General features: G+C 40.9%; 3 protein-coding genes across 5 annotated transcripts; all 3 read right to left on the minus strand.

The window, feature by feature from the left end:
• Positions 1-9060: 9060 nt before the first annotated feature.
• Positions 9061-13369, minus strand: LOC108948819 (uncharacterized). Of its 2 annotated transcripts, XM_033661728.2 has the most exons (3): positions 11106-13369; positions 10128-10976; positions 9061-10045 (listed from the first exon to the last, which is right to left on the minus strand). In XM_033661728.2, exons 2-3 carry the CDS (start codon positions 10675-10677, stop codon positions 9657-9659), a joined length of 939 nt encoding a protein of 312 aa, XP_033517619.1. In that variant the 5' UTR covers positions 10678-10976; positions 11106-13369; the 3' UTR covers positions 9061-9656. The 2 variants fall into 2 exon arrangements, with proteins under 2 accessions (XP_033517619.1, XP_070034154.1); XM_070178053.1 differs by having other exon boundaries at positions 10128-13369.
• Positions 13370-17744: 4375 nt separating this feature from the next.
• LOC104117946 (uncharacterized) lies at positions 17745-18473 on the minus strand. Its single transcript, XM_018778191.1, has one exon. The coding sequence runs from the start codon at positions 18471-18473 to the stop codon at positions 17745-17747; it is 729 nt and encodes a 242-aa protein (XP_018633707.1).
• A 3242-nt stretch (positions 18474-21715) lies between these two features.
• Positions 21716-60806, minus strand: LOC104117945 (uncharacterized). Of its 2 annotated transcripts, XR_011408998.1 has the most exons (4): positions 60550-60806; positions 22535-22609; positions 21977-22348; positions 21716-21774 (listed from the first exon to the last, which is right to left on the minus strand). XR_011408998.1 is itself a non-coding variant. In XM_070178054.1 (3 exons), the coding sequence occupies exons 1-3, from the start codon at positions 60691-60693 to the stop codon at positions 22178-22180; spliced, it is 390 nt and encodes a 129-aa protein (XP_070034155.1). In that variant the 5' UTR covers positions 60694-60806; the 3' UTR covers positions 22026-22177. The 2 variants fall into 2 exon arrangements, 1 of the variants encoding a protein (XP_070034155.1); XM_070178054.1 differs by lacking the exon at positions 21716-21774 and having other exon boundaries at positions 22026-22348.
• Positions 60807-144179: the final 83373 nt, after the last annotated feature.

Genomic DNA, 144179 nt, shown 5'->3' on the forward strand with positions numbered 1-144179 from the left:
GTGTGAGAAACAGAATGCTTTCTGTTTTCTTGAAGGCATTAAGCCTTTTCTTTTCCCTAGTCACGTGACTCCCTTTTATTGCTTTATTGCTTCTTTTTTTTTTTTGTGTTTTGACTTAAGTAGTATTTAATTATACCCATTGTTAAAAATTAATAATATTTAAATTATTAATATTCTCCTAATTGTATATCCAATTATTTATAAATAGAGAAGTGACTCAAAATTCAATCACAAGGGTTTAAATTCGTAATAGAATTATAATTTAAGTGGAAAAAATAAATTCTATATTTAGCGTGTCTTGAAACTTTTATAGATTTGAGGAGTGTTACACTTCGTGCGCAGGGCCCTCGACTCTTTTGGATCTGAGAGAAGCATTCCGGTCTTCAAATACTCTATGTATTTATTTCTCCAATCCCAGGTCAACCTTGTGGAGTTTATCTCGGCGTGGCCTTCTTCGACTACTGACCTCATGAGTTGCACGATGCCCCTGAGTTGAGCTCGTTGTCCTCGACCGATGACTCTAAGTTTGCGAGGGCATCATCCTCACTATTTTGATCTCGAGGCACATGTTGCAAAGTCCACTCCTTAAATCGATGCAAAGTTACTTGTAACTTATCTATGTATCTTTGCATTCGCTCTCCTCTAACTTTGAAGGTTCCGTTAACCTGATTCACCACGAGGAGGAAGTCGCATTTTTCTTCAATCACCTCCGCTCCCAAGCCTTTGGCAAGTTCGAGACCTGCAATCATGGTCTCATATTCGGCCTCGTTGTTAGTCAATTTTATAGTTCTAATAGATTGCCTAACCACGTTGCTTGTGGGTGGTTTTAGTACGATGCCGAGTCCGGACCCTTTTGCGTTCGAAGCACCATCCGTAAAGAGGGTCCAGATTCCTGAGGACGTACTCGAGTTTAGCAACAGCTCGCTTTCGACCTCGGCTACTAAGGCCGGCATGAAGTTAACCACGAAGTCTGCCAAAATTTGAGACTTAATGGCTATTCGGGGTCGATATTCAATATCATACCCGCTGATTTCTACGGCCCATTTGGCCAACCGTCCCAAAAGTTTGGGTTTATGCAAAATAATTCGAAGTGGATAAGTTGTTACAACACGTGTGGGGTGACATTTAAAGTATGGTTTTAGTTTCCTAGAGGCACTTATCAAAGCGAGCGCTAACTTTTCTAGCTGGGGATACCTAGTTTTGGCCTCACTTAAGGTCTGGCTAACATAATAAATAGGAAATTGCATACCTTGTTCTTCCCGGACTAGGACTCCACTTATCGCTATCTTCGATACTGCCAGATATAAGTGTAGTTGTTCGTCTGCCCTTGGCGTATGAAGCAGCGGCGGGCTCGATAAGTATTGTTTAAGCTCTTCCAAGGCCTACTGGCATTCCGGAGTCCATGTGAATTTATTTTTCTTCTTCAGCAAGGAGAAGAATTGATGGCTCTTATTGGAGGACCTCGAGATGAATCGCCCTAGGGCCGCTATGCACCCGGTTAACCTCTGCACGGCCTTTACGTTGTCTACTACCGTGATATCCTCGATAGCTTTGATCTTGTCGGGGTTGATCTCGATTCCTCGGTTGGACACCATGAATCCGAGGAATTTATCCGATCTGACTCTGAACGCGCACTTCTCTGGGTTCAGCTTCATGTTGTACTACTTTAATATGCTGAAGGTTTCCTGCAAATGCTTCAAATGGTCATTTGCTCGCAGGGACTTAACTAACATATCATCAATGTAAACTTCCATTGATTTCTCTATTTGTTCTTCGAACATCCGGTTTACCGGGCGTTGGTAAGTGGCACCAGCATTTTTTAATCCAAATGGCATTACGCTATAGCAGTAGGTACCATATTTAGTGATGAACGAGGTCTTTTCCTGATCATTCGGGTTCATTTGTATTTGGTTGTACCCGGAATAGGCATCAAGAAAACTGGGGGTTTCCTGGCCGGTCGTGGCATCGATTATAAGATCAATATTAGGCAAAGGAAAAGAATCCTTGGGGAATGCTTTATTTAAATCTTTGTAATCTATACACATTCTAATTTTGTTCCTTTTTTTAGGGACTACTACTATATTCGCTAACCATTCAGGGTATTTTACTTACCGGATGGACCCTATTTTAAGAAGCTTGGTGTCACGACCCAAAAATCTCACCCATCGTGATGGCGCCTATATCGATACTAGGCAAGCCGACAACATCAATAATCCACAATTTCTTTTAAATACGGAAAACATCATAATTGAGTTTAAGAGAAAATCCCACAAATACTGGATATAAATAAACTCTCAAAACCTGGCGTCACTGAGTACATGAGCATCTATACATTACAAGTATAGGAAACCCGGTCTATAATAATCCGAGACCAAATACAATAAACCAAAGGATAGGGAAGGAGAGATAAGGTATGCGAAACATAACATCTACCTCTGAATCTCCGGAAAATCAACTGTGTAAAAGAATCAACACCCACTGTGTCCGGGATCACCTGGATCTACACACGAAGTACAGGGCGTAGTATGAGTACAACCAACTCAGTAAGTAACAATAATAAATAAGGAACTGAAAGTAGTGACGAGCTTCTCAGCTAAGTCCAAATACAGTACTTTCCAACATAAAAGGGTAGGCATGCTCTCAAGTTCAATATTTAAAATTTCACAGAAATTTCATAACAAATTTGACTGAAACATAAAATAACGTTTTTCCAAAATTTCCAAAATAGTGATATATGACAGCTGAAATGCAACAAATAATGAAATCAATGCATCCTCTCAGAGTAACAGTCACTCAGTCCTCTCATTCACTTCTACCTCACAGTCACTCTTTCCTCACAGTCACCCATTCCTCACAGTAACTCATCACTCGGCACTCGGCACTCGCACTCGGCACTCGACACTCACACTCGCACTCGTACTCAGTATGTACTTGCACTCACTGGGGGTGTGTACAGACTCCGGAGGGGCTCCTTCAGCCCAAGCACTATAACAAGCCAATCATAGCATAAATCAATGAAACATGTTGCGGCGTGCAGCCCGATCCCATAAATATCCTCACAATTAGGCCCTCGGCCTCACTCAGTCATGTTGAATCCATTTAGCACTCGGGCCGCGGGCACAACTTGGTCCTGCAGGTCGAGTTGCTCTACGACCCTCGATCGAATGATGTTGGCTGAACTACCTGGATCAATTAACACACGTTTAACTTGAGTTTTATTCATGAGTACATATATTACCTGTGCGTCGTTATGGGGATGCATGATCCCTTCTGCGTCTTCATCGTTAAAGGACAAGGTTCCTTCTGGTACTTAATCTCGAGTTCATTTCTTCCTTATGATCGACACCTTGGTGCGTTTTAACACTGGTCCCCGAGGAACATCTACCCCTCCGATAATTATGTGAATGATGTGTTGTAGTTCTTCTTGCTTGTTTTGCATGTTGGAATCTCTGTTTCTAAAATGATTCTTGGCTCGATCACTTAGAAACTCCCGCAGGTGCCCGTCGTTGAATAATCGGGGTACCTCTTCTCTCAACTGTATGCAATCTTCCATTCTGTAGCCATGGGTGCCATTATACTTGCACATTTGGTTAGGATTTCTCTGGGCTGGATCGGTTTGTAGAGGTCGAGGACATTTAGTGTCTTTGATGCATCCGATAGTCGATACGATGGCGGATGCATCACTACTGAATTTATATTATGACAATCGTGGTGCTTCTTTAGGTCCGGTATGCCTGTCGAAAACATTCTTACTCATGAGCCCTCGAGAGTTTTGACATCGATCATTTCTCCTTTCACCTTGTACAGGGTTGTGCCCAGGTTTGTTGCTCCTACGATCTCCATTATACGGCTGGTATCAATCGTTGTTCAACCTTGGTTCTCGATCAATATCCCTCTTGATTCTGTCAATGGGGCCTGGTAGGATAAACTAACGAGCCCCCAGCTGGTCATATTTGACTCTAATCTTCGATTGATACCGATTATGTACATCGGCCTAGGTAACAGCCGGGTATTAAATCAAGTTCTACTTTAACTGTTGTGAAGCCACTGAGCTTCGTACATTTAGTCCTTGAGTAAAAGCTTGAACAGCCCAATCATCGGCGACCGGTGGTAGATCCATTCGTTACATTTGGAACCGAGACACAAACTCTCTGAGCATCTCGTTATCTTTCTACTTTACCTTGAAAAGGTCCGACTTCCTAGTCTCGACCTTTATGGCTCTGACGTGTGCTTTTACAAAACAATCTGCAAGTATGGCAAAAGAATCAATAGAGTTAGGTGGCAAATTATGGTACCATATCATCGCTCCCTTTGACAGGGTCTCCTCGAATTTCTTTAGTAACATGGACTTGATCTCGTCGTCCTCTAGATCATTCCCTTTAATCGCACATGTGTAAGAGATGACATGCTCATTGGGGTCAGTCCTTCCATTATACTTAAGAATCTCGGGCATGCGGAACTTCTTGGGGATCGGTTTGGGAGCCGCGCTCGGGGGGGAGGGCTTTTGTACAAACCTTTTAGAATCCAAACCTTTCAATATTAGTGGTGCCCCCGAGATTTGATCAACCTTGGAATTATAGGTTTCCACCTTCTTTTCGTTTGATTCGATCTTCTTTTCCCTCGATTCAACTCGCTTCGTTAGTTCCTCGAGCATCTTCATGATTGCAGGATCGGTCCCCGATTCATTTCCGTTTAATTTCCTTGACACCGATTCGACCCTGTGAACAACTTCCTGGGACGACTCGGGCTCGATCTTGCTTGGTGTATGGTTCTGGTTTTGGAGATGTGCTATCGTGACCTGTTTAGCCTGCAATATCTCGAAGATCACCTGAAGGCTGATTCCGCCTTCTTCGCTGCCATGTGTGATCTGAGCGGATGATCGAACATCCCTGCGGACTCTACCCTTGTGATCGACGGCCAAGTTTGCATTAATGGCTATATGCGAGCTGTATCAATTGGATCTACTGCCGAAACTCCATCAAGGCCAACTGGAGATACGTCGTTCCCTGACTCTACGTTTTCATTTTCATCATGGTGACCGAAGTCATTGTCCACGTGTACGGGTGCTGCCTGTGAGTTCGACCTGTTGATCCTGGAATCAAAGATACTCACAAGAACAAGTGTAAAATAGTGTGTGTTACGAAGGTCAGTACCAGGCAATCACTATTATCCTTAGCCCCACGGTGGGCGCCAAACTGTTTACCCTAAAAATAGATAACAATTGAATTTATATGTGGTCTTAAAGATACGTGATATAACTTGGCACAAATTGAGAAAATATACATTAATATTGAAATTTACTGCAAAAGAAATAAATGCAAACCGAATAAATCGTATAGCCTTGGCCCTCGAGTTCGATCACCTTTGAACCAAGTAAAGTTTCAACTGATATAAGAACAGAGTAACAAGATAATGAAAACTAGAAAAATGCAGTGTATTGCTTTGTATTTCGTCAATGTGATGTGTCTTACAAATGATCAGACCCCCTTCATATAGTAGGGGAGTCCTAATCTTGATACAATTCTAAATACAGTAAAAAATCTCATGATTGGCTAATTAATCGGCCTCATCTTGATACATGTCAGGATTTCCGCCGTGACCTTCGCTCGATTGCGGATATTTCGGCTTTTCATTATTTGGCTCGATAAGCTTCCTTCAATCTCGCTCGATCTCTATCTTGCTCAGTCTCGATTTTGGACGATCTCGATCTTGGTCGGTCTCTGGGTCACGAGCTCGGCGATGTAACTTTTCACCATGGTTCGATATAACACGAGGATGAACCTTGACCTATCATGTTCTAGTCTCGATTAATCATACGAAGGGCAAGCCCGATTTTGACCGTATACAGTATTATTTGCTCCTTCTCTGAAAATTATGTTGTCAATAGTTAGGTAAAGGATACGTGGTATCTCCATATGCTAATCACTGTAATTAGAAGCTAATCAGAAGAAATTAATTCTCTGTCTTTTAAAAAAAATATATATATTCCAACTAAGCCTCTAGTGATCACTGATGTGCAAAAAATTACAATTTGAGTTTGGCATCCCAAAATTAATGTACAAGATCATTGAGTTGAGACTAGTGATAGTTGTCCTATCCAAAATTAATGCTCCCAGTTTGGACAGAAAATAATTAAAGTTAGATCATTTCACATAATGATTGTAGGAATTTTTTCCCATAAATACAAAAATAAGACAATATTTATCCACTTTAGCTTGACTTTTGGATTTTTAAAAAGTAGCTAGAGTTTTTTTGCAAAATATATACATATTCGGTCAAAATATACAACTTACATACAACTTGCATACTATTTTTTATTTTTTTTCTTGTATATAAATCCAATCAAAACATACAATTAATATGTAATTTGTATACAACTTGCATACAACTTATTTCTATCTTCCTCTTTAAGTTTTGATTTGAAATTTCAACCAAAACCAACTCTAATCTTCACAATCCCCCTTAAAATTGAGATATTATCTCAAAAAGATATTTTTGATAGTCAACACTCAATCCAAACAAATAATAATTTTACAAAATTCATTTTCTCGAAGCTTTTTATGGCTGTCAATGGAGCTTCTAATAGAGTTTAATTAGGTTTATTATTTTATATATATAGGTTAAATTTCGAAAAAGAAATCATTGATGTAGTTTTACAAGACATATTGTGCCCGCGACCCGAGTGCCCACGCATATTTGGGAGTTTCTGCCTTGTGTGCATGGCCAGATACGCGGCCACTTACCCAAGTGCGTGGCCGAGCACATAGGAGCCAAATAAATACCCCCAAAGCCGGGTAGGGAGAGTGTCTAAGTCATTTCTTTTAGCTAGGGCTTGCTTTATCAAGGGAAATCCGTCCTACACTTCCCTCACATGAACTAAGGTAATGTTTTTGAAGTATTTGAGTTGATTACTACTCCTAAACACTTATATTAACAAGGATTAATCTTGAAGATCCATAGATTTAAATTTAAATCCCCAAATTGGTCAAGAACACTACGAGTTCGGATTCTCAAGAGTTTCACTATAAGAGGTATGTCTACCATCTCTAACTAATCTATGGTGATCAATTATGTATGAAATATGTGTTATGACTTATGGGATGTGATTGTAAGTCATAAGTGCCTAACCTAGGTTGTGTTGGTATTGTAGAGATTGTAAAATGAATTAATTGATAATATTTATGTGTTGGGAGTGAAGTGTTGGGTATGCATGTGCTAACGGAAGTTGTGAGGTGAATCATTAGTGTGGAAGGTAGTTGTAAGGTGAAGAAATTCCAGTGAAGGAGGTTGTAGGAAGATATGCACACTAGATGTTTGTTAAAAAGTCTAAATGACTTAAAGTATAGAAATCTTACTAATATAGGCGCAAATGTGTTGCATTGTTGTAGATTGAGGTTGTTTAGTGTGGTGGACCATCGTAGTATTGTTAAGGGGCGAGTTTTAGATATGTTGGCTAAACTTTTCTTTAAGAATTGAATCCCACGCGGCCCTTGTAAGCTCCAAGATGCTTATTATAAATCGAGTATTCCGAATAAGTTTTGTGACAAAGATATATGTTCAATTCATGTTTCAAATGCTCTTATCATGTTGTACTATTAATTGAGGATGTGTTCCAAACTATGGGTTGGGTATCTATATGTTATAACTCCAAGTCGTGATTCATGTGAAAATTATTATGCCAAATTGTGTAGAGATTGTGATTGGGATTACATCTCCACCCGCACGTATTGGGGTGAGGCGGCAGGGCCGCTTTGTGTAGGATTTTGGTATTGTTGTTGCACCACCACCCGCATATATACTGGGGTGAGGCGGCATGGCCTCTTTGCATAGATATTGGTATATTGTTACACCCCTACCCGCATACATTGGGGTGAGGCGGCAGGGCCGCTTGAGTAGGGTTGTGTATCTTTTGTTTCGTATGTATTATAATGTTTTTAGGTATAGTCGGAGCCTTGTTGCCGGCACTATCATTGTACTCTTTGGTATCTTTAGAGGCTCCGTAGACATAGTGTTGGTCGTGTATTGGTATTGGAAAAGTTGAACTAAAAATGTCCTAATTGTATCACATGCTCCTGTTTGTAAACTATGGTTGTGAAACATACTACTTTGGAAACTTAGTAAATGAAGTAAGTAATGGATATGTAATTGATATTGTCTACATGATCTCCTTGTTGGTCAACTTTCAAGTTATGCATTCTCTTTAAATCATGGGTGAGTTGGGTAGAAAATATTCAACAGGCTTGCTTGACCGGGTTCACTCTGTTGAGCGCCGGTCACGCTCCCCGAGTTTGGGGGGTGATATATATGGGGCCTAATGCGAAAATAAAAAGTGAGGTCTTAAATTTTTTAATTTTTTTTAACTCTTCAACTTTTCTTTTCTTTTGGATTTTTGAATAACCGGATGCATATTTTCTTGTTGACATATTTATATTCTAAAAAATATTAAACAATATGTATGGAGTAAAATTAATAAAATAATAAATAAAAAATAAAAATAATACTAGAAAGTTAGAATGATATTACCCAATGACTGACTGATTCAAGAAGTTTGAAGACTTTGATTCCAAAATATCTAGTTGTTGGCTTGTTGGAGTCTTGGAGAAAGAAAGAAATCTAGTAGAAAAAAGATGAGCATAAATAAAGAGGAAGGAAGAAGGGTATGTCTCATACCTGGAATATGAAGAGTGAAATAAAATTGAAACGTTGGGATTACTTGGGAAGAAGAGTAAAAAGTAGAATTGTCAAATCAAATCAAATTGACAACTAATTTTCTACTATTTTAAGCTTTACTTTATTAATATATCTAAAAGTTTTTCTTTCTTTTTATATGAAAAGTACAAAAGTACTATATATATATATATATATAAATTATTATTATTTTAAAACCTATAAACCTATAAAATATATATTATTCCTAAAAAATGGACCCCCCAAAATTGGGGGCATAAGGCACTTGCCTTACCCCATACATTGTTAGGATAGTGCAACAGAAAACTAAGAAAAAAGGTGATGAGAAATAGGCTGACTCAGATTTGAGGATGAGAAGTATAGAAGAACAGAGATGAGAAAATAGAGCTAACACTTAACAACTTTAGCATGAAATGTACTATGCTTTCTACTGTATTTATAACTAATTCTCTCACGTTGCACTTCATGAAGTGAACACCTGGCTACGCTTAAAACGGGTCCCACACATAATTTTCCAAATCTCCAAATATGTCCTTCACCGAATCACTTATTGAGTTCACAACAATACCTCCCACCTCAAAAAGAACCTTGTCCGCAAGGTTCGAGTAAAGCAGACATTACAGCAATATGCGCTTGACACTGTCAACAGCAAACAAACAATTCACAACAACATATTCGCATCTGGTACGAGGCGTAATAATATAGTGATGGAAATCAACATCTGCCATCAATGAAAGCAATCTTATGTCACACCTTGAGGTACCCAAAAAAGCATCAGCCACAAACTTAACGTAGTGGCTTATTACTCTTGCATCAATGCAAAGAAATGCGAAGGAAAGGGCAACACAAAGTAGTCTAATCTCAATGGGAATAACTCCTTTTTCCATCCCTAGTGTTAACATTGGGTATGGCATTTCACAGAATTTCAGCTTCCTCACTGCGGTTATAGCCATGAAAAATAGATCTCGCTATCTAACACTAGGGATAAAATGATTGAAGGAATGTTGCACCCTTTTGTTTATGTAACGATGGTCTGATGTCATCCAACCTGCATCTTCAAGGGCCTCAACAATATTTGCAGCAGCTGCACTTAGTTCTTTGGGTCGAGGTAGAAACTTAACAGAATAATATGTACAAACACCACCAAGCAGAACATTGGCAATAACCTCCTTCCTACACACAGTACTGTAGGTGTTAGGTAGCAGAACCTGGATTCCTAGATCATAGGAGTAAAGGTCGAAGCATTGGCTCGCAACAACCTGCCCAACTAGTCCTGCGTCCTTACACATTGCAACAGTAAAAACAACACATAATGCTGACTTTCCCTCACTATAAACCCATTCAGCCCATAGTGTAGCTATTGGATCATAAGTAGAAAATATTACTATTTGTAAACATATTTAGGTTAATAGCATAGGTTATAGCGATATCATGTATACCGGGATCAAAGGGAAGACTAGCAAACTTGAGATAAATAACCAAATCTGATGTGGAAGATGAATAATGTTGCAAAAAATGTATGACAGTTTGGAACCCCACCTTGGCAAGCCCTCTAAATGGTTTCATGTTAACCCCAACAACCAGTAAGTCCATATCCATGAATTCTGCAATTTCATATATATAGTTTCCAGCATGAACTAATTGACTTGATCGACCAAGCATATATACAACGAGGACATAACGTGCATTGTCATGTTCGAGCTTAGACTCTTCCATTAAGTTGAGATAATGCAGTCCTTTGTCAAGCTTTAATAAATGTGTTGGCGCTTTGCTCTTCCATCCTTTTTTATCAGCAAACAAAGCCAAGATCTTACTAGGTTGATGCAATTTTAGAACTTTAGAATTAGGAACTTCGACCCAGCAGGAAAGCATTATTAAAATTTTGTATACAGGGTTGTAGTGAGTGATGTCCTCTTCATAGTGAATGAGCTCCATTAGTAGCCAATGCATCACAACAATTAGATAAACAATCTTACAGTGACACCACATTATTCCACTCCTAAAATACCTCAACTGAGTAATTATGGACTGCTCCTCAAGGTGAGTAGGATCACCATTAAAGGAATACAGAAAGGAATGTGCTATAGACCCACCCAGTAGCTTGTATGATGTACAAGAATTTCAAAAATTACAATTGCATTCAACACCCGTTTCGACTCCATCCACAGGCACCCAATCATACAACTTAGCAAATAAGCAGCTCCTTTTGTTTCTAATTTCTTCAAACAATGTATGTACCTCCCCCTTCTCTGCACAACCTGTTAGATCCATGAACTCGGAACCAAGTTCTGGATCCCATACACAAAGATTTGCTATAGTTAACGTTATGGTGACACATAAGAAATTAGCACCAGGATCAAATGGAAATCGATTCAAAATATGGGGATCATTGAATCCCCCATTAGATTCACACATACCCATAATCAGATAGCATTTCATCCGAAAGCATGTAACTTGCTGGAATGCCGTCCTCATTCTCCTTAAAAGATTTATCAAGATGGAGGTCCTCAATAGTCTCAGGCTCCAAGACAAATCCAGCAATATATATATCTTCAAAAGTCTCAAATTCAATTCACCGTTTACTAGGGTCGTGATCAAAAGAAGGTGCAGTAACGTACCTTACCTCACTAACATATCTCTTTGGTGACTTTCAGCAAACAGTTAGACTTTGTTGTTTTCAGTACATGTAGCATCTCCATCGATCATTTTAACTGGGGCATCTGATTGCGCCTTCGCAAATGCTAGTGGGTAGCAACTTTTTAACATTTCATCGAACACCTCTTCAGATTTTCTATCTTCTAAATCAAGTTGCATCTCAGATGGAAGGACTGGTGCAGCCAAAAGCTTGTTATATTCAACACATAAATTCTTAGTAAAATGAAATTGAGCAATCTCACAGGGCACAAGGTGATCTCGTCCAACAAGAGGAACGAAGAGTGGTTCATCACATGTAAAATGGCAGGGCAGAGCAGGTTCGTCACGCTGGGAAATTTCTCAAACACCTTGTCTCCATCTGGTGTGCACTTCTCTCCATCAGTTAAACTAGAGATGGGATTACGTATATCAAGTACTTAAAGGTTTGTGAATGAACTGAAGGAAGAAGAAGGATCAATTTTGGAGTGCGTTGCTATAACCGAAGGCCTATCAGCCCTTGCATTAGGTAAAACTCCAGTAGACATTGCAGCAAATGCTTGTTTCGTCTTGTTGTCTGGTCTGGAAGCACATTCAAGCTAATAGAAAGTTGAACTACGTTGTAAATCAACAAAGGTTTGTTTTGGAAAATGCAGAAGAAATTTCTCCTTGAAATGGTTCCAATCATAGAATTGATTGTTGCGAAACAACCAATTGAACCATGCCAGGGCATCACCTTCCGGGTAGAAGGAAGCAAGAGGCAGCCAGTCCTTCTTGGAGAAGCCAAGGTATGTGAAGTACATCTCTGCCCAAAAAATCCAGTTCTTCGAGTTGCCGTCGCCATTAAATTTAGGTAAAAACATTGTCGTCGATGGAGTTTGATGGATGAAAGCACCAATGTAACAAACCAAAATATTTCACCCAAACCAACTGATTGTATTAACTCAACATTAATTGGAGTTACAATGCAAATGCTACTATGCTAGTGATAGTAAGGATCGTGCAACAGAAAACTAAGAAGAAAGGTAATAAGAAATAGACTGACTCAGATTTGGGGATGAGAAGTATAGAAGAACAAAGATGAGAAAATAAAGCTAACACTTGACAACTTCAGCATGAAATGTACTACGCTTTCTACTGTATTTATAACTAATTCTCTCACGTTGCACTTCACGCAGTGAACACCTGGCTACGCTCAAAATGGGTCCCACATATAATTTTTAAAATCTCCAAATATGTCTTTCACCGAGTCATTTATTGAGTTCACAACAGCCGGTTAAATGGGACCTCCCTAATAGTGATAATTAGGCTTATAATTATGTAAAAATAGGTAAACTTTTCCATAATTGTAGATCCAACAATGTTGTATGTGAGTGAAAGCTGAGCTCTATAATCCAACATATTCATCTTTAAGTGTTGCAAATATGTCAATATTAAGATGGATGTGCACTCGTACAAAATTGATAAGATAAGAAATAATTGAATTCGAAATGTGCAAGTAGCGCACACAAAAGACTATAACACTTACTAGAAGACTCTTTTATGATAAATAATCCATGTATTACCTTATACACCAATTCAACCCTTTTATTTATCTGCCGATTAAGAAGCACCCTTTTATCTCTCTGGTGATGGCGCTGACGTAATTGCAAGCATCTTCCCAAGCATATATCATCCTCAACTTTCTGATTTCTCCACAAGGTTAGAACTTTTATCGAACCCTACTTATTCAAGCTAATTATATTGCAACTATTAAAATACTTTTGTCAGTTATTTCTAGTTCAATCTTCAACTCGTTAGGTGTGGTAGAGTTATAGGTGAAGAATTGGTGTAGAAAACTAAAAATTGGATCCTTAAAGAGCACACCAAGTATGATATTTATGATAAACCAAGAAAAAATAGTCATTCAAAAAAAACATATGACTAAATGTTTCCATTCAATTCGCGATCTCTATTTCTTTTTCCAAAAAAAAAAATTAAACAAACTATCCTTGAGAACTAGGCATATTAGCTTTGGCATCAAAATCTTAGAGTCAGGAATGGCAAAAAAACTTGGGTTACACTGTTATATAGTAAGTTCTTAATGGAGTTTGTGACGCTGTGTTGAGAAAGAAAATTTAAATAAAATACTGTTAAACCAAATGATGGAAGTAAGGTAGTTTTTTTAAAAAAAAAACAAAATCCACTAGGCATTGTGCCTAGGGCTGATTTTCATATATATATATATATATATATATATATATATATATATATATATATATATATATAAAAAACTAAAGTTCAACAAGGAGAGGACATAAACCTTACCTCTGAATAAGTGGTTGGTATCAGATGACTACTAAATCTATAGTCATTTGATACCTTACAAGTATGTGTAGTCAGACCTAAATGAGTGTACCATTTTGCTAACAAAAAATGGTAGCCTAATGATTTACAAAACTGGGTAAATTTAGGTCAACTATAAGACTAGAATCGGAGGACTCCTCTAATATACATTTGCTCATATAATACAACAGAAGACATGTTCTCCCTATATGAGGTGACAAAAGCATAATACAACAACATAAGGTAGGTAGTAAAGGATACATCAAAGTTATCTTCATGTTGGCTTGAGCAATGAAAGAAGCCATTGTGAAGGTAGCCCAAGTAGATGCCAAAAATGTGCAGAAAACTGTCCAAAACCTGTGTTGCATATTGTTGATTGCTCAATTGTAATTAAATCCAAAAATCAGAATAATTGATGCTTCTTGGTTGTTTTCTTGTATCATCTGTGACACTGCCGAGTGGTGGATAATGCAGTGACCAAAAAAAACTTGTTGACAGAAGAGAGGAGGCAACCGTTATCCTGGTGATTCCAGGTAATTGGAATTTCCCCACCACATTGGTATGCATTCGATAGAATGATCACACACAGTGCTGATACCACACCTTGAATGTATACCAATGTTGTGAGTTTACTTCGGGTTTTTGCAAAAAAGAAAATCAAAGTCAGGTAGAAAACTGTCTGGTTTCCATTTCTGGTTGGAGTGGAGAAAAGGTTGTTGTTGTTATTGTTGCTGCTGCTGGACATGTTGCTTTGGACAGATAGGTTAGCTCCCATTGTTTCAACAATATCAACCATATCCATGAGAGGAATTAGAGGTGGAGGCAAGCTGTGATGGGCAGATGATCCTACTAGTTTTTTTGTGCCTGAAGGCAGGGGTACCTAGAAGGTCCTGCTGAATCTGACCTCTAATGTGGTTGGGGAGAGATTGAATGGAGTAATAATGGTTTATGGTTGATAGGTTGTGGCTGAGTTTTGAGAGGGAATCTGCTGGGAATTGGCTTCCCTGTACACATGTGAGAATTTGATTTGTTCACATTGGTCATATAGTTATCTCAGATTCATTAATTGCATCTTTAAACTCCATGGTGGATCAGTGTCAATGGTAAGCCAATGAATGAGAAGTGCTGAGTCTGCTTCTAAGTGTACATTGTTATGGCCATTGTCAATGCACCACTTAACTCTTAAGGCTGCTACTTCAACTTCAGCTTGATTATTGGTACCTTCTCCTAATGGAGCAGCTAAGGAATGAATGAATGTATCGCTGCAGTTCCTTATTATTGCCCCTTCCCCTGTACTTCCTGGATTGTTCAGTGCACTCCCATCACTGTTGACTTTTACAAATCCTTGTTCATGTCTGCTCCAAACAACCTGCCTGACATTGATATAGTGTTTGATGCTCTCAGCAATGGGGTATAAATCCTCCCATTTTAGTGGCCAGCAGATTGAGGGGTAGGTTGTTTGCATGAGCATGTGAATATCTGAGTTGATGGAGTAGATGACTCTAGTGAGGGAGGAAGTTTTGGTGCCATATTTTGCATTGCACTTGTTCTTCCAAATGTTCCAGCAGATGATGGTTGGTACAGTGTCAAGTAAAAGCTTTTGCATTTCATTCTTTCTTTTGTGAAGCCACAATTTCAACAGCAAAAGTCTTAGAGGCATTTCGGTAGTGTGGATACCAGTTGGTCCTACAAACTTTTTCCATACTGTCAATGCAAAGTGCCCCCTACTGAAAATATGATCCACAGACTCCGCCCCAGGTGTTTAACAACATACACATATGGATACAGTAAGGCTGCTAAATAAGAGCACCCTATCATCTGTAGGCAATTTATTTCTGAGAGCTCTCCACATACAGAAGGACCATTTGAAATGGATCCTATTATGCCATATCATTTTATTGGAGAAACATATCTGCCTCTTCTTTCTGATCAAGTCCCATGCAGAGGAGCATGTAAAGTTTCCTTTCACATTTGGGATCCATATAGGTTGGTCTTAGAGTTGAGGGTTGTGATAAATTTTGATTTGAAGGATGGCAGGTATTAAAGGTGCTCGGACTGCTTCATTCAACTTCTGCAAATTCCACTGGCCTTGGTCCCAAAAATTAGCCACAGTTACATTGCCTGGCCTTCCTCCTCCACTTCTGTGTTGAGTAAGTGCACCATCTCCCAACCAGTTATCCCACCAAAAACTGCAGTTTCCAGAATGTAGTCTCCAAATAATGTATTTTTCAGCTTCTTTCTTGTTAGTCATCATTTTCTTCCATGTATGTGATTGCCCAGAATTCCAGTTTTTGGAAATAGGATTTGATCTCTGGCAGTATTTAGCTCTGAGAAACTTGCTCCATAGTGACTCTTTAGTTCTGAAAAGCCACCATTTTTTGTATTCCATGGTTTGGCAGATATCCTCCATTGATCTGAAGCCAACACCTCCTTCTTCAGTTGAAAATGCTAGTTTTTTCCAAGAGGTCCAGTTGTATTTGTTTTATCTTTCTCTATTCCCCAAAAGAAGTTAGCTGCTAACTTCTCAACCTGCCTCGGTATAGTTTTGGGGGGGTTAAGGCTGACAACAAGTGTGTAGGTATAGATTGGAGCACATACTTAATAAAGGTGGCTTTTCCTCCATAAAAGAGGATTTTGCTTTGCCACCCTTTAATTCTGCTTACCACCTTGGCTACCAGGGAGTTGAAATATACTATTCTCATTCTTCCTGTGTATAATGGACACCCCAGGTAGGTAATGGGAGATTCTTTCTTGGTGAAACCTATGACCTGTTGAACTCTTCTGATGGTAGCTGGAATGCAGAAGGAGAAACCATGAAGTGGCTTTTGTGCCTGTTGATTTGCTGCCCAAATATGTGTTCATAATTGCTGAGAACCTCCATAATCTTCTGCAGTGATGCTCTAACTCCTGATGTGAAAATTATGATGTCATCTGCAAAGCTTAGGTGGTTGACCTGTTGACCCCTCCTCTCCATGTAGAAGCAATGAAAGAATTGATCATGGGTGAGGTTGTTGAGCATCCTGGAAAGTAGTTCAGCTCCTATGATGAACAAAGATGGGGCAAGTGGATCTCCGTGTTTCAAGCCTCTGGTAGAGTGGAAAAAACCACATCTAGTGCCATTGATGATCACTAAGTACCAGTTGTTTGACATATTTCTCCATATCATGTCAATTATTCTTTCATTAAATCTCATTCCTCTAACCATAATACATGTAAAGCTCCAGGATACCTATCATAAGCTTTTGCCATGTCCAGCTTGATAATAATATTTGACCCTTTGTTTGTCTTTTTGATGCCTTGCACAATTTCCTGTGCAAGCATTATGTTTTCAGAAATACTCCTGCCCTTAACAAAACCAGACTGGTTGGGTGAGATGATTCTGGGAAGGATAGGGCCAAGTCTGGAGCAGATAACCTTTGAGATGATTTTGTTGACAAAATTGCTGAGGCTGATAGGTCTGTATTCAGTGAAGGAGTTGGGAAATTCAACCTTTGGTAGCAAGACTAGGTAGGCACTAATCATGTACTTGGGCATTTCTGAACCACCAAAGAAGGCTAGAACAACCTGTAACAGATCAACCTTGATGATGTCCCAGCAAGATTGAAGAAACTTTTCATTCATGCCATTAGGACCTGCTGCACTTGTAGGATTCATTGAGAAACCCACTTTCTTGAGTTCTTCAATAGTTGGATCTCTGGTGAGGAGGTCATTTTCCTCATCTGTATAAATGATGGAATACAGGATAGCAAGTCTTCTCTAATGGTGCCACCAGTTTCTGTAAATAGATCCTGATAGTAATCACAAGCAGCTTCTCCTATAGCTCCATCACCTTGTACCCATTCACCTTCAATGTCTTTGATTTTATGGATAAACAGCTTACTTCTTCTTCCTCTCATTAAACTGTGGAAGTATCTTGATTTTGCATCACCATCTTTGAACCACTGAAGCAGTGTTTTTTGCTTCAGAATAGACTCTTCCAACTTCATGTACTTTCTGTATTGAGTTGTTACCTCTTGAAAATTCATTCTGTCATTTGCATCATTTGTTTGAGCCCAAATCATTTCTGCCTGCTTCACTTTTTCTTCATATTCCTCGGTCTTCTAAAAAATATCCACATATTCCTGCCTCGACCATTTACTTAAAGCATTAGAGACTGCTTTAAGCTTTTGATGGACGATCCACATAGCATTGCCTCTGACTTCCTGATTCCAGACTTCATGAACCAGGGGTATGAAACCTTCATTTTCCACCCAACAGTTGAGAAACTTGAAATATTTTTTGCTAGTATCCTGTCTGATATTCATCTCCATCAGCAGAGGATTGTGATCAAACCCAATGGATGATAGGTGTGAAATGGTGGTAGCTGGGAAGGAGATCAGCCAGTTGTCATTTACCATCTCTCTGTCCAATCTTTTCCAAATTATTGATCCTGGACCTCTGCCATTGGACCATGTATACCTAGAACCATAGAACCCCAGGACTACAAGTCCACAATCTTCTATCATACTGAGGAATTCCAAGCTCTTTCTCATTTGGTATGGTAGACCCCCTATCTTTTCTTCAATGGATGCAATAACATTGAAATCTCCAAGCACACACCATGGGATGGTACAGGTCAAAGATGTTTGCCTCAATACTTCCCACAGTGGTCTTCTGAGATTTGCTTTACACTTGGCATAAACAATAGTTAACTGGAAAACTCCAACTGCTTCTACATGCTTTAGTTCAACAGTCATTTGCTGCTCATCTTGGTCAATGATTGAGCCTGTAAAATCTTGATCCCAAAAGATCCAGATTTTGTAGTTGATATTTGATGCTGCTTGATGCATGGACAATTGGATTCTGTAGTAGTTGATATGAGTGTTGTTAAGGAAAGGTTCTAGGACTGAAATGAAGGATAATTTGTGAAGGTGTTTGAGAGTTTTGAGTCTTTCAATGGCTCCAGAGGTTCTTATACCTCTTATATTCCATGTGATTGTACTAATCATTAAAAGTGTTTGGGGAGGATGTGCTTTGGTGGAAGGGTAGTGATGGTTGCTTTGCTTCTGGTGAGGTAATGTGGTGGCTTATTTCTGGGAGAGAGTCCTTGTGCATCAATGACTGTAGCAGTATCAGAATGACCATTAAAAGCAGTAAGAAGATGACTGCAAGTGTCATCATCCTTCAAGTCTTCACTATGTTCATCATCTGCTTCATCACCAATATCAACTTCATCCTCAAACTGTATGTGCATATACTCATCTGTTGCCTCATGCAAAGGTGAGGGTGCAACTAATGCCATAGTACCTACTTCCTCTATTAGACTCTATTAGAGGTGAGGGTACTACATATGGCACAGTTCCTACTTCCTTAACAAGAGGTGATGGTGCTACATGAGACATAGTTCCTACTTCCTCTGCCTGGATTTGAGTAACAGAGTCAGCCCCAGTTCCTACTGCCTTAGACACATGTGAAAAACTAGTAGAAATCATAGTACCTGCTTCCTCCAAATAAGGTGAGGGTGCTACATATGATTATACTCATGTAGTCAAAGGTGAGGGTGCAACATAGGGTTGAACATCAGATTCCATAAAGCTGCCTGCAAAGTTGATCTTTGTTTTAACCAAAGCAGCTTCCTGTTGTCTTTTTATTTGCCTTCTTTTTTTCTGACTTGGATTATTCTTTGATTTTGTCGAGGACAATTGATTTGCCATGGGAGCTTTTCCTCTGTCAACTGTGCTTTTGTGATCATCATCAGTACCAATTACCCCACTTGAATGCGATCAATAGGAGTCTTCTGAGTAGACTGTTGGGTGGTAGCAGGGGTTAAATGGTCTATCCTAGGGTTACCTTGTGCATCAGCACACTCATGCAAAACATGAAGAACACCTACCCCCTTTGGATCCCCAACCTGATCAACTATAGGTATCTCCTGACCATTCTCTTTTCCTCTATTAGCTTCAACATCAATCACAGTAGGGTTGGGAATGGGATCTTTCATACTCTCCAGAGCAACTGGAGGATCAGCTTGTGAATTAAGAACAATACCTGAGTTCTGGTTAGGGTTAGCCTCTTGTGCATCAGCTACTTGTTCAGTAGTCTGTTTGAATTTCTGTTGCCTGCTTCTTTGGTTGACTCCCCTAAAATTCTTCTTCTTTTGAGAGTGCCATCGATCTTTGGAATGGTTATCCCTTGTAATTTGTTGAGCTACTGCTTTTTGATTTTCATTTCTTTGTTGATCTTCCCTCTAGTCTTGCATTACCATCTTTTGCTTGGAATTCTGATTCTTGTTTTGCCCCTGCACAGCTTGTTCCTGGTTATGTTGAGATCCCCATGCATGCACTTTCCTATTATTGTTCTGATTCTCATTGTTTGCAGATGTCTCAGTTGCTGCTTTCTTTTTGTCCTCCTCTTCTCTTTTCCTGATAGAACAGTGGTATTCCTCATGTCCCAAATGCCTGCAGTATAGACAGTAGGTTGGGAGGTCTTCATACATCACCTCCAACTACTGCCCATCCCCATTGACATCTTGGTCATCATCAAAACCAAGCCACACATGGTGAGGCCTATCCTTAGTTAAGTCTACATGCATCTTCACTTTTGCTACACTTCCCCTGGTTTTTTGCATTGAGGCAAGGTCCAGATGTAATATCTTACCAATGGGTGACAACAAGACTGATAAGACCTTCATATAATAAAAATGCCAAGGCACTTCAAGAATGACTACCCATACTGGGACAATTGGAATGTCCTCATTAGGCTTGAAGTTGGGAGTCCAGGATTGAAGATTCATTCTTTGACCTTGGATGTACACGAATTGTTTGGTCCAAGACAATGGTGTGGTCATACTCATTATCTAGATCAATGTACACTGTTCGAGCATTGAAATGGGCTATTTTAACTTCTTATCTGAGCTCAGTTTGAGTTGTAAAGCTTTTTCTTATCACTTCCATTCCGGGCATAGTGTTAAGAAATTTGCCCACAATAGTGTATTGGCATCTATTGGCTAGAGTGACCATATAGTCTTTCCTGGTGAAGATAACTGTTGGTTGACCCTGTTTGTTGGTTATTTTGGGGGGTGTGAATTATATTGGGGATAATTCTGCAGCCTGTTTTGCTCTTAGTTTGGTTGCTAGGGATTGTGTGATGGTAGGGGGAGGTGGGGCAGGATAGTTGGGTGGTTTTTTTGGTTGGATATTGGTTTCTTTTGGTGGAGTATCTGGTTTATTGTTGTGAAGTCAAGCATTTTAGATAGGCTCTATAGGTGACTTATTGTTCTGTGAGTGTTGAGGTTTATCAAAGTAGGTTGAGATCTTTGGGTATGTGGAAGTAGGTGGGGAAGGGGTGGTTTGGGTTTTTGTTTGAGCTGGTTGAGGAGCCTTGGCAACATGACTAGGTAGCTCATTGGGTGGTGTCTTCTCCAAGTGTCCTGGTGTATTTTGAACAGCTGCTTGAATGAGGTCGACCACCTGGTTTTCTGATGAAGGAGATAGGGGTCGTGCATCAGTTTTTTGGCTATGTGGTTGCATTTCAATTGCCTAGGGATGCTAACAATCAATAGGAGATTGGTTTTCACGGGTGTGATGCATAATTGACTGCTTGGGAATGAATGGTGCATTTGGTCGAACACTTGTAACAGTGGTAGCTGCAGAAATCAATTTTGGAGAAATTGTGACTTTTGATTTGTTGACCTGAGGTTGTGATGGATTGGGAAGATTCCCTATAGCTGCAGAAACATTTTGGCATTGACCTTGGTCGACTACAAAATATTGAATATTATGACCCCAGTGCACAAAGACGCACTCATTTGGCACAGCCTCCACTAGATTTTCCTTCTTTTTTTTCTTTGACAAGAGTGGGTTGCTCTAGTGGTGAGCACCCTCCACTTCCAACCAAGAGGTTATGAGTTCAAGTCACCCCAAGAGCAAAGTGGGAGAGTTCTTGGAGGGAGGGAGCTGAGGATCTATCGGAAACAACCTCTCTATCCCAGGGTAGGGGTAAGGTCTGGGTAAACACTACTTTCCCCAGACCCCACTAGTGGAATTATACTGGATTGTTGTTTTCTTTGATACGGAAACCAGCCACTATTTGGTTGCCATCAAAGTTTTCCCTGCCTTTGTTTTGTTATCTCCTTAATTTGCTAAATTGTCTCTACCTCGTTACCCGATAAATTTAATGCGGTGCACAAGCATGCCACATCAAAAGCATACCTTTTTCAATGGTATACATACAGTATGCAGTATTCCAAGTTTCCAACTATTCCCAGTTAACCCTGTTTTTTTAGCCAATGAATGACTAAAATTAGCTGCTCTTCAGCAATCAAAATTGCTTTTTTTTTCTCAATAACTCTAACCTACATAAACGAAGAAAGCGAAACAAAAGTAAAAGGAAAAATCGAAACATAAATAAAGCCAATTTTGAGATCATTAATCTCATTTAGTACCCCTCAACTGTTTGGATTCGCATAGTACGTTGTAGCACGCGAACACAATGGAAAACTCTGTTGAATGTAATGCAACACCAACACATCAGTCAAAAGCTGAAATGCAAGGAATTAAGCCACTGAACTGAGCATGCTGCATACAAATTTGCCATCTGAGACAACTAGCTTCTCCCCTTTAATGACTGCATCTAGTGGTAGAGGACTGAAACTCCGAGATGGGCCATAGAAATGAGGAAAGACATTTGAGTCATCGATAGCTTCGTAAACCAACCCATTCCCAAGCTGCAACAAAATAAACCCTATCATAACAAGAAAACTTCTCTCATCTGTTGATCAAACATATCATATTTAGATTAGAAAAGCCAAACAAATGTTGATTGTATTATCAAATATGATAATCCACATGCAGAAAAGAAAAGGAAAACTGGTACTCATAAATGGTGAAGTCAAGAGGGCAGTACTACTAGCCTTTTTAGCATCGATTTGCAGCAAGTACAAATCATCCTTAACATTCAGGAAAAAGTTCAGTAAAGTTGGTTGAACCTGCAAGTAAAAATATTTCAAGTTCGAGTAAGGACAAAACCGGCTCAACTAAATGCAATCTAAAGATAAAAAGTTAATCGTTCTCTAAAATATGCGAAGTTACAAGTCTAATATTAAATTAGATTATTTTTCTCTGCAACAAACTAAGCTATACAAAACCCTAATTGAACTTACTATTAATTTCTTACATGCATTAACGATCTCCAACTAGTTCTGGAAGTATTTCACTTTAAACATGTAGTATAAGTTCCTGAAGATAGGCTTCTTTTCTTCTTTTTCCTGTCAGGAGTTGTGATTTTTGGGTGATAGTTGTGACCACAAATGTTAAATCATGAATATGGTCCCTACTTCCTAACCAGCATGTCATAATTTGATTTTAAAAGTTTTACAAGAGAAAAACACTTGCAATTTTTATTAATTAGGAGTTCAAAACATAATTGCTCTATAAGAGGTGCTTTCCATAGTAAGGGATAGACAACTGAACAACTGCGGCAATAAGAACTTGAAATCTATATTATGTGTGAGGTATAGTCTCATGTTATGTGGTTATTAATCAACAAACATGTAGCTCTGACACTAATTAAAAGTTCTTTTTGCATTAACTTGGTTGAAACTAGAAATTTAGTTCATAATTAAATATGAAAAATAGGGGAATCCAACACAATTTCCCTTGATAAGATAATTCTCATTTAGAAATTTGATTTTTTTGGTAAGTAACATTTTCATTAATCACCAAGCAAACTCTAAATATTTGTAGCTCAACAAACACAGCTATCTATCTAAAAAAAAATCAACGCAGAACAAAAAATCCTACAGCACTACCAGCCAAAAGGGCAACCTGGTGCACTAAGCTCTCACTATGCGCGGGGTCCGGGGAAGGGTCGGACCACAAGGATCTATTGTACGCAACCTTACCCTGCATTTCTGCAAGAGGCTGTTTCCAGCGCTCGAACTTGTGACCTCCTGGTCACACGACAGCACTACCAGCCAGCAGACTAAAAAATAAACTTTGTATTTCTTGTAGCTCCTCTCACATTGCATACATATGCAATTTCCGTCGAAATACTGTCTTGTCCTTTGCTAATCTTCTCAAATAATATCTGATTTCTCTCAAATAATATGGCACGAACAACTTCAGTATAAACCATCTTGACTATATTTGCCTGTTTAGATTTGCCTTTAGAGTTCCTGATGATCGATCCAAGCTGTATGCTGCTCCCAGTTATCCGTTGCAACTGGTTGTCTCTTCATCCAGTTATCAGTCACTGTTTTACATAATGCTATCTGTTGTGAACTAAGTTGCTCTGACACGACAGTTTAGGTGCCGCACCCGTATCGACACGACATTAGTATGAGTGTGGGTATGGGATCCGTAGCGGATCTGGTCAAATAATTTTGGGTACTTTGACCACGACGGACGAAAAAATTCGAGACGAGATACAATTTGCTTCCCGAAATCAAAACCAAAACTAGGGTAAATTTGAATAAAATAGCATACCTTATCTACGAAATCAATCCTTTACTGATATACAACATGAGAATGAAATCCACACTTTGCAAGTTATACGTAAGTATTTCACAAATTTTCTCATAATTTAGAGATATTTTTATATTTTTGAATTATTTTTAGCAGGATCCACGCGCCGGTATCCGTACTAGGATCCATATCCCGAATCTTAGAATTTTATTCTCGAAGGATCCGACCGCTAGATCCACATCCGTATGGGACACCATCACCCGTGTCCGAGCAACTTAGGTTGTGAATGTGTAGGTATTGGCCCCTTCCTCATGGTAATCTTGTTGACAGCAGATAGAGTTTGAGTAGACCCCATTAGACTTTTATAGAATTGAATAATTTCTGCTTTGATGGCTTTAGGATCAGTATTAGTCCCAGCATCAAAAGTGATTTCCAAAATCTGTTTTCTATGATTCCTTCCCTTCGTCACAGTAAAAACTATTAACTGGTATTAGAGTCTCGCAGCTAATCCATTTAGCTCTAGATTTCTGCTTCATGATACTTTCCTCAATCATATTCCACTTCTCTAGATTCTATAAAGTGTTCCTCTCCATTACAAAAAGTGCATCAGAGAATTCAGTTGGTAGCTTTTCTTGTAATGTAGCCAAGTCCAATCTAGCCTGCTCAATCTTCTGAGAAATAGATTTAAATTCCAGTGTTAAGTCTTCTTAGCAATGGTCTTCAAGCCCTTCAGCTTCATCCATATGTTTTTCATAGGGTATGTTGTCAGTTGCTTCCCCAGACTTCCTCCACCTCAGTTAAGAATTGACTATGTTCCACCCAAACATTGAAACATTGAAATGTTCCACCCACCCAAGAATTGAAAAAAGTTACAGCTTGTTGGCCTTAGTGCCAGAAATATTGGTGAGTGATCGGAAACACTACGTAAATCATACTCAGTACATGGCCCCAACACATCATCCATTCATAATTGCCAACGGCTCTATCAGGTCTGCTACAAACTCTGCCAATAGTCCACCTTTACATCAATAAAATTTTAAATTATAAAAAGGTTCACTTTATCAACTTTTGGATTCGGTATCATTATAATAAGATAAAAAGTCAAAGTTTACCTTAGTAATCGTGATTCCTATATAGACCATATTCAGCGAAATATAGATGTTTGAGAGACCAAATAATGTGTCTCATCTTCAAGGTACAATAAATCAATGGCCCAACCTCCTTTGGGCTAAAATAAACTCCAGTTTTGCTTCACTTTTAAGTCTCTAGTCACTAACATGTCTCCTTCTATTTCTAATCTTTCACGAGTCCTTTCTGTGAAACTATGATGACATTTTAACTCACCATGTCAAGGTTGCCTTTGGCCCATATGAAACTATAGTGCTACATCACTTCATCATACGTTTTCTTGTTTTTTCAAGCAAGAAAAAGTTACAGCAGAAAAAGATAAAGAAGTCTAAGGAGAAAAAGAAACAATCATATAAGAATGAAAACCTCATGTAGCAACACCCTAGGAGGATGCCACTTATAAAAACTAATATAATACTTATAAAGTTAAGCATTCATAATATTAAAACTACTTTTGTAAAATAAACTAACCAAAAAAAAAAAAAAACTATTTTCAATACTTCCATGAGACTAGGAGAAGAGTTCAAGTGTTCTAACAAGACTTATGAAACTAGTTTAGCAAATTGTTATTATAATTTATTAGCAAAAATAGGTCCATGAACAAGGTTCAACATACGACATCTCAACATAGAAGAATGTCATAAAATCTCTTTAAAAGTGCAAGATACAACTATATAAAAAAAAGCACCTTATTAATTTATCTCAACACTTTTTGTTACCTTTTTCCAAAAAAATTATCTCAACAGTTTAGTCCTCATCAAACACTTAGTAGAGGAATTTTGTTTTTCATAACAACACCTTTCGGGACTCATACTAAGTATAAAACTCAACTTCAAATCTCAAATACAAATATTAGGTCTTCAATCATTTTCCCCAAGTTCAATTCAAATACCAAATTTAATATTGATATTACAAGACTTGGGCATAAACACCCCCAAAATAGTCAAATCATTCACCAAAATCAAGTTACCAAAATAATAGAGTATTATACAAAAATATTTATTTAAGTAAAAAGAATTTTCTTTCAAGCAAATGTCAAACTCAAATTTCAAGAAAGGTGAAAAATGTTCACAAGAAAAATAGGATCAATTATAATGCATTTAATAAATTTAGAAAACTTGGGGGGTTACAACTCTCTCCCCCTTAATAAAATTCGTCCCAAAATTTACCTGAAATTAGTATTGGAACAAACGTGGATATTGTAGTCGTTTGTCCTCCTCCTGCTCCCAAGTAGCTTCCTTGCCAGAATGATTTCTCCAAAGGACTTTTACTAAGGGAATTCTCTTGTTCCTAAGCTCTTTTACGTCATGTGCCAAGATCTGAATAGGTTCTCCTTCATAAGTTAAATCAGAATTGACTTCGATGGATTCGATAGGAAGAATATGAGATGGATCGGAGCGATATCTTCTAAGCATAGAAACATGGAACACATTGTGGATCTTATCTAACTCAGGTCCAATAAATCGAGGACTAAGTTTCCCCTTTTTGCCAAATCTTATGATCTTCTTCCATGGAGAAACCTTTAAAAATACCTTATCGCCTTCTTGATGCTCAATTTCACGCCTCTTAACATAAGCATAAGACTTCTGCCTGTCTGAAGCAATTTTCAAACGATCCTTGTGATTCTCACCTTATCTTCAGTCTGTTGAACAATTTCAGGACCAAACAACTTTCTTTCTCCCACTTCACTCCAACAAAGAGGAGTTCTAGATTTCCTTCCATATAAAGCTTCATAAGGGAGAATGCCTATACTTGTCTGGTAGCTATTATTGAAAGCAAATTCTATCAAGACCAAGTGTTTGTCCCAACTAGCTTGAAATTCAATAATACACGCTCGAAACATATATTTCAAGACTTGTATTACCCTCTTGGACTGGCCATCTGTTTGTGGATGAAAAGCGGTTCTAAATTCAACCTGGTACACAAAGCTTCTTGCAAGCTAGACCAAAATCTAGATGTAAACCTTGGGTCTCTGTCAAACACAATAGAAATAGGAATTCCATGCAGTCTCACAATCTCATTAATGTGTAACTCCGCCAAAAAGTTCAAGTGAGTAGTCTGTTAGAACTGAACACTCTTAGTTACTCTATCTACAATGACCCAAATTGTATCATGCTTCCTTAAGTCATCATCATTAGGAGCACAATCTATTTTTATAAAATAGGGTACCATCTTCTTTTTCGCAAATAAAACAGGAGCTCCCCAAGGCAAAACACTGGGACAATAAAACCTTTCTAAAGAAGTTCTTGCAATTGAGCCTTCAACTTTTTTAATTCAACTGGAGTCATTCTATAAGGAGCGATAGAAATAGTAGTTCCAGAGACAAGCTTTATAGGAAACTCAATCTCCCTTTCTGGAGGCAACCCAGGAAGATCATCACGAAAGTCGCACACGGTTGGTATATCCTTAAGACTGGGCTCTCCAATAGTGTGTTGACTATATGAGCAAGATAGGCATCGCAACCTTGGCGAATCATCTTCCTTGCCAAGACTGCAGAAATAATATTAGATGTCAATGACCTTTCGCTACATATCATATATTCTTTTCCTTCAGTTGGTAGAGTAAGTACGGGAGCTTGTGTCAACAAGGATTTGAGCTTCTCGAAGCTCTCTTGACACTTATCATCCCACACAAACTTGACGTCCTTCCTCAAAAGTTTGGTCAAAGGAGAGGCTACTTTGGTAAAATAAACTAACAAAAAAATAAAAAAATAGAACTATTTTTAATACTTCCATGAGATTAAGGAAAGAGTTCAAGTGTTCTAACAAGACTTATGAAACTAGTTTAGCAAATTGTTATTATAATTTATTAGCAAAAATAGGCCATGAACAAGGTTCAACATACGATATCTCAACATAGAAGAATCTCATAAAATCTCTTTAAAAGTGCAAGATACAACTATATAAAAAAGTAGTACCTTATTAATTTATCTCTAACACTTTAGGCCTTATCAAACACTTAGTAGAGGAATAACGTAAACATAAGTACTTACCATCCTTAGCATTTCGAAAAAGTAATCGTAGCAATAACTTAAGTCTAGAGACAAGGGCTTAATAGAAGTAATCACGTAAGACAGAGTTTCATTTTTTTCTTAACCAAACACAGATTTCGAATTGACATGAGTCTCGATGACAATGACCTAGGAACTGACAATTGGTATCATAATTAGACAAAGGAATGCATGCCTCGAGAAACAACTCGCACACTCATGTCTCCGCAAAAAAGAAAAAGTCAATACACCAGGCATCACACTTTATTGTATTTGTTGTTATATATCAATATTAAACCTGAAACTCTTGGCAAGGACATGGAATATATATATGTATGTAATTGTATGTGTGTGTGTATATATATATACACACACACACACACACACATATATATATATATATATATATATATATATATATATGTGTATATATATGATGAGTAACAGCAATGGTTAAAGAGCCTACATAGCTAAGTTACAACCAAAACAACAACATGCCCAGTATAATTTCACAAGTGGGTCTGGGGAGGGTAGTGTATACGCAGATCTTACCCCTACCTTGTGGAGGTAGAAAGGTTGTTTCCGAAGACCCTTGGCTCAAGGACAAAATGAAAAGGGGCAGTAACAACAGCGATATAGTAACAATAACGATATAGTAAAATAACTGAATCGAAAGAAATAACAGGTAGAAATATAACTCTACGAAAAAAGAATATAAGACTAATACTACTGCCACCGAGATGACAAAGGAATACATAGCTAAGTTACTTTTCCAATTTTACTAAATACAAGTATAAAAACGTAGTACGTAACTACTCAAACCAACAAAATAAAAACTAATCAAATTTTATTACTTCTTATTTCACTTTTCGCTTACGAAGCGTCTATTTCTTGCGAAGCTAATCCATGGTGATCGTATCATACTTTTACTAAAAATAACTCCATTGACATGTACCAAGCATAGCATCAGGAAATGTATTAGTGTGGTGACTTTGGTGATTTCTGTTGCTGCACAATTTAAGCACATTCTTGATGTTATTTAGTAATGAAACTATTTTTGTCAAGTATAGGTAAATGTTTCATTAGTTAGTAATGAAACATTACTCTTACCTGATAAAAAAAACCAACCTACAAACTAGAGCAACTCCATGTAGTTTTCTCTCTAGCTAGGGCGACTTGATGGAGACCTAAGCTGCCATGGCAGCAACGACCTCTCCCCAGCTTCAAGCTGTGGGAGAGACCCCAAAACCTACTAACTATGCTGCCCTAGTTACAAATAATCCAACTACAAAACCTTTAACCAAAACATTTTTGAAACCAATCCAATTTATACATGGTGAGCCGACAATTCAATTCACTTTTAAGGAACTAGATGATTTCGCCATTGAAGAGGGACTTCATCAAGCTGTTTTGATGAAGTTATCCTATGGAGAACCAGATTTTAAAGATTTGAAGACCATGCTGCCGCAACAACTTGGCGTCAAAGGGAGGTGTTTGGTAGGTTTGTGCGCACATCGTCATCTCTTATTGCGTTTTGATTTGTATGAGGATTATGTGGCTGTTTTATCAAAACCAGTAGGTTACGTTCAGTTTAATGGTGAGCAACATCAGTTTAGAACCTTCCCTTGGTCACAATGGTTCAATCCAAAAGAAGAAACTTCAAAAGCATTGGATTGGATTTCCTTCCCAGATTTGCCGACAAATTTATTTGCAAAGAGAGCGTTACTGTCAATGCTTCTGCATTGGGGAAGCCTATTGCAATTGATAAAGCGACGCAAGAAAGAACAAGGCCAAGCACAGCTAGGATACGAGTTATTCTTGATCTTCTGGACAAGCACCCAAAGCGTATCAAGTTGAATTATTTGGACGAGGCAACTGGAAAAATTATAGAGCATTATCAAGAGTGTGATTGATAATGCTCCTGCTTATTGTACTGTTTGCAAGCATCAAGGTCATGAGGAAGTAAATTGCCATTTGATCACAAGGATTTCTAACGGCAGCACTAACAAACAACAACAACAACAACGAACCCAGTGTAATCCCATAAATGGGGTATGAAGAGGGTAGTGTGTACGCAGACCTTACCCCTACCTTATAAAGATAGGGAGGCTGTTTCCGATAGACCCTCGGCTCAAGGCACAGTGGAGATAAGGCAACAAGTAGCAAACAATAGTAACAACAATATATTAAGGTAACGTGCACGAATGACACAACATGTAATAGTGAAGAATCATGAATAAGATAACACAAAAATAGTCCTAGTACTACTGGTAAGCCTAGGAGGAACACACTACTAACTGTCAACCTTCAACCCTAATCCTCGATCTCCACGTCTTTCTATCGTGGGTCATATCCTCGGTAAGCTGGAGCAATGACATGTCCTGCCTAACTACCTCTCCCCAATACTTTTTAGGCGTGCCCCTACCCTTCCTCAGACCCGCAATGGACAACCTCTCAAAGAAATAATGAAATTGCGAGTGAGGTTGAGGCAGGCTGTGAAGGTCGTTTTCAAGGTGATTTGAGGCAGCTGTTGGATGCTAAAAAATTGCAGCATGTTGCTGATGAAAAAGGCTTGGAATCAGCAGAAAATAATGGTGGAAAATCTCATGTTGATGGTCAACGATCAGCTGCTGTTAAGGCCCAACTTACAGCAGGTGTTACTGGTGTTGTTGATGTTCCAGTTGCAGCAGCTCTTGCTAGGGTTTCTCACGATCTGAAAGCTGCTAAAGATCCTATGAGTGATCGAGTTTCAACTGGGGTTACTGAAGGTCCAGGTGCTATGCAAAAATCTAAAGAAGCTGGAAACCAAACCATTAATGGACATAGGCAAATTTACGTACAGATTGTAGCAGACGAGAAGGATAAAGGAGCTGGGCAGGTGCTTGATCAGGTGGATACAAGAAACAAAACGCTGGTGGTGGCTGATTCAAATAAAAATAAGGAAGTGGATATGGATGCAACTGTTGCATTGAAGGCAACTGTTGATCGAGCTGTTGCACCTGTTGAACCAGTGGAAACATCAGCAGGTCTTAAGAAGGTGGATCAGGTTACTAAGGAAGCAGAAGCTATTGAAGCAGGTGCACTAATTAAAGCATCTGCTGCTCTTGATGCTGGTGCACGAACTGATGGTTTAGAAGCTGCTACTGTGAATGTGGTTGATAAAGGGGCAGCTGACACAGTAGCATCAATGTCCCAACCTGTGCAACAACTCAAAGGTCGAGATTGGACAGTGGTTAATCAATCTCATACATCACCTAGCACAGCAAAAACTCCAGGGAATAGAAATCAGATTGTTGCAGCAATTTCTGCAGCTGCACGATGTGATGATTCAAAGAAAATCAGGTACTCAAACACGTTTGAAACTTTGAACAATGAGCAGGAAGATGCCGTGGAGATTTTGCAACAGAAGGAGATAAGTGCAAGTTCAAAAAATAGGCAAGGCAGTGCAAAAAACCAGGCAAATCGTGAACAATTCTGGTGATCCAGTAAATGTGTCAAAAGTCAGTGTTCCAGTTGGTGATAGCAAGGCAGTGGCAGCTACTGAAGCCACACCAACACTACATATCTCCAATCAAGAATTAGCTAAAATGATAAAGGATTCCCAGGCAGCTATGTTGATGCATACCACTCCAAAGATCAAGGCTCCATTGGTTACTTTGAATACCTCTGTTCAGGAGGTTCCTTCACAATCTATGGAGTCTTTTGGAGAGCAAGGAGGTGATTCTGGGCAGCAATTGTTATCTACAGGAAATAATCAACATGTGGAGAGAAGTATGGCATCACTTTCACAATCAAATTCTAAAAATGAGATGACTAGTTCTAAGGATCAACAAGGTGCGACAACTAGTGCAATTGTTGTTAATCAAAAGACCTGGGCTGATCAAGTAGAGGAGGAGGAAGAAGATTATGCAGATAGCATCCAAGATGATAGTAACGATGACGCAGCTCAATTTTCAGTAACTCCTCCATCAAAGGACGAGGCAGCAAAGGTGCAAAGTGAGCAGGTTTCTAATTCTACGGATAGTGTGCCAAGGAGGAGAGGATTAAGCCCAAATGCAGCTGTTTTTGTACCATCCGGGCAGCAGCAAATTGCGGCAGTTGGATCAAAACATGGCAAGAGTTACTATGTCTAAGTCTATGGAATAGTGGCCAAGAGTTATGAGCCAGGAGCTTTAGTGTCCGGATTTAATCCTACTGAAGCTTGTGGTGCGGATATGGGGCAAAATTTCTATGAAGAAGGGGAAGAGGAAGAACTTCTAGATGCAAGCTTTGCCAATGTAGCTAGGGATGGAAATCTCTCACCTAGACACTTGAGAAGTGGTTCCAACAAAAACAAGAAGAAGGCACGTGAAACGCAACATAGTTGGGATGGCAAGGTCACACAAGAAGTTGTCATTAGGCAACTTCCAATGAGAGTTGCCAAGCAAAAAAGGTTGCCCCTACCACCTCCACAAGATCAAATAGACCCAGTGTTTTTGAGAGCGAGAAGCGCAAAAAAGCGACAGGGGCTCACCTCGCTTCAAAAGCGAAGCGCACGATTCATTGAAGTGAAGCGCAATTCTTAAAAAACGTAAAGTAAACCTTGCAAAGAGACAAACATAATGAAATAAACTGAAAATATAACACACATATATAAAACTGAAATCAGTAACATTTCAAATAAAAAGGAAAAAAATTAATAATTATGTTTAATATACTAAAATCAGCAAAGCAACAACATTTCAAAATATAATAATTAAGTTTATAAACTGAAATACACACAAGAATTAATAAATAAAGGCTAAATAAGAAGAATAAAAGGAAAAAAAAAAAGGACTGATGCCTGCCCTAGCACTTAGCAGCAGTCGACGGGAAGAAGAAAGAAGAGAGAAAAAAAGGAGAAGAAAAAAGGAGAAGAAGAAAAGAAGAAAGAAGAAAGAAGAAAAAACGAAGAACCCGAGTTTCGTCATATTTAATCTTATTCATTTTTTTTAAATGCTCTCAGGCACTCTTTTCGAGACTCTTTTCTCTCCTCCCCTCTAGGAGGGAGAATCTCTCCTTCTCCGGTTTTCTCCCATCGGAGATACCTCTCTCTTTCTCTTTCTTCCCCTCCCTCTGTTCTCTCTTTTCAAGGAATCACCTTCTGCGGTTGCTTTCTCCATTCTTATCCCTGTCCAAGGTTTTGGAATGGCCGAGAACAGGATTTACTTTAATGTTGGGTTCAAATCTTTTGATATTACTAGGTGGTTTGCTAGCAACTCAGAGTGGTACGAATGGGTTGAGAGAAGTCGCAAGATGATGAGGAGATCGACCATGAGCAAAAAGATCACGGAATGGATTTGCTTCACTCTTAAAGAGGCCTCAAAGGACCAGAATAGAGTGGTCAGGAGATGGAAAATTTCAGAGCAGGACTCAGAGCACTTTTGCACCAGGAAATTTAATGAGCATGGGATATACATGAGTATTCTGTCATTAAATGGTGGAGGAAGATCAGTACTTATTATTCCTGAACCAGTCTTTAATGCAGGTTGGAATGAGATAGCATTTAAGATCAACAACTTCATTAAATACTCAAAAAAAGTAGCAGTGGTTGCTCCCCCAAGATTAACTGAGGCCAACTATCCTTATTAGAAGGCTGTACAAGATAGTAAATGGCAGACTAGGAGTCTTCGTGAAGCAGAGGTGACTTGCATCAGTGGAAATATTGACATCTCTGAATCTGCTAATGCACAAGAGAATGGGCCTTTGAAGAGATGTTTAGTGGGGAGTTTCGGAGAAGAGGCGAAGGAAAAACCCACACTTGCTAACATAAGAAGGTGGTCAACTTCAACTTGGAAAAATGTTTTTGGGGTGAACATCTATGAGATGTACGGGGATTTGTTCTTATTCGAATTCCCTAATAGATACATGGCTGAGAGGACCATTCAAGGGCAATGGTTCTAAAAAAAGCTCAGGTTGCAATTAGAATGGTGGAACCCCATGGCAGGGTGTATTTCAAATGCTATTGACAACCTCTCAGGGCAACAGACACTAAACTAGTCACAACAGCTCAATCACTCGGCTCTCAGCCCTCAGTACTCACACTCAATAGGTACCTACGCTCACTGGGGGTGTGCAGATTCCGAAGGGGCTTCTTTCAGCCCAAGCGCTATATCCGCACGGACAACTCACGTGCGATAGTATCAATATGTGGAACCGCACGGACAACTCACGTGCTATAGTATCAATATGTGGAACCGTATGGACAACTCACGTGATGCACAGACAACTCACGTGCCATAGTATCAATACCTCACAGAAAGGCCCTCAGCCTCACTCAATCATCAACCTCTCTAGTCTCTCGGGCTCTCGGAAATCACAAAGATCGGCCCAAACAAAGATAACATAGTGTATCAACAAAATCATGAAAAGGCTGAGATATGATACGCAAGTAAAACCATGATTGAGTACAAGATGGCAATTAGCAAGTAATTCAACAAGTACGCGACCTCTGCGGGTCCTAACAGTACCATCACATAGCGTATGCATGATTTCTACCTTGATTTGCAGTTAAATTTCTATAACACAAGGAGAGCATATAGCTAGCAACAAGTCATTCAACTTTACAGAAGCAGTAGGAATTCCACTTCATCTCTGGTCGTAGAGAATTTTTCAAGAAATAGGCGAATTACTGAAGAAGAAACAGAGCTCAAAAATCATCTGAAGTGGGCCAAAATTTTGGTAAGGAACAATGGGAGGAATCTACCAAGAGAGGTATCCATAACTTGTAAAGGAATCACTCACCACATTCCAATCTGGCCGGAAAGCAAGACAAGATATGAAGTCTCACCGGAATTAGCAGAGGGAGGCATCGGAGAAGAAGATACAGTGCAAGAACCAGGTATTGCCTTTACCCAGAGGGCAAATAGGGTTACCAACTGTGTTGTAGTACAAAAATCCCTTTCTTACAGGGATTTCAAAGACAGAAAACATATGGGTGGTACTTCTTTGACAGCGGGAAGATATGTGAAAACAAATGCATGTGAGAAGCAGGTGGCAGGGTTTAGTGAAGTAACTAAAATGGGCCAGCAAGCTAAGCCCAATAAGGAGGCTGCTTTTAATAATTCTTTTGGGCCAGACTTTGCAGGCCAAGTCATTTTTAATGACTTAAAAGGTCCCACTTCACAAAATTTATCCAGCGATCTCTTTGTTGAAGCTCTAGAACCTTATTCCACCCAAACGTTTGTGCATGCAAAGCCTCAAAGTGCAGATTTTCAAGGAAACTGTGCAAAGATAAATGCGGCCATAACAGAGGCTGTTTTCGGGGGATCTTCTCTAGATTTAATTGGGGCAACAGAATATCTGGAGGAAAGAGAAGATGAGAGCAGGGGAATGGAAGAACAAACTTTGGAATTAGCACAACAAAATACAATCATAGCTATAGAAAATTGGGAAGTGGAAGAGATTGAACCTCTTCTCATTCAATAACAATAACCCATTCAAGTCACAGCGAGGGAGACATCACTATGGGTCCAAAAGAATTTGATCAAGCTTGGAAAATTACTTGGGGTAGATTTCCAGGAGCATGAAGAGGAGGCCTTGGAATTGTTGTTACAAGTAGATAGTTGCAAACAAGCTAGAAGGATGGAGTCTGACAGTGTGTGTAAGAAGACAAGATTCAAAGGGGAACTAGAATTAAAAGGTCTAGTAAATTTCGATGTTAAATTCAAGAGCGAGGGGGAAAGGAGTAAGGGGAGGAAGATGCTTACCTTGGATCCATGCAGTTCAAAATAGTTTCATGAAACGTAAGGGGATTGAATGACAGGGATAAAAGGAGAATTGTGCAGTTTGGTAGTTGATTGGAAGGCAGACATCATATGCTTCTGTTAGTTTATAGATATGTATAGTGTAGTCTTGTCCCACATTGGAAGAGGAGTAATATCTCCTTGTAGTGTATAGCTATAAATAGGGACCTCTGTATTGTATTTATCATCCAATATCAATAACATATTTTCTCCTGTACCTTCTCACATGGTATCAGAGCATTAGTGAGAAAAGATCGCCGTGCGTCATTCCACCGTTAACCGGGAAGAAAGAACTTAGTCATCGTGTAATTTTTCCGGTGACCTAAGGCTTGTCTAAGTGAAAGTCACTTTCTGTCGGTGTTGTGCTAAAACCAACACCACCACGAGGTAGATCACCCTCCGACTACCAACCCCTGAAATTTTATCCGGCAGAAAAGCCGCCACGCTCCTCCACGCACCGGCAACAACTTTTCCGGCGAGGGTTCCGGCCACTTTCCAGCCATTTTTTCGCGAAGCTTCTTCAGGACAGTGTGCTCTCCTCAAAATTCCGAGCCTACCCATCTAATTCAAATCAAATTCCGGCCACTTTTATATTTTTCCGACGTGAACAGTGACCTTTCTGGCCATTTTTTGAAAATATTTCTTCAGCACAGCTTGCTCGCAAAGGAATTCCGAGTCTATCCATCCTGGTTACAACAAATTCCGACAACTTTGGAATTTTCCGGCGAGCTACAGTGTTTCCAGTGTGAACAGTATTTCCGATGCAGAACAGTGTTCTGTTTTCCTGCTGTATACAGTGTTTTTCAAGCTATTTCTTCAGTTTTCTCACAGGGGTTACTTATTTCCACTATTTCAAGTTAACCCTACTACTATAAATTGTAGCGACATGGGAACCGATGCTTTGAATAGTCGGATGGTTTCTTTAGCAGATTATATTGAGTTCCTTCATTACAAAGCATGTAAGCAGACATCTTCTGAGATAGCTTCTATTGTTCAAACAGGTAATAACGTGACTTGTTTCTCCCAATCTTCATCCTCTGAGTCTTGGGTCATCGATTCAGGTGCATCAGATCATATTTCTGGTAACAAATCTCTTTTTACTACTATTTCGTATTCTCAATCTCTTCCAAAAGTCACAATGGCCAATGGGTCTCAAACCATGGCAACTGCAATAGGTCAAGCAAGCCCACTTCCTTCCTTACCTTTAGATTCAGTCCTTTATGTTCTCAATAGTCCTTTTAATCTCATAGATGTTAGTCGCTTAGCCAAATCACTTAAATGCGTTGTTTTATTTCTTGATGACCATGTTTTTATACAGGAACGCAGTACGGGGCGGATCATTGGTACCGGGCGTGAATCAAACGGACTTTATTACCTTATCCTTGCTAAATCACATGAACTCACATCTTGTCTTCCTTCTACAACTTGTCCTGTTATTGATTCACCAGATTTATTACATAAACGGTTAGGACATCCCAGTTTGTCAAAACTTCAGAAAATGATATCTGGTTTATCTCACTTGTCAGCTCTAGAGTGTGAGTCATGTCAGCTCGGTAAACATACCCGCTCTCATTTCCCTCGGCGTCTTGATAATCAAGCAGTCACCTTTTACTTTAGTCCATTCAGATGTTTGGGGTCCTAGTCGGGTCAGTTCCACCTTAGGATTCCGCTACTTTGTCAGTTTTATTGATGATTATTCCAGGTGTACTTGGATATTTTTGATAAAAAATCGATCTGAGCTGTTTTCTATTTTCCAGACCTTCCACGCTGAAATTCAAAATCAATTTGGGGTTTCTATTCGCACATTTCGTAGTGATAATGCCCGAGAGTATTTGTCTTCCCCATTTCAGCAGTTTATGAAATCTCATGGGATTATTCATCAAACATCTTGTCCGTACACATCTCAACAAAATGGGGTAGCTGAAAGAAAGAATAGACATCTTATTGAAACTGCTCATACCCTACTCATACAATCTCATGCTCCGTTGCGTTTTGGGGGGATGCCGTTCTTACATCTTGCTATCTTATTAATCGTATGCCATCTTCAGCTATCCAGAACCAAGTTCCATTCTCTGTCATGTTTCCCCATTTACCTTTGTTCTCTCTTCCACCCCGTATCTTTGGAAGCACTTGTTTTGTCCATAACCTTACTCCAGGAACAGATAAGTTAGCTCCCCGTGCTCTTAAGTGCGTATTTCTGGGTTTCTCGAGAACACAAAAAAGGTATCGATGCTACTCTCCTGACCTCCAACGTTACCTTATGTCCGCTGATGTTACCTTCTTTGAAACCCAATCATACTTTACAGGTTCGGGTCATCACATAGATATTTCTGAGGTACTACCAGTTTCATCTTTTGGAGATTCACTCACTCCAGCTCCACCACCTACAGCTCCAGTTGTAGTTCCACCACCTATAGCTCCAGTTGTAGCTCTACCACCTATAGCTCCAGTTCCACCACCTACAACTCCGGTTGTAGCTCCACCACCTATAGCTCCAGTTCCTCCACATAATCCAGTTCAATCTTCTGCAGCTCCACCATTCTTGACTTATCATCGTCGTCCACATCCAGCATCAGGCCCAGGTGATTCACACCCCGCATCAGATTCTGCACCTACTACGGACTTGTCTCCTCTTAGTCAACCAATTGCATTCCGCAAAGGTGTACGATCCACACTTAATCCTAATCCCCACTATGTCGGTTTAAGTTATCATTGCCTGTCGTCACCTCATTATTCTTTTATATCTTCTTTGTCCACTGTTTCTATCCCTAAGTCTACAGGTGAGGCACTATCTCATCCAGGATGGCGACGTGCTATGATTGACGAGATGTCTGCTTTACATGCGAGTGACACTTGGGAGCTTGTTCCTTTTCCTGCAGGTAAGTCTACTGTTGGTTGTCGTTGGGTTTATGCAGTCAAAGTCGGCCCGGATGGCCAGGTTGATCGGCTTAAGGCTCGTCTTGTTACAAAAGGATATACTAAGATTTTTGGGCTTGATTATAGTGATACTTTCTCTCCCGTGGCTAAAGTAGCATTTGTTCGTCTCTTTTTGTCCATGGCTGTTGTACGTCATTGGCCTCTTTATCAGTTAGACATTAAGAATGCTTTTCTCCACGGTGATCTTGAGGAAGAAGTTTATATGGAGCAACCACCTGGTTTTGTTGCTCAGGGGGAGTTTAATGGTTGTGTGTGCAGATTGCGCAGGTCACTATATGATTTGAAACAGTCCCTTCGAGCTTGGTTTGGTAAGTTCAGCACAATTATTCAGGAGTTCGACATGACTCGTAGTGAGGCTGATCACTCTGTGTTTTATCGGCATTCTGCTCTTAATCTGTGTATTTATCTAGTGGTTTATGTTGATGATATTGTTATTACTGGTAATGATCAGGATGGTATTACTAATATGAAGCAACATCTCTTTCAGCACTTCCAGACTAAGGATCCGGGCAGATTGAAGTATTTTCTAGGTATTGAGGTCGCTCAGTCTAGCTCAGGTATTGTTATTTCATAGCGGAAGTATGACTTACACATTCTTGAGGAGACTGGAATGATGGGTTGCAGACCTATTGATTCTTCTATGGATCTGAATGCTAAGCTTCTGCCTGGACAGGGGGAGCCTCTTAGAGACCCTACGAGATATAGGAGGTTGGTTGGCAAATTGAATTACCTCACAGTGACTAGACCTGACATTTCTTTTCCGGTGAGTGTTGTAAGTCAGTTTATGGATTTTCCCTGGGATGCAGTTGTTCGCATTCTTCGGTATATAAAGTCAGCTCCAGGCAAAAGATTACTATTCGAGGATCGAGGCCACGAGCAGATTGTTGGGTACACAGATGCTGATTGGGCAGGATCACCTTTTGATAGACGTTCTACGTCTAGATATTGTGTTCTAGTAGGAGGTAATTTGGTCTCGTGGAAGAGGAAGAAACAGAATGTAGTTGCTCGATCTAGCGCCGAAGCCGAATATCGGGTCATGGCTATGGCGACGTGTGAGTTAGTTTGGGTCAAGCAGTTGGTCAAGGAGTTAAAGTTCGGAGAAATCAGCAAGATGGAACTAGTGTGTGATAACCAAGCTGCTCTTCATATTGCGTCAAATCCGGTATTCCATGAGAGGACTAAACACATTGAGATCGACTGTCACTTTGTCAGAGAAAAAATACTTTCAGGAAATATTGTTACAAAGTTTGTAAAGTCGAATGATCAACTAGCAGATATTTTCACTAAGTCTCTTACTGGTTCTCGTATTAGTTACATGTGTAACAAGCTCGGTACATATGATGTGTATGCACCGGCTTGAGGGGGAGTGTTAGTTTATAGATATGTATAGTGTAGTCTTGTCCCACATTGGAAGAGGAGTAATATCTCCTTGTAGTGTATAGTTATAAATAGGGAGCCCTTGTATTGTATTTATCATCCAATATCAATAACATATTTTCTCCCGTGCCTTCTCACAGCTTCCAAGAGACTAAACTAGAGGGGGACATTAGAGAGATTGTCAAAGAAATGTGGGGAGGAAGATAGATCAGATTTGCTCAGTTGGAGGCTAGTGACACTAGAGGGGGTATCATGATGATGTGGGATTGTAGAAGTTGGGAGGGGAAAGTTTTGGAAACTGGTTGCTACACTTTGACTTGCAAGTTTGTGGCACATTTTCAGAATTTTTCATGTCATATAACTGGGGTATATGCTCCAAATAACTACATTGAGAGAAGGATAGTGTGGGATGAAATAAGTGCAGTAAGGGGATTGATGGAAGGGCCTTGGGCTGTGTGTGGAGACTTTAATGTCACCGGATTCATTTCAGAAAAAAGAGAATTGTAGGAGGAGAACAAGGGGTATGGTGGAATTTTCTGATTTCATTGAAGACATGAACTTAATTGATCTACGATTAGAAGATGGTAGCTTCACTTGGTTTAAAGGGGATAATCAAGACATTGCTTCCAAAATTGATAGGTTCCTGATTTCTGAGGAGTGGGATGATAGTTTTAGTAATATAAAACAGATTCCACTACAAAGACTAGCATCTGATAACATTCCAGTAGCTCTACAGGGGGGCACTTGGAACAGGAACAAAAACTATTTTAAATTTAAGAATTGGTGGCTAGGAACAGCTAGTTTCAATGACAGAGTCAAAGAATGGTGGAGTTCTTTCAATTTTTCAGGCAGGCCCAGTGTTATAAATAGCGCTCGCCTCAGCGCTAATAGCGTGAGGCGAGGCGATGCGAGCAGCTTGCGCTATTTTGGTTCTGTTGCGTTGCGATTGTAAAAGGCGAGCGCCTCTGCCTGCGTAGCGAGAGGCGCTGTGTAGCGAGAGGCGAGCTGTGGCGTTGCTTTTTGAAAATAAAGAAAGAAAAAGGCTTAGATATTTAAAAAAAAAAGACCAACGACTTAAAACATTAGGGTTGCAGCGATATCATGTTTCTTTCTTCTTCAACCTTCTAACAACAGAGCAGCCAAGACCACCCAGCCCAGGTAAGCTTCTCTTCTTCTTCGACTTCCTTTCTTCTTCTTCTTCTTCTTCTTCTTCTTCTTCTTTCTTCTTTCTTCTATCTCCTTTCTTTCTTTCTTTCTTCCTTTTCCTTCTTCTTCTCTTCTTCTTTCTATTTTTTTTGCTCTGTTTTTTGTCGAGCAACAGTGCAGAGCAGAGAGTCTGTTGCTCTGTTTTTTTTAGTTTTTCTTCTTCTTCTGACCTTCTCTTCTTCTTTCTATTTTTTTTGCTCTGTTTTTTGTCAAGCAACAGTGTAGCAAAAAACAAAACAGAGAGTATGTTTATGCTCTGTTTTATTTTTTCGTCTTTCTTCTTCTTCTGATCTTCTCTTTATTTTTTTTTTTGCTCTGTTTTTGATTGAGCAGCAGTACTGCACCCTGTTTTTGCAGAGGCAAAGGCAGAGAACTTCTAACTTCAAATCTGAAATTTCCTCCTTTTTCAGTTATAGAGTAGAATTAATTGCATATTGTGAATTGATATATTTATTAATCTATTATTGTAATTGAGTTTTTAGTTATATATATAATATTTTAGTTTTTTGTATAAATTATCGCTTCACATAAAAAAGGCGAGCGCTTCGCTGCGCGCCTCTCGCCTCAGTGAAGCGGGCCCTCGTCGCTTTTTGTCGCCACACGCTATTCAAAACACTGGGCAGGCCTGGCTTTATACTGGCCTGTAAATTAAAAGCTCTCAAATCAAAACTTAAGGAGTGGAGCAGAAGTGAGACAGGGAATCTGGGATATCAAAGGTAGAAATTGTTAAGTCAAATGGCAGAACTGGATGAGGTGTTTGGAGACAGAATTTTAACAGAGGAAGAAACTATCAAGAAGGCAGCACTATTCATGGAGTATGAAGAGTTGATCAAAAATGAGGAAATCTCATGGAGACAAAAATCTAGGGCCCTATGGTTGAAAGAAGGTGACAAGAACACTAAGTTTTTTCACAAAGTAGCAAATGCACATAAAAGATTCAACAATATTGACCAACTGATGAAACATGGAGAATTAACAGAGGAGCCATCTAGAATAGAAGATGGAATTATTGATTATCATCAGAAGTTGTACAAAGAAACTACTCAATGGAGACCTGCATGCCACTATGACAATTGCCCAGTTTTAACTGAGGAGGATAAGGAAGCTCTACAGGGTAACTTTGAAGAGAATGAAGTGCTAAGGTGCTTGAAGCTATGTGCAATAGATAAAGCTCCTGGCCCAGATGGTTTTACTCTGGGGTTCTTCATCAAATGCTGGGAGATAGTGAAGTATGACAGTATGAATGCTTTTCAAAACTTTTATGACAAAGAAGTTTTTGAAAGAAGCTTCAATGCAACATTTATTGCTCTCATTCCAAAGAAGAAAGGTGCTAAAGAACTAAGGGATTTCAGGCCTATCAGCTTGATAGGTAGCATTTACAAATTGTTTTCCAAAGTTTTGGCACAGAGACTAAAAAAGGTAATTTCACAATTGGTGGACTATCAACAAATGGCTTTCATTAAAGGTAGACAGATCATGGATGCTGTAATGGTAGCCAATGAAGCAGTTGATTCTAGGTTGAAACAAAAGTAACCTGGTATCTAGTGCAAACTTGATATTGAAAAGGCTTATGACCATGTCAATTGGAATTTCCTCCTGAGCCTGATAGAAAGAATGGGTTTTGGCCAGAAATGGATAAATTGGATTAAATTCTGCATGTCAACAGCCAGATTTTCAGTCCTTATAAATGGATCCCCAACATGTTTTTTCAAAGCAGAAAGGGGACTAAGGCAAGGTGATCCTTTATCACCTTTTTTGTTTGTGATTGCTATGGAAGATTTTAACAATATGATTAAAACAGCCAATCAGAATGGGTGGATAAAAGGTTTTGATGTAGCTAGAAGGGGCAATGATAGTTTAGAAGTGACTCATTTACAATATGCTGATGATACCCTCATATTCTGTGATGCTGAAGAAGATCAACTGAAATACCTCAAGGTGATTTTTGTTCTTTTTGAAGGAATCTCTGATTTGCATATCAACTGGAGGAAGAGTTTTCTTTACCCTATCAATGAAGTCACAAACATGAATATGTTAGCTATTGTTCTGGGTGGTGATGTAGGGGCTTTACCTGCAATATATCTTGGAATACCTTTGAGAGTTAAATCTAAGTCAATAGGGATTTGGAACAATGTTATAGAGAAGTGTGAAGAAATTGGCCAGGTGGAAAACCCAATATCTATCTCTAGGTGGCAGAGTGACTCTTATCAACTCAGTTCTTAATGCACTTCCAACATATATGATGTCCTTGTTCCCCATTCCAACAGGGGTCATCAATAGGTTGGATAGCATCAGGAGGAATTTTTTATGGAATGGGAACAAAGAAAGGAAGGGCTACCACTTGGTGAAATGGAAAGCACTCACTTTTGGCAAGAACCTTGGAGGGTTAGGGATAAAGAATTTGAAGATTCATAGTAAAGCTCTTAGAATGAAATGGTTGTGGAGGTTCAACAAGGAGAATCAACTCCTTTGGGGAAACATTATTAAAGCAAAATATGGACAGAAAGACAAATGGATGACTAAGGAGGTCACTACACCATATGGGGTTGGTTAGTCTATGGAAATCCATTAGATCACTATGGAGTGAGTTGAGGGATGATTCCAAGATCAAAGTGTATAATGGGAGTAAGACTAGCTTTTGGAAGGACAATTGGCATGAAGTTGGCAGATTGGATGTGGCTTTTCCAGAAGTCTTCAATTTAGCTCTACATCAGCAAAGGACTATAGCAGAGATGTGGACACCTCAAGGATGGAACATAATTTTTAGAAGACATATCAACGATTGGGAAGCACAAAGATTGGTTAAATTCTTGTGTTCAATAGAGCAGTTTAGTGGATTACAAACAGGTGAAGATGTACTATGGTGGCAAGGCAGCAGTAAGGGTTTATTCAAAGTTAATGCAGCTTATAAGAGGATGAATTACTCCAATCAACAGATAGCCAATTAGCCTTGGAAACACATCTGGAAAACAAAAATTCCTCACAAAGTTGCTTGTTTTGTGTGGCTACTGGCTAAGGAAGCAGTCCTTACACAAGATAATTTGATGAAAAGAGGTTTCAGTTTATGTTCTAGATGCTTTTTGTGGGGGGAAACAGCAGAGACAATTAACCATCTCTTCCTTCTTCCTTCACTGTATGATAACATCTCATCTATGGAGAATTATTCTTAACCTCAAAGGCATTTCCTGGACCATGCCTGGGAAGGTTATAGACACTCTTAAAAGTTAGGAGGAAACAGGACTACATACAAAGGACAGGACCAGATGGAGAATTATACATGTTTGCATTTGGTGGACAATTTGGAAAGAGAGAAACTCCAGATGTTTTGAGAACGTGGAGAATGGGGTGCAGAAGATCAAGTTAAACTTTATTTTGCTGTTGTGTTTTTGGTGTAATCAGATCTACACAAATGATACTGACACCATTATTGATGTTTTAGAGTCAATATAGAGAGTGGTAGTGATAGTTAGAGACTCTTGTATATATGGTTTCAGTACTATCTAAGTACTGTTTTGCTACATATGAAATATAGAAAAGTTACCAGTTTCAAAAAAAAAAAAAAAAAGAAATTACCTGAAGGGCTAGATGGACTTCTGGAACCCTAGCAGCAACAGCGATGCTCGATGGAGTAGAATAAGAGGAAATGTCTTCACTTTGGGGTCTATGTTTTGTATAATATATAAAAGACCCAATCTTTTTTTTAAAAAAAAAATTGACCCCTTTTGGCTGAAGCGATCGCTTTTTCGCTTTTCGCTTCTGCGTCGCTTCTCGCTTCAGGTGTTGAAGCGATCGCTTTTGATGGTCGAGTCGCCTCAGCTTCAAAAAAGCGATGAGTTGTCGCTTCGCTTCTCGCTTAAAGCGACGAAGCGGTCGCTTTTTTAAACACTGAATAGGCCCAAGAAGAAGCGATGATTTTTGAAGATTTACCGAAGATAGTGGATGAGGAAGACACGGAGCTACAGGTTGAAGAACACACAAATTTGGAGAAAAAGGGGCAAGACTTTAATTTCTACTTCATTTTATTTTATCATTTTGTTAGTATCATCATAGAGTGTGTTATAAACTCTGTGATGATCATAGAGTATCTAGTTCTTTCTAGTTCTTGTTTCTTATATGCTTGCTAGTAGATGAGGTTGTTCATGCCTCAACAGGAATTGTAAGGTAAGGTCTAGCTCAGTAAGTGTTGTTATATGTGCTATGCCTTTGGGAAGTATCCAAACGACTATGAGATCATTCGCCCTCGTGAGACTTTGCCGGCGGCTCATGAGGCGATGGAGGCGCACAGGGATGATTATATAGCCAAGGCAATAGAGGCAACACTACTGTAGCTTTTGGCCCCCTTACTTGTACTCTTCCTTTATGTTTTTTTTCTTTTTTTATTATTAATAAAAATAGCTACTAGACAGCTCGCCTAGTAGTATAATTTGCTAAAAAAAACTCCATGCAATATTTGCCCCAAAAAAAAAACTAAACCCAAAACCCCCTCGTGATCTCTTCTCTCTCCTCTCCTTGGGCGATTTCCATGGAGAATTAGGGCTGCCATGGCCGCGCCCATCTCTCCCCATCCTTTGGTTGTGGGAGAGCCATCTCCAACCTTTAAAGAGAGCATCCAAAACCCTAGCAATCAAATTACATATGCCACACGTTTACATCAATCCAAACCAGCCACAAATTTGAACCAAACACAACTAAAAACTATTGAACTTGTTCATGGAGTGCCAACAATTCAATTTACAATGGATGAACGGATGGATTTTGCAAAGGAGGAGGGGTTACATCAAGCTATTGTAATGAAATAGTCGTCAAACCTTTAAAATTTATCAACAATGAGAACCTTACTGCCGAAAATTTTTTGCATCAAATGACAAGTTTTGATCGGCCAACTTGCACCTAGACAGTTGCTCGTTAGAATTGATCAATATGAAGATTTTGTTAATTCAGTTGCGAGGGCAGTCCACTATTTTAATCACAATGGAAAGGAGCACCATATTAGAGTATTTCCATGGTCGATTGGTTTTAATGCAAAGGAGGAGACAACGAAAGCAGTAATTTGGATCTCTTTGAAAAGTTGCGACTGCAATTTGCTGATAAACAAACGGGCAAGATTGTTCAAGTGTTTCAAGATTTTATCTATGATAACTTACCACTGTACTGCAGCCATTGTAAGCATCAAGGGCATGATGAAAATACATGTACATTGTTAAAGAGAAAGGCAGTAGGTACCACTCATGATGAGGAAGAAACAGTCATGCAAAGCGAGGAAGATGCAGTCGCGAAAGAAGGAGTTTCGATTGAAAAGTTACAAGGAGACGCTAGGGAATTTTTGAATGCAAAGATGCAGCAAAGAATGGAGATTTCTAAGCATGTGGAGGTCCCTAATGATCGAGCTATAGAAAAAGCTAATTCTATGTTGAGCAGGAGAGGCACTGACGACTTGGATGGCAAGGACAAAATCCTAGCCATTGAGGAAAACCCTAAGGGTACTGCTGATTCTCAATCTCCTGTAGTTCGTGGGAATCAACCTACTTTACAACCTGGAGCTACTTGTGATCGTGCAAATATGGAAATGGTAGCAGCTGGACAATTGCGTAGCACAGATGATACAACTGTTAAGGGAACTGGGCAAATTTTTGAAGCAGTGGCCACTGTTGCTGCAGTTCCAATTGAACCTGGGCAAATTGTTGGGAAGAAAAAAGCTGCTGGAGATGATAGAAGATTGAAGGATATACCTGCTACTACAATTTTGACAAGGATGTACAGTTGTACACAGCATTGGGGACAAAAACACAAGTTGAGAAGGCAACTGCTGGTGCACTAGCTGGAGATGATCGTGGATCTGCTGTAGGTTCAAAGTTGGAGGCTACTGCTGCATTGAAGGCAGCTGGTGATCGAGCTATTGCTGGGGTCGCTAAACCTACTGCTGCACATGTTGATTTAGTTGAAAAATCATCAGGTCCAACAGCAGATCCTCAAGTGTTGGATCAGTCAAAAGTAAGAGACTGGACAGTGGTAAATCGTACACAATCCTCACCTAGCAAAAACAATGTTCCAGTTCACAAAAACCAGACTAGTTCCGCAAGGAATGTTACTGTTTCTAACTCGTTTGAGGCTTTGATGAATGAACAAGTTCTGGAGGATGTTGGAAAGGAAGGGCAGCAGGTTGATCGTGAGTCAAAAACAAAATCTAGGCAATCTCCAGGTAGTGGAAAACAGCAGCAGCAATCAAAAAATATAGGTGCTCCATTGAATGTCTCAAAGGACATTGTTCTTGTTGACGATCCAAAGGCTGTAGCAGCTACAGCTGCACCTACACTAACAATTCATATCTCCATTCCAGAGGTAGCTAAACTCATAAAGGAACCCCAGGCAGCCATGTTGATGGATACAAAGCCAAAGATCAAGATGTCGTTGGTTACGTTAAACACTTCAGTCCATGAGGTTCCTTCTCAATCATTGGAGTCGTTTGGTGAGCGAGATGGTGATTCTGGGCAGCACTTACTATCTACAGGTAATGATCAACAAGTAGACAAAGGCATGGCTTCAATTTCACAAGCTAATTCAACAAATGAGCAGCCTATCTCTAAGGGTGAACAAGGTGTGATAAGTGCAATTATGCTTAATCGTAAGACTTGGGCTGATCAAGTAGAAGATGTGGAAGATGATTTTGTTGATAGTTTCCAAGATGATAACAAGGAGGAGGAAGACCATGTTTCAAATAGCTACACATCAAATGACGAGGCAGTAAAGGTGCAAGATGAGCAGGTTCCCAATTCCTCTACTAGTATGTCGAGCAAGAGAGGTCTAAGCCCAAATGCTCCAGTATTTGTACCTACCGGGCAGAAGCAAAACGCAGCAGTTGTTTTGAAGGAAATGTATAATGCTATGGATCAACACAAGGCAGTAATTCCAGGTATGTCAACAAGTATAAGTGCGCCTTTTGCAAAATATAATTTGACTCCTACAAATATACTTCAAGGTCTTGTGTCTCATGACATGGAAACTTTGAAAGCTCTTGACAATCCGAGGAATAAGCAAGGAGCTCTAGTGTCCAGATACAATCCTATTGAATCGTTTGGTGTGGATATGGGTCAAGGCTTCTATGAAGAAGGGGAAGAGGAAGAACTTCTAGATGCAAGCTTTGCCAATGCAGCTAGGGAGGGAGATCTCTCACCTACACACTTGAGAAGTGGTTCCAACAAAAGCAAGAAAAAGGCACATGAGAGGCAACATAGTTGGGATGGTAAGGTGACACAAGGGGCCGTCATTAGGCAACTCCCAATGAGGGTTGCAAAGCAAAAGGGGGCTGCCCCTACCACCTCTACAAGGTCCAATAGATCCAAGAAGAAATGATGAAGTTTGAAGAATTTTTGAAGGTAGTTGAAGAAGAAGACAAGGAGTTACAAGTTGAAGAACTCACAAGGTTGAAGAAGAAGGGCAAGATTTTTATTTCTACATCATTCTGTTCTATCATCTTTTTAAGCATTATCATATGTAATATCATCACAGAGTGTGTTATAAATTTTGTGATATTCATAGAGTATCTAGTACTTTCTAGTTCTTATTTTTTACATGCTTGCTAGTAGATAAGGTTGTTCATGCCTCAATAGGAATTGTAAGGTAAGGTCTAGCTCAGTAAGTGTTTGCTATATGTCCTATGCTTTTGGGAAGTATCCAAATGGCTATGAGATCATTCGCCCTCGTGAGACTTTGCTGGCAGCCGTCATGAGGCTGCCATCATGAGGCGATAGAGGCAAACAGGGATGATTATATAGCCAAGGCAATAGAGGCAATACTACTGTAGTTATTGCCCCCTTACATTTTTTTAAGCAAATTATACTACTAGGCGGGCTGCCTAGTAGCTATTTTATTAATAATAAAAAAGCAAAAAAGACCACAAAGGAAGAGTACAAGTAAAGGGGGCAAAAGCTACAGTAGTGTTGCCTCTATTGCCTTGGCTATATAATCATCCTTGTGCGCCTCAATTGCCTTATGATGGCAGCCTCATGAAGTCTCATGATGTAGCTGCCGGCAAAGTCCGCGAGGGCGAATGATCTCATAGCCGTTTGGATTATTCCCAAAGGCATAGGACATATAGCAAACACTTACTGAGCTAGACCTTACTTTACCTTACAATTCCTATTGAGGCATGAACAACCTCATCTACCAGCAAACATGTAAAAAAACAAGAACCTGAGAGAACTAGATACTTTATGATCATCACAGAGTTTATAACACACTCTAGTGATGATATTACATATGATGATACTTAAAAAATGATAGAATAAAATAAGGTAGAAATAAGAATCTTGCCCCTTCTTCTTCAAGCTTGTGAGTTTTTCAACTTGTAGCTCCTTGTCTTCCTCTTCAACTACCTTCAAAAATTCTTCAAACTTCATCATTTCTTCTTGGATCTATTGGACCTTGTAGAGGTGGTAGGGGCAGCCCCCTTTTGCTTTGCAACCCTCATCGGGAGTTGCCTAATGGCAGCCCCTTGTATCACTTTACCATCCCAACTATGTTGCCTCTCATGTGGTTTCTTTTTGCTTTTGTTGGAACCACTTCTCAAGTGTCTAGGTGAAAGATCTTCTCTAGTTACATTGGCAAAGCTTGCATCTAGAAGTTCTTTCCTCTTCCCTTCTTCATATAAACCTTGTCCCATATCTACACCAAATGCTTCAATAGGATTGTATCCGGGCACTAGAGCTCCTTGATCATTCCTCGGATTGTCAAGAGTTTTCAAAGTCTCCATGTCATGAGACACAAGAGCTTGTAGTATATTTGTAAGAGTCAAATTGTATTTTGCAAAAGGTGCACTTACACTTGTTGACATACCTGGAATTACTGCGTTGTCTTGATCCTTAGCATTAGACATATCTTTTACCACAACTGTTGCGTTTTGCTTCTGCCCAAAAGGTACAAATATTGGAGCATTAGGACTTAAACCTCTCTTGCTCGACAAAGTAGTAGAGGAGTTGTAAATCTGCTCTTCCTGCACCTTTACTGCCTCTTCATTTGATGTATAGCTATTTGAAGCATGATCTGCCTCATCCTCGCTATCATCTTGGAAACTATCAGCATAATCTTCTTCCTCATCTTCTACTTAATCAGCCCAAGTCTTACGATTAACCATAACTGCACTTATCACACCTCTATTGTTACCTGTAGAGAGTAATTATTGTCCGGAATCATTTGCTTGCTCACCAACATACTCACTCGATTGTGAAGGAACCTCATGAACTGAGGTATTCAGAGTAACCAATGGAGCCTTAATCTTTGGAGTGGTATGCATCAACATAGCTGTGTGGGACCTTTATCATTTTAGCTAAATCCAGATCGGAGATATGTAATGTTTTTGTTGCTGAAGCTGCCACTGCTTTTTGATCATCAACAAGCACAATGTCCTTTGAGACATTTACCGGAACACATGTACGTTTGGATATTTGCTGTTGTTTTTCACTTACTGTAGAGGTGGCTTGTCCAGTTTTTGAAGTTGCATCACAAAGTACTTGCTGCACATTCTTCCCCTCCTCATTCATCACATGATCATGCTCATTGAGCAATACGTCAAACGAGTTAGAAAACTCGATATTCTTTGATGTTATGACCTGGTCTTTCACACCTGGAGATCTCCTATTGTTAGGTAATCAATGTGTCACTGCTTGCTGCTGATTAGCAGGTGATTGAGCAACAACTGTCCAGTCCTCTCCAGCTATATTCTTTACCGTTCCATCTCCCATACATACCTTCTTTGGCCCATCAACATTCCCAGCAATTTTAGGCACCATACTGGAAATTCCAAGTTTTGCACTAGATTCACTTCCATCGTTTACACCAGCAGTATGAGCCACAACTGTTTGAGTACCAGTTGCAGTCGTGACCTACTTTAGTTCATGTACCTCAGTTGCACCAGCAGTAGCATTGTAAGTTACTCGGACTCGGGTACGGGTGTCCGACACGGGTACAGATCCAAAGGTCAGATCTTTCATGATCTAAATTTTAGGATTCGAAGATATGGATCTAGGTACGTGTGCGGGTGCGGGTGCGGGAATTCTGCAAAAAATAAATTAAAATTTTAAAAATATAGCTTAAATTGGATGAAGAAAATAATCTGAATTTTCTTGGCTATGGTCACAAAAAGTCGAGATAAAGCAGAGAGAGAATGGCTACTTTGTCTATTTTCTTGGTCTTTTGGAGGGAAAGTAGGTAGAAAAAAGATAGGAAGGATGTATTTTGCGACAAGTTCACTCTGTACCCCACTTTTTTGACAAGTTCACTACCCCACTTTTTTATACCCCACTTTTTTGACAAGAAAGTTCAGTAAGCCACTTTTCATGGGATAATACAATAAAAAATATAAAGATACCACTGGCCTTTATCATTTTAATTTGAAAATAATTTTTAGTTTTAATAGTTTACAATTAAATATTTGATTAAAACTCTAATTATTTTTGGTACAATTAAAACTCTAATTTTTATAAATTTAAAACTCTTGAACATACTATATGTAATGTTTAACTTTTATCTCATAAACCAAACATGGCAGGATATGTGTAAAGATGGTCAATTCCTAATTTAGTCTCTTAAGTCTTCTTCATCATTCCTCTACAATCGCGTCTTCTTCTTTCCTTCTATGAATCTTCTTCTTCTTTCCTTCTATGAATCTTCTTCCCCAGCAAAACCTTTTCCATTTCTCTATTTTTTCCCAGTACGAGAAGATTGACCAAGACAAAAAGCTTCAAAGGAGACAAAAAGACTGGTATAAATTACTACATAGCAGCGGAATTGAAGGTATTTTGTTTCCCATCTCTTCAAATCTTTACTTAGGGAAATCAATTCTCAAAATTTTTCCCAAAATTTTGGTCAACACACCCGATCTCGTCTGACCGGATCCGACACAGATCCCACACCCTTACTTGTGTCAGTGTCGTGTCGACACGGGTACGGCGCCCAAATTGCCGAATCCGAGTAACTTAGGTAGCATTATCAACTTGTGCCCTTGTTCCCAAAGCTGTGTACATTCTTTCCAAAACAGTAGTAGCAGGTATGTCTTTCAACCTTCTATCATCACCAGCCTCTTTTTTCTTTTCCAATTGAACCAATGTACTGATCTGCTCAACACCTGAGGAACCCTTCTCCAACTTCTGCCCAGCTTCACTAGGAACCGTGGCATTAGTAGCAACAGCTCCATTAGATTGCCCATGTCCAGCAAAGGCTTGATGACCAGCTTCATGCCCATCACCTGGACCTTTAGGACCCCCAGCTGCAACTCGATCACCCACAGGAACTGGATCTGTAGCAGCCTTAGAAACTTCTGCTGCACTCTTAGAATCTGTAACTCGACCAGCCCCATAAACTTTAGCAGCCTGCTCTCCTAAAGCAAATACCAACGCTTTTCCATCTGCTCCTTGACAACTAGCAGCTGCAGCTTTACTTTGTTGCATTAAATTGCTATCATGAGCCTGAGTAGCATGAGTAGCAGTAGTGTTCTCTATTACCACTGAAGCATCATCTTTTTTTTCAGGAATGTTAGCCTGATCTCCAGCCTTATTAACACCATCATTCAAACCTCTCCTTTCGTTCAAAATCTGTCTCAAATCCCCTTTAAACTTTTCGCCAACAGTTTCTATTTCACGATCCTCCAACTGGTTATCTTGTTGAAACTTTTTTAACAGTAGATGGCATTCCTCTTCGTCATGACCTTGGTGCTTGCAAAAATTGCAATAAGCAGGAAGATTATCGTAAATAATCTCCTGAAAAACCTCCAGTATCTTTCAAGATGTGTTTTCAACATGTTGCAAACGTATTTTCTTAGGAAGGTTATCGGAGAGGTCGAGTATTACCTTGACTCTAGCAGTGCTTGGCCGTGATCGAGTTTGAGTGGCCTTATCTATTGCAATTGGAGTGCCTACTGCTGAAGCTATGGATAACAAAGCCTTCCTTGCAAACAACTCAGGAGCAACATTTGGTAGTGATATCTACACCACAGCCTTAGTCGTTTCTTCCGTTGGATTGAATCCAATAGACCATGGGAACACCCTATATTGATGTTCTTCTCCTTTGTGCGTGAAATAGTTTACTGCTCGCGATAACGACATCACGAAATCCTCAAATTGATCAAACCTGATTAACAACTGCCTTGGCGCTAAAACTCCAGTTAAACAATGTCCCTTAACTCCAAGAAGTTTGGGCAGAAGAGTTCGAAGTTCCTGCAAAGCTGGTGCACGAGCAGATAACTTTATCACAATTGCCTGATGCAATCCTTCTTCTCTTGCAAACTGTAGTTGTTCCTCCATATCAAAACTGATCTTTGGTATTCCATGAACAAACTCGATTGGTTTTAGTTGTGTTTGATTCAAAACACCTGCTGGTTTGGATTGGAATAAGCGTCCAGCATATGTAGTTGTATTTGTAGGGTTTATGTTGCTCTCTTTAGGGTTTAGGCATGGCTCTCCCACAGCCAAAGGCTGGGGAGAGATAGGCGCAGCCATGGCTGCCATAAAGTTCCATAGAAATCACCTAGAGAGAGGTGAAAGCGTTTTGACGATGGGGTTTTTTGCCCCTCTTACTTGTACTTTTCCTTTGTGGTTTTTTTTCCTTTTTATTATTAATAAAATAGCTACTAGGCAGCCTGCCTAGTAGTATAATTTGCTAAAAAAAAAAAGGGGCTCCATGTATACCACATGAACATTTTCTCAGCTTTAACACCAAACATCTGCGGTGCAAGCAAGAATCATTTGCTCCTATCAAACTCCAAAAGTATCGGACAATCCTACATGCAACATGTCCCTGTCCCATATTCATGAAAATCTCCAGTGTATATGATAAAGCTTGAGTGATCAACCATCCGACACGAATTGAGCTTTACAATTGCGAATGACATGAAAATAACAGTTACCTTCAATTTCAAAATAATGGCAAGCCACAAAATAAGGATTAGGGCGAAGCTAAACTTTCAGTCAGAGCAGCAGCCTCTGAGTTCAATTTACTAGTGTCTGTGAGAAAGCACGGGAGAAAATATGTTATTGATATTGGATGATAAATACAATACAAGAGGTCCCTATTTATAGCTATACACTACAAGGAGATATTACTCCTCTTCCAATGTGGGACAAGACTACACTATACATATCTATAAACTAGCACTCCCCCTCAAGCTGGCGCATACACATCATATGTACCGAGCTTGTTACACATGTAACTAATACGAGAACCAGTAAGAGACTTAGTGAAAATATCTGCTAGTTGATCATTCGACTTTACAAACTTTGTAACAATATCTCCTGAAAGTATTTTTTCTCTTACAAAGTGACAGTCGATCTCAATGTGTTTAGTCCTCTCATGGAACACCGGATTTGACGCAATATGAAGAGCATCTTGGTTATCACACACCAGTTCCATCTTGCTGATTTCTCCGAACTTTAACTCCTTGAACAATTGCTTGACCCAAACTAACTCACACGTTGCCATAGCCATGACCCGATATTCGGCTTCGGCGCTAGATCGAGCAACTACATTCTGTTTCTTGCTCTTCCACAAGACCAAATTACCTCCTACTAGAACACAATATCCAGACGTAGAACGTCTATCAAAAGGTGATCCTGCCCAATCAGCATCTGTGTACCCAACAATATGCTCGTGGCCTCGATCCTCGAATAGTAATCATTTGCCTGGAGCTGACTTTATATACCGAAGAATGCGAACAACTACATCCCAGTGACTATCACAGGGAGAATCCATAAATTGACTTACAACACTCACCGGAAAAGAAATGTCAGGTCTAGTCACTGTGAGGTAATTCAATTTGCCAACCAACCTCCTATATCTCGTAGGGTCTCTAAGAGGCTCCCCCTATCCAGGCAGAAGCTTAGCATTTGGATCCATAGGAGAGTCAATAGGTCTGCAACCCATCATTCCAGTCTCCTCAAGAATGTCTAAGGCATACTTTCGCTGTGAAATAACAATACCTGAGCTAGACGGAGCGACCTCAATACCTAGAAAATACTTCAATCTGCCCGGATCCTTAGTCTGGAAGTGCTGAAAGAGATGTTGCTTCAGATTAGTAATACCATCCTGATCATTGCCAGTAATAACAATATCATCAACATAAACCACTAGATAAATACACAGATTGGGAGCAGAATGCCGATAAAACACAGAGTGATCAGCCTCACTACGAGTCATGTCGAACTCCTGAATAATTGTGCTGAACTTACCAAATCAAGCTCGAAGGGACTGTTTCAAATCATATAGTGACCTGCGCAATCTGCACACACAACCATTAAACTCCCCCTGAGCAACAAAACCAGGTGGTTGCTCCATATAAACTTCTTCCTCAAGATCACCGTGGAGAAAAACATTCTTAATGTCTAACTGATAAAGAGGCCAATGACGTACAGCAGCCATAGACAAAAAGAGACGAACAGATGCTACTTTAGCCACGGGAGAGAAAGTATCACTATAATCAAGCCCAAAAATCTAAGTATATCCTTTTGCAACAAGACGAGCCTTAAGCCGATCAACCTGGCCATCCGAGCCGACTTTGACGGCATAAACCCAACGACAACCAACAGTAGACTTACCTGCAAGAAGAGGAACAAGCTCCCAAGTGCCACTCGCATGTAAAGCAGACATCTCGTCAATCATAGCATGTCGCCATCCTGGATGAGATAGTGCCTCACCTGTAGACTTAGGGATAGAAACAGTGGACAAAGAAGATATAAAAGCATAATGAGGTGACGACAGACGATGGTAACTTAAACCGACATAGTGGGAATTAAGATTAAGTGTGGATTGTACACCTTTGCGGAGTGCAATTGGTTGACTAAGATGAGACAAGTCCGCAGTAGGTGCAGAATCTGATGCGCGGCGTGAATCACCTGGGCTTGATGCTGGATGTGGACGACGATGATAAGTCAAGAGTGGTGGAGCTGCAGAAGGTTGAACTGGATTATGTGGAGGAGCTGATGCTATAGGTGGTGGAGCTACAACTGGAGCTGTAGGTGGTGGAGCTGGAGCTATAGGTGGTGGAGCTGGAGTGACTAACTCTCCAAAAGATGAAACTGGTAGTACCTCAGAAATATCTAAGTGATGACCTGAACCTGTGAAGTATGATTGGGTTTCAAAGAAGGTAGCATCAGCGGACATAAGGTACCGCTGGAGGTCAGGAGAGTAGCATCGATACCCTTTTGTGTTCTCGAGAAACCCAGAAATACGCACTTAAGAGCACGAGGAGCTAACTTATCTGTTCCCGGAGTAAGGTTATGGACAAAACAAGTGCTTCCAAAGATACGGAGTGGAAGAGAGAACAAAGATAAGTGGGGAAACATGACAGAGAATAGAACTTGGTTCTGGATAGTTGAAGATGGCATACGATTAATAAGATAGCAAGATGTAAGAACTGTATCCCCCAAAAAATGCAACGGAGCATGAGATTGTATGAGTAGGGTACGAGCAGTTTCAATAAGATGTCTATTCTTTCTTTCAGCTACCCCATTTTGTTGAGATGTGTACGGACAAGATGTTTGATGAATAATCTCATGAGATTTCATAAACTGCTGAAATGGGGAAGACAAATACTCTCGGGCATTATCACTACGAAATGTGCGAATAGAAACCCCAAATTGATTTTGAATTTTAGTGTGGAAGGTATGGAAAATAGAAAACAACTCAGATCGATATTTTTATCAAAAATATCCAAGTGCACCTGGAATAATCATCAATGAAACTGACAAAGTAGCGAAATCCCAAGGTGGAACTGACCCGACTAGGACCCCAAACATCTGAATGGACTAAAGTAAAAGGTGACTGCTCGATTATCAAGACGCCGAGGGAAATGGGAGCGAGTATGCTTACCGAGCTGACATGACTCACACTCTAGAGCTGACAAGTGAGATAAACCAGATACCATTTTCTGAAGTTTTGACAAACTGGGATGTCCCAAACCGTTTATGTAATAAATATTGTGAATCAGTAACAGGACAAGTTGTAAAAGGAAGACAAGATGTGAGTCCATGTGATTTAGCAAGGATAAGGTAATAAAGTCCGTTTGATTCACGCCCGGTACCAATGATCCGCCCCGTACTGTGTTCCTGTATAAAAACTTGGTCATCAAGAAATAAAACAGCGCATTTAAGTGATTTGGCTAAGCGACTAACAGCTATGAGATTAAAAGGACTATTGGGAACATAAAGGACTGAATCTAAACGTAAGGAAGGAAGTGAGCTTGCTTGACCTATTGCAGTTGCCATGGTTTGAGACCCATTGGCCATTATGACTTTTGGAAGAGATTGAGAATACGAAATAGTAGTGAAAAGAGATTTGTTACCAGAAATATGATCTTATGCACCTGAATCGATGACCCAAGACTCAGAGGATGAAGATTGGGAGAAACAAGTCACGTTATTACCTGTTTGAACAATAGAAGCTATCTCAGAAGATGTCTGCTTACATGCTTTGTAATGAAGGAACTCAATATAATCTGCTAAAGAAACCATCCGACTATTCAAAGCATCGGTTCCCATGTCGCTACAATTTATAGTAGTAGGGTTAACTTGAAATAGTGAAAATAAGTAACCCCTGTGAGAAAACTGAAGAAATAGCTTGAAAAACACTGTATACAGCAGGAAAACAGAACACTGTTCTGCACCGGAAACATTGTTCTGTGCCGGAAACACTGTTCACGCGGAAACAATGTAGCTCGCCGGAAAATTCCAAAGTTGTCGGAATTTGTCGTAACCAGGATGGATAGACTCGGAATTCTCTTGCGAGCAAGCTTTCCTAAAGAAATGTTTTCAAAAAATGGCCGGAAAGGTCACTGTTCATGCCGGAAAATATAAAAGTGGTCAGAATTTGATTTGAATTAGATGGGTAGGCTCGGAATTTTGAGGAGAGCAGACTGTCCTGAAGAAGTTTCGCGAAAAAATGGCCGGAAAGTGGCCAGAACCCTCGCCGGAAAAGTTGATGTTGCCGGCGCGTGGAGGAGCGTGGCGGCTTTTCTGCCGGATAAATTTTCAGGGGTTGGTCATCGGAGGGTAATCTACCTCGTGGTGGTGTTGGTTTTAGCACAACACCGACAGAAAGTGACTTTCACTTAGACAAGCCTTAGGTCACCGGAAAAAATTGCACGATGACTAAGTTCTTTCTTCCCGGTTAACGCTGGAATGGCGTACAGCGATCTTTTCTCACTAATGCTCTGATACCATGTGAGAAAGCACAGGAGAAAATATGTTATTGATATTGGATGATAAATACAATACAAGAGGTCCCTATTTATAGCTATACACTACAAGGAGATATTACTCTTATTCCAATGTGGGACAAGACTACACTATACATATCTGTAAACTAACAGTATCAATGACTACTATACTAATATATCTTTCACAATTTATCCTAGTGTAAAATTATTCTAAGGCAAAGCTCTACGTAGTCCTTGCCATCTTGCTCAGTAGTCAGAAAAAGTGGACGAATAACACTGATGCATCTACAATCCTTAAAACATTGAATCCATCTCAACATCACAAGGGTCGACAGACACAATAATTGCATGAATAACACCGATGCATCAATAATCATTAGTAAGTATAGTTATGTCACATGACCATAGTAAACGGGCACAATAATTTGTTCGAATTCTGGTTCTTTAAATTCATGTGATTTCTCTATTGCAACCAAAGCGCTTGTTGTAACACTAGGACATCCAACAGCATGATGGTCTTCTTGAGGCAACGATGGGCCAGCAGAACATGGACTTATTTGAAAACAGAGATATAGATAGCAAATTCGAAGTAGTGTACCTCTACCTCCTATATTCCTTTTAACCTGGACTAGCTCCACAAAAACCTTCTTCTTAATATCATCCTATATTTCAAATGCTGCATGTAATATATTTGCCACTGTCAGCAATCTCTAAGTTTCTACATTAAGAAATTAAGCATCACCTCTACATGGAAATCATCACAATTTCAGTCCAGGGGGTCAAATCTAGTAGCTAAATAATGAAGAAGCATACCATTGAAACTGCATTTGAACCATCTACTAATAATTAGCTGAAAAAATTGGTACGCCATCGCTTCTTCTATGGCATATCATGACCTTACTGCACTATCATTTACACGTGCTTTTGCGCTAAATCAGGAACTCCAAACCTTATTTCATTGGTCGTATCATTAATTTGTGGTCTTTTTCTATAACTCCACAGTGGAGCTTGCCGAGTAAAAGCAAAAGTATCGTGAAACGCAATTCCGCTCTTCTTCTCACAAACAGTAGAGGTATAAACAAGCTGAAGTAGAATTTTGGACGTTTGGACAGGGCTTGACTATTATTCAAGCCAAACTTGACCTCAATTCAAGTATCATACAAGCTACATGTGCAAGTTGATCTTGGCTAGCTAAGACATACTTGAACACAGTTGGCTCAACTCGAACTCGGTTGGCTGGCTAAGAGAAACAAGCCAAGGTCGAGGTCGTCTATGGATCTAACTCTATAAAAGCTAGTTCACAAGTACGTTAAAACAAATGAAAGTTTTTTTGTTTTTTCACTTCATAAGCTAGCAATGGTCGAAAACCAATTTGGTTACTGAATATCCGCTGAGTGGCATATCAGCTAATGGTCATAGGGATACAGTTTTGAATAACCAGTTCTTGACATTACAAAAGCAAAGTTACCACACGCTACACATCAATTGCATTAGCTTATGGTTTGGCGTTGTTTATTTTTATATAACTGTGGTGTCCGAGTTAGCTTACGTACACCAAAGGATTGTGTTCAGAACAGAGATACCTATCTCTCAGCAAAACAGAGGAAGTTGATATTGTAGGACGGTTCACTATGTTAAATGATTCTGTTAATCGTGGCAATGGTTTACTCGTCCTGTAAGAGATTCAGATGTCTCTACCACAAGTTCCATATCCTGTGGAATGGGGAAAATAGAGGAAATGGGTGGGCGGCTAGACCTTCCGATTTGGCATTTATCAAAGGCGGATTGAAAAATAATATCTAAACGAACGTAGAATAAGTAAAAGAATCTAAGAGGAGAGGGAAAGATAGACAAGCGTCAGGTTACCTGGTCGAGCTTACTGAGATGTATATAGCCAGTGGTTCGGTCAAGCTCCCCCCCAAAAGTGCTGCCGGTTTTCTGCAGCAATTCCCACTCCTCCAACGTACTGATGCGGTAGACGAAATCACCTGCCCCCTCTCTCCCAGTCATTTCTTGGGTGCTTGGAACTTGGAAGTGTGGAACGGTACCCCCAGATTTCACCTCCTCCTTTTAACCTAAATGGTCCCTTAATTTTGGGTTAGTATTTTTCGAGTTAATTCCCTTGTTTGGATAGGATGGTTGTTATATATCGCTTTATAATATATTGTATTATATTGTATAATATTATTTTGATGTATATAATATTTGAATATATTATATTATTTGTCGTTATTTTATGGTATTATGCACCAACAATATAAAGAATAAACTTATAATATTATAAAGAAAAAAAATATACAAGGTGAAATTATTATTTAAAAATATAGGGTAAAGGATAAAATAAGGTAATTTAATAGTAAGGAAGTGCAACATGAGAGAAAAAATAAGGTAATGACTTACCACACCAAATCGGTAATATTGGATTTAACAATACGATATAATAAAATTTAAGTAACAATCAAAACAAACATTGTATTTAAAGTACAATATGTAACCACCATCCAAACAAGTTGTGAGTGCCGATTCAAGTTATAGGAATGACGCACTAAGGGGTCGTTTGGTTTGAAGACAAGTTATTTCGGGGATTAGTTATGATGTGATTAATTATATTAGGATTATTCATCCTAGTATTATTTCTTATTGACTGATTGGTATATTGTATTATTCCTCGGGTTGTAAATTTTACTGCTTTATCTTGGTATAACTTATCTTGTAATTACTATTCCACCATCTGCATGTATAAATTATCTACTATTTTTAATCTTGCGATAACTTATCATAGGATAAGGCAATACTAAATTTTTATCCCATGATTATTTTTGTTTATCGTACCAAACAACTCCAAAAATTATTGTTTATAGCAAAAATCACCTATATGATTTTCATTATCCCACCAAATAATTTTTACATGAAAATACTAAAGAAAAACATAAATGGTTACTTAAGTTTAAAAGTAGGTCTAAAGTTATCCAATAAATAGAACATTGTATATTAATCCTTTAATTTATCATAACTAAACATTTTAAGTCTCCCGTTAATAGCACATGTAGGTTTCATGTGGCCATGCATAGTATTCTTATGATTCCAAAACGCAAATAAAATGACGCTAATCATGGTGAGTATTGCCAACAAAATAATTATCCAATAGTTCTACCAATTTTTAAGCCAATCGGAGTCGTCAACCAAATTCAGAAAAATTATCATATATATAAACACATGAAAAATAGACATAATTATTATTTATAAACCCGGAACATAAAAAAAATAATGTTAATCATGATGAGTATTGCTCACACAAACGTATCTGATGGATCCACTAAATTTTAGGTCATTAAGAGTCCGTCAACCAAATTCAAGAAAGTCATCATGTATATACACAAAAGGATAAATGGACATTATCATTCATTCCTATATATATATATATATATATATATATATATATATATATATATATATATATATATATATATATATACACGGAATGATCTTGAAACGAAAATCTGGGAGCATCCTGAATTCCTATTTTATGGCCCTAAAACGCTAAAAACAGGCAATGGTCATGGAAAAGCGATGACTACTGTTCATTAGGTTATTTTTTGTGGGTCTGCAAAATATTAAGAGATTCGGGGCAGGTCACCCAAATTCATGCAGATAACGTGGACTATATCACACGAGAATTTGGGAATGGTCATGAATTTTAATTTTATGACCCTAAAACACCCAAAAATTAAGAACGGTCGTGACGAAGCGATGACTATTGTTCATTAGATTATTTTTTATGGGCCCGTAAAATTTTAGAAGATTCGGGGTCTATCGCCCGAACTCATGCAGATGGCGTGGACTATAGTACACGAAAATCTAAGAATCGTCCTAAATTTCTGTTTTATAGCCTTAAAACACCAAAAAATGAGGAATGATCATGGCGAAACTATGACTATTCTTCATTAGGTCATTTTTATGGGCTCACTAAATTTTAGAAAATTCGGGGATGGTCGCCGGAATCCATGCAGATGGCGTGGACTATAGCACACAAAAATATAGGAATTGTCCTAAATTCATATTTTATGGCCCTAAAAGCCTAAAATTAAGGAATGGTCATGGCGAAGCGATGATTACTAGTCATTAGGTCATTTTTATGGACTCGCAAAATTTTAGAAAATTTGTGGTCGATCGCCCGTATTCATGCAGATGGCATAGACTATAGCACACAGAAATTTGGGAATCGTCCTTAATTCCTGTTTTATGACCCTAAAACGCCAAAAAATGAGGAACATTCATGCCAAGTGATGACTATTTTTTATTAGATTATTTTTTATGAGCCCGCAAAATTATAGGAGATTTGAGACCGTTCGGTCAAATTCATGCAGAAGGTATGGACATAGCACACGAAAAACTGGAAATCATCCTGAATTCCTGTTTTATAACCCTAAAATGCCAACCAAAAAAAGAACGGTCATGGCGAAGCGATGATTGTCGTTCATTAGGTCGTTTTTTATGGGCCCACAAAACATTTAGGAGATTCGGGGTCGATCGCCCCAATTCATGCAGATGGCATGGAATATAGCACACTAAAATCTGGGAATCGTCCTAAATTTCTATTTTATGGCTCTAACACCAAAAAAATAAGGAACAATCACGGAAAAGCGAAAACTATTATTCATTATGTCATTTTTTACGAGCCCAAATTTTGTTTTTTATGAGATTCAGGGTCGATCGCCTGAATTAATGCAGACGACGTGAATTATAGCACACGAAAATCTGAATCGTCCTCAATTCCTGTTATGGCCCTAAAACACAAAAAATCGAGGAACGGTCATGACGAAGCAATAAAAATTGTTCATTATATCATTTTAGATGGGCTCGAAAATTTTCAGGAGATTGGGCTTGGTTGCCCCAATGCATGCAGATGGCGTGAACTATAGCACACGAATTCCTCTTTTAAGGCCCTAAAACGTCAGAAAACGAGGAATTGCCATGGAGAAGCGATAACTATTATTCATTAGGTCATTGTTTAAGGGCTTGAAAAAGTTTAGGAGATTGGGGGTCATGTGCCTGAATTCATACGGATGACGTGGACTATATCACATGAAAATCTGGAAGTTGGGTGGAATTCCAGTTTTATGACCCTAAAATGCCAATATATGAGGAACGATCATGGAGGGGTTGGCTAATGTTCCTTAGATCATTTTTTATGGACCAAAATTTTTTTAGGCAATCCGGGTCCAGCCACCTAGACCCACGTGAAAGGCGTGGGCTATAGCACACGAAAATTTGGGAATCGGGCAAAATTTCAGTTTTATGGCCCTAAAATGCCAATAAATGAGGAACGGTCATGGTAGGGGAGGTGACTAATATTTCTTAGGTCGTTTTTGATGAGATGATAAACTTTTATATAGCCTGGGCCTGGGCGCTCGTGCCCATGCAAATGACATGAGTTATAGCACACTAAAATCTGAAAATCGGGCAAAAATCCTGTTTTATAGCCCTAAGACGCCAAAAAGGGTGGAACGGTCATGGTGGGATGGGGACTAATGTTCCTAAGGTCATTTTTTATGAGCCGGCAAAAATATAAGGCAGTCTGGGTTCAGGCGCCCGAACTTACGCGAGTAGGCTATAGCACACGAAAATCTGGGAATCGAGTAGAATTCCAGTTTTATGTCCCTAAAACGACAAAAAAAGGAACGATCATGGTAGGGCGGTGACTAATGTTCCTTAGGTCATTTTTTATGGGCCGATAAAATTTTAGGAGGTCCAGTTCCACGCGCTCGAATCCAAATGGAAGGCGTGGGCTATCGAGCACATGAAAATCTAGGAATCGCCCGGAATTCCATTTTTATGAACCTAAAATGCCAAAAAGGATGAATGGCCATAGTAGGGTGGTGACTAATGTTTCTTAGGTAATTTTGTATGTGCCGGCAAAATTTTAGGCGGTCCGAATTCGGGCGTCCGGACCCACGCGGAAGGCGTGGGCTATAGCATACGAAAATTTGGGAATCGGATAAAATTCCAGTTTTATAGCGCTAAAATGAGGAACGGTCATGGAAGGGCAGTGACTAATGTTCCTTAGGTCATTTTGGATGGTCCAGTAAGATTTTAGGAGGTCTGGGTTGGGGCGCATAGACCCAAGCAAAAGGCGTGGGCTATAGCACATGAAAATCTGAGAATCGGACGGAATTCCAGTTTTATGACACTAAAATGCCAAGCAACGAGGAATAGTCATAGAGGGGCGGTGACAAATGTTCCTTAGGTCATTTTTAATGGGCCGGTAACTTTTAGGCGGGCCAGATCCGTGTGCACGAACCCACACAATAGGCGTAGGCTATAACACACGAAAATCAAAGAATCAGGCGAAATTCTAATATTATGATCTAAAATGCCAAAAGGCGAGGAGCAGTCAAGGCGGTAACTAATGTTCCTTAGGTCGTTTTTGAAGGACAAGCAAAAGTTTAGGCAGTTCGGGCGCCCGACCCACGCAAAAGGCTCGGGCTATAGCATATAAAAATCTAGGAATCTGGTAGAATTCCAGTTTTATGGCCCTAAAACGCCAAAAAAGAGGAACGGTCATGGCGGGGACTATGGTTCCTTCGGTCATTTTTGATGGCCCAAATTATTTTTAGGCAATCTAGGTCCGGGGGCCCAGGCCCATGCAGAAGGCATAGGCTAGCACACGAAAATCTAAGAATCAGGCGGAATTCCAGTTTTATGGTCGTAAAACACCAAAAAATGAGGAAAGGTCGTGGTGGGGTGGTGACTATGGTTTCTTAGGTCATTTTTGATGGCCCGAGAATTTTTTAGGCGATCTGAGTCCGGGGGACCGGCCCATGCGGAAGAGGAGGGCTATAGACACAAAAATTTAAGAATCGGGCGAAATTTCAGTTTTATGGCCGTAAAATGCCAAAACATGAGGAACGATCATGGCGTGGCGGTGACTATGGTTCCTTAGGTCGATTTGGATGGTTCGGAAAAAATTTAGGCGATCCAAGTCTGGGGGCCGGGCCCATGTAGAAGGCATGAGCTATAGCTCACGAAAATCTGAGAATCGGGTGAAATTTCAATTTTATAGTCGTAAAATGCCAAAAAACGAGGAACAGTCAAGACAGAACAATGACTATGGTTCCTTAGGTCGTTATTGATGGCCCGAAAACTTTTTAGGCAATTCGGGCTATGGAGACCGGACCCAAGCCAAAGGACTATGATATAGCACACGAAAATTTGGGAATCAAGCGGAATCCTAGTTTTGTAGCTGTAAAATGCCAAAACCTAGGAACGGGCATGTGGCTTGGTGACTATGATTCCTTAAGGTCATTTTTATGGCCAAGAAATATTTTAGGCGATTCGGGTCCGAGGGTCCGGGCCCATGCGGAAGGTTTGAGCTATAACACACGAAAATCTAGGAATCGGGCAGAATTCCAATTTAATGGCCTTAAAATGCCAAAAAAAGGAACGGTCATGGCAAGGCATTTACTATGGTTGGTCAGGTCATTTTTGATGGCCTGAAAATTTTTAGACGATCCGGGTCTGTGGGCCCGGGCCCATACGGAAGGTGTAGGCTATAACACACGAAAATTTGGGAATCGAGCAGAATTCCTATTTTCTGGCCGTAAAATGCCAAAACATGAGGAGGGTTCATGGAGGGGTGATGGATATAGTTCCTTAGGTCATTTTTAATGGACCAAATAAAAGTTTAGGCGATCCGGGTCCGAGGACCCCGGCCCATGTGGATGGCATGGGCTATCGCACCAAAAATTTAGGAATAGGGCGGATTCCAGTTTTATGGCCGTAAAATGCCAAATAACGAGGAACGATCATGGTGGGGTAGTGACTATGGCTCCTTAGGTCATTTTCGATGGCCCAAAAAACTTTTTAGACGATCCGGGTCCGGGGGCCCGGGCCCATGCAGAAGGCGTGAGCTATGCACACGAAAATTTTATGGTCGTAAAATGCCAAAAAATGAGTAACGGTCATGGAAGGGTGGTGACTATGGTTCCTTAGGTTGTATTTGATGGCCCAAAAAAAATTATGTGATCCGGGTCCGGGGGCCCGGGCCCATGCGGAAGGTGTGGGCTATAACAAACGAAAATCTCAGAATCGGGCATGATTCTAGTTTTATGGCCGTAAAATGCCAAAAAACGAGAAACAGTCATAGAGGGGGAGGGGTGACTATGGTTCTTGATGGTAGGCTATAATCTTATGTTTTAGTCGATTATTACATTCCAATTTAGTGCACTTTAGTTGAGTTTGAGCTTTAATCGCTAGTGTTTTGCACTAATTGTGTGTTTTATGCCTTGTAGGAGTGATTTTGAGCTATGTAGATGTTATGGAATGAATTCAAGTGATTTGGAGCTTTGAAGTCTGAGTAAAAGCGCCAAGGAATTAAGCTGGGATCGTGTTCGGTGATCAACGGAAGATAGTTAAGAACGAACGAAGAATCGAGCAGTCATACTGCGCAGTGTCCAGTAAAATGCACATAACTTTTCGCTCAGAACTCTGTTTGGGCTCTAAAATATATTGTTGAAAAGCTAATTCATTTACGTGTTTTCAAATTCCTAACAGGACAGGGTGAAAAGTGTGCGGCAAATGCACAGTCACGCACTGACCGTGCATATGGGGCAGAACAGTGTGAAAAGTGCGTGTCCAAGTGCACGGGCACACTTCCAGGTGCGCAACCGCGCACGTCCTGTCTGAGAAAAGTGTCCCTTTTCGTGTAGGAGAAGGTGTATTTGTTTGGGCCCGACTCTACTTAGTATATATACATGGAAAAATAGTATTTGAGGACTTTTGATATCTTAGACCTAAGGAAGCCAAGGAGGAGGTGGAGAAGCAAGAGCACAAGGATTTCACCATTCATCCTCACTCAAGACAAGGTTTTGGATGTTTTATGTTTTCCTTTGAGTAAAATTCAAGTTAATCTGTTCTTATGAGTAAAATTCAAGTTAAACATGTTTTGATTGATCCAGGTAGCTCGGCCAACATTATTCGATCGAGAGTCGTAGAACAGCTCGGCCTGCAAGATCAAATTGTGCCCGCAGCCCGAGTACTTAACGGCTTCAACATGGCAAGTGAAACCACCAAAGGTGAAATTATTTTGCCGGTGAATATGGCCGGGACCATCCAAGAAACAAAGTTCTATGTGATCAAGGGTGACATGAGATACAACGCCCTGCTCGGAAGGCCTTGGATCCATAATATGAGGGTAGTACCCTCGACCCTTCACAAAGTTCTGAAGTTCCCGACATCGGAGGGAGTCGAAATAGTGTACGAGGAGCAACACGCCTCCAAGGAGATGTTGGCAATCGATGAAGTGATACTGGTATCAGCACTTTCATCAGCAAAGGGATCAGATTCGAAAGGAAAATATGAGGCCAAATAGCAACCACAGTCACCTGCCCCGACCCAATCGGAGAAGCAGCGGACCGACGAGGACGACGACTATTGGATCCCTCGATCCTTCATAATTCCTGATGAATCCGACGCCACCAAGTCAACGGTCGAAGAGCTGGAACAAGTCACATTGACCGAACATCAGCCTGAACGAAAGGTATACCTGGGCACGGGGCTAACCCCTGAGCTCAGGAAAAAACTTATTCATTTCCTTAAAGCTAACATGAGGTGATTTGCTTGGTCCCACCTTGATATGACATGGATCCCGCCGGAAATTACCACTCACAAACTGAGCCTGGACCCTAAATTCCGCCGGTGAAGCAAAAAAGAAAACCCCAATCCGAGATTAAACATGCCTTCATCAAGGACGAGGTAACCAAACTTCTCAAAATATGATCTATTCGGGAAGTAAAGTATCCCGAATGGTTAGCAAACGTAGTGGTAGTCCCTAAGAAGGGAAACAAACTTAGAATGTGTGTAGATTATAAAGACATAAATAAAGCATGCCCCAAGGATTCTTTTTCTTTGCCTAACATCGATCGTATGATCGATGCCACGGCCGGCCACGAGACTCTCAGTTTTCTCGATGCCTACTCCGGGTACAACCAAATACAGATGAACCCGGAGTACCAGGAAAAGACCTCGTTTATCACTAAGTATGGCACCTAATGTTATAATGTAATGCCATTCGTACTAAAAAATATTGGTGCAACCTATCAACGCCTAGTAAATCGAATGTTCGAACAATAAATAGGGAAGTTTATGGAAGTTTATATTGATGACATGCTAGTTAAGTCCCTGCGAGCAGAGGACCATTTGAAGCATTTGTAGGAGACTTTTGATAGACTGAGGAACTATAATATAAAGCTCAACCCAGAAAAGTGCGAGTTCGGGGTTGGCTCGGGCAAGTTTCTTGGCTTCATGGTGTCCAATCGGGGGATCGAGATCAACCCCGATAAAATCAAAGCTATCGAGGATATCATGATCGTAGATAATGTAAAGGTCACGCAGAGGCTAATGGGGCGCATAGCCACCCTAGGGCGATTCATTTCGAGATCCTCAGATAAGATTCACCGATTCTTCTCACTACTTAAGAAGAAGAGAAATTTTGCATGGACCTCGGAATGTGAGCAGGTCTTGGAGGAACTAAAGCGGTACTTATCGAGCATGCCGCTGCTTCATACCCCGAAAGTGAACGAACAACTTTACTTGTACTTGGTAGTCTCAAAGATAACGGTAAGTGCAGTCCTGGTCCGAGAAGAACAAGGTACACAATTCCGTGTCTATTATGTTAGTCGGACCTTAGGTGAGGCCAAAACTAGGTATCCTCATTTAGAAAAGTTAGCACTCGCTTTGATAAGCGCCTCTAGGAAATTAAAACCATATTTTTAATGTCATCCCATATGTGTTGTAACAACTTATCCCCTTCAAAATATTTTGCATAAACCCGAGCTTTCAGGGCGATTGGCGAAGCCAAATGCGACTCCCTCCTCATTATGAATCAGGTTAATAGAACCTTTGAAGTTCGGGAGAAAAGAATGCAAAGATACTCGGACAAGCTACAAGTAACTCTACACCGGTTCAAATAATGGACTTTGCAATATGTGCCTCGAGATCAAAATGGCGAAGCCGATGTCCTCGCAAACCTAGGCTCGTTAGTCGAAGACAACAAACTCAATTTGGGAGCTGTTGTACAACTCATGAGGTCAGTGGTCGAAGAAGTCCATGCCGAGATAAATTCCACAAGCTTGATTTAGGATTGGAGAAACAAGTACATAAAGTATTTGAAGAACGGAATACTTCCTTCAGATCTAAAGGAATCGAGGACCCTGCGTACGAAGGTAGCCCGATTTAGCTTGTCTGAAGATGGAACCTTACTCAGAAGGATGTTCGACGGTCCGCTAGCGATATGTCTGGGACCGGGTGATACCGAGTATGTTTTGAGAGAAGTCCACGAAGGCACATGTGGGAACCACTCAGGTGCCGAATCGCTGGTTCGAAATGTAATCCGAGCCGGTTATTACTAGATTGATATGGAAAAAGATGCGAAGGAGTTTGTGCAAAAATGTGATAAATGTCAAAGGCATGCTCCGATGATTCATCAACCCGGAGAGCTGCTGCATTTGATTTTGTCCCCATGTCCGTTCATGAAGTGGGGTATGGACATCATCGGCCCTCTTCCATCGTCACCGGGTAAGGCTCAATTTGTTTTATTTATGACTGACTATTTCTCTAAGTGGGTTGAAGCATATGCCTACCAGAAGGTTAGGGATAAAGAAGTCATCAACTTCATTTGGGACCATATCGTATGTCGATTCGGAATACCATCCGAAATTGCATGTGACAACGGAAAACAGTTTATCGGCAGTAAGGTGACCAAATTTCTCGAAGGCCTCAAGATCAAAAGTATTTTATCAATACCTTATCACCCTAGTGGAAATGGGCAAGCCAAATCGACCAATAAAACCATAATTCAAAACCTCAAGAAAAGGTTGACAGACACCAAAGGAAAATGGAGAGAAGTCCTGCCCAAAGTCCTTTGGGCATATCGCACAACTTCGAAATCCAGTACCGGGGCTACCTCGTTTTCTTTGGTTTATGGCTATGAAGCTTTAATACCGGTAGAAGTTGGGGAGCCAAGCATCAGATTCCAATATACGACGGAGGAATCAAATGATGAGGCCATGAATACGAGCCTGGAACTATTAGATGAAGGACGTGAAGCTGCCTTTGTTCGATTGGCCGCCCAGAAACAACGAATCGAGAGGTATTACAATCGAAGGGCCAAACTTCGATACTTTAACATCGGGGACTTGGTACTGAGGAAGGTAACACTAAATACCCAAAATCCAAATGAGAGGAAATTGGGTCCGAACTGGGAAGGGCCGTACCAGATTCTCGAAATCGCAGGAAAAGGATCCTATAAGCTCGGAATGATGGACGGAGCTCAACTACCGAATAATTGGAATGTAACTCATCTCAAACAATATTACTGCTGAGGTACGACCCCATTTTAATTCTTTCTATTTTTTGACTAATACTTGCAGGTTATCAACGAGGAGCGGTACATAGCCTTTAATTCTAAAAACACGCGTTGCACTGTTTTTCCCTTGAACCGTTTTTGTCCCAAATGAGTTTTTTGATAAGGTTTTTAACAAGGCAACAGTGGATCGTGCTACCTTAGAATTGAAGGCCGATCACGAATCGGTATCAAAGACTTGTGTTTACATTATCCGAGATTTCTCTACAATCAACCTCGAATACTGGGGGGGATTACCCTCGGATATTGAATTATTCTAACAAGGAAAATATTTCGAAATGAAAAGGTCTGAATAGGTAGGATTTATTGTAAGGTCCAAAAGGTCAAAACGAACCGTGCCCACATAGACTGCTCGAGCCCTAACATAAAACATGTAAGTTTTACAAGAGCCACATGGCCCGATTGAGATTTTGTTTTTACAAAGGCCGATCGGCCTCACCATAAAAGTGAGAATTACAAAGCCTAAGCAACATGATCCTTATCAGAGGAAGCTTCTTCGCCTTTGGAGTCTTCTCCACCGCCAGATGCATTCAAATTCTCGGAGTCTTCCTCGGGAAAAGCCAGCTTCAGGGCCTTTGTTTCCTCTGCCCTGGCAACCTCGATTTCAGCAGATATGTCGAAGCTTTGATCACGCGGCCTCCCTTCGAGCTTTCCACCTTGCATGGTCCACCATGCTCTTGGCATGCGCTAGGGTGGCTTTAACATCGACGTTGTATTGGGTCGCATTAGCCTGAGCCTTAATATTGGTTGCAGCCGCCTCAGATCTGGCCACCTCGAGCTCTTTGGCCAAATTGTCTAAATTGGACTCAATATCCTCGACTTTCTTCGCATGAACTGGGGCATTCTCCCTTGCATCCCAAAGCTAAGACTCGGCCGACTCCAGCTCTGCTTGGACGACCTCCTTTTGTGAAGCTAAGATGTCCATACATCCCTTGAACTTCTCAGCCTCGACTCGTACTTCATCTATTTGATTTTGAAGGCCCTTGATCTGTTCGAGCCTCTGTCGAACCTGCAAAATCGGATCGTTAATTATTATCTCCAACTCATCTTCACTATCATGAAGCACTCGGAATATCTGCTCGACCATCTCAGCATGCTCATCTCGAGCCGTCACAAATCTGTTTGAAGCTTCTCACTGAGAAGCTTGTAGGTATCACATTTCTTAATAAGGCCTTGAACCTCAGACTTTCGCTCCTCTTGGATTCGATGGACGGCCTTGTGATGCAACACCGAAGCCTACAAATAAGGAAGAAAATATTAGTACCATCTACAAGTCAAAGTTTTAAAAAAAGATAACGGAATGGTTCTCAGACTTACCCGATTCAGAGTATGTTGGGTCTCGTTGACAAACAAGCAACTTCCACTTCATCCATCTTGGCTCGGTCTTCTTCAGTGACCAAGCATCGGAGATAGCTAGCCACTCATACAGGGGCAGAAAAAACCCGAGCATCCTCCGGGACCGAGATGATAAATGACCACTTACGCCCGGTATCGACACTGGGGGCCGGGAATTGATTGGTCAGTTTAAAGCTCGAGGAAGCCTCACTCGAGCTCTACCTCGGTATATTCAAGTCACCCAGACCGGTGATATCTTCCACTTCAACAAAATAGCCACGGAAAGGGTTTTCTGCCTCATGGACCCCTTTATCGTGGCAAGTCTCCATTGCCTGAGCGTCCTTGATCGTCGAGTCAGAGAACGAAGGCAACGAGGGGGAATCTCCAATCTCTATTGCCCCAAATAAATCTTTTGAGGCTCCGCCTTCATCTCGGGAAGCCTCGAGCATGGTTTCTACACCAGCCTCGACTGCCTCCTCGGTAGCCTTCTCACCTCGAGGTGAAACGTCTTTAGCTCTTTCTGGATCGGGGACCTAGTCAAAATGAGTCAAAGCAGTTTCATCTCCCGCCAGCCAAATAGTTCTTTAAATTTCGGTGCCGGTTCGCACACAGGTAACCAGCCCGAAGTCTTCTTCTTCTTCGTCTTCTTCAGCCTCATCCCTCAGCTGTTGGACTGACTCCATAGTCAGGCGGATGACATTCCCCTTAGGTTTACGGGGCCTCCTCGCCTATTTTTTCTTTTCCGGACCCGGAGAGCTCGGAGCCCCTTTTCTCTTCTTCTCCTTTGACTGCTTCGAGATAGGTGGAGGGGGATGCGCCTCTTCTTCGGCAGAGGGAGGCCTCATTGTTACATCCTTCCTGAGGCCTACAAAGGGAAAAAGATAAGTAAGTCCAATGCAAAGCCCGAATGGAAATCGTTCTAAGAAAAGAAGATTACCATGGTTACGGGCCTCCCATTGACCCTTGGATAACTCTATCCAAGCACGCTCAGAGTAAGACTTTTGCGACACTAATCCCTTAACCTATTGTCTCAGGTCGAGGATCACTTTTGGCACGTGGGCCACAACTACAACACAAAAACTTAGATGAGGGAAGAATATGAGAAGTAAAACGGCAAAGATAGATATTCAAGGAAAAGCAATACTTACATTTCATGTTCCATTTTTCAGGAAACGGCATGTCCTCGGCATGGATCAGGTCCGAGGTCTTTATTCGTACAAATCAGCTCATCCAACCTTGGTCTCGGGTCTCATCTATGCTCGAGAACGGGGGTTTGGTAGCTCGACAATAAAGCTTGATTAAGCCTCCACGATAAAGCCGGGGGCTGTATAGACGCATAAGGTGATCGAGGGTAAAAGGATGCCCCTCAATCTTGTTTACGAAAAATCAAATGAGGATCACGATCCTCCAGAATGATGGATAGATTTGGCCAAGAGTGACATCGTACCTCTTGCAAAAGGCGACGATGATGGGATCTAAGGGACCTATCGTGAAGGGGTAAGTATAGACACTTAGATACTCCTCCACATGAGTGGTGATAGATTTCTCGGGGGGTAGGAATTACTACATCGTTGCCTACCCAGTTGCACTCCTCTTTCACCTTCTGGAGGAGACTATCGGTAATTGTACATATGTATCTCGACATCGGTTTGCATCGACCCAGTGTCGAGGGTGTATTCTCCACATTAAAATCGGCAGCAATGGGGCACTTTGTCGGAACGAAGTCCTCTAGGGGAGGTTCCGCTACAGCTACGCCGCCGGCAGGCTTTGATGAAGAGGCAGTTTCCTTGTGTGGAACGATTTTTGAGGTCTTAGCCATTTATATAAATAGAGAAGATTAAAACAAAGAAGGAACGCTTGGATATTTTGCTAAGAAACAAGTAAAGAAACTCAAGGAACTGAAAACACAAAGATCTGGGGAAAGCAAAGAACTGTGAAGATTAGAATGAAGGAGATTGAAAGTAAAGTTTGAAAGAAAAGTTTGAAAGAATGAAGAAGGTGCCTATTTATTGGTTTCACAACGAAGGTTCAATATTGATAGTGGCCGACCGTCGACTGACGCACATTAAATGCATAGGAAATTGTATCGACGGGACATTTCGGTCACCTCTGTCACTTGCATCATGATGCTTACATCATGATAAATCGAGGGGAAGTTCGAAGACTCAATTCGTTTCTTGTCATTACACTCCAAAAAACGAGAAGACTATCTGTATACGGTCAGAATCGAGCATCCCTAATTTTGTATGGCTAATCAAAATCGGGGTGACAGACCAAGGCTCGGCCTAGCATTGTATCGAACCATGGCACGAAGATGGATTGCTAAGTTCATGAATCAATAATATCAAGATCGAGACTTGCCATGATCGAGACCGAGGCTGGGTAGAGATCAAGCGAGGTCGAAGAAAGCCTGCTAAGTCGAATAGCAGCAAGCCGAGATATTCGTGACCGGGCAGGGATCGTGGCGGAAATCTCAGCACGTATCTGTCACGACCCGAAATTTCCCACCGACGGGACCGTGATGGCACCTAACATTTCACTTGATAGGAAATCCAACGATAGAAAATCGTTAAACCAATTCCTTATTTCTATTCAGTAAATAACAATAAATAACTAAGATGAATTATAATAAGTACGGAATATTATAAAACTGTATTAATTACTACCCCCGGATCTGGAGTCACAATTCACGAGCATTCTAGAATTTACTACAAGAAATAGTTTGAAAGAAATACAACTGTCTGAATGAAAGAAACAGTAGAACAGAAAAGATAGATGGGGACTTCAAGGTCTGTGAACGCCGACAGATCTACCTTGAGTCTCCGTACAGCGGACCAATAGTAAAAATCTCGATCAACCCGAGCCAGTATCAAAATCTACACAGAAAGTGCAGAGTGCAGTATCAGTACAACCGACCCCATGTACTGGTAAGTGTCGAGCCTAACCTCGACGAAGTAGTGACGAGGCTAAGGCAAGGCACCTACAAATCAACATGTACAATTTAACAATGTATATACAGATAACAGAGATGAAGAACTAAACAGGAAATGTCGGGAGGAGAACATACTGAGGGGAATACAAGATAAAGAACTACAACATAATGATCACCGGAGCAGTCAATATACCATGAATCAACAGGAATAATGAATACAGTAAGAAAAAATGCACGGCATCACCCTTCGTGCTTTTACTCTCAATCTCACCATAAAATGTATAGAAACGGCACAACATCACCCTTCGTGCATTAATCTAATATCATGGCACAACATCATCCTTCGTGCATTAACACTCACAATATGTCACGGCATCACCCTTAGTGCATTAACACTCACAATATGGCACGACATCACCCTTCGTGCATTAACACTCATATATGGCACTGCATCACCCTTCATGTATTAACACTCACAATATGGCATGGCATCACCCTGCGTGCATTAACACTCATAATATGGCACGATATCACCCTTCGTGCATTAACACTCTCCCTTACCATAATGCAATGCATAAATAACAACAGAGAGATAGATTAGCAAGTACAAACCTTACTTCAACATTTGGTTCCATAATATCAATCTCAACTTTGAAATAAAAACTCAATTATCACCAGAAAATCCGTAAACATGATAAGAATGATAAATTGAACAACACTAGTATAACACGTAGCAATTTGGCATAGGAAAGAGACAATATAAGGAAAACAGAGAAACATGGAACTAAAGGGTAACTCTTTGATCTCAACTAGCAAACTTGCTTGGCTAGAATTGCCACCGGCTCCTCCCCTTAAGTCAATTCCTTGTCCAACTGGACAGAGCTGAAATCTAACACATAGGACGGATCGCCGTGATACTTTCGAAGCATGGACACATGGAATACCGGATGGATAGTTGCTAAACTAGGTGGTAACGCAAGCCTGTGAGCTACCTCTCCCACTCTCTTTAGAATCTCAAAAGGTCCGATATACCTAGAGCTCAACTTGCCCTTCTTTCCGAACCTCATTACACCCTTTATGGGTGATACCCGAAGTAACACTCTATCTCCGACCATGAACGCAACATCATGAACTCTACGGTTGGCATAACTCTTCTGCCTGGACTGAGCTGTGCGAAGTCGATCCTGAATAATCTTGACCTTATCCAAGGCATCCTATACTAAGTCTGTGCCTAACAATCGAGCCTCTCCCGACTCGAACCACCTAACTGGCGACCGACACCGCCTACCATATAATGCTTATAGGGAGCCATCTGAATGCTCGACTGGTAGCTGTTGTTGTAGGCGAACTCTGCAAGGGGCAAGAACTGATCCCACGATCCTCCGAAGTCTATTACACAGGCGCGAAGCATATCCTCCAAGATCTGAATAGTACGCTCGGACTGCCCGTCCGTCTGAGGATGAGATGCTATGCTCAACTCAACCCGTGTACCCAACTCACGCTTAACTGCCCTCCAAAGGTGCGAGGTAAACTGCGTACCTCGATCAAAAATGATAGACACGGGCAGACCGTGAAAACGGACGATCTCACGAATGTAAATCTCTGCCACCGCTCCGAGGAATAGGTAACTATCACAAGAATGAAATGCGCTGACTTAGTTAGCCTGTCCACAATAACCCAAACTGCATCGAACTTCCTCTGAGTCTGTGGGAGTCCAACAACAAAATCCATAGTGATACGCTCCCACTTCCACTCAGGAATATCTAACCTCTGAAGTAAACCACCAGGTCTCTGATGCTCACACTTTACCTGCTGGCAATTTAGGCATCGAGCTACATAGGCAACTATGTCCATCTTCATTCGCCTCCACTAATAATGCTGCCTCAAGTCCTGATACATCTTGGCGGTGCCCGGATGAATAGAATACCGGGAACTGTGGGACTCCTTAAGGATCAACTCATGAAGTCCATCCACATTAGGCAAACAAATACGACCCTGTATCCTCAAAACTCCATCATCTCCAACAGTAACCTGCTTGGAACCACCGTGCCGCACTGTGTCTCTAAGGACAAGTAAATGAGGATCGGTCATCTTGCCGATCTCTGATGCATTCAAACAAAGAAGACCGAGCAACTGTACAAGCTAGAACACGGCTGGGCTCATAAACATCTAACCTCATGAGCTGGTTGGCCAAGGCCTGAACATCCAATGCAAGCGGTCTCTCACCAACTGGAATATGTGCAAGGCTACCCATACTGACTGACTTTCTACTCAAAGCATCGGCCACCATATTGGCCTTCCCGGGATGATATAATATGGTGATATCATAGTCTTTCAATAGCTCCAGCCACCTTATCTGCCTCAAATTTAGTTCCTTCTGCTTGAACAAATACTGCAAGCTCCGATGATCAGTGAATACCTCGCATGGCACGCCATAAAGATAGTGCCTCCAAATCTTCAGTGCGTGAACAATGGCTGCCAGCTCTAGATCATGAATAAGGTAATTCTTCTCACTCCTTCAGCTGCCGTGAAGCATATGCAATAACCTTGCCACCCTACATCAATACCGCACCCAGACCAATACGAGATGCGTCACAATATACTGTATAAGATCCTGAACTTGTAGGTAATACCAATACCGGTGCCGTGGTCAAAGCAGTCTTGAGCTTCTAAAAGCTCGCTTCACACTCGTCTGACCACCTGAACGGGGCACCTTTCTAGGTCAATCTGGTCAATGGGGCTGCTATGGATGAAAACCCCTCCACAAATTGACGGTAATAGCCCGCCAAACCCAGGAAACTACGGATCTCTGTAGCTGATATGGGTCTAGGCCAGTTCTGAACTACCTCAATCTTCTTAGGATCCACTTGAATACCCTCTACTGATACAACGTGACCCAAGAAAGCAACTGAACTCAACCAAAACTCGCATTTTGAGAACTTAGCATATAACTAGCTATCCTTCAGAGTCTGAAGAACGATCCGAAGGTGCTGCTCATGCTCCTCTCGACCATGGGAGTAGATCAAGATATCATCAATAAACACAATCATAAAGGAATCCAAGTAGGGTTTGAACACCCGGTTCATCAAATCCATGAATGATGCTGGGGCATTTGTCAGCCCAAATGTCATCATTAGAAACTCATAATGCCCATACCGAGTCCGAAAAGCTGTCTTAGGAACATCGGATGCCCTAATCCTCAACTGATGGTAGGCAGATCTCAAATCAATCTTATAAAACACCTTGGCACCCTGAAGCTGATCAAATAAATCATCAATCCTTGGCAATGGATATTTGTTCTTGATGGTGACTTTGTTCAACTGCCGATAATCTATACACATCCTCATCGATCCATCTTTCTTCTTCACAAACAACACAGGTGCACCCCAGGGCGAGACACTAGGTCTAATGAAGCCCTTATCAAGCAAATCTTCCAACTGCTCCTTCAATTCTTTCAACTATGCCGGGGCCATGCGATATGGCAGAATGGAAATAGGCTGAGTGCCCGGAGAGAAATCAATGCAGATATCAATATCCCTGTCGGGTGGCATCCCCGGCAGGTCTACAGGAAACACCTCTGGAAACTCACGAACAACTGGCACCGAATCTATGGAAGGAACCTCTGCACTAGAATCGCGGACATAAGCCAAATAAGCTAGACACCCCTTTTCGACCATATGCCGAGCCTTCACATAAGAGATAACCCTGTTGGAAGAATGACCAAGATTTCATCTCCACTCTAATCGAGGAAACCCCTGCAAGGCTAAGGTCACTATTTTGGCGTGACAATCTAATATAACATGATAAGGTGAGAGCCAATCCATACCCAGTATGACATCAAAATCAACCATGTCGAGAAGTAGAAGATCTACACGAGTCTCAAGACTCCTAATGGTGACCACACACGAACGATAAACACGATCTACAACAATAGCATCTCCCACTGGTGTGGACACATACACAGGAGCACTCAAAGAATCACGACGCATAACCAAATAGGAAGCAAAATAGGATGATACATAGGAGTAAGTTGATCTCGGATCAAATAGAACTGAAGCATCTCTACTGCAAATTGAAACAGTACCTGTGATAACAGCGTCAGATGACTCAGCCTCAGGCCTGGCTGGGAAAGCATAACACCGGGGCTGGGCCCCACCACCCTGAACTATGTCCCTGGGATGGCCTCTAGCTGGATGGTCTCTACCTCTAACGGCCTGACCTCCACCTCTAACTGTATGGCCCCTGCCTCTGGCTGGCTGAGCAGGTGGTGTAGTAACTTGTGCCGGAACCATGACATGAGAACTCTGATGCTGTGAGTTGCCCGTAGCCCAAGGGCAAAATCTAGCAATGTGCCTCGGATCACCACAAGTATAACATAACCTCGGCTGCTGTGACTGCTGACCCTGAAGCTGACCCTGTCGACCTGAATAACCACCCTGATAACTCCGGAGTGGAGGTGCACTAATAGGAGCTGGTGGTGCACCGTAGGCTAGCTGGTCGGAATAATGCATCTGAGGGCCACGACCATCTGAGGCACCGTGGGATGCCTGGAGCGCTGAATAAAACGGCCTGGGAGGATGACCTCTACCAATAGTACTCCTGCCTCTAGATGAGGCACCGCTGAACTCGCCAGAATGATGAGGTCTCTTGTCAGACCCTTGACCTCCCTGAGTAAGAACCATTTTGACTCGTCTGGTGACATTAGCAGCCGCCTGAAAAAAAATCTCACTCCTAGTCTCCTTAGCCATCTGCAATCTGATAGGCCGAGCAAGTTCATCAATAAACCTCCTCACCCTCTCTCTCTCTCTCTCTCTCTCACACTCTCTCTCACAGTGGGAAGCAGAAGAATAGCATGACGGGCAAATCCACAAAACGGGTCTCATACTGAGTAACAGTCATACTACCCTGCTGAAAACGCTCAAACTGACAGCGACGCTCCTCTCTCAATGTGATAGGCAGAAACTTCTCTATGAAGAGCTGAGAGAATTGGTCCCAAGTAAGAGCAGGCGACCCAACTGGTCTGGTCAACAAGTAATCTCTCCACCATTTCTTGGCGGAACCAGTCATCTAAAATGCAGCAAAATTGACCCCATTGGTCTCCACTATACCCATGTTTCGTAGAACCTCGTGGCAGCTATCAAGATACTCATGGGGACCTCTGAAGGAGTACCACTGAAGTGAACAGGAAAGAGCTTGGTAAACCTGTCCAATCTCCATAAAGCCTCAAAAGACATAGCTGGCCCATCTCCGACCTGTGCCACAATAACCGGCTGAACTAATCCAACTGGCTGAGCTGCTAGAGCCTGATACTGGGGAGCTATCTGCTCCGGAGCGGGAGTGGTGGGAGTCTGGGCTCTCCTCCAACCTGAGAGACTGCTGGTGCCATGGGAAATGCGCCAGTCTGGGGCGCACTCTCCATAAGGCCCACCAAACAGACCAAAGCGTCCTGAAGTACTGGGGTGGCAATGAACCCCTCCGGAACCTGAGCTGGTCCGGCAGGAACAGTCTGGGCTGGAACCTCATCGTTAAGCTCTATCTGAGACTCCACTGTTGTGGCTGTTGCTTGGGCCCTAGGCTGAGCCCTGCCCCTGCCTCGGCCTCTGGAACGGCCTCGGCCTCGACCTCTGCCCCGTGTAGGAGCTGTCACTGGAGGCTTTGGCTGCTGCTCAGCTGATGAAGCGGTACGTGTTCTCGCCATCTGCGAGAGAATAAGAGTAGAAAAGTTCAATCAACATTGAGAAAGCAAAATCGCACGATAGAGAAGAAAAAAAGTGGAACTTGTTCCTAAACTTCATAGCTTCTAGAAGATAAGCACAGACGTCGTCGTACCGATCCTCTAGACTCTACTAAGCTTGCCCGTGAATCGTGAGACCTAGGCAACCTAGTGCTCTGATACCAACTGTCACGACCCAAAATTTCCCACCGACGGGACCGTGATGGCACCTAACATTTCACTTGCTAGGCAAGCCAACGTTAGAAAATCGTTAAACCAATTTCTTATTTCCATACAATAAATAATAATAATTAACTAAGATGAAATATAATAAGTACGGAATATTATAAAGCTGTATTAATTACTACCCCCGGATCTGGAGTCACAATTCATGAGCATTCTAGAATTTACTACAAGAAATAGTTTCAAAGAAATACAATTGTCTGAATGAAAGAAATAGTAGAACATAAAAAATAGATGGGTACTTCAAGGTCTGTGAACGTCGACAGATCTACCTTGAGTCTCCGGACAGCAGACCAATAGCAAAAATCTCGATCAACCCAAGCCGGTATCAAAATCTGCACAGAAAGTGCAGAGTGCAATATCAGTACAACCGACCCCATGTACTGGTATGTGTCGAGCCTAACCTCGACAAAGTAGTGACGAGGCTAAGGCAAGGCACCTACAAATCAACCGGTACAATTTAACAGTATATATACAGATAACAGAGATGAAGAACTAAACATGAAATGTTAGGAGGGGAACATACTGAGGGGAATACAAGATAAAGAACTACAACAGAATGATCACCGGAGCAGTCAATATACCATGAATCAACAGGAATAATGAATACAGTAAGGAAAAATGCACGGTATCACCCTTCATGCTTTTACTCTCAATCTCACCATAAAATTTATAGAAACGGCACAGCATCATCCTTCGTGCATTAACTCTCATATCATGGCACGGCATCACCCTTCGTGCATTAACACTCACAATATGGCACGACATCACCCACCCTTCGTGCATTAACACTCACAATATGACACGACATCACCCTTCGTGCATTAACACTCACAATATGGCACGACATCACCCTGCGTGCATTAACACTCACAATATGGCACGGCATCACCCTTCATGCATTAACACTCTCTCTTACCATAATGCAATGCATAAATAACAATAGAGAGATAGATTAACAAGTACAAACCTTACTTCAACATTTGGCTCCATAATATCAATCTCAACTTTGAAATAAAAACTCAATTATCACCAGAAAATTCGTAAACATGATAAGAACGATAAATTGAACAACACTAGTATAACACGTAACAATTTGGCATAGAAAAGAGACAATATAAGGAAAACAGAGAAACATGGAAAACAGGTATATTGGCGGCGCATAAGTACTCGTCACCTCACATATACGCCGCTCACATGGATTTCACTTAGCAAGTAATCTAAGGTTCCTAATTCCCTCAAGTCAGGGTTAGACACAACACTTACCTCGCGAAGGCCACTTAATTCTCAATCACAGCTTTTTCTTTGGAATTCACCTCCAAACCACTCGTATCTATTCAAAATGACTCAATAATATCAAATATTGCAAAAGAAATCAATTATATTTCATAAATTAAATTTCCTAAATTTTCCTCCCAAAAGTCAAAAAAATCGACCCTGGTTCCGCTTGGTCAAAACCCGAGTTCGGACTAAAATCCTTTTACCCATTCACCCCCGAGCTCGAATATGTAATTAGTTTTGGAATCCAACCTCAAATTGAGGTCTAAATCCTCAAATTCCCGAAATTCCTAGTTTCTACCCTAACCCCTAATTCTACCATGAAAACTCTAGATTTTTGGTTGAAAATTCAAGAAATGTAATGGGTAATTGAAAGAAAATGGTTTAGAATCACTTACCAACAATTTTGGGAAGAAATGACTCTTGAAAAATCGCTTCTCACCGTTTGGTTTTTGAGAACAAAAATGAGTTTTTGGCTAAATTCCCGTTTTTGGGATTCTGTTAAGTGCTGGGCGACAGTGTTCATCGCATTCGCGAGAGCACTATCGCGTTCGCGAAGTGTATGGGCTGCCAAGCCTTCACGTTCGCGAGATAGTGCTCGCGTTCGCGTAGGCTACCCTTCCCTGGTCTTCGCGTTCGCGAGTCATTGCTCGCGTTCGCGATGAAGAAAAAAGTTGTCTGTCCCTCCCCAATGCCTAACACTACGCGTTTGCGATGGGCTTGTCGCGTTCGCGAAGATAACGCCCCCATCGCTTCGCGTTCGCGAAGAAGAAATCCTCAGCTGCCCAGTTTACTCTTCGCGTTCCCGAGAGTACCTTCGCGAATGCTAAGAAGGACATGCCAGAACACAGATTCTGCAGAAAAACCAGATTTCCAAAGTCCAAAACAATCCGTGGCCTATCCGAAACTCATCTGAGCCTTCGGGGCTCCAAACCAAACATGCACACAAGTCTAAAAACATCGTACGAACTTGCTCGCGCAATCAAATCGCCAAAATAATACCTAGAACTACGAATTTAGCACCAAATCAAATGAAATTCTCAAGAACACTTTAAAATTTCTATTTTCTCAACTAGATGTCCGAATCACGTCAAATCAACTCCGTTTCTCACCAAATTTCACAGACAGGTCTTAAATATCATAACAAACCTGTACCGGGCTCCGGTACCAAAATACGGACCCGATACTAACAATGCCAAACATCAATCAATTCTTAAAAACAATTAATTTTCAGACTTTTAATTTTCATTAAAAATATATAACTTGAGCTAGGGACCTCCGAATTCGATTTCGGGCATACGCCCAGGTCCCATAATTCGATACTAACCCACCGGGACCGTTAAAATACGAATTCGGGTCCGTTTACCAAAAAGGTTGACCGAAGTCAACTAAAATAAATTTTTAAGGCAAAAATTCTTATTTTCATTAGTTTTCAACATAAAAACTTTTCGGAAACCTGCCCGGACTGTGCACGCAAATCGAAGAGGATAAAAATGAGATTTTAAAGGTTTAAGAGTGCATATTTGAGTTCTAAAACATAAGATGACCTTTTGGGTCATCACAATATTAAGTCAAGATCGGACATTTAGCCAATCATGAGATTTCCTTCTGTATTTAGAATTGTAGCATAAGTAAAATTTCTCTACTATATAAAAGGGGGTTCTAATCATTTTGTAATCATCATATTCACATCACAAAAGCAATACACTCTCTTATTCTTAAGCTCTCAATATTCTTGTTACTGTGTTCATACTTTCTGGCGAAATATACACTTAATTCGAGGGTAGTCTAGCTCAAGGATTAAAACTATACATTTTGTTTGGTTCGCTCCATTTATATTTGCAGTTAATTCCATTGTCAATAGACGTTTTCTCTCAATTTGTGATAAGTGAATTACATGTCCTTAAAATCACAGTATAAATTCAATTGTTATCCGTTTTTAGGGTAAACGGATTTACTTGCTTAGCTTCCACATACTTTCTAACAATCCACAGTGCGAAATCTCCATTGTCTTGTCTTAATTCTTTCTCAAATGATTTGCTTCTTTAGTAATGTAAGGCAAGTAAGAGTCGAAAGCAAGGTCCTTATGCTTCTTGTGAAAAGTAAGCTCAAAACACCTCCCCATATTAGATCTTACACCTTTAGAATCTAGCCAAACCCACTTGAATTTATGACCATCGTAAACATCTTTCACCTTCTCATTGTGATCCAATGTAACTTTAAAATTCTTCTCAGGTTTACTCACTTTGAATCTACGATTTTCGGAATATATCTTGTTGCCTAAATAGATTTCAGCAACTTTATAAATTTCATTATAGACTTGACCATCAAATTGGTAAAACACCATTGTCACCTGATTTGAGAAGGCGGAGATTTTCTTAAGTGCTTTGTAGAGTTGGACTCCTTTAGTGATAATCTTGGCAGTTAAAATGATCCCATGCAAAGTCACATGCACTACCATTGCTAGTGTCTCTTGGGTATTCAAGATTTTGCTATTGCTAGTGTCTCTGGGGCTGTGGCGGAAGCAGGGTTTTGCTACTGTGGCTAGTGAGAATTGAACAAGGAATCTTACAACTGAACTATGCTTTTACGCTGTGTAAAGAGAATTCAAAATATAATATTTAGAGGTATAAAATATATTTTTGCGTTATATGTACGGTGTAATTTTCCGACCCCTTCCGCCCCTGCTCTTGGGTATTCAAGATTTTGCAATTGGCGGTAGTGTCTGTGCATATTGGATGAGAAAATACTAAGTAATGGAGTAAGCAATAAAATAATTGATTCTTGATTTTTCTTTCTTTGCAGGTTGGGTTTTTGTTCTCATCTACAAGAGGGGGAAGTAAGGTATGACCCTGTACTTAATTCAGCCAATGACAATTGATGAACATGCTACATTAATAGGAAAAACATGTGAAGAAAAATCCAAAAATGGATAGAGAAATTGGAAGAAGTAGGGAAATTGCAGCAAGATATGCCATAGACGTAGTAACTAAGTTGACTTTGTCAACTTTGACTAAGTGACACAAATATTTACAATTTTGTTAAACTTTGTGTGTAATTAAATTAAGCTACGCTTTAAGGAAACCGAGTGAGGGAATAATAGCTAAATTGACTATGTTGACTTTAAGCAGGAGACCCATTCGTACTCTTATATATGACACACTTACAGTTTACGTCCTCATATTTCTCATCTCCAGAAAATGCAAAAGTGACACTTTTGTTCCGTCTAACAAGTTTGATGCAACTTTTCAATTAATTTCACATTTTGTCGAATTTTCGTTTTCTGTGTACATATCGTATAGCCACTAAGCTCGTCTAATTGTATCATTAAACGTATGCAACAGGCATGCGTTAAAGGAATTTTATCATTAAAAAATATATTTTAAAATATAACATGACATGCCAAATGAATATTATTTATTTTCTAAGTCAAAATATAATATTAGAGTCACTTTGTTATCCTAAACAAAATAAGAATGACTTTGGTAGGATATACTCCTAAATTGAGTGACCATCTAGAAAATTAACTCTCAAAACTATGTATTATCACTTTGAGAATAATAAATATAAGTTGGGCCACATATTCGAGTCTTCCTCTTTGGGCCTGCTGCCATACCCCAACACTTCTTCTCCAATACAATTTTGAAAATTTTATATGCTATAGCTAAATAATGCACCCTATTTATAATAAACCAAAATACTTTAAAAATATTAATATTATTTATTTCCACTTTTTATATTTTATAGCAAAGTACAAATATATATAACTAATCCCTCAACTTTTCCCTCAACCCTTTCTCTCTTTTCCCTCAACTCTCTCTCATTTTTTCCTCTCTTCTCGTCGCTGGAGCTCTACCGGAGCCCAACCAAACAGCTGCCCTCGCTCTCTTCCCTTCTCTCATTTTCACCATCAGATCTAGCCGCCTCTCTCTCTCTCTCTCTCTCTCTCTCTCTCATAATCTCTCTCTCTCTCTCTCGCCTCTTCCCCCCATTCTCTCATCTCCACTGTCAGATCCAGATTTGAAAATCACAAAGTCGCGATGGGTCCATTACCGACGGCGAAAATAATGGACTAGGAAGATCGGAGGCGTCACCAGATTTGGATCTAACAGAGATGCCAGAATCCATGGCTTCTTCTCTTTCTTTATGTCTCACATCTGAGTATATTCGACTGACCTAATTTTGATAGATACAATGTGATAGTGTATTCTCAGATCTGGCCGAATTTTTGTTCGTCTCCATGCTTCTTCTCCTTCTTTGTATCTCACATCTGAGTATATTCGTCTGACCGAATATATAAGAACAAATACATCCGAATATATTACAATGTATACAATCGAATTAAATACAACGACATACATCTGATGGCAAGCAATTATTAGCTACGAAATATAATTAACTAAATTATAACTATGCCCGGTAATAAGCCTCTAAAAAATAGTCATTTCTGAAAGTTTAATTTTCTACTGCAAAATTAGTCATTTTCTGCTTCAAGTTAAAATGTCTCTCATATTTCATTTCATATGATCGATAAGTGGCAAATTTAGACCTGTTTATCCGTAAAAAAGTACAGCTGAATTTATATGTGGTTTATAGACAAGCGAATCGATTTGATCCCAAAATAATAAATAAATAAAATAAGAATTCAAGACTTACCGTTGAAATTGAGATAAAACAGCAGAGAGCTTGATTCCGGGAGCAGAGCTTCCGAAGGTAGTAATAACAATATTAATAAGCAAGAAAATAAGATGTTATTGAGTTTTGCATAGTATATAGCATAAGTTTATCACAAATTTCCTCCCCCTACAGTGGTTGTTGAACTCACTATTTATACTTGCACCTAAGGAATAAGGTCCTAAGATCAAGCCCCTCTTAAATTACAATTTTGGGGGCAATTGAAGAATGTGTAATGACAGGCTATGAATGACATATTCTCTGTAACGGACTATGTACTTAATGCTATAGAATATTCTCCATTAAATTTTACCGGGTGGTACGCATTTATTTGTCTTTATGAGCAACATCCTCTTTCGGGTACAACTGAGATTGCTGCCCCGGACTTGATTTCTACCTGTCTCGCTTTTCGTCCATCTCCGGTTCCACGTGTCGCTCTATTATGCGAGTATTTAATATGAATATATTTTGCCCTATACATATAGTCCCCCTACTTTCCGGTGGCACATCCTTGTGTCATCGGGAAGTTGGTGAAGATACCAATACCTTTCTTGACGGAAAATTCTCTGACCCCCTTTGAAAAGTTTCTGAAGCTTGATTAGATGCACATATCTACATATTTAATGCCTCGAACATACGTCATACCACGATTCAGCTATACTTTCGCCGGTTCTCGAGGTAATCATGGCCACGCTTTTAGCCGCCTATTCCTTTACTTATACGCTTCAATCTTCTTCTTTCACACTTCCAATTTTTCAAATTCTCTCAAACTCTCTTTACTCAACTCACTCTTGCTTTCAACTTCCTTTACCTTTTTCTTCAGAGAAAACCTTACTTTCTTCTATTAACTATGGCCTCCTTTTCCAAAAACTCTAGTTCTTTAAAGAACAAAGAAAACATTAATGATGCTGCTCCTCCTACGGTGAGCACCATTGTCCCCAGAAAGCTCACTACGGCTAAGGACTTTGAAGAGAAGTTCCCTTCTATTAACTCTTGCACATAGGCTGTTGGTGTATATCCTTCTTCCATCCGTCCTTCTAGCATCCATGTTGTGAAGGAAGATTGTGGTTACCATGATTTGAACATCATCACCCTGATCTAGTGGAACAGGTAACCTTCCCCAAGAAGGGTTTTACGTATGTTTACACGTACTCCTTCACTTTGGGCCCTTTTTATTGAGCGGGGGACTTGACTCCGTAATCTTGGAGTTTTGCTTCTGTTACCAGGTCTGCTTGGCACGGGTGATCCCTTTTGTGTGGCGGACGGTAGCCTGTCTTCGGCATTTATGCCATGGGACGGGGGATGAGCTCTCCTTGGCTCGACTGATGAACCTTTATTCCCATAAGATTTTCCATGGGGGAATGATAAACTTCAGCAAACATGGTCACTATGCTTTGCTCACCAGCATGGATAATGACAATGATCGTTGATGGACGGAACAGTTCGCTGTAGTTTCCACCAGGGACATCATCCCAGCCACAACTCCGTCCTTTCCTGAATCATGGAATCATACTCGTAAGTTCAATGTCTGTCCTTTCTTCTGGTTAAAGGTTGTCCCATGCTATCACTGATCCTTCTTTTTTCATTATTTTAGCAACTCGGTGGACACCACCAAGGATTGAAGGCTTGGACCAGTGGGTCCAAAAGATTTTGGATGTCACTACGCCTGAGACCCGCCGATGGAAAGAATTGGTCCTTAAATACGGGTGGAAGGCCAAAAATCATGGTAAGTTGAACTTATCTTATTGTTATCTCACATATAGGAAAACTGGCTGACTTTTCTTTCTTGTTAAATTCAGGTATTCCGCAGGGCTCTGTTAGCATCCCCGAGGAGGACGTTTTGGCTGATCCTGTTGATATGGCAAGGTTGCTGCAAGAGACCTTCACCCGAACGGGTGTCATCAGACCTGCTTCCGGTGCAAGTGCTTCATCTCGGAGTCCCCGACCGGAGAACAAGCACTATGGTGATAGATGATTATGGAGGAGCCAGTGATGAGAGGGCTTCTCTACATAGAAGACAACAACCTTTATCATCTCAACAGAATGCTCAATCTGTTGAGCTAGTTACACTAACTAAAGATGACTTCCAGGCGCTCTGGGGGAGTGTGATATAGTGGAAGATTCTAACTCTCGCTTTCGAGTCCCAGTCGTTGTTACCTGTACCATGAGGCTGGGTACTGGGTCTCTTCTATCTTTGGTTGATGATCAACGAACAATTAGCACTACGTTTGCCGTAGCTACTTCTCAACCTACAATACCATCAACTTCATCTCTTTCTTCGCCAACCTGGCCTTCGCCACCAGCAACTACTACATCATCTCCACCGGCCCCAGACGTCCAAGAGGAGGATGTCCCTCATTCACAGTACCTCAACTCATGGGAATTTGGGGCATAACTATTCGGCTCCCTTTGCAGATCCTCATAGGATGAGGAGTGTCTCACTCTCGGTTTCTACTGAATGTCATCTGTTGTCCCGACCAGTGGAACTTGTCAATTATCGGAAGCCTCTGGCTTCAGAGAAGGATAGGAATAAAATACCGTCTCTCTTGGGAGAGTGTATGGTGAATAACGCTATGCACAACACAACGACGATACGATCTTTGTTCCCTCTATTGTTTCTTCTATATTTGTTATGACAAGATTTTTAATTTGTACTTTTGTTTTGCAGGCTAACTTTCTTGCTTCCGAGGGTCTTCACAGGCTGATCCTTAATAAAGAAAAACTCACATCCAAGCGGGATCAACTGTTGGCTGAGTGGGATCAAATTATTGCTCGCCTCCCTATACTGGAGGCACAAGCTACCGAGGCCGTTGAGTTGGAGGCTAGGTTTCATAAAAACGAGCAAGAGGTGGTGACCTTTAGCCAAGAGGCCGCCCTGTTAAGGGTAGAATTTGAAGAGGCCAAGGCAAAGTGGGTCGAGGTCCAAAATGCTATTCTTGCTGGTGCCGATCGCGAGGCTGCCTCCACTGAAAGTATAAATAATTTGGAGGCATCCTTGAACTCCAAAGATGAAGAAGCTGATGTCGTGTAGGAGAAGTATAAGAAGGTCATGAAGCATAATAAAGTTTATAATTCCACTATCTATGACATTGAGCTTAGCCTTCAAGCCACTAGATCCGAGCGGAATAACCTTTAGGCTGAGGTTGACCAGCTTAAGGAAGAGCTTCAGCGCCGAGCATCTTCCCTCATTATTAAAAAAACAAATTTCATATAGAGCATGAGGAGAAAAACCTTGGAAAGGGAAAAGCCGGTTTCATTGACTTTGATGCCGAGATCGCCATGGACCTTGAGCTGGAGTCAACTGCCCTAAGGGGTCTCCCGGTCCAACCTAATGTGACTGATTCCTCTGGTTCCGGTTCTGAGTTCTCGAAAACTGAAGAAGAACTTGAAGGGGATGATGATGAAGGTCAAGACCTCGAGCTGGCAGCAGATCCACCTACTTCTCCTGGGGCGCAAATGCTTCTCTTCCCCCGGATTCTGGGGATGCAGTAGTTTAGCTTTTTCCTTTTTTCCTTTTTGTTTTTTACTTCATACTTTTGTACTTGTGTTGCTTATCATGTTATTATATAAAAGTACTCTTTCATTTAAGTAATGCACACATTTTTCTCTTTGCGTCGAATTATTCAAAGCTTCAGGTGCATTTTTCCTCGATAGAATTTGGATTTTGAGCATAAGTTCTTCTGGAATCAACCCTTTACTGTAGGGGTTTCATTACAGAGGGCCCTTTTCTGTTTATGGTACTCTTGAAGAGGACATCTCCTGTTCATTCTAGCACTAGCATTTGAAGTCTTGTTTAACTTTCAAATGATAAAATTAATCCATCGTTCGGACAAAAAAAAAGATAAAAATAAAATGACTTTACATTATTCCTTCGATTTTCAAAAGTATAAAAGCATTCGTTATGCTAAAAAGAAATTGCCATTACTTGTGGCTAATTTGTACAACTTGTTTCTACGGGGCTGGCCGCTCCATCCCCGGTCCCGATGATATAACTTTATTCCCTGAATTTTGTAGTCCCGGTTCATATGGCAGTTATGTTGTCTTATTCTCATATCATCCCCCCAGTGTTCGAATGCGAAGAAATTGGAAGTCTTGCTCCTTTGAAGATTCCACTAGTGAATGGTTGGATAATCTTTAGTTCGATAGCAAGCTTCACTTCCCATTAAGAACTTTGATATAGAGCCAATGACTATCTAACCACCCTCCAGTAGCTTGCACTCGTGAACGGTCAGGTAACCTTTGGCCCGATAACAAATTTTATTTCTTGGTAGGAATTTTTCTACTGAGCAAAAAATTATCTAACCTCCCCGTAGCGATTCTCTGCTTCCATGCCTTGTTGTTTAAAGGTCTTATTTCTGTTGATGATGTTTCATTCGTAGTATGTTTTTCGTTGCTGACTCGTTAAAAACCTTGCTAGAATAAACCAATTGGGACAAAAACTAGACGAAGGGAAAAAGAGTACAGCACATACTTTCAGTATATGCGATATTCATCAGTAATAATATCTTTTTAGGTGTGCCACATTCCATTTGCTTGGCAATTTTACTCCGTCTTGATTTTCCAATTCGTATGATCCTTTCCCGGTGATAGTTGAAACCCGATAGGGGCCTTCCCATATTGGACCTAGCTTTCCTACGCTGATCTCCTGGGTGTTTTGGGTTACTTTCCTTAAACTCAAGTCTCCCACTTTGAAGTAACGGAGATTGGCTCTCCGATTGTAATATCTTTCTATTCTTTATTTTTGGGCTGCCATCCTTATATGCGCCAAGTCCCTGTGTTCGTCGAGTAGATCCAATCTGACCAATAATGCTTCGTTGTTCGCTTCTTTATCGGCCTAAAAGTATCTCATGGTAGGTTCTCCTACTTCCACTAGGATCAAGGCTTCTAGTCCGTATATAAGAGAGAAAGGTGTCCCCCCCAAGCTCGATTTGGCCGTTGTTTGATATGCCCATAGCACTCCCGGTAGTTTTTCGGACCATTTGCCTTTGGCTGCTTCCAATCTCTTTTTGAGATTTTGGATAATCACCTTGTTTGTTAATTCTTCATGACCGTTTGCGCCCGGCTGATAGGGTGATGAAGTGATTCTTTTGATTTTCAAATTTTTAAGGAATTTTGTGACCTTTGCGCCTATAAATTGTGGCCCGTTGTCGCTGGATATCTCTTTTGGTATCCCGAACCTGCAAATTATATTCTCCCAGAGGAAAACTACCACTTCGAGCTCGCCAATTTTCTGGTAAGGGCCTGCTTCAACCCACTTAGAAAAGTAGTTAGCTAAAATCAAAAGAAATCTTACCTTACTGAGGGCAGGTGGTAGCGAACCGACTATGTCCATTTCCCACTTCATGAATGGCCAGGGTGACAAAATCGAGTGCAATAGGTCTGCCGGTTGGTGCATAAGCGGTGCATGGTGTTGTCACTTATCGCATTTCTGAATATAATCCTTAGCATCTTGTTCTATCCGGGGCCAGTAGTATCCTACCCTAATGAGCTTTAATACCAAGGAGTCTGCACACGAGTGATTTTCGCAGATCCCTTCATGAACTTCTCTCATAAAGTAATTAGCTTCAGAGGCTCCTAAGCATCGGGCCAACGGGCCTTGAAAAGATTTTCTATACAATTGACCTCCCCTAAAGTAGTATCGAGCTTCTTTAGTGCTTAGCGCCCGAGATGCCTTAGGATCTTCAGATAGCTTTCTGTGCTCGAGATTGTCAATGATTTCATTCTTCCTGTCTCAGACCAAATTGACCGTATTTACTTCATAATAGGTGCCTACGTCCAATACCGACTGCATAAGCTGCACGACTGTACTGGAGTCCGATCCCTTCATTTTCGTGGACAATCCCAGATTGGTTAGTGCGTCTACTTCCATGTTTTCTTCCCTCGGGATGTGGGTAATTGACCATTCCCTGAACCGTGCAAGCAGAGCCTGGACTTTCACTACATATTGTTGCATGCGTTCCTCTTTGGCTTCAAAGATTCCGTAGACCTGATTTACTACCAGTTGAGAATCACATTTGATTATGACCTCAGAGCCCAGTCTCTAGGCCAGCTCGAGTCCTGCAATAAAAGCCTCATACTCGACTTCATTGTTAGTGAGAGGAATAGTTCTTATGGCGTGCCTTAGGGTTTCTCCCAAAGGCGTGATTAGTACTACACCGATCCCAGACCCTTTCACATTGGAAGCTCCGTCTGTGAACATGGTCTAAACTCGTGATGTCGATTCTGAAACCATCACTACTTCTTTGGTAGACAAAGGCAGTAATCCTGGACTGAAATCGGCCACAAAGTCGGCCAATACTTGTGACTTAATCGCAGTTCTAGGATTATACTCTATGTCAAATTCACTCATTTCGGCTGCCCATTTGGCCAGTTGACCTGAAAGTTTAGATTTGTGAAGGATATTCTGTAGGGGTGGAAGGTTGTCACCATGACTATTGGATGACAATGGAAATAAGGCCTAAGTTTTCGAGCGGCGACTACGAGATCTAAGGCTAATATTTTGAGATGTGGGTACCGAGTTTCCTCTCCCCTTAAAATTTTACTAACATAATACATAGGAGATTGTGTACTTTCATCTTCACGGACTAAAACGACATTTACCACTACCTCCGAGACTGCCAAGTAAATCAGCAATTGTTTGCCTTCTTTCAGTTTAGATAATAATAGAGGAATCGATAAATACCTTTTCAAATCCTTTAGAGCCTACAAGCATTTTGGAGTCTATTCGAAGTTATTCTTCTTTTTGAGAAGTGAAAAGAAGTAATGATATTTTTTCGAAGACCGAGAAATGAATCTGCTTAAAGCTACCAATCTTCGTGTTAACCTTTGAAACCTCTTTCACACTTGATAGCTGGTCAAGTATGTCTTCAATGGCTTTAATTTTATCGGGATTGACTTCGATCCCCCTTTGTGACACCAGGAACCCCAAGAACTTGCCGGAGCTGACTTCGAACGCGCACTTTTCGGGGTTAAGCTTCATGTTGTGCTTCCTTAGGATGTAAAAGGTTTCTTGCAGGTGTTTAAGATGATCACCTACGTTCAAAGACTTATCCATCATATCATCTATGTAAACTTTCATGGTTTTCCCTATTTGTTTCTCGAACATTTTGTTTACAAGCCTCTGGTAAGTGGCTCCGGCGTTCTTAGGCCTGAAAGGCATCACATTATAGCAATATGTGCCGAAGTTCATTATGAACAAAGTTTTTTCCTAATCCTCCAGGTTCATCTTGATTTGGTTGTACCCAGAGTAAGTATTGAGGAAACTCATCAACTCGTGCCTGGCCGTCACATCAATCATTTGATAAATGTTTGGCAGTGGGAAAGGTCTTTTAGGCATGCCTTATTTAGATCCTTATAGTCTACGCATATGCAAAATTTAGTATTCTTCTTTGGAACTACTACTACATTAGCTAGCCAGTTAGGATACTTTACCTCCCGGATTGAACCAATATCAAGCTAACGCATTACCTCTTCTTTGACGAATTTGTTTCTAACCTCGGCTATAGGGCATTTTTTCTGCCTTACCGGAGGGATATTAGGATCCAGGCTTAGCTTGTGCACAACTACTTCTGGCAGAATACCTGTCATATCTGTATGCGACCAGGCAAAACAGTCAACGTTAAATTTAAGGAATTCTATAAATCCTGACCTGAGCTCGGGGTTTAGTCTTGTCCCCAAGTGGAACTTCCTTTCCAAGAATTGTTCAAACAATGCAACTTGCTTAAGTTCTTCCGTTGTGGATTTGGTTACGTCCGTTTCTTCTGGTACCTAGAAATATCTTGGTACGTGATAAAATTCTGACGACTCCTCCCCCTGATGTTTTCGTTCGACTCGGGAGCAATCGTCAGTTCCTGTAATTGCTATGTTGCATGCTCATTTCCTTTACTACTGGAAATTGAGATCGTGTTCATCTCCCTTGCTGCCGGTTGATCTCCTCTTATCTGTTTAATTCCTTTTGGAGTTGGGAATTTCAGAAGTTGATTATATGTTGATGACACGACCTTCATCTCGTGAAACCATGGTCTTCCAAGAATGATGTTGTAAACCATATCGCCGTCTACTACTTTGAAAAGGGCCATCTTCATTACCCCATCAGCATTCGTGGGAAGCAGTATTTCCCCTCGGGTTGTTACGTTTGCCATATTGAACCCGACGAGGAGCTTTGTGGCCGTAATAATTTTTCTGGTTAGCTTGGCTTGTTTTAGCACTCTCTATTGGATAATGTTGGCTAAACTCCCTGGGTCCACCAAAAGACATTTAATCTTAAAATCTAAAACATTAAGAGATTTTACCAGGGAATTGTTGTGCGGTAGTAGGAGTCCATCTGTGTCCTCCTCCGTGAAGGTGATGTCGTCCTCAAAAACTTCCCGGAGTCTCTTGCTATGGGTCACTGATACCTTCATCTTTTTCGCTACTGAGAATGTTACACCATTAATCTCGTTCCCCCCAAAAATTATGTTGATCGTCAGACGAGGGAGATCTTCTCCCGCTGTCACGACCCAAACTGATAGGCCGCGACGTGCACCCGGTACCTTACTCAATGGAGTACCAACATAACGTATCTTTTTGTATCATACTATCATATATAACTAAGCCGGAGAGGCTGCCGTGAGTTAAGTAGAATACAACATGAAATACCAACTTATACATAAGACATACGGGCCTATAAGGCCAATATGATAATTTGTAAACTCAAAACATAGGCCGACAAGGCGATACATGTATCTGTATACATGACATCTGTCTACAAGCCTCTAAGAGTACATACTTATCATAAAGGTCGGGACAGGGCTCTGCCATACTAAACAATATACGTCTAAATCATACTGACCAAACAAGCAACTCCGGAACGAATGGAGCGCACCAACATCTTCCGCTGAGCTGATAGACTACTTGGAGGACTCTCGACCTGTCTATCAGGATCTGCAGGCATGGAACTCAGCATCCCCAGGAAAAAGGGATGTCAGTACAAATAATGTACCGAGTATATAAGGAATGAAAATCAGTAAATAATAAACATGAGAGAAACATGGAGTAAAAGACTCGACATGTAAGTCTGGATAGCTCTGTGAATCTTTCAATACTTATAATGTCATGCATGTTATACCATGCATGGGTATATGCGTTCATAACATCATCAAGCCTCTGAGGGCATCCCATCATATCATTTTGGCCACTGTAGGCAAATCATCAACGTATACTAGCTGATCAGGTGGTGGTGCGTATATAACGCCATAACCTTTTCCCTATCCCATATACATATATACACGTATATAATGCCATCTGGTCATGGGTCAATGTAAATGAATGTAATGCATGAGAAGTACGTCAATAAAATCTTTCAGAGTGTCATAAGACCATTACGCCTTTGATTTAATATCATGAAATAGTCTTTATCAACTTACATATTTTCTGAGACCCATGAACAAATGATAGAATAATAAGACACATGGGGAATCAAGAATATAGACACCCCTAGTATTTCTATGAATAGAGTCATTTATGAAAGTTGTGTATTTTTTGCTCGTTTCATTTGTATCATTTGGATTATGCCAAAAGAAAAGAAGGGATAGCCTTAACATACCTGAGCCGATTCTCTCGACAATCCCTCTAACATACGTCAGTTGCGACACCACGTAACGACAGATCAAAATAGGAGAAAATCCGTATGATATTCTTGAGAAAGATTGCACCGTACTCCCTTAGAATTGCAAAATCCTGTTTCCATAACATTACGTAATATAATCTCGTATGAATTTTTGTCGAAGCAAAATCACGTTGCCAATCTATCTTACTTTGTGCATTTGATCAAAATCTTATAAGACTTTCTTTCAAGCTTCATCCATATATTTGTATTTGAAATTTTCACAAAGTCATAGGCCTTCTTACTTTGAATTTAGAGAAGGCTTCGTAAGATTATGAGATAAGAATCATAATCTTAAGATTTGATCTTTCAACTCAAAAATGGGTTAAAGTGTAGATAACATCATTAACAAATATCCGTAACTTTTTGTATCACCTTAATGAGATAAGGAGTCTCTTATGTTTGTTGGTTTTTTGTGGGCCCCAATTGATGGCTTAGTCTTGCCCAAAGATCCCTTGTTATGCCACCTAATTACATGGAATAAGAGTCACAATTATTTATCAAAATAAACCCTTTGTAGCAACTCCAAGAAGCCCCGCTGTAGAAACAGTAAATCAATTGACTGTAATCCGAGCCGATGACTTTAAAATAGATTGAAAAAGTCTAGATGCTCAGTGGTTACACCCCAACAATATTATTAATAGAAAATGGTATGTAGATACGTATTCCTTAAAACAAAGATTATCTTTTAAAGATAAATGGATTAAAGATCTAAAAAGAATCAAATGTAATATTGAATTCTTTAAATGGTTTGTAATAACAAGACAGATTCCAAATCAAAAAGAATCCCTTCAAATGTTAGTTAATAAATGGTATACCAAACACAAAGGTATAATAGAATCCACTACACCACCCTTAGAAGAAATTCTAATACCAATTCAAAATGAAGTAATTACAGCTTCCCCTTTCAAAAGAGAAAGCATTCACATTGAAAGTGGACCAACTACCAAAGATATTAATAAAATTATTGTACAAAATAATTACACTAATAATCTATTACATGTGGTATCAAACCAGCTAAAGGATACCAATAAATTAGGGGTTCCCACAAGGTCCATAACAAACCCTAAATTGAAACACATCCAATAATAAAACTTCCAGAATTTTCTAAAGAGAAGTTTCCTGAATTAAGTGAAAAATTCGATTTTACTGATAAGCTTCTAGAAAAACTCGAAGATCAGCTTAAAAATAAATTAACAATTTCTAAAGTAGATACATCTTTAAACCAATCTAGCACTAGTAAAAATGATAAAACTATAGAACTACATAATTTACAAAATAAATTAAGTTCTATTGAAAAGGAATACACTACTCTAAAGGCAAAAGATGACTTTTCTGATAAAAGAAAAAAACTAGATAATTTAATAAAACCTCTAGAGAAATTGCAGAAACAATTAGTAAAATAAAAACGATCTCTACAATCAAAACTTTTAATTCCGAAATCAATAGGATTACTAATGACCAAAGACATTCTAACAAAATGAACTACTATGGTAGAGCATCATTCAGATTTATAAAGACCTTATTTTTATCAAACCAAGAAAACAGACTCTGTTAGAAATAACAGAAGAAATAAATAATTGAAAACAATTGCTTGTTGGTTATAAAAACCAAAGAACTTATATTTTATTTAATTTAAAAGCAACAAAAATTTGTATCAATAGGTGCACAACCCAATTTTAAAATGAATAATTCTGATAAGAATAATATTCTTAATAACATAAACCAATCTCTGGCAGTAACCAATATTGCCACAATAGAAAACGATTTACAAAACTGGAGTATTCCAAGAGAATCCTATAATACAATATACCATACTGGAAAGTTTGATTTTATAAAAAACTATAACATCAAAACTTGCGAATAAACTGTGCCATCAATAACTCAATAGAAACAATCAAGTTACTAGCTGCACAAGATATTCAACAATATAGAAAGAAATTTAATTTCCTTCACACTGGATTAGTACAAGTGGAAGTCAAACCTTTATATAGATTAGGTTTAGACACCCCTCTCTGTCTCTTATTAAGAGATGACCGATTATTGAACTTTGATGATTCATTATTAGGAGTTCTGCAAAGTTACCTAGCCCATGGACCGGTATACTTTAATTGTTATCCAAACTTTTCAGTTGACATAAATGACAAGAACGTTTTGGATACATTAACTCTTAATATAAAAACAAAAAATATAAATAGCAAAGTTAATACAAGAGAAATAGCTATAATATACAGAGTTTATTACAGACTAATGAAAACAACCTTAGCTCCAAAAGCTAAAATCGAAAGTAATAAAGGAGTTACTATGCTCATGGAAGCAAACCAAGAACATAGTAACACCTTCGTCCCTAGAATGATTCAATGGGATGAAATTTTGTCAAAAAATGAATGGAGTTTTGACGCCATCACTCAACCAAATTATGAACCTGAGAGTTCATTCATCGAACAAGTCATTCAATATCTAACATGAGCCATTGATTTAAAGTTTTTAAGATCAGGCTCAGCTAGTAAAGCTTCTTCCAGTAGAAGAATGTCCTTTACTATACCTTTTCCTTCCAAACCCCCCGGAGGATAATGGAAGTAACAAAAGTAATGAAGAATTAATTGAAGAAATTAATACAAAACTTAAGGGAGTAGACTTTAATAAAACTGTTCCCCAAGTTATTTATCAAAATAAACAACTATGGTAGAGCATCATTCCCAGATGTACAATTTGAAGAAGATATCTACCTAACTAGCGCCAGTCACAATGAAACTGGAATCACCGAATGGAACATAGATGGTTTAGCAGAAAGCCAAATCTATAAAAAAACTTCATGAAATTGGAATAGCAGTCACTACTTATAAAATGAAAAATGCATCAGATAAATATGCTGCAACATTAATAATTTCAGGATTCACTAGAATGTTAAAAAATTGGTGGGATAATTATCTTTCCGAAGAAAATAAAAATCAAATCTTAGGAGCTACTACAGTCGCAACTGTAGTAAAAATCGAATCAGGAATGCAAGTTGCAGAACAAGAAGCTAGAGAAGATGCTTCTGCAACTTTAATCTATTGTATTGCTAAATACTTTATTGGAGAACCAAAACTTTTCCAAGAGAGGAGTTTAGAACTTCTTAACAATCTTAACTGCCCAAAATTAACAGATTTTAGGTGGTATAAAGACATGTTCATAGAAAAAGTAATGATTAGAGAAGACTGAAGTAGTGCTTTTTGGAAAGAAAGACTCGTCAACGGTCTACCAAGATTATTTGCCGAAAAAGTAAGAACAAAAATCAAGGATAGATTTAACGGACAAATCCCTTACGATAATCTTATTTATGATGATTTAATCAGTTTTATTAATGTAACAGATCTTGACTTATGTACAGATCTAAAACTTAAAAGTCTTATTAAAAAGGACAGACTCCAATCCAAAACAGAGTTAGGTAGTTTTTGCCAAGATTTTGGTTTTAAAACAATTGCTGCTCCATCTAAAAGAGAAAAACAACATAAAAATCCTTCTGAAAAATCCAAAAGACGCCATAAGCTTAAAGAAAAGAAAGAAGGAACCCCAAAAGAAAGAAGATTCAAAAGGCATTCTAAAAAAGAACATGGTGATAAATGTTGGTCATGTGAAAAGACATGGCATAGAGCTAATGAATGCCCAGTCACCAACAAGAAAAAGAAAAAGGTCAACACCTTAGAAATAGATGAAACTACTAAAGAAACATTGTACGCTATTCTTGAGGAAGATGACAACAACACATCATCGTCATAATCAGATGAAAGTTATTATGATAGTGACGATGAACTAATCAATATGGAATATAGCTCAGACAACAGCAGTAGCTCTAAAGAAGACAACTATAGCTGCACTGGTGCAATATGTTGTAACGACCCGACCGGTGGCCGGATGTGGACATATGTGTAAAAGACCTCGGATTCGAATTCTGATAATTTCAATAGCTCCGTATGGTGATTTTGGACTTAGGAGCGTGTCCAGAAAATTATTTGGAGGTCCGTAGTAAAATTTGGCTTGAAATGCCGAAAGTTAAATTTTTGGGAAGTTTGACCGAGGGGTTGACTTTTTGATATCAGGGTCGGAATCTGATTATGAAAATTTGAATACCTCCGTTATGTCATTTATGACTTGTGTGCAAAATTTGAGGTCAATCGGATGTGATTTGACAGGTTCCGAAGTAATTTGTAGAAATTAGAAATTTCAAAGTTCAATAGGCTTAAATTGGGGTGTAATTCATGGTTTTAGAGTTGTTTGAAGTGATTTGAGGATTCGACTAAGTTCGTATGATGTTTTAGTACTTGTTGGTATATTTGGTTGAGGTCTCGAGGGCCTCGGGTGAGTTTCGGATGGTTAACGAATCAAAAATTAAACTACAACAGTTGCTGCAATTTCCTTCTGCTGGAAATTTCTTCTGCTTGAATCGAGCCCAGAATCGAGCCCAGAATCAAGCCACGATCGAGCCCAGGATCGAGGGCCATGATCGAAGGTAGGGTCGAAGACCAGGGTAGAAGACATGATCGAAGGCCAGAGTTGAGGGCCATGATCGAGGGCCAGGATCGAGGCCCAGGATTGAGGCCCAGGATTGAGGACCTCGATCGAAGGCCAAGATCGAGGCAGAACCGAGGCTGTATGGGCAGAATTATAAAACAGGGACTTCGTCCCATTCGCCATTTTTGACAAATTGGAGCTTGAGGAGAGGCGATTGTTTTTGATAGATTTTCAAGGAAAACTTGAGGTAAGTCCCTTGTGATCATTTCTACTCCATAATATTAAATTATCATCGAATAATCCGACTAGATTACATGATTTTGAGGTGTAAATCGGAGATTGGAACTTAGAAATTTGAAAATAAGATTTGTAGATTTGAGGGTTGAGTTGAGGTCGGATTTTGGTAAAATTGGTATGGGTAGACTCATGGTTGAATGGGCTTTCGGATTTTGTAACTTTTGTCGGGTTCCGAGACGTGGGCCCCATGGGCAATATTTGAGCTAAAATTCGGATTTTTATGGAAAATTAGCATTATTTATGGAATTAATTTCAATAAATTTTCTTGACTGAAACAAATTATTTATGGCTAGATTGGAGGTGTTTGGAGGCCAATTCACGACAAAAGGACATTGCAGAATAAGAATTTCACGGCTTGAGGTAAGTAGCAGTTATAAATCTGGTCCTGAGGGTATGAAACCCCAAATTTTGTGTCATGTGATTATTTTGGAGGTGACACACATTCTAGGTGACAGGCGTGTAGGCGTGCACCGAGGGGATTATGACTTGGTCTGCCCCATGAAACTGTAAAGTGGAATAACTTGTTGTTAGCTATATGGTCTCTATGTGTTGAAGAAATTTGACTGTAAATCATGTTAGAAATCATGCTTAGGCTATGTGATAGTACTGTTGGGACCCACCGAGGTCGTGCACTTATTGAATTATTTGTTAATTGCTGTCTTGTACTTAGTCATGATTTTTCTTGTGTATTATACCTCAGTCTTTTCTGGATATTTGTTGATACACTATGTTATCTTTGTTTGGGCTGATCTTTGTGATTTCTGAGAGTCCGAGAGACTAGAGAGGTTGAGGACTGAGTAAGGCCGAGGGACGGTTGGTGAGATAAGTATATTATAGCACGTGAGTTATCCGTGCAGCACGTGAGTTGTCCATGCAGATTATGGTGCTTGGGCTATAGGAGCCCCTCTGGAGTCTGTACACCCCCCAGTGAGCATGGGTACCCATTGAGTGTGAGTGCTGAGGGCTAAGAGCCGAGTGGTTGAGTTGAGTGACTGTTGCCTGAGGGGCTGTACTTGCTTTGCATTTGTTGTTGCACTTGGTTGCTATCTGTCATTGTTGTAAAATCTCTGAAAGATTTTATATCCAGATTACATGAACTTGAGCTGTATAAAGTTGAGACTTAAACTGCCGGATTTGAAAGCATGTCTATTCTTGGCTGGAATTACTGAAAGTGAACTATAACTGTGTAGCTCATCATTATCTTTAGTTCCTTAGTTATTATTGTTACTTGCTGAGTTGCTTGTACTCATACTACACCCTGCACTTCGTGTGCAGATCCAGGTGTTCCCGGACATAGCGAGTGTTGATCATTTCACGCAGTTGATTTTCAGGAGATTTTGAGGTAGCTGCCATGTTCCGCAGACCTTGTCTCTCCTTCTCTATCTCCTTATTTACTGTATTTTGTCTCAGACTATTATAGACCGTATTTTCCAGACTTGTATTCATATTAGATGCTCATGTACTCAGTGACACTAGGTTTTGGGGAGTGTTCGTGCCAGTATTTGTGGAATTTTGTATTGTATTAAATTATTGTATTTTCAAACTTAAGAAAAATTGTGGTTTATTGAAATTATCGGCTTGCCTAGTATCGAGATAGGCGCCATCACGACAAGCTGGGATTTTGGGTCGTGATATATGTGTGTGTAGACAAATTTCTATTAAAGTTATTACCAATGACTCTAAAGAAGTCTTATTTGATATTATTAATCACATAGATGATGAAGAAATTTCACTTTCTTGTATTCTGTCGTGAGAATTTGTTGATTCAGGAAACTAAATTTCTGCTATTCTATTCTCTTACAGATGGTGAGGACACGTACTACCGGATCGGACAGTCAGCCACCCGTGCTGCCAGTTAGGGCCGCGAGAGGTCGAGGTGTAGCTCATACCACAGTTGGACCAGCACCTATAGTACCACCAGTTGCTCCAGCTCAGGAGCAGATTCCAGATATAACTGAGCCGACAAGATCAGCTCAGGCACCAGCTATGCCCATTAAGGTTCCAGGACTTTATAAGACTCTGGCCCAGATATTGGCAGCTTGCACTGGTCTGGCTCAAGTGGTTTCGGCTCAGGCCGCACCTGCCACTTCTCAGGGCCGGGGAGGTACTCATACCCTTGTTGCCCATACTCCAGACCAGGTAGTACGTGGACTTCATATACCAGGAACACTACCAGCCTAGCCGGTTGCAGCTGTTCAGGCCCCGGTAGTTCCTGTTATGGCAGGTGATGAGCAGAGGAGACTTGAGAGATTTGAGAGGCTTCGACCTCCACCATTTAGCGGTACTGAGTTAGAGGATGCTAAGGGTTTTCTGGATAAGTGTCAATGGATGCTTCGGACATCGGGTATTCTAGAGACTAGTGGGGGTCTCATTCACTACTTTTCAATTTTCTGGGGCTGCCTTCAGATGGTGGGAGTCTTATGAGAGGTGTAGGCCAGTCGGTGCAACACCCCTTACCTGGCAACAATTCTCTGGTGTATTCCTGGAGAAGTTCGTGCCTCAGTCCCATAGAGAGGATCTACGCAGGTAGTTCGAGCAACTTCGTCAGGGCGATATGTCCGTGACACAGTATGAGATGAGATTTTCATAATTGGCCCATCATGCTATCTTGTTGATTCCCACAGATAGGGAAAGGATCAGGAGATTCATAGATGACCTCACTTTTTAGTTACGATTACTCATGACTAGAGAGAGAGTGTCTGGTGCTACTTTCGACGAGGTTGTCGACATTGCTTGTCAGATTGAGATGGTTCGCAGCCAGGAGCGGGTTGAGAGGGAGGCTAAGAGGCCTTGTGGTTTCGGTGATTTAAGCGGTGTTCCTTCAGGGGTCAGTTTTACCGCGGTAGGGGCCATTCTTACAGACATGCTCAGGCGGGTCATCCAGCTCATCGTGGTGCATCAGCTAGCCACGGTTCTCACAGTGCTCACTCAGGCCAGTCTTCATTCAGTGCGCTACCAGCGCAGAGTTCTCATCATGCCTCGTCTTCTCAGGCTTCTACAGGTAATTCTTCTGGTTATCATGAGCAACAGTTCCGTCAGAGGAGGGGTTGTTTTGAGTGCGGAGAATTAGGTCATTTCAAGAGAGATTGTCCTAGGCTGTTGAGTGGGGCTCCACAACAGAGTTCTCGACTAATGACACCAGCACCAGTAGTTACACCACCAGCCAAGCTAGCTCGGGGTGGGGGTCAGGCAGCTAGGGGTCACCCAAGAGGGGGAGGCCGATCAGGTGGCTGGCAGGCTCGATTCTATGCTTTTCCTGCCAGGCCAGATGCTGTTGTCTCAGACGCAGTGATCACAAGTATTGTTTTAGTGTGCCACAAGGAGGCTTCTATATTATTTGACCCTGGTTCCACTTATTCATATGTATCATCATTTTTTGCTCATTATCTGGATATGCCCTGTGAGTCCTTAGTTTTACCTGTTTATGTATCTACACTGGTATGTGATATTATTACTGTGGATCATGTGTATCGGTCGTGTGTGGTAACTATTGTGGAATTGGAGACTAGAGTTGATCTCTTATTACTCGGTATAGTTGATTTCGATGTAATCCTGGGTATGGATTGGTTGTCTCCATGTCATGCTATTCTGGACAGTCACGCAAAAATCGTGACGTTGACGATGCCGGGGTTGCCAAAGGTTGAATGGAGAGGTTCTCTAGATTTTGTTCCTAGCAGGGTAATTTCTTATTTGAAGGTCCAACGTATGGTTGAAAAGGGATGTCTGTCATATTTGGCCTTTGTGAGAGATGTTGATGCAGATACTCCTATTATTGATTCAGTACCGGTCATGCGAGACTTTCCGGATATATTTCCTGCAGACCTGCGGGGTATGCCACCCGGCAGGGATATTGATTTAGGTATTGACTTGGTGTAGGGCACTCAACCTATTTCTATTCCTACGTATTGTATGGAACCAACTAAGTTAAAAGAATTGAAAGACCAACTTCAGGAACTCCTTGAAAAGGGGGTTTATTAGGCCTAGTGTGTCACCTTGGGGTGCACCAGTTCTGTTTGTGAAAAAGAAAGATGGTACTATGCGGATGTGCATTGATTATAGGCAGTTGAATAAAGTTATAATCAAGAATAAATATCCATTACCGCGTAGTGATGATTTATTTGACCAGCTTCAGGGAGTGAGGGTGTTCTCCAAAATTGATTTGAGATCTAGGTATTACTAGTTGAAAATTCGGGATTCGGATATTCTAAAGACGGCATTCAGAACTCGTTATGGCCACTATGAATTTCTTGTGATGTCTTTTGGGCTAACCAATGCCCCAACAACATTTATGCATTTGATGAATAGTGTATTCCAGCCATATCTTGATTTATTTGTAGTGGTATTTATTGATGATATTATGGTGTATTCACGTAGCTAGGGGGAGCATGCACAACACTTGGGTATTGTATTACAGAGGCTGAGGGAGGAGAAACTTTATGACCAATTCTCTAAGTGTGAGTTTTGGCTTAGTTCAGTGGCATTCTTGGGACATATAGTGTCCAGTGAAGGAATTAAGGTGGATCCGAAAAAAATAGAGGTAGTTCAGAATTGGCCCAGACCATCTTCAGTTACTGAGATTCGAAGTTTTCTCGGCTTGGCCGAATATTACCGTCGCTTCGTGGAGGGTTTCTCGTCTATTGCATCGCTTATGACTAAATTAACCCAAAAAGATGTTCCGTTCAGGTGGTCGGATGAATGTGAATAGAGCTTTCAGAAGCTCAAGACAGCTTTGACTACATCTCCAGTATTAGTGTTGCCTACAGGTTTAGAGTCTTATACTGTGTATTATGACGCGTCGCGTATTAGTCTCGGCGCAGTGCTTATGCAGGACAGTAGGGTGATTGCCTATGCGTCCAGACAGTTAAAGGTACATAAGAAGAATTATCCAGTCCACGATCTTGAGTTAGCAGCCATTGTTCATGCCTTGAAAATTTGGTTAGAGTTGCTTAAGAATTATGACATTACCATTCTATATCATCCGGGAAAGGGCAATGTGGTGGTCGATGCCTTCAGTCGTAAGGCGGAGAGTTTGGGCAGCTTAGCATACTTACCGGTAGCAAAGAGACCTTTAGCCTTGGATTTTCAGGACTTGTCTAATCAATTTGTTAGATTGGATGTTTCTGAGCCGAATCGAGTTTTGGCATATGTGGTTTCTCGGTCTGCTTTATATGATCGCATTAGGGAGCGCCAGTATGATGATCCCCATTTGCTTGTCCTTTAGGACACAGTTCAGCACGGTGATACCAAGGAAGTCACTATTGGAGATGATGGTATATTACAGATGCATGGCAGGCTAAGTGTGCCTAATATAGATGGTTTGCGTGAGCTGATTCTCCAGGAAGCTCACAGTTTGCGGTACTCTATTCATCCAGGCACCGCGAAGATGTATCAGGATTTGAGGTAACACTATTTGTGGAGGCGGATGAAGAAAGACATAGTGGGGTTTATATCTCGGTGTTTAAATTGTCAACAGGTAAAGTACGAGCATCAGATACCGGATGGATTGCTACAAAAACTTGAAATTCTGGAGTGGAAGTGGGAGTGTATTACCATGGACTTCGTAGTTGGGCTCCCATGGACCTTGAGAAAGTTTGATGTTATTTGGGTGATTGTAGATCGTCTAACCAAGTCTGCACATTTTATTCCTGTTGGTACTTATTATTCTTAGGAGCGGTTGGCTGGGATTTATATTCGCGAGATTGTTCGCTTACACGGTGTGCCGGTGTCCATTATTTCAGATCGGGGTACGTAGTTTACCTCACAGTTTTGGAGGGCAGTGCAACAAGAATTGGGCACATAGGTTCAGTTAAGTACAATATTCCACCCTAAGACGGATGGACAGTCCGAGCACACTATTCAGATATTAGAGGATATGCTACGCGCTTGTGTCATTGATTTTGGGGGTTCTTGGGATCAATTTCTGCCACTCGTGGAGTTTGCTTACAATAATAGCTACCAGTCAAGCATTCAGATGGATATGTATGAAGCTTTATATGTGAGATGGTGTCGGTCTCCGGTGGGTTGGTTTGAGCCGGGTGAGGTTAGACTATTGGGTACTGACTTGGTTCAGGATGCTTTAGAGAAAGTCAAAGTAATTCAGGAACGGCTTCGTACGGCACAGTCTAGACAGAAGCGTTATGCTGACAAGAAGGTTCGTAATGTTGTTCACATGTTTGGGGAGAAGATTCTGCTCAAGATTTCACCCGTGAAGAGTGTGTTGAGGTTCGGGAAGAAGGGCAAATTGAGCCCTCTATATATTGGGCCTTTTGAGATACTTAAGAAAATCGGGGAGGTGGCTTATGAACTTGCTTTGCCACCTAGTCTATCAGGTGTTCATCCAGTGTTCCATGTATCCATGCTCCGAAAGTATGTCGGGGATCCATCTCATATTTTGGATTTCAGTACAGTACAACTGGGCAGTAATTTGACTTATGATGTGGAGTCGGTGGCTATTTTAGACCGACAGGTTCGAAAGTTGAGGTCAAAGAGCATAACATCAGTGAAGGTGCAGTGGAAAGGCCAACCAGTCGGAGAAGCTACTTGGGAGATTGAGCAGGAGATGCGGAGCAAATATCCACACTTATTTGAGACTCCAGGTATTATTCTAAACCCGTTCGAGGATGAACGTTTGTTTAAGAGGGGGAGAAGTAACGACCCGACCGATTGTTTTTAATATTACAACCCCATTCCCCCATTTACTGCTCAAATTATAACTTACAAGCGTTTTATGACTTGCCGGGTTAGTTGGTTCGGGTCCGAAAAGAATTCGAAATGAAATGAGACACTTAGTCTCATAATTAAAAAAAATTAAGTTAGAAAAGTTGACCGGATATGGACCTATGTGTAAAAGACCTCGGATTCGAATTCTTATAATTCCAATAACTCCGTATGGTGATTTTGGACTTCAGAGCGTGTCCAAAAAATTATTTTGAGGTCCGTAGTGAAATTTGGCTTGAAATGCCGAAAGTAGAATTTTTGGGAAGTTTGACCGGGGGGTTGACTTTTTGATATCAGAGTCAGAATCGGATTTTGAAAATTTGAATACCTCCGTTATGACATTTATGACTTGTGTACAAAATTTGAGGTCAATCGGACGTGATTTGACAGGTTCCGGAATCATTTGTAGAAATTAGAAATTTCAAAGTTCAATAGGCTTGAATTGGGGTGTAATTCATGGTTTTAGCATTGTTTGAGGTGATTTGAGGATTCGACTAAATTTGTATGATGTTTTAGGACTTGTTGGTATATTTGGTTGAGGTCCCGAGGGCCTCGGGTGAGTGTCAGATGGTTAATGGATAAAAAATTGAACTATAACGGCTGCTGCAATTACATTCTGCTGGAAATTTCTTCGTCTAGAATCGAGCCCAGAAATCGAGCCCAGATGCGCGCCCGAAATTGAGCCTAAAAATCGAGCCTAGAATCAAGCCACGATCGAGCCCATGATCGAGGGCCATGATCGAAGGCAGGGTCGAAGACATGATTGAAGGCTAGGGTCGAGGGCTATGATCGAGGGCCAGGATTAAGGGTCAGAATCGAGGCCCAAGATTGAGGACCTCGATCGAAGGCCAAGATCGAGGCAGAACCGAGGCTGTCTGGGCAGAATTATAAAATAGGGACTTCGTCCCATTCGCCATTTTTGACAAATTGGAGCTTGAGGAGTGTCACGACCCAAATTAACCCTCCGTAAGGTGTCGTGACGACACCTAGTCTTTACGACTAGGTAAGCCTAATATTACGAAAAGTTTCAAGAAAATACAACATTTTAAAGATAAACAGCATATTGTGAATAATCAAAAGAAGTACCACTCGGCATATACAAAATAATTTACACGACCCGAAATATCACTAAGTCATAAGCTGCTATAATCTATGTAGCTCTATACAAAAGTGTGAAGATAATAAAGAAAGTTTCTAGGCGAGGGAGTATAAAGGGACTCCGAGGATCTGCGGACGCAAGCAGAAGTACCTTGAAGTCTCCTAGAATCAGTAACATGCACTAACCCCGAGGCTAATAGTCGTACCTGGATCTACACATGAAAACATGTGCAGGAAAGGGCATGAGTACACCACAATGGTACCCAGTAAGTGCCAAGTCTAACCTCGGTCGAGTAGTGACGAGGTCAGGTCAAGGCCCTATCGGAGTAAATATAATAAATTAAACAGTAAAAGATATAAGTAAAGTTTACGGTAACACTATTAAAGAAATTCTAGAAAATTTAACAGTTAAGGGAACCCTCGACTCAGAACAAGATAAACACAATGTAGAATCTCCCGGGATACCGTCTTGTAGTTCCGAATGAATATGCAGTACATGCGGATCTCCCAAAATATGTCCGTAGTCCCAAAGTAAATATGCAGTGCTGGGGGATCTCCCGGAATACGTCTGTAGTCCCAAAATAAATATGCAAGACAGGGGGATCTCCCAGAATATGTCCATAGTCCCAATTTAAATATGCAATACATGGGGATCTTCCGGAATACGTCCGTAGTCCCAATTTAAATATGCAACGCAAGATGAAATGACAGGTATGTCATCGAGTTATATAGTTTGCACTGAAAACATATAAGGAAAATAGTGACTTAACTAAGAATGGCGCACAGAATGTCAAATAGGCAGTTAAAACACGTAAGCATGCTTCTCTAATCTAAGTTAAACAATTAAACGTATTAGTGCAATTTAATAAGGGAAAACAATTTATAATTTAGAAAGGAAAAACAGGATTTTTGCAATAATAGCCCGTGTACGTACTCGTCACCTCACGTACACGGCGCCCACACATCAATTAATATCAAACATCCTAAGGGGAAAGTCCCCAACACAAGGTTAGGCAAGCCACTTACCTCGAACCGCTCAAATCAACTCGATACCATGCTCTTGCCACGAGTATCTAACTCCGAATGGCCCGAATCTATTCAAATTAATTGCATAATGTAAAAATATAACTACAAGTAACTAATTTAACTAATTAATTCGAAGCTAAAACGTGAAATTAGGAAAAACGCCCAAAACGTCTCCCCCGGGCCCACATCTCGGAATCGGGTAAAAATTATAAATTATGAACACTCATTCACTCACGAGTTCACTCGAACAAAAATCATCTAAATCCGACGTCAAATTCCCATTCAAATCTCAGATTTTCAATTGGGGAACCTTTTCCCCCATTTCCAAACTTCTACCCTCAAATTCCTTAATTAGACGAGGAAAACAACAATAGATTAATGTATTATGATCAAAATAGAGTTAGAATTAGTTACCCAATAGTTCTCCTTCAAAATCCCTCGAGAAATCGTCTCCCACCGAGCTCTAAATCGAATTTTGTGTTATGAAATTTCAAACCCTCTAAATCTCTTTTTCTGCCCAGCGATCCTCGCACCTGCGGTCATTTTTCGCACCTGCGGTCCAAACGACGCATCTGTGCATTTCATTAAAGCAGCCAGACTCCACACCTGCGCCCATGCTTCGCACATGCGGGCTTGCAGGTGCGGTCTGATCGGGTCCAAACCTACACTACTGTAGAGTAGCGAGGATGGTCGATGCAGTTTTACCCAACGAGGTCGGGATCGATTTCCACCGGGAGTTAATTTGGTTTGGAGTTGGGTATCTAACTAATCTAGATGTGCGTGTTGTTCCTAATTGCACTTCCAAACATTGTTGTGATTGATTCTATTCTAATTTTATACTATAGTATGCTGAGTGTAAGCTAAGTACAATACTTTTGGTGAACGTTTTCAAGTGTTAAAAGGCACTAGGGGAGTGACTTCCGCCTAGGTAAGTATCTAATGGATATCAAGAATCTAAGACAAGCTTGTTATGATTGGGTTCATGATATAACCATCACACATAAGTTCTCACTCTATACCTCTCGGTAGTTTGAGTGACTTTGCCCGATTTGGCTTTCTTAAGCCCAAATGGGTGTTCATACAATACAAGTGAAATTGGCTCAAGTCGGGTATTACTATCTCCAGGTTTAACCCTTTAATTGGGGCTATCAATCTGTTGAGTTCACCCCAATTCCTTGTTAGCCTAATTTTCCTAGACTTAGTCCCTCTTTCTCAAGAAGAGCCTAAGTCATAAAGGCATGAATCAGTGTTTGCAACCACTAATTCTACAATTTTAGCATAAATTAGGCTAAATATCACTAACCCATAAACAATTAAGCCCTAAAATTCAAGACCCATTAAATACCCATACTAGGGTTGGGTCACAACCCTAGCTATGGGGTCTAGCTACTCATAATAACAGCAGAAATCAAAGATAAAGATGAAATATAAGCCATAATATTAAAATACAAGATGAAAATCTAAAGTTTGAAGATAAATCTACTCTAAAATTGCCCCAAAAGGGACAAACTAGCTGTTCACGTGCTCTGCTAAACAAAACTTAACCTAAAATTGATAAAAGGATCTATTTATACTAGGCTAAAATTTTCGGACAAAAATGCCCCTGCGGAGGATTCGCGGCCGCGTAATTCTGACCGCGTTCGCACTCGAGCTTTCGCGGCCGCGTAATAATCAGCGCGGTCCGCGTTTCTTCAATATTGGGTTTGGATTGGGCTTAGTTTCGCGGATCACGTAATTTCAACCGCGGCCGCATAATTAGGACACGGACTGCGTTTTTCAGTAAAGCCCGACTTGCAGGGTCTGTGAACCTCAAGATGCACTCTCAGCGGAATTCCCTTTGCGGCCGCGCCTTTCCAACGCGGTCAGCGGTGATTTTAGTACTCAAAGCAGCTTCTCTAAATCTACTTTCGCGGATTGCGTAATAGTGGCCGCCTCAGCGGTGGTCCTTACGCGGCCGCGCTTTTTATCCGCTCTCAGCGCTCTAGTCTCAGCCTTGGATTCGTGCAGGTTTGACTCCTTCATGAGTTGATTATGGCTTCTTTGCCTCATTTTGACCAAACCCTACAAGCATGATGGCATCATCTTTCCTTAGGACATAATGAACTATGATGGTATCATCTTTCTTTAAGCACTCCATTTTCTCATTTCGGCTCATACTTTCTTGACTCTTTTGAGTCATTTTCTTATTCCTTAGGGGAACTAGAGAGACACATTGTCACTCTTTCTTCTTCATGACAATCATTTTTCTCCTTCGAGTCTTTTGAGTCAATCCATGCCTTTCAACATTGTTATCTTGAATCCTTTCAACCTTTACTTTCTTTTTGACATGCTTCTTTTTGGTTTTTCATCCTTTCTTTGCCTTTCCATTAATTCTTTTTGTTCTTTGAACCTTTCATCACTTTGTAATTCCTCGTCTCCCCCCCAAACTTATGTTTTTGCCAAATGTTCATCATGAATGCTAAGGAAAGATTGGGTGCCAAGAGAGGGTCATTATAAAACGGATGAGGGCTTGTAATGAGGTTATTGAATGAAAAAGGCTTAGGCTCAAAGGGGTTGTCTAAGGATATCATAATGGTAGGTTACAAAAATTTTCAAATGTTCAAATGGGATCAAGGAGAGCCTATAATCACTTCTCAAGTCGAGATACACTTAGAATTTCTCCTAGACAAACATTCAGGGCAAGTTCTAGACTTATTAGCACGAGACTTGGACTTGCAATTCAATACCTCACCTCTCTCCCAAGATAATGGATTGTTAAAGAGAACAGAGTCGAGGGCCCACAATAACCCTAGCTAAGATTGAATATCATAGATGGCTCAAAGAAACCACTTGATGATAGTTTTAGTCAACTCAAGAGTCTAAAGGTCACAACTAGATCTAATCTCGTCAACAAACTTGTCTCTAATCATGAGGTCGAAGGTAAATGTGTTAGTGCCAAGTGAAGCCTACTTGAGACACTTTTATTCATTACTACTATATATCAAAACAGAAAGGAAAACAGACTCAATCCCTTAAGAAGGTTGTCACGCCATCCATCGTTGGGAAGAGCCACCCGGTTCACACAACATCCACCTTTGGAAAGAACCGTGACATTAAGAAAACCAAAGACTTATTGATTACGCAGAAATGTAAAAAGAGGCTACAAACTCAAAAAGAAGCTACTAAAGGAAATAAGAAGCTAAGCTATTAAGGAAAATTACAAAAGTAGTTATAAAGTAAAATATGAAAAGTAAAATGAATATATACAATAAGGGAGTGAAACGAATATACACAAAATGGGGATAAATATATACATGGAATGGTAAAGTTATATACATACCAAAAGTGAAAAATTACGAAAATGAAAATAACGATAAGTAAAAATAAAGAAAAATAGTATCATAATTATTACATGCCAGTCATCAAAATCATCAAATCAAAAGAAGACCACCCTCCAAATACAAGTTAGCATAGTCCTCAATACTAAAAGTAAAAATAAGATCAGGGGAGGGATAGAGAGTTAAGACAACTCCCTATGTGGTCTCTGTCTGCATGGGACCGGGTACTCTAGTAGGGTCCTCAGACTGTGTAGGCTCATAATCTCCATCAGGATCCTCTAACTGAATCTCCAGGTCCTCTGACTGGGGCACCACAAATCCTCTCACCGGCTCTCTGTCAGCCTCCTGCTCTGATGCCTGTGCTGTCTGTGCTGTAGGGGCAATCTCCTCCATAAGCAGGTCTAGTGGAATATCTCCGGTAGAAGTGAACTTCTCTACCTCCTTCTTCAGCAGCTCGACTGACTCTTTGAAGCTTGAGTCTTCTTCATCTTTTTGACCTGCTTGCCCAGCTCCTTGATCACCTTCCCATGAGTATCTAATGTCTCCAGGATTTTCTTTTGGTTGTCCAGGAGCTTCTTCTGGTTGTCCAGAAGCTCCTTCAATGAATCCTCCAATGATGGAGGTACCTGAAGCTGTGCTGGGGCTTCCTGTGCTGCGACTGCACTGGATAAGACAAACAACTTTGATGTAGCTGCCTGCAACTAGTTATTGATGCTAGATAGTGTTTGAGAGACCCGCAGTGCATTCTGAGGGTAGGCTGAGGAGGAAGGCACAGATATTGGGGCAGAGACAGATGACTTTGAGGAAGGAGGTGGCATAGCAGCTGATGAACCTTCGGCTGTGGAAGGCTCGGATGCAGCGGCCACTACCCTTGGCTCTTCAGACTGGCCAGTGGAGGTAGTGGCTTTTCCTTTGGACTTCGGGTCGTCTGCTCCCTGAAGGCTGTACTAAGAGAAGGGCCTTTTTGGCTTCACCTTCGTGTCAAAGTGCCTCCCCTCAACCCCTTGATCCTCTAGGTACATAGTGATAAATTTGGGGTAAGGGTAGGAACTTTCCTCTTTCTCGGTTTCCTTAGATATATTCTGGGCCATGAGGTTCCCCACATTTATTGGGTACCCTGCCATGATGGACACTATGAGGATCGCCCGGGAGAGTGGAATGTCACTGTCGTGTTGGCATGGATCAAGGCGGCTGCAGATGAAGGTGCACCACCTTTTAGCTTCAAAATTAAGGGTGTTTCTGGCAATTGAGACTCCCGGTGTAAGCCAAGCCGGTGTTGTCCCAGGGATGGCTATCACCTCTGCAAGCCATGGATGGACTGCCTCATCTAATGCCACTTTCTCCAAGTACAGGGATTCGTCCACATCATCGAACCCGACATATGTGTTCAATGTCTTACCATCAAATCTGATCTTCTAGTTCCGTACCTTAGTCACATAGGTGCCCTTTTTGATGTGGGGCGACATTGGTGTAGAATTCCTTGACTAGGTACTTATTTGCTTCTGGCAACTTGCTAGTGAAGAATTTCCACCCCTCTCTTTCATCAAATTGTCTCTTCACGTTCGGGTTGTGAGGGAGAAGGTCTCTTTCTGTGAAATGTCGCTCAAGGGTGAGCGACCTTTGTGGCCACCATTCCCAAAATTTGTGGTAGGCCTTCTCACTCACGAACCTATCTTGCCACACTGCCGGCTTCCTTGATCTAATCAAACCTCCAACCCGGGTATCACCACCTCTTCCGTCATCCGGTACATTCTCTTCATCATCAATATTAATTGGAGCCGCTGTTAAGGCCGGAGTTGCAGCAGGTGGGGCAGGTGGTGTGGAAGTCTCACTACCTCCTCCTGAGCCATCAGATGACCAAGACAAGGAGGTAGATTCATTGACGAGGCGGTAGGGCTGTGATTGAGCCTCTTGTTGGGGTTGTGCAGCTTCCCCTTCAGAAATCTCCCGGTAGGGGACATATTCACTAGTCTCAGAAGAGTTGGGAGTGGGTCTTCGGAGGGTTTGTTTCTTTCCAATGACCTTTTTAGGTGCTAAGGATGCAGTCTGTTTCCCTCTGCCCCGGCCTCAAGAGGATTCTCCCCTCCCTTGTGATTTCTCAGGACCACCACGAGATTGCACCATTATCTGCATACACAATCAGTGAAAGCTTATTAGTATTGTGGTTCAATGAATTAGAAAAGGAAAGCAGATGAAATGATCACATTATTTCTCAAAGCAGGGATCCGTTGACAGCGTAAAAAGGAGCGCGGTCCGCGGAAAAGTTAGGCCCAGACTACCAACTCTCTGAACATTGGTTTTCGCTGACTGCAAAATAATGGGCGCGGCCGCGAAACACAGACGCGGACCACGTAAAAATGAACGCGGCCGTAGAATCAATTTGTTAATTCTCTAAAGCTCATGAACGCAGTCCGCGAAATTATGGACGCGGCCACGTAAAGTCAACCGCCGACCGCAGAAAAATCACTGCGTCCGCAAACATATAAGTCTAACCAGTTCCCACAAAAGCATGAACGCAGACCGCGTAATTTGGACCGCGGTCCACGAAATTCAAATCATACTGGTACTGATGAATTATTTAAGACCTAGGGTTTCACTTAGTGCAAAGATTTAGGCAATTAATAGGCATAGTGAATAACCCTATCCCCTATTAGGCATTAAACATTACCCACATGCAATTTTAGCATCAATCAAGCACCATTTCGAAATCATGACATGTGTTAAACCCTAAAAAAAGAAAAAGTAAAACTAGAAGAAAAGAAAATCAAAAGATGAAATTAATGTAAGAATTTGAGCATACCGGATGTGGATTTATAGTAGGAAATTACTTCTTGAATAATGAGATATGAAATTGAAAGTGTAAGAAGGGGAAGATGAACAGTGGTCTTTTTCGGTAAGAATGTGTAGTTCGAAAAGTGTAAAAGTCCTAAAGACTTCCTATTTATACCAACCCTAGAGGTCCCACCGATTTACCTGAGCGCGGTCCGCGGAATTCCACTGCGGTCCGCGCTTTTTACCTTTCGAAGAGCCTTTTCAGAAACAAGCCCGCTGAGAGCGGATTAATGGGCGCGGCTGCATAAGTTCAACACGGACCGCAAAATTACGAACGCGGACGTGAATACAACTTCAGAGAGTTGATATTCTGGACTTTTCAAGTCTGCGTCTGCTGACAAATTGCGCCCCCGCGAAAAACTCTCGCTGACCGCGAAAGTTTGAGCGCGGTTCGCGTAATTCCCCATACTTAGGCAAATGTTTCCAGCAACAACCCTGTACTGCACAAACAATTCCTAAACAAAGCTCACAACCAATTAGTTCAAAATAAAGCCTAATCTAAGAAGAAAATCAAAAAAAAAAAACACATGGGTTGCCTCCCAAGAAGCACTTGATTTAACGCCGTGGCACGGCACATGTTACCAATATCATTGGAAATTGATCAATGCCACCACATGGCTGTCATCAAACTTGCCGAGGTAAGGCTTCACTCAGTGCCCATTAACTCTGAAGATTTTCACCATTTTTGTTTTTCAAGTCAAGAGCACCATACAGAGTCACATGCACCACCTCAAAAAAGCCACTCTATTTTGACTTGAGCTTTTCCGGAAACAGTCGTAACCGAGAGTTAAATAGAAGAACCAAGTCACCCTCCTTGAATTCTTTGTTCCGGGAATATTTGTCATGTAAGTACTTCATCTTGTCCTTATACAAGGACGAGCTGGAATAGGCATGAAATCGGAATTCATCAAGTTCATTGAGTTGCTCTACCCGAAGATTGGCTGCTACATCCCATTCAAGGTTTAACTTCTTGAGCGCCCACATGGCCTTGTGCTCTAACTCAACCGGAAGATGGAATGCTTTCCCAAATATTAACCGGTATGAAGACATACCAATTGGAGTCTTGTACGCAGTTCTATAAGCCCACAAAGCATCGTCAAGTTTCCTTGACCAATCCATCCAGTTTGCATTGACGGTTTTTGATAATATGCTCTTTATCTCCCTGTTGAAGACCTAAACTTGTCCACTAGCCTGGGGATGATAAAGGGTTGACACCTTATGATTGACACCATACTTGGAAAGTAAAGTGTCGAAGGCCTTGTTGTAGAAATGAGAACCTCCATCACTGATGATCGCCCTAGGAGTGCCAAACCTTGTGAAGATATTTTTCTTTAAGAACTCCACCACACTCCGTGCCTCATTGTTGGGAAAAGCTACAGCTTCAACCCACTTGGAAACATAATCAACAACAACTATAATGTATCTGTTACCACAGGAACTCATAAATGGCCCATGAAGTCTATGCCCCACACGTCAAAAATATCAATCTCAAGAATAGTAGTGAGAGGCATTTCATCCTTGTTGGAAATTTCACCAGCTCTTTGGCATTCATCACACCTCTTAACAAGCTCACTTGCATCTTTATACAGGGTAGGCCAATAAAATCCACAGCTAAGAACCTTTGAAGCAGTTCGCTCCCCACCATGATGACCACCGTAGGGCGAGGAATGGCAAGCATCAAGAATATTCATTTGCTCCTCTTCCGGGACACATCTCCGGATCACACCATCATTGCAAATCTTGAAAAGATAGGGCTCGTCCCAATAATAATCCAAGCTGTCCCATTTGAGTTTTTTCCTTTGGTTAGAAGAGAGCTCACTTGGGACGATGCTGGTCACAAGAAAGTTAGACACATTGGCGAACCAAGGCATACTATTCAAAGATACAGAGAGGAGTTGTTCATCTGGGAACGAATCATTAATTTCGAGGCCATCGTGGGGCCTCCCCTCCTATTCTAAGCGGGACAAGTGGTCCGCCACTTGATTATCACTTCCTTTTCTATCAATGATTTCAAGGTCAAACTCTTGAAGCAGAAGAACCCATCTCATCAACCTAGCCTTTGAGTCCTTTTTGGTCATCAAGTAACGGAGTGCCGCGTGATCGGTGTGCACAATTACTTTGGTACCCATGAGATATGGTCTGAACTTTTCCATGGTGAAGACAATGGATAATATCTCTTTCTCGGTCACCGTATAATTGACTTGGGCGTCATTCATTATTTTGCTTGCATAATAGACCGGATGAAATATCTTGTTGACCCTTTGCCCCAAAACCACTCCTACCGCAACATCACTAGCATCGCACATGAGCTCAAATGGTAAGCTCCAATTGGGTGCGGTAATGATGGGGGTGGTTGTCAATTTATACTTGAGAAGCTCAAAAGCTTTCATGGAATCTTCATTGAAAACAAACTTTGCATCCTTTTCTAGCAGCTTGCATAAGGGGTTCACCACTTTTGAGAAATCTTTGATGAACCTTCGGTAGAACCCCACGTGCCCAAGAAAGCTCCTAACTCCCTTGATGGAAGTAGGAGGAGGGAGTTTTGAAATAACTTTAATCTTTACTTTGTCCACTTCAATACCGTTCTTTGAGATCTTATGGCCGAGGACAATGCCCTCCTCGTCCATAAAGTGGCATTTTTCCCAATTAAGCACTAGGTTGGTCTCTTCACATCGGGCCAACACTTTGTCAAGATTATCTAAGCATTCTTCAAATGAGTCCCCCACAACACTAAAATCATCCATGAACACTTCGAGGAAGTCCTCTACCATATCCATAAATATTGCCATCATACATCGCTGAAAGGTAGCCAGTGCATTACATAAACCAAATGGCATCCGTGAGACATACGGACATGTGAAGGTGGTTTTCTCTTGGTATTCTGGTGCAATGAGAATCTGGTTGTACCCTGAGTACCTATCCAAAAAGCAATAGTAGGCATGCCCGCATGCCCAGCAAGTCTGTCCAACATTTGATCAAGAAAGGGCAATGGAAAGTAGTCTTTGCGGGTCACTTTATTCAGCTTTCTGTAGTCCATACATACCCTCCATCTGGTGACAGTACGAGTGGGGATCAACTCATTTTTCTCATTTGTTACCACAGTCATACCCCCTTCTTTGGTACACATTGTACCGGTGAAGTCCATGAACTATCCGAAATATGGTACACAACCCCTGCATCAAGCCACTTGACAATTTACTTCTTGACGACCTCTTGCATAGCCTGGTTAACCTCCTTTGATGTTCCACGGAGGGTTTGGCATCATCTTCTAGTATAATTTTGTGCATGCAAAAGGTGGGACTTATACCCTGAATGTCAGCCAAAGTCCATCCAATTGCCTTTTTCCTTCTTTAAAGCACCGCAAGGGTGGAGTCTATCTGCACGTTAGTTAGGCAAGCAGAAAGAATAACAGGTAATATGGAAGAAGGGCCTACGAATTCATACCTGAGGTGTGAAGGTAAAGGCTTCAACTCCAATGTTGGTGGCTCCTCCATTGAGGGCTTTGTTGGTGGAGTCTTCCGGTTTTCCAAGTCCAAGGAAAGTTTACGGGGCCCATATGAGTAGGATCCCATTCCTTGCAATGAATTTGCACATTCAACCAAGCCTTCCTTTTCATCATCCTCATGGTTTAACAACACATCTTCCAAAGGGTCTTCCATATTGATCATGGCACTCGTGTCATCAACTATCACTTCCGTCACAAGATCCACAAAAGAGCAAACTTCATTACTATTTGGTTGCCTCATTGATTTGCACACGTGGAATACAACTTTTTCATCGCCCACTCGGAAGGTGAGCTCCCCAGCTTCTACATCAACCAATGCCTTCCCTGTTGCTAGGAAAGGTCTCCATAATACTATAGGCACCTCATAGTCGACTTCGCAGTCGAGAATCACAAAATGAGAAGGCAAAATAAACTTGTCGACCCGGACTAGAACATCATCAATAATACCAAGCGGCCTTTTCATTGTCCGATCCTCCATTTGTAATCTCATGGAAGTAGCTCTTGGTTGCCCAATACCTAGTGTATTGAACATGGAATATGGCATCAAATTAATACTTGTTCCCAAATCACACAAGGCTTTTGCAAAATCGACGTTACCTATGGTGCATGGAATTGTAAAGGCACCGGGATCTTCAAGCTTTGGAGCCATCGAGTGCACAATGGCACTCACTTGATGAGTCATTTTGATGGTCTCACAATTCATAGACCTCTTCTTAATTACCAAGTCCTTCATGAACTTGGCATATCCCGGCATTTGTTCGAGAGCTTCCACCAAGGGAACATTTATTGACAAACTTTTCATCATCTCAATAAACCTTTTGAATTGGTTTTCATTATTTTTCTTTGCAAGCCTTTGAGGATACGGTGGAGGAGGCCTTGGCAAAGGGACCTTGGCTTTAGGCACTACATTTCCGGTATGTCTATCACGTGTTCCCTAGACGGGTTCACATCATTTTGAGTCTCCTCCATGTTGTCATCAATATCGATCCTCACTTCATTATTCACATTCTCATCATTGGCTTGAATCTCATCATCTTCTTGCAACACAACATCATCACTCACAATCTTCTTTGGATCAGAAGTACTTGCATCTCCACCTCTACCGCTTCTTGTGGTCACCGCCATAGCATGGCCTGTATTGTTCCCACCCTTCGGGTTTACTACCGTATCACTTGGTAGTTCCCCTTTAGGGCGAGTATTCAATGCTTGAGAAATTTGACCCATTTGTACTTCCAAGTTGCAAATAGAGGTAGTATGGGAGGCTATTTGGGCATCAGAGTCAACATTCTTTTCCATCATTTGTTTGAACATACTCTCTATCCGCCCCATCTCATTGTTTGAAGAACTTTGCCCTTGAGACAAATATGGAGGCGGATTGTTGGGTTGCTGATACATCAGGGACCTTTGAAAGCCCGACCCCCGATTGCCTTGATTATTGTTATTCCAACCCCCTTGGTTTCCATTGCCGCCCCAATTCTGATTGTTGTTCCCCCAATTCTGATTGTTGTTCCCCCAATTGTTTGAGTTGTTATTGTTGCCATTGTTCTAGTTCCCTTGGACTTGGTTGCCCCAATTTTGATTGTTCCCTTGCGGTCTCCATTGTTGATTTCGAGCATTGCTCTGTTGACCTTGGTAGTTATTGGCATATAACACTTCCTCACTTTGATCATCATAAGAATCATCTTGATTGTAACCACTACCACTTTGCTCATATTGATCTTGATTGTTTTGCACTTGTTGACCACGCTGTCTCCTCTTGTTGACCATGACATTTACCCCTTCCATGGCATTTACTTGCTTTGTCCCTTGAACTTGCTGAAGCTGGGCCTTTGCTAACTGATTCATAGTAGTTGTCAACTCGTCTATGGCTTGTCCATGATCATGAAGTTCCTTGTGAAGATGGATGACATTAGGGTCTCCCTGAGGAACATTTGCCCGACTCTGCCAAGCCGAGGATGTGTCAGCCATCTCATCAAGTATGTCACAAGCATCGGCATAAGGCATTTTCATAAAACTTCCCCCAGCTAGCTAATTTACGACACACTGGTTGGTCGTGTTGATGCCCCTATAGAATGTCTGCTGCATCATTGCTTCAGTCATATCATTTTTGGGCATTCCTTGACCATTGTCCGGTATCGATCCCTGATTTCATGTAGGGGTTCAATGGGTTCTTGTTTAAAGGCTAAGATCTCATCCCTTAATGCTGCCATATGACCCGGTGAGAACAACTTGGCTATAAATTTTTCTGCCAACTCATCCCACGTGTGTATGGAGTGGTTGGGTAGCCTCTCGAGCCAGTCCAAAGCTTTCCCTCTAAGTGAAAATGGGAAAAGTCTCAATCTCAGAGCGTCCTCTGACACGTTCGTCTGCTTGCTCCCCCAGCATGTGTCTACAAAACCCTTTAGATGCTTGTATGCGTTCTGATGAGGAGCTCCAGTGAAGAAGCCCCTTTGCTCCAATAGGGTCAGCATGACAATTGTAATTTGAAAATTGCCCGCCCGAATCCAGTGCGGGACAATTGCACTTGTGTAACCTTCATTGGGTTGCCAATCTGCTAGAGAGTTTGAGTTTATGAAGGATGTTCCGCAAAGGGAAAGTACTCACTACAACTATTGGGTGGCATTCAAAATAGGGCCTCAGCTTCCGAGCGGCGACTACGAGAGCTAAGGCCAATTTTTCCAAATGTGGGTAGCGAGTTTCTGCTCCCGTTAAAATTTTGCTAACGTAATAAATAGGCAACTGCCTACCTTCATCCTCCTGGACTAAAACCGCACTTACCGCAACTTCTGAAACCGCAAGATAGATTAGCAATATTTCGCCTTATTTTAGTTTCGAGAGCAATGAAGGGCTTGATAAGTAATTCTTCAGGTCCCTCAAAGCTTGCTGGCACTCTGACGTCCATTCGAAATTGTTCTTCTTTTTTAGCAATGTAAAGAAGCGATGACACTTCTTCGACGACCGGGAAATGAACCTGCTCAAAGCTGCTAACCTTCTTGTAAGTCTTTGGACATCTATCACGATTGATAATTGATCTGGGATATCGTCTATGGCCTTAATTTTGTCGGGGTTTACTTCAATTCCCCTTTGTGAGACCAGAAAACCTAGTAACTTACCAGAGCTGACCCCAAACGCACACTTTTCGGGGTTGAGTTTCATGTTATGCTTCCTCAGGATATCGAATGTGTAGCACCCCGAAAAATTTCGAAATACTTTAGCGCCATTAAGAGGTGCGCTGCCCATGGAGGAGGTGGGGGAGGGTTTGGAATGTTGTCATTAGCCTGCCGGCCTCTTCTTTGGACTTGAGGTTCTAGATTAACCTCATCCTCACCATTGTCAACTACCTCCTCCCCCGGAAGAACATGTCCAAGAGCATCATTATGAGCCATTTGGTACCTAAAGCGATTGATACACAAAAGTTAGAAAAATAGAAGGAAAGAAAAACAAGACACACAAATAGTTAGATAAACATCATATTGTGAATAATCAAAAGAAGTACCACTAGGCATATACAAACTAATTTCCAAGACCCGGAATATCACTAAGTCACAAGCTGCTATAATCTATGTAGCTCTATACAAAAGTATGAAGATAATAAAGAACGTTTCTAGGTGAGGGAGTAGAAGGGGACTCCGAGGATCCGCGGACATAAGTAGAATTACCTTGAAGTCTCGTAGAATCAGCAGCACGCACTAACCCCGAGGCTGATAGTTCACACCTGGATCTGCACACGAAAACATGTGCAGGAAAGGGGATGAGTACACCACAATGGTACCCAGTAAGTGCCAAGCCTAACCTCGGTCGAGTAGTGATGAGGTTAGGTCAAGGCCCTATCGGAGTAAATATAATAAATTAAACAGTAAAAGATATAAGTAAAGTTTATGGTAACACAATTAAAGAAATTCTAGAAAATTTAACAGTTAAGGGAGTCCTCGACTCAGAACAAGATAAACACAATGTAGAATCTCCCGGGATACCGTCCCGTAGTTCCGAATGAATATGCAGTACAGGCGGATCTCCCAAAATACGTTCGTAGTTCCAAAGTAAATATGCAGTGCTGGGGGATCTCCCGAAATACGTCTGTAGTCCCAAAATAAATATGCAAGACAAGGGGATCTCTCAGAATACGTCCGTAGTCCCAATTTAAGTATGCAAGACAGAGGGATCTCCCGGAATACGTCCGTAGTCCCAATTTAAATATGCAACGCAAGATGAAATGACAGGTGTGGCATCGAGTTATATAATTTACACTGAACACAGATAAGGAAAATAGGGACTTAACTAAGCATGGCGCACAGAATGTCAAATAGACAGTTAAAACACGCAAGCATGCTTCTCTAATCTAAGCTAAACAATTAAACGTATTAGTGCAATTTAATCAGGGAAAACAGTTTATGATTTAGAAAGGAAAAATAGGATTTTTGCAATAATAGCCCGTGTACGTACTTGTCACCTCACGTACACGGCGCCCATACATCAATTAATATCAAACATACTAAGGGGAAAGTCCCCAACACAAGGTTAGGCAAGCCACTTACCTCGAACCGCTCAAATCAACTCGATACCACGCTCTTGCCACGAGTATCCAACTCCGAATGGCCCGAATCTATTCAAATTAATTGCATAATGTAAATATAACTACAAGTAACTAATTTAACTAATTAATTCGAAGCAAAAACGTGAAATTAGAAAAAATGCCCAAAACGTCTCCCCGGACTCACATCTCGGAATCGGGTAAACATTAAAAATTATGAACACTCATTCACTCACGAGTTCACTCGAACAAAAATCATCTAAATTCGACGTCAAATTCCTATTCAAATCTCAAATTTTTAATTGGGGAACCTTTTACCTAATTTCCAAACTTCTACCCTCAAATTCCTTAATTAGACGAGCAAAACAACAATAGATTAATGTATTATGATCAAAATAGAGTTAGAATTAGTTACCCAATGGTTTCTCCTACAAAATCCCTCGAGCAATCGTCTCCCACCAAGCTCTAAATCGAATTTTGTGTTATGAAATTTCAAACCCTTGAAATCTCCTTTTCTGCCCAGCGATCCTCGCACCTGCGGCCGTTTCTCGCACCTGCGGATACCGTATCAGCGGTCCAAATGGCGCATCTATGAATTTCATTAAAGCAGCCAGGATCTACACCTACGCCTATTCTCTGCACATGCGGGCTCGCAGGTGCGGTCTGATCGGGTCCAAACCTACACCACTGTAGAGTAGCGAGGATGGTCGATGCAATTTTACCCAATGAGGTCGGGATCGATTTCCACAGGGAGTTAATTTGGTTTGGAGTTGGGTATCTAACTAATCTAGATATGCGTGTTGTTCCTAATTGCACTTTCAAACATTGTTGCGATTGATTCTATTCTAATTTTATACTATAGTATGCTGAGTGTAAGCGAAGTACAATATTTTTGGTGAACGTTTTCAAGTATTAAAAGGCAATAGGGGAGTGACTTCTGTCTAGGTAAGTATCTAATGGATATCAAGAATCTAAGATAAGCTTGTTATGATTGGGGTCGTGATATAACCATCACACATAAGTGCTCACTCTATACCTCTCGGTAGTTTGAGTGACTTTGCCCGATTTGGTTTTCTCAAGCCCAAATGGGTGTTCATACAATACAAGTGAAATTGGCTCAAGTCGGGTATTACTATCTCTAGGTTTAACCCTTTAATTGGGGCTATCAATCTCGTGAGTTCACCCCAATTCCTTGTTAGCCTAATTTTCCTAGACTTAGTCCCTCTTTCTCAAGAAGAGCCTAAGTCATAAAGGCATGAATCAGTGTTTGCAACCACTAATTCTATAATTTTAGCATAAATTAGGCTAAATATCACTAACCCATAAACAATTAAGCCCTAAAATTCAAGATCCATTAAATACCCACACTAGGGTTGGTTCACAACCCTAGCTATGGGGTCTAGCTACTCATAATAACAGCAGAAATCAAAGATAAAGATGAAATATAAGCCATAATATTAAAGTACAAGATGAAAATCTAAAATTTGAAGATAAATCAACTCTAAAATTGCCCAAAAAGGAAAAACCAATTGTTCACGTGCTCTGCTAAACAAAACTTAACCTAAAATTGATAAAAGTATGTATTTATAATAGGCTGAAATTTCCGAACAAAAATGACCTTGCGTATGATTCGCGGCCACGTAATTCTGACCGCATCCGCGCTCAAGCTTTCACGGCCGCGTAATAATGAGCGCGGTCCGTGTTTCTTCAATACTGGGTTTGGATTGGGCTTAGTTTCGTGGACCGCATAATTTCAACCGCGACCGAGTAATTTGGATGCGGATCGCATTCTTCAGTAAAGCCCGGCTTGCTGGCTCTCTGAACCTCAATATGCGCTCTCAGCGGAATTCCCTTCGCGGCCGCGCCAAAGATTTCGCGGCCGCGCCTTTCCAACACGGTCAGTGGTGATTTTAGTATTCAAAGCAGCTTCTTTGAATCTACTTTTATGGATCGCGTAATAGTGGCCGACTCAGTGTTGGTCCTTACACGGTCGCGCTTTTCTGCCGCTCTCAGCGCTCTAGTCTCAGCCTTGGATTCGTGCATGTTTGACTCCTTCACGAGTTGATTATGGATTCTTTGCCTCATTTTGACCAAACCGTGCAAGCAAGCACATTAAGTTAGTTTTCGGGGATACCTTTACGCATTTTTGACCCAAAACCTAAGCAAAAGAGAGCAAATAATAGGCTAAAACCCCTTGTTATCACGGTCAAACTTGCGCACCTGCGCAAATAATAGGCCTCTCTTCTGCAGGTGCAAAACACCAGAACCAGCAAAGGCACCAGATTTTCCTAAGTCTAATTTTCATTCCGTTAAGCATCCGAAACACACCCGAGGCCCCCAGGACCTCAACCAAACCTACCAACCAATCCTATAACACCATATGAACTTAGTCGAGCCTTCAAACCTCATCGAACAACACCAAAATCATGAATTAAGCATGGATTCAAGCCTAAGAATTTAGAATTTTCCAAATTCTACAAACGACGCCGAACCACATCAAATCTAGTCCGAATGACCTCAAATTTTACACACAAGTCATAAATGACACTACGAACCTACATCCACTTTTGAAATTCCATTACGAGCTCAATATCAAAATTTTCACTATCGGCCGAAATTGCTGAAAAACTAACTTTCGCCAATTCAAGCCTAAATCTACTATAGACCTCCAAAATACATTCCGAACGCGCTCCTAAGCTCAAAATCACTCAATGGAGCTAACAGAGTCGACGTAATTCCATTTCGGATCCGTCTTCACAGAGTTCCGACTACGATCCAATTTCTAAGGCTTAAACTCACAACTAGGGACTAAGTGTCCCAAAACTTTCATAATTCCATAACCAATCACTCAGGAAAATACAAGCAGAAACAAATGTGGGGAAGGTAGATATTAGGGTATTGGGGCTCTAATTCTCAAAATGGCTAACCGGGTCATTACATCCTCCCCCTCTTAAAACAATCATTCGTCCTCGAACGAGTATAAAGACATACCTGAAACTGTGAAAAGATGAGGGTACTGGCTGCGCATATCCTACTCGGTCTCCCAAGTCGCCTCCTCGACCGGCTGACCCCTCCACTGGACCTTTACTGAAGCAATATTCTTTGACCTGAGCTTTCTGACCTGCCTGTCCAAAATGGCTACTGGCTCCTCAACATAAGATAGATCCTTGTCCAACTGGACTGAGCTGAAATCCAATACATGAGTCGGATCACCGTGATACTTCCAGAGCATAGACACGTGGAATACCGGGTGAACTCCTGCTAGGCTGGGAGGCAAGGCAAGCTCATAAGCAACCTCCCCAACTTGCCATAATATTTCAAAAGGACCAATGAACCTCGGGCTCAGCTTGCCCTTCTTCCCGAATCTCATGACGCCCTTCATAGGCGATACCCGAAGCAAGACCCGCTCACCAACCATAAATGCCAAATCACGAACCTTCCGGTCCGCATAACTCTTCTGCCTGGACTGGGCCATGTGAAGTCTCTCCTGAATCACCTTCACGTTATCCAGGGTATCCTGGACCAAATCTGTACCCAACAATTGGCCTCACTCGGCTCAAACCATCCCACTAGGGACCAGCACCGCCTTCCATACAAAGCCGCATACGGTGCCATCTGAATGCTGGACTGGTAACTGTTGTTGTAAGCAAACTCTGTAAGTGGCAAGTATTAGTCCCATGACCCTCCAAAATCCATCACACAGGCACAGAGCATATCTTCAAGAATCTGAATCGTGCGCTCGTACTGCCAGTCCATCTGAGGGTGAAAGGCTGTGCTCAGCTCCACCCTAGTACCCAACTCCTGCTATACGCCTCTCCAAAACCGTGATGTGAACTGTGTACCTCTATCTAAAATGATGGATACTAGAATACCATGAAGGCGGACAATCTCTCTGATATAAATCTCAGCCACCCTATCAGAAGAATAAGTGGTCAACACTGGAATAAAATGAGCTGACTTGGTCAGTCGATCCACGATCACCCAAATAGCATCAAACTTTCTCAAAGTCCATGGAAGTCCAACTACAAAGTCCATGGTGATCCGCTCCCACTTCCACTATGGGATCTCTAACCTTTGAAGTAATCTACCCGGCCTCTAGTGCTCATATTTGACCTGCTGACAGTTGAGACACTTGGCCACAAACCCAACTATATCATTCTTCATCCTCCTCCACCAGTAGTGTTCATATGGACCAGTATTTGGATAGGGTCGCGTATTGCAGCAGAGTTATGTGGAAATATAATCCCTTGTGTAAGATTTGTGTGTTATGGTTCTGCGGTATGTGATGGGTTCTTAGCATTGCGTCGGGGTGGTACTCGTCGAGCTTGCGAAACGGTTCTCCTGTTTGGGTCATTGTTACGATTGGGTACATTTGGAATGTTGCTATCTGGTGCACGGATTACGCAGGTTGTGGCTTTAGATTGTATTGATGTGTCATGTCACTAGAGTGGTCGTGTTGGATGAGACGAGGTCATTGGGCCTAGAATGGATGCTATCAGATTTGATTGTGGTATAATTGGGAGGATAATATCGGAAGTCGGCTTTGAAATTGGCTATAGTTCTTGTAGAAGGAACGAGAGCTCCATGACCTGTTGGTTTAATGCATGGTTATGAATTTGATATGTTTCTTTCATCATCGGCAGTGTACGAAGGTTTTATAATGAGGTTTTGTCTGATATGAGGTTTATTACCAACACTGGGTTGATTTGAGTCGATACTGTGATTTGAAATCATTGCTTCGAGCATTCGAGCTATGCAGTATTTGAATTTGAGTATTTGAGTTATGGTTACGGCTTTTGGTACAGCTTGTTCAGACTTATATGGTACGTAGATGCGAACTTCTGATCTTATAAGAAATTTCGGATGTCGGAAATTTGATTCGAAGGCTTGTGGGCTAGGTAGAATTGAGGAATTTCAGTTATGCTGTGCTATCGGACCTGTATGGGATAGGGTGAAGTGGGATCACCCCCGGGTTTGTGCGTAGGAAAGTTACACAGCCATTTCTTGGCTTTTGGAACAACTCTCGGCACGTTCGAGGACGAACGTATGTTTAAGTGGGGGATGATGTAACGACCCGGCCGGTCATTTTGGGAGTTATAGACCCGTTTCCCCCATTTTTGTTTCCTTTTTTCTCTTAAGCTATATTATGATATACCGGGTTAGTTGGTTCGGGCCCGGAGTGGTTTCGGAGTGGAATGAGACACTTAGTCTCTTATTTAGAACCTTAAGTTGGAAAAGTCAATCGGATGTTGACCTATGTGTAAACGATCTCGGATTTGAATTCTGATGGTTCTGTTAGCTCCGTTAGGTGATTTTGGACTTAGGAGTGCATCCGGAATGTGATTTGGAGGTCCATGGTAGAATTAGGCTTGAATTGGCGAAATTAGAAATTTGGCGATTTTTGGTCGGCAGTGGAAAATTTGTTATCAGGGTCGGAATGGAATTACGAAAGTTGGAATGGGTTCATAGCGTCATTTATGACGTATGTGCAAAATTTGAGGTCATTCGGACGTGGTTTTGTTGGTTTTGGCAACGGTTGCCGAATATGGAAATTTAGAAGTCCTTAGGCTTGAATCCGAGGGTAATTTGGTAATTTGATATTATTTTGAGTGATTCGAAGGTTCGACTAAGTTTGTATGTTAATATATGACTTGTTGGTATTTTTGGTTGAGGTCCCGAGGGCCTCGGGGTGATTCCGGGTGATTAACGGATTTGTCAAAGTTGGAAAATGCAGCTGAAGCTGCTGCTACTGCTACTGCTATTTCTGCACCTGCGGAAGGAGGAGTCGCAAGTGCGAGGTCACTGGTGCGCAAGGGGAGTCCTCAGATGCGAAAAAGAAGGCGCTGGGCAGGCTTCGCAGAAGCGGAAGGAAATGCGCAGGTGCGCTACCGCAGGCGTGAGAATTTGAAGCGCAGATGCGGAAAATGGGAGGCCAAGGCTGGAGCGCAGGCGCGAAGGATTTGGACGCACCTGCGAGCCCGCAGGTGCGAGACCTGGGTGCAGGTGCAAAGGCTGAGATTTAAGTGATTCTCGTAGGTGCGAGGATTTTTGACCGCAGGTGCGGTCCCGCAAGTGCGTGGAATAGGCCACAGGTGCGAAAATCGGGGAAGAATATATAGATAGCACTTCGCGAATTTTGGTTCATTTCCACCATTTTCAAGTCGGTTTTTGGAGATTTTGGAGTGATTTTCGAAAGGCGATTCAAGGGCTATCAGTGAGGTAAGTTGCTTGAGCCCTAATACTTGTATACATGGTGATTTTTTGTTGTTTCATCATTGTAATTAGTGAAAATGAGGGGTTAGGGCTTGAAATATTTAAGAGTTTAATTTAAGGATTTGAAGGACCAAACAATGTCGGATTTCGATGAATTTGGTATGGTTAGACTCATGAGTGAATGAGATTTCTAGTTTTGTAAATTTTGTCGGATTTTGAGATGTGGGCCCGGGGGCCGGGTTTGAGCCAATTTCGGGTTTTGGTTTAATTTTATAGTCTTTCTTGTGGAATTCATTCCATTAGCGTATATTGATGGTATTGTACTGATTGTAAATAGATTTGGAGCATTTGGAGGCCGAGTCCAGAGAAAAGAGCATTTCGGGGTAGAGATTTGACCAGTTTGAGGTAAGTAATGATTGTAAATCTAGTCTTAAGGTTACGAAACCCCGGATTTTGTATCATTCTACTATTTTTAGTGATGCACATGCTAGGTGACGAGCATATGGGCGTGCACTGTTGGGGATTGTGACTTGCTCCATCCCGTAGCAACTGTAAAGTTGCATACTTTGTTGAAACTATATGATACTTATATGTTTTAGAAAGAGTTTCTGTAAATTGGGTTGAATGCCATGTTTGGGCCTTGTGCCAGTGTTGTTTGGACCCTTAGGGGCCTTTTCTTACTATCCTTTCACTGTTTTTGATTGAAATCTATAGTCAGTAATGTTTATACTTGTTTACCGCATAACTCAGTTTTATGACTCTATTTCGATACATATAAATGTTTAGGGCCGAATGCCCTGTTTTACTGAAATGCCCGAGTGGCTTGAGAGGTTTATGACTGAGTGAGGCTGAGGGCCTGATTTGTGAGGATATTTATGGGATCGGGCTGCATGCCACAACATGTTGTATATTTATGGGATCGGGCTGTACGCCGTAGTATGTTTGATATCGGACGAGGGCCTGATTGTGAGGATGAGTGTGGATCGGGGCTTCCCGCCTGCAGCATACTTTATTATTATAGCACTGAGTTGTCCATGCAGCACGTGAGTTGTCCGTGCAGATTATTGCGCTTGGGCTGAAGGAACCCCTCTGGAGTTTGTACACACCCCCAGTGAGCGCAGGTACCTACTGAGTGCGAGTGTTGAGTGCCGAGTGCTGAGTGACTGGGAGGCTTGAGTGATTGTGAGGTATGCTCGAGTGGCAAGAGTGATTGTGAGGTATGCCCGAGTGGCAAGAGTGATTGTGAGGTATGCCCGAGTGGCACGAGTGATTGTGAGGTTTTGCCCGAGGGGCTGTATATGAGTGATGTTTTGCCCGAGGGGCTGTTTATGATTTCATCATTTTTGCTCTCCTTTGCATTTTTCCTCTGTCTGAAAACTGTTAAAAATATCTTTAAATGATTTTTACTAGAACTGGGCTTAAACGAGATGTTTTGATTCAAATCCTGATTTTTAAAAGCAGGAGGTATTTTACTGAGATTTCATGATATGAACGTTATATGCTTTGTGCTCGTCACTATTGCTCACTCTTTATTTATTGTTGTTACTTACTGAGTTGGCGTACTCACGTTACTCCCTGCACCTTATGTGCAGATCCAGGTGTAGCTGGACACGGTAGCGGTTATTGATTGTTCTGGTTGCAGATTAGTTTCTTGGAGATAGCAAGGTAGTTGTTTGGCAATCGCAACCCCTGCTCTTCTCCCTCTTATTATCCTCTAGTTGTATTTAGCTATTTTCCAGGCTGAGTTAGCCGTGATATTGTTAGACAGATTGTAGTAGATGCTCATGACTAGTGACACCTCGATGTCGGGCTTTTCCTTCCGCACTTTTATTTTGATTGGAACTCCTTTATGAAGGTTTTTGTGTTAAATAACATTGAAATTACCTTTGAAATGAAAATATCGGTTTGTTTTGGAAATGAGTCGGCTTGCCTAGTTCCACGATAGGCGCCATCACGAGAGAGGTTAGTTTGGGTTGTGACATGCGAGCTCGCAAAAGCGAGCCTTCCATCGCAGAAGCGGCCTGGGCACGTTGGGAAAAGGTCCACAGGTGCGGAAACTTGCACGCACCCGCGCGTCCGCAGATGCGGAAGGAAGCGCAGGTGCGCATTTGTCCTCCGCAGATGCGAGGCCTCGCCTGGTAGCCCTATTTTGCAGATGCGAGATTTTTCTCGCAGATGCAAGCTCGCATGTGCGAGCCCAGGCACCGCAGGTGCAGAAATGCCTGGGCAGTGTATATATCGAAGAGTCCGATATTTCTACTCATTTTGGTCATTTTGAGCTCGGATAAGGCGAAGATTTGAGAGGTTTTTCACGATATCGAAGTGGGTAAGTGTTCTATAACCAAAAGTGATTATATCTAACAAATCCATGTCTATATTCATCATTTATTTCGGATATAGATGGAAGAAATTGGAATTTTTGTAAAACTTTCCAAAAACGAAAAATTTAGATTTGAAGGTCCATTTGACATCGGAATTGGATAATATTTGTATGGTTGAACTCGTAGCGGAACGGGTGTTCGGATTTCATGAGTTTTTCCAGGATTTGAGACGTGGGTTCCACTGTCAAATATTTTAATGAATTTCAGATTTTTATCTGGAAAATTAGTAAATTAATATGGAATTAATTCCTATGATTCGTATTGAGTATAATGAATTGTTTGTGAATAGATTTGAAGCATTTGGAGACAAATTTAAAAGGAAAGGTTGTGGTCGAGTAATTGATTGGAATTTGCAAAGCGAGGTAAGTATCGTGGTTAACCTTAACTTGAGGGAATAGAACTCTTAAACTATTTATTATGTGAAATGCATGTGAACGACGTATAGGCGAGGTGACGAGTGTCTATACGTCGTCAAATTAATTATTTGCATAATTACTTGAAAATCATAAATCATTTTAAATTATGAATAAATTATTATATTAATTGTTTCTCTCCTATTCTTTGTCAAATATTAATTCTTGAATTCCTGCATTAATTGTTACATGCTATTTGAATTATGTGTCTTAATTGTTATTTGACATTTAGTATATTAAATATTAAACTGCTTATTTTCTCCCTGATTTCCATAATAATTTGCTATTTGTCATTGTCTGTTTCATAATTTAATCATAATTATTGTATGCTTGTTGTCTTATAATTTTATATTAATTGTTGCATTTATTGAGGAAATTTCTTCTATAAGAATTGGTAAATGGATAGATTGGAGGATCGGGTTGCATGCCGCAACAAAATTGATTGAAATGGATATATTGGAGGATCGGGTTGCACGCCACAACAGACTTATTAAAAAGACCATATTGGAGGATCGGGTTTCACGCCGCAACAGATTTATTAAAAGTCAATATTTGGGGGATCAAATTGCACGCCACAATAGACTTATTAAAAGTGAATATTTGGGGGATCGGATTGCACGCCGCAATAGACTTATTTAAAAGTCAATATATATACCTGGTTAAAAATATTTATATGAGAGGATTGAAAAAGAATATATTGTGAGAGCGGGTTGCACGCTGCAATAGAATTGAATGTGAATTTATTGTGAGAGCGGGTTGCACACTGCAACGGAAACTGATGAAAATGATAATTGGTTATGACTGTTGAGCTGGCTTTAATTATTATAAATAAGTTACATGATTTATTTCTATTATTTATTGTTTTTACTAATATTGCGTACAGGTTAATGTAAGTGACCCGCCTTAGCCTCGTCACTACTTCGTCGAGGTTAGGCTCAGCGCTTACCAGTACATGGGGCCGGTTGTACTGATACTACACTCTCCACTTCTTGTGCAGATTTCGAATTTGGTCCCAGCGGCGTACCATAGACTTGCTCGGATTCCAGCTACTCGGAGGAGACTTGAGGTATAACTGCACAATGTCTGTAGTTTTGAAGTCCCCGTCTACTTTACTTTAGCTGTGTGTTTATTTCCAGACAGTTTTATTTTATTCAGGGCCTTATTTGTATTATTCTAGAAGCTCGTGCACTTGTGACACCAAATTCTGGGATGGTATTTAGACACCATTGTTTTTATGGATTATTTACTATATTTCAGATTTTACTTCCGCAATCGTTCTTTGTTATTAATAAATTTAAAACTTGTTTAAAAATTGGTTAATATTATTCTAACGTTGGCTTGCCTAGCAAGTGAAATGTTAGGCGCCATCACTGTCCGAAGGTGGGAATTTCGGATCGTGACAGTTGGTATCATAGCATTAGGTTACATAGGTCTCACGAGTCACGAGCAAGCTTAGTAGAGTCTGAAGGATCGGTAAGGAGACGTCTGTACTTATCTCTCAGAGGCTATGAAGTTTAGGAACAATATCACTTCTTTCTTATTCTGTCGTGCGATTTTACTCTATCATCGCAAATTGAAACATTCTACTCTTACTCTCTCGCAGATGGTGAGAACATGTAATACCTCTACCGATGGACAGGGACCAGAACCCCTGGTGGCAACTATGGCCAGGGGTAGAGGTCGACGCCGAGGTCGTGCTAGAGGCCGAGGTAGAGGCCGAGGTAGAGCTGAGTCCAGAGCTTGAGCAGCTGCACCTGTTATAGAGCCTCAGGTGGATCTTCAGGAGGAAGTTCCAGTTCAGAATGTACCAGTTGGACCAGTTCAGGTCCCGGAAGGATTCATAGCCACTCCGGTACTTCAGGACACTCTAGTCCGTTTGGTAAGTCTTATGGAGGGCGTGGCCCAGAATGGTACATTTCCAGTGGCACCAGCCATCTCACAGGCTGGGGGAGGAGCAGAAACTACCACTACTCCTGCTCCGGAGTAGATGGCTCCCCAGAATCAGGCTCCAGCAGCCCCGCCAGTTGGGGTAGTTCAGCTAGTTGTTGTGGCACAGACTGGTGATAGGCCCGCCATGTCTTTTAAGGCCTTATTGAGACTGGATAAGTTTACTAAGCTCTTTCCAGTTCACTTAAGTGGTACACCTTCTGAGGAACCACAGGATTATCTTGAACGCTGCCACGAGGTGCTGCGGAATATGGGTATAGTTGAGACCAATGGGGTTGGTTTTGCTGTATTTCAGATGACGGGTTCCGCCAAGAGATGGTGGATAGATTATACATTGACTAGACCAGTTGGATCACCTTCACTTACCTGGGAGCAGTTCTCTCAGCAGAAGTTCTTTCCTATCACACTGAGAGAGGAATTTTGCAAGCAATTTGAGCGTCTATAGCAGGGCAGTATGACTGTTACTCAGTATGAGTCCCGTTTTGTGGATTTGGCCCGTTATGCTCTCCTTTTACTACCTACTGAGGGGGAGAGAGTGAGGAGGTTTATTGAGGGACTCACTCACCGTATCGGGCTTCAGATGGCCAAGGAGACCGGAAGTGATATTTATTTTTAGGCGGCTGCTAATGTCGCGAGGAGGATCGATATGGTTCTTGCACAGGAGAGAGGAAAGAGGTCTGATAAGAGGTCTCGTCAGTTCGGTGGTTTCAGTGGTGCATCGTCTGGAGGCAGGGGTAATTTTGGTAGGGGTCATCTCCCAGACCGTTTCATTCAGCACTTCATGCATCTCCCGGTGCTTCAAGGAGTCACGGTCCTATTATGCCTTACCCTAGGAAACCAGCATTCAGTGCACATTCAGCTCCTATCAGTGCACCACCACTCTAGAGTTACTACAGCGGTTATCCGGCCCATTTGGGTCAGCTTCAGCTTCAGCAGCCACGACATCAGGACGGGTGTTATGAGAATGGGAACATTGGTCACATCACGAGGTATTGCCCTAGATTGGCGAGTAACAGATCTCAGCAAGATTCTCGTTCCATCATACCAGCATCGGTTGCTTCATCGCCTGCTCAACCAGCTAGAGGTAGGAGTCAGGCAGCTAGAGGTGGAGGTCAGGCCATTAGAGGTGGAGGTCAGGCCATTAGAGTTGGAGGTCAAACCGTTAGAGGTGGAGGCCAGCCAGTTAGAGGCCGTCCCAGGGACGCAGTTCAGAGTGGTGGGGCCCAGCCCCGATTTTATACTTTTCCAGCTAGGCCTGAGGCCGAGTCATCTGATGCTGTGATCATAGGTATTATTCCAGTTTTTCATAGAGATGCTTCAGTTCTATTTGATCCAGGATCTACTTATTCTAATATGTCCTCCTATTTTGCTTCATATTTGGTTGTGCCTTTTGATTCTCTGAGTGCTTTTGTGTGTGTATCTACACCGGTGGGAGACTTTGTTGTAGTAGATCATATTTATCGTTCGTGTGTGGTTATTATTGGTAATCTTGAGACTAGTCTGGATCTTCTACTTCTTGATATGGTAGATTTTGATGTCACCTTGGGTATGGATTGGTTGTCCCCTTATCATACTATATTGGATTGTCATGCCAAGACAGTGACCCTAGCTATGCCGAGGTTACCTCGGTTAGAGTGGAAAGGAACTCCTGGTCATTCTGCCAGTAGGGTTATTTCTTATATGAAAGCTCGGCGTATGGTAGAGAAAGGGTGTCTAGCATATTTGGCTTATATTCGCGATCCCAGTGCAGATGTTCCTTCTATGGACTCAGTACCAATTGTTCGTGAATTTCCAGAAGTATTTCCTGCAGATCTGCTGGGGATGCCACCCGACAGAGATATTGACTTCTGTATTGATTTGACTCCGGGCACTCAGCCCATTTCTATTCCACCATACCGTATGGCCCCACCAGAGTTGAAAGAATTGAAAGAGCAGTTACAAGACTTGCTTGATCAGGGATTTATTAGACCCAGTGTCTCGCCCTAGGGTGCACCAGTATTATTTGTAAAGAGGAAAGATGGCTCTATGCGGATGTGTATATATTATCGGCAGTTGAATAAAGCTACTATCAAAAACAAATATCCGCTGCCAAGAATTGACGACTTATTTGATCAGCTTCAGGGTGTCAAGGGATTTTCGAAGATCGATTTGAGGTCTGGTTACCATCAGTTGAAGATTAGGGCATCTGATATCCCTAAAACAGCTTTTCGGACTCGGTATAGGCACTACGAATTTCTAGTGATGTTATTTGGGGTTGACAAATGCCCCAGCAGCATTTATGGATTTGATGAATCAGCTGTTCAAGCCTTATTTGGATTCTTTTGTGGTTGTATTATTGATGATATCTTGATTTACTCCAGCAGCCGAGAGGAGCATGAGCAGCATCTTCGAAGTGTGCTTCACACTTTGAATAATAATCAGTTAGATGCCAAGTTTTCAAAATGTGAATTTTGGTTAGACTCAGTTGCCTTTTTGGGGCATGTTGTATCGGCAGAAGGCATAAAGGTGGATCCTAAGAAGATAGAGGTTGTTCAGAATTGGCCTAGACCTACTTCAGCTACAGAGATCCAGAGTTTCCTAGGTTTGGCAGGTTATTATCGTTGGTTCGTGGAAGGGTTTTCATCTATAGCAAGCACATTGACCAGACTAACCCAGAAGGGTGTCCCATTCAGATGGTCAGACAAGTGTGAGTTGAGCTTTCAGAAGCTCAAGACTGCTTTGACTACGTCGCAAGTGTTGGTATTACCCAAAGGTTAAGGATCGTATACAATATATTGTGATGCATCTCACATTGGGCTTAGTACAGTATTAATGCAAGATGGCAGGGCGATTGCATGTCACGACATTTGAAGGTTCACGAGAAGAATTATCCTGTTCATGACTTAGAACTGACAGCCATTGTTCATGCGCTGAAGATTTGGAGGCATTACCTCTACGGTGTCTCGTGTCAGGTATTTACTGATCATCATAGCCTTCAGTACCTGTTCAAACAAAAAGATCTTAATTTGAGGCAGAGAAGATGGTTGAAGTTGTTGAAAGACTATGATATCACCATTTTGTATCACCCCGGAAAGGCCAATGTGGTGGCCGATGCTTTAAGTAGAAAGGCTGCGAGTATGGGAAGTCTTGTGTATATTCCGATTGGTGAGAGGCCATTAGCTGCAGATGTTCAGACTTTGGCTAATCAGTTTGTGAGGTTAGATATTTCAGAACCCAGTCGGGTTCTAGCTTGCACAGTCGCTCGGTCTTCTTTATATGAGCGCATCAGAGAGAGGCAGTATGATGATCCTCATTTACTTGTCCTTAAGGACACGGTGCGGCACAGTGATGCCAAACAGGTTGCTGTGGGGGAAGATGGAGTTCTGCGAATGCAGGGTCGTATTTGTGTGCCTAATGTGGATGGGCTTCGTGAATTAATTTTTGAAGAGGCACATAGTTCCAGGTATTCTATTCATCCAGGTACCGCCAAAATGTATCAAGATTTGCAGCAACATTATTGGTGGAGGAGAATAAAAAAGGATATATTTGCATATGTAGCTCGGTGTTTGAATTGTCAGCAAGTTAAATACGAGCATCAGAGACCTGGTGGTTTGCATCAGAAGTTAAAAATTCCTGAATGGAAATGGGAGCGTATCACTCTGGATTTCATTGTTGGACTCCCATAGATTCAAAGAAAATTTGATGCAGTTTGGGTCACTGTGGACAGGTTAACCAAATCAGCACATTTCATTCCAGTGGCAGTTATCTATTCTTTAGAAAGGTTAGCTGAAATTTACATTCGTGAGATTGTCTGCCTTCACGGTGTGCCCGTGTCTATTATTTTAGATCGAGGTACGTAGTTTACCTCACATTTTTGGAGGGCTGTACAACGTGTGGGCACGCAAGTGGAGTTGAGTACAATATTTCATCCACAGACAGACGGATAATCAGAGCGCACTATTCAGATATTGGAAGATATGCTTCACGCTTGTGTTATAGACTTTGGAGGTTCTTGGGATCATTTCTTGCCACTTGTGGAGTTTGATTTTAATAATAGCTACTAGTCGAGCATTCAGATGGCTCCATATGAGGCATTATTCGGAAGGCGATGATGTTCGCCAGTTGGCTGGTTTGAACCGGGAGAGGCTCAGTTATTGGGTACCGATTTGGTACAAGATGCCTTGGATAAGGTCAAGATTATTCAGGATCGACTTCGCACAGCTCAGTCTAGGCAAAAGAGTTATGCCAACTGTAAAGTTCGTGATATTGCATTCATGGTTGGAGAAAGAATATTGCTCGGAGTTTCACCTATGAAAGGTGTAATGAGGTTCGGAAAGAAGGGCAAGTTGAGCCCTAGGTATATCAGACCCTTTGAAATTCTTGAAAGGGTGGGTGAAGTAGCCTACAGGCTTGCATTACCACCTAGTTTATCAGCGGTTCATCCGGTGTTCCATGTGTCTATGCTCCAAAAATATCATGGTGATCCGTCCCATGTGTTAGATTTCAGCTCAGTCCAATTGGACAAAGATTTGACTTACGAGGAGGAGCTGATGGCTATTCTAGCCTGGCGGGTCCGACAGTTGAGGTCTAAGAGTTATCCTTCAGTTCGGTTGCAATGGAGAGGTCAGTCGGTAGAGGCATCTACCTAGGAGCCCGAGTCGTACATGCGGAGTAAATATCCACACTTATTCACCAGCTCAGGTATTTCTTTTCTAACTCCATTCGAGGACGAACGTTTGTTTTAGAGGTGGAGAATGTGATGACCCAAAATGTCATCTCTAAATTTAATAAATAATTCTATGTTCTAAGACCTCAAAAAGCACCATTTATCATTTCTCGACTTACGTGCATAGTCCGTATAATTTTTTGAAAAGTTTTTATGTGAAAAATGGACTAAAATGTAAAATAGAGCCTTAAAACTCAATGGAGTTTACTTTGGTCAACATTTTAAGTAAACGGACCTGGATCAGTATTTTGACAGTTCCGGTAGCTCCGTATCGTGATTTGGGACTTGGGCGTATGCTCAGAATTTAATTTGGAGGTCCCTAGCTCAAGTTATGACCATTTAACGGAACTAGTAATTCAAAGGCTAAAGATTTTTAAGTTTGATCACGGGGTTGACTTTTTGATATCAGATCCGGAATCCAATTCTGGAAATTTGAATAGCTCCGTTATGTCATTTAGGACTTGTGTGCCAAATTTGAAGTCATTCCGGATTCATTTAATATGTTTTGGCACGAGATTTGTAAATTGAAAAGTTTAAAACTCTTAAGTTCGAATCGGGGTGTGAATTGTAAGTTCAGCGTTGTTTGACGTGATATTAAACCCCGAGTAAGTCCGTATTATGTTACGGGACTTATTGGTATATTCGGACGGGGTCCCGAGTACCCCGAGTGTGATTCGAATCGAAATCGGAACAAGAATTGGACTTAAGCAAAATCTTAAATTTTGCCTTCTCTTGTAATCGCACCTGCGGATTTTTTTACCGCAGGTGCGAGCTCGCAAAAGTGAGCCTTCCATCGCAGAAGCGGCCTGGGCAGGCTAGGCAAAGGTCCGCAGGTGCAAAAACTTGCACGTACCCGCGCGTCCGCAGAAGCGGACTTGACAATTGCAGAAGCGGAAGGAAGCGCAAGTGCGCATTTGTCCTTCGCAGATGTGAGGCCTCGCCTGGAAGCCCCATTTCGCAGATGCAAGCTCGCATGTGCGAGCCCAGGCACCGCAGGTGCAGAAATACCTGGGCAGTGTATATATCGATGAGTCTGATATTTTTACTTATTTTGGTCACTTTGAGCTCGGATAAGTCGGAGTTTTGAGAGGTTTTTCACGATATCAAAGTGATTATATCTCACAAATCCATGTCTATATTCATTATTTAATTCGGATTTAGATGGAAGAAATTGGAATTTTTGTAAAACTTTCCAAAAACAAAAAAATTTAGATTTGAAGGTCCATTTTACATCGGAATTGGATAATTTTTGTATGGTTGAACTCGTAGTGGAACGGGTGTTCGGATTTCGCGAGTTTGTTTTTCCAGGATTTGGGACATGGGTCCCACTGTCGAATATTTTAATGAATTTCGGATTTTTATCTTGAAAATTAGTAAATTCATATGGAATTAATTCGTATTGAGTATATTGAATTGTTTGTGAATAAATTTGAAGCTTTTGCAGACAAATTTAAAAGGAAAAGTTGTGGTCGAGTAATTGATTGGAATTTGTAAAGCAAGGTAAGTGTCGTGGTTAACCTTGACTTGAGGGAATAGAACCCTTAAACTATTTGTTATGTGAAATGCATGTGAACGACGTATAGGCGAGGTGACGAGTGTCTATATGTCGTCAAATTAATTGTTTGCATAATTACTTGAAAAATCATAAATCGTTTTAAATCATGAATTAATTATTATAATAATTGTTTCTCTCCTATTCTTTATCAAATATTAATTATTGAATTCCTGCATTAATTGTTACATGCTATTTGAATTATGTGTCTTAATTGTTATTTGACATTTAGTATATTAAATATTAAACTGCCTATTTTTCTCCCTGATTTCCATAATAATTTGCTATTTGTCATTGTTTGTTTCATAATTTAATCATAATTATTGTATGCTTGTTGTCTTATAATTTTATATTAATTGTTACATTTATTGGGAAAATTTCTTCTATAAGAATTGGTAAATGGATAGATTGGAGGATCGGGTTGCACGCCGCAACAGAATTGATTGAAATGGATATATTGGAGGATCGGGTTGCACGCTGCAACATACTTATTAAAAAGTCCATATTGGAGGATCGGGTTTCACGCCGCAATAGACTTATTAAAAGTCAATATTTGGGGGATCGGATTGCTCGCCGCAATAGACTTATTAAAAGTGAATATTTGGGGGATCGGATTGCACGCCGCAATAGACTTATTTAAAAGTCAGTATATATACCTGGTTAAAAATATTTATATGAGAGGATTGAAAAAGAATATATTATGAGAGCGGGTTGCACGCTACAACAGAATTGAATGTGAATATATTGTGAGAGCGGGTTGCACGCTGCAACGGAAATTGATGAAAGTGATAATTGGTTATGACTGCTGAGTTGGCTTCAATTATTATAAATGAGTTACCTAATTTATTTCTATTATTTGTTGTTGTTACTAATATTGTGTACAGGTTAATGTAAGTGACCCGCCTTAGCCTCGTCACTACTTCGTCGAGGTTAGGCTCAGCACTTACCAGTACATGGGGTCGGTTGTACTGATACTACACTCTGCACTTCTTGTGCAGATTTCAGAGTTGGTCCCAGCGGCGTACCCTAGACTTGCTCGGATTTCAGCTACTCGGAGGAGACTTGAGGTATAACTGCACAGCGTCCGCAGTTCTGAAGTCCCCGTCTACTTTACTTTAGCCGTGTGTTTATTTCCAGACAACTTTATTTTATTCATGCCCTTATTTATATTATTCTAGAAGCTCGTGCACTTGTGACACCAAATTCTGGGATGGTATTTAGACACCGTTGTTTTTATGGATTATTTACTATATTTCAGATTTTACTTCCGCAATCGTTCTTTGTTATTAATAAATTTAAAAATTGTTTAAAAATTGGTTAATATTATTCTAACATTGTCTTACCTAGCAAGTGAAATATTAGGCGCCATCACGGTCCGGAGGTGGGAATTTCGGGTCATGACAACACAATCCGGTGGGAGCTTCATACTGACTTCTTATGAGGCAGGTACTTTTCTAACTGGCTTTATCGTAGAGCCGTTATAGAATATGGTTGTTGTACTGTCTCTCTTGTATCTCTGATATTAAGAGTGATTCTGCAATGTTCTCAATCATGATGTCTAAAATTTTCTGGGTCCAATAATCATACTCCTGATTTGTTTCGTTGATGCAATTCTTTAGTTTCCTCTTCCTTCTGATCTGCCTTCGTGTAGGCTTAAGCTATCTTCCGATCTATGGCTCCTGGTATTAGTTATTACTTTAATCTTTCATAGACGCTATGGAATATCCATGATACAATCTTCTAACAATTTAATCCTTTGTCTATGACCTGGACTCAATTCTTTCTTTTAACTTATGCCAGAGTCTTCTACGTTTATATGATTGTCAATATATATGTTGCATGTATAAAACCCCGAACTCTTAAGTGCGTTCATAACGTAACTAACTTTAGGTCATTAATCGAATAATTCTTTTCATTCCTTCTCAGCTTTCTTTAAATGTAAGCAATTACTTTTCCTGGTCCTTCTGCCCCCTTGTTACGTGAATACTTAGCTTACCTTAGTGCCCACACATATTGGAATTCCATACAACTCATATGACCTTGAATATCACTTCTGATTTTACTTCCCGTTCATTAGCCACGGTAGGTGCCATTTTCTTATGGAGTGCATACAACGTTGTTGTGAGACTGTTGTTATAAGACCATTTCCTCCTTATGTTACTGAGCTTAGGTTGAAGCCTTCTTATTTACTTCATAAGCTAGTCTTTCATTGTAGTATTTAGGGAGGAT

The sequence above is a fragment of the Nicotiana tomentosiformis genome, chromosome 6 (assembly GCF_000390325.3).
Source record: "Nicotiana tomentosiformis chromosome 6, ASM39032v3, whole genome shotgun sequence".
In the NCBI taxonomy this organism is placed as follows: domain Eukaryota; kingdom Viridiplantae; phylum Streptophyta; class Magnoliopsida; order Solanales; family Solanaceae; genus Nicotiana; species Nicotiana tomentosiformis.

Bases quoted from the DNA above. Each gene is read 5' to 3' on its own strand.
- LOC108948819 (XM_033661728.2), bottom strand. From the start codon at position 10,677: ATGTGGTGTCACTGTAAGATTGTTTATCTAATTGTTGTGATGCATTGG. The intron at 10,046-10,127 runs GTATACATGATA...ATGATCCAATAG, and splicing joins TAGTCTTCCCTTTGATCCCG to CTACACTATGGGCTGAATGG.
- LOC104117946 (XM_018778191.1), bottom strand. From the start codon at position 18,473: ATGCATCAAGCAGCATCAAATATCAACTACAAAATCTGGATCTTTTGG.
- LOC104117945 (XM_070178054.1), bottom strand. From the start codon at position 60,693: ATGACTGGGAGAGAGGGGGCAGGTGATTTCGTCTACCGCATCAGTACG. The intron at 22,610-60,549 runs GTAACCTGACGC...TTTTACTTGCAG, and splicing joins ATCTCAGTAAGCTCGACCAG to GTTCAACCAACTTTACTGAA. The intron at 22,349-22,534 runs GCTAGTAGTACT...ATTTTGTTGCAG, and splicing joins TGCAAATCGATGCTAAAAAG to CTTGGGAATGGGTTGGTTTA.